Below are 144,179 nucleotides of genomic sequence, written 5' to 3' on the forward strand. Positions count from 1 at the left end.
TCCTGTAGCAATGGTGGAGTCTGACTGAAAGCAGCTGCTTCAGTTCTGCTGGAGCAAGCACCTTAGGCCCACTTTCAGGGGTCCAGGACTGGAACTCTCTGAGTTTCACACCACGGAATTCCCTGGAGTTACATAAAAGCTCTGCAAGAATCAGCAGTATTCTGCGAGCTGGTGAAAGCGGATATGTCCTACTACTCGTGCTGGTTTTTAGTGTGGGGAGCTTGTGCTTCACTGTAAAATCGGTGGGAAATCCACCATGCGGTGACAAAGAGGTTTTGCATCTTTCTGTTGCTAAGTAGATTTTGTACCAGAGCGGCAGCTTTCTCAACCCAAACTGTTGTGTTAAAAAATCTCCCCGGGAGGTGCTCTAGCACTCAAAAATTGCACTAGAGGATGTAAAGTTTTAATGTTGGTGAGCCACACACAAGAAATAACTCTGCCATGTGGTTGGTGGGAATTTGCCAAAACTCGTGGGTAAAACTGCAAACTCTACTGGTGGAGCAAAGTTTTTTTTGCCCATCCCTAGAGCAGACTCACACCTGCAGAGTTTGGGCCTAGCAAAAGGTTTATTTTGCCAAGTTAACGTGGCAGTGTAACCTGCACACAGATGCTCTGTAGTGGCAGGCCTGAGACAAGTTTCAAAAGGCTACTTAAAGGGGTGGTACAATCAGGCTGCAGGTCCACTATTGGCATTTAATTTACAGGCCCTGGGCACGTGTAGTGCACTTTACTAGGGACTTAAAGGTAAATTAGATATGGCAATTGTGGATAAGCCAATATTACCATGTTTTAAGGAGTGAGCATATGCACTTTAGCACTGATTAGCAGTTATAATGTGCTCAGAGTCCTCAGGCCAACAAAAATAGGTCCAGCAAAAAATGGAGGAGGAGAGGCAAAAAGTCTTATGGAAGACCACCCTAAGGCTGACAGATTTAACCTCGGTGTAGCTATACCCTGTACATTCCATGTCAGAATGTTGTAGGACTGTGTAGCCTGGTGTCTACCATTGTTCATCCCTATGTAACATCACTACCTTTGGTCGTCTCCTCTGTTGTGCAATTATAGTGTTGGAAGTGAGTGGGTGGAGAACAACCAAACAACATATCAAAAGCTGAACAAGTCCAACTGCCTCTCCCCTGGCAGGCTGGCAACATGTCTTTGCCACTTGATTTGCAGCCTCAAGGCACCAACGTCCATGTGCCTCTTTTCAACTGAGTCCACTGGTGTATGTGGACCGTGTTTCTTTGTGATTCTGTAACTGAAAACTCCTTCAATCTCTCTGCACCCTATAGTTGCTACCACCAGTAGTGGGCTGAACCTGTCTCACTCTCCTCCCACCTATATGATTGGCCTCCCTCCCATCCTGCTCAATGCTCGCAGCTTCCAGTGTTGTGTCTGCAGCCCGGAGTGTCAACACAGTTGACCTGGACATATGTTTGTGTCGCCATTGTCTGTGCCATGAGCTTCGTATCCCTCTCTTTGTGGGAGCAGAATGCATCTAACAGTATATGGCTTTGTGTCGTCACTTTTCCAGCACCCAAGCCCCGCCCATGGCCGCTTGTTCTCTTGCGCGTTTACTTCTCTGCTTCCAAGGTCTATGCTGTCTAAGGTCAACCGTGTTTGTGCCAGTCTTTCGCTCCTATTCTGTCTTGGCTATTTTCACACCCCTTTAGTCTCTGCATTGCCTCCTGAGCTGTGCGAAAGAATAGATTTCTTCCTCTGCTATAACCCTGAGTTTCGCACGGTATATGAGGGCACACTTGTAGCTCAGATTTCCCAGCTGTTTCTTCATGCTGCTGTAGGAGCTACGCAGGCACTGGACTTTTGTACGTGAAGACCGTAAAGATGTTGATCATTCTGTCTTTTTATGCACCAGGGCCTCGATTACTGGTAAGTTGTAAAATGGGTGCCACCACAGGGCAGAGTGCGGCTACCGGCATTGAGGGCTGGCTTGGCACCTGATGTGCCCTCTCTACAGAGAATAAGGTTGTGCTTTAAACTGATTAAAAAGGCCACTGTTCAATCATCAGTTCCATAGTTGGGATCTCTGTGGATTCTGGGATCCCATCATTGCATATATTGTTCCACCCAGATCGGCCTCACACATCTACCATCTGGTTTATCAGAACTTGACCCTCTCCTCAAAGTTCAGCCACTTGGGTCTGAAGCTCTGACAGTGGGGCGCATGGATACCAAGAAAGACTCCATGTTGTCAGTGTGACTGACAAGTTTCCTGTGGTCAGCATGTAGGATTCCCACATTTAGTGTTACTGTCTCCGATTTGTCCTTTAGAGCGGTCTGAGAGTCTTTATGGCCGCCTGAAGCACTTGGTTTAATTTACTGGAGAATTCCTCTGTGCAAAGACATGTTCTTTTTAAAATAATCCTTCATGGCTGATTAATAGATGTGCTCATCTTCTGTGGTTGTTGAACATTTGAATTGCTTTTTTTTTATTTTTTATGTTTTACATTTTTTGAAACCACAAAGGGGATACAAAACAGCAGGCATGACCAAAGGAAACACCCCAAAACAAAAAAGCCCATGAATAAACAAGAAGTAAATATCAAACATTTGCATAGAGTTGTACACCCCCTACCAATAATCTATATATGCCTAGTTATGGGCATACAATTACCCAGCCGTACGAGCGTGACCTTTTGAGCCAAGGGGAGCTCCTTTACCACCCACCCCTTTGAAGTCTCACGTCCCAGAGTTTTCGAAAAGATTGCATTCCTTCCCGGCCATTAGGGGGAATCTAGCCAGTCAGCATAGCCTATGGAACCAGTCAGCCATTGTGTCAGCGTAAACTAAATCTTCTTACCCCTCTCTTTGGCCCCCTTGAACTTAGAATTAAAAAGTGCTCTTTCAACATCATTCTAGATTACCATTAGTTGCCCTATCCAAGCTCCGTAGGTTGGCGATTTTAGGGTTTTTCCATGCTGTGGTGGTTAATAGACAAGCAACAGTCATGGAAATGTAAATAAAATAGGTGTGGGTCAAGCTATAGGAATTATGGTCATCATAGCCAAAAAACATCAGCGGGATAATTCTAAAACCAGCCCCAAATAACTTATTCCAGAAAGTCTTGATACCCGCCTTCAAAGGGAATAGCTTCTCAACCCATAAAGCACATGCAACACAACCGCTGGACCCTGAACTGTCACGACATACACACTGCTTTAACCAGGAAGGCGCAGAACGAGTGGCGGGGATCTTGTTCCTGAATGTTCAGCCTTGGCCCAGGTAGGGGCGACTCTTTCTGGTAGCCACGGTGCTGCAGGCAATGGAAACACCAAGAGCAGGCCGTGTCCTTCAGAAGTAGTGCCAGAGGGAAAAAAAACACTGAAAGGGGAGAAAAACCTCCAAAACTGAAAGGTTCCTGAAACAGGAGCAAAATGAATAGGTAAATACAAGAGCAAAGTACAGGAAAAAACACTGGAACAGACGTGAGCCAGTATCGAATACGAGAAAGCAGGAGCGAAGACACCATCCAAACAAAGTGTTGCAGCGCAAGGAGAGAGAGAATCGCAGCACTTAAATATAAAAAAACAGGAAGTGACCAACAGGAAGTACAAGGACACCATCTTAGATAGGGGAAAACACATAGAACATAATGGACTCGGAGCCATAGAGAGTAGGGGACAAAGGCATGCTGGGAAGAGAGGGGTAATATGGGAAAAGGAAAAAACATAAAGGAAGGCACAATGAAGAGACAGAAAAAGAAGAGAAGAAGAACAGGTTAGTGGGGGAGGTCAGACCTGCATGAAAGCGCATAGAATTTGGGGCCTCGTACTGTGCACAGCAGGCTGGGGACGGGGTGCGTCTTCGTGCCGCGAGTGGTGGTGCGACAGTAGATCCTCTCCCCCCCCCCCCCGAAGGCCCAGGTTTGTGCAGAAATAAGCGGTGAAAATGACGAATCAGAAGAGGGGCGTGAACAGAAGATGCATCTTCCCAAGAGCATTCACTGAGAGGGTAACCCTTCCAATGAATCAGATGCGAAAGACGTTTGTGAAAGATACAAGAGTCACAAATTTCCTGTACCTCATATTCTGGTACACCATTCACTAACAAAGGAGGAGGACAAGGAAACTGTCGAGAGTAAGGGTCAGGTACATAGGGTTTGAGCTGGGAAACATGAACGACCGGATGAATCCTCCAGGTACGAGGCAAGTGAAGACGGACAGTGACAGGATTAATCACCTGAAGAATACGGAAAGGACTGTAGTAACGAGGTGTGAACTTATTCTGAGAAAGTCGCAAAGGCAAAAACTTTGAAGAAAGCCAGACTTTATCCTGCAGATGATATACTGGAACATCCCTATGCTTCTTATCTGCTATTCCCTTCATGTAGCTCTTAGTGTTCAGCAAGTTAGATCGACTCAATCTATGGATCTGTAAAAGTCGTCTGGAAGATGAAGTGACAGCAGGAAGAGAAAAGTAGACTGAGGAGTAGTAGGAAAAGAGGTAGGATGATAGCCATAAGAACAGAAAAAGGGGGTGACTTTGGAGGCACTATGGACAGTGTTATTGTAAGAGAATTCAGCGATGGGAAGGGAAGTGTTCCAGTTGCTCTGGGTAGAATTACAAAAGCAGCGAAGGTACTGCTCTAATCCTTGGTTCAGACGTTTGGTCTGTCCATTGGTTTGGGGATGAAAACCAGATGATAGTGCTATATTGATATTTAGTATCCTACAGAAATGTTTCCAAAACCGGGAGATGTACTGAGATCCCCTGTCTGATACAATGCTGTGTGGGTTCCATGGAGACGGAAAATATGATGGATAAATATCTGACTTAGTTCTTGAGAGGTAGGTCATTTTTTCTGTGCAGTGAAGTGAGCCATCTTTCTAAACAAATCTATTGTGATCATGATATCCAGGTTTCCTGCTGATGGAGGGAGTGAACACATGAAATGAGTAGAACTGGTGTGCCAGGGAGCTGGTGGAATAGGTCATTGTTGTAGTAATCCCGCAGGTCTGGTACAGGGTATTTTTACTTGGGCACATATGGGATAAGCCTGAACGTATCTTTCGACATCAAATTTCCAGGTAGGCCACCAGAAGGACCTCGAGAGTAATTTCTGTGTGGCCTTGATGCCTCTATGACCAGCAACCGGAGAATCATGGCACATTTGTAGCGCCTTTGCTCTTACTCTGTTAGTAGGGAGGAACAACAGGTTCCTATAATAATAATACCCCTTCTGTTTACGTATTAGGGGGTTTAGGTTTTTCAACTCTTGATCAGACAGGTTGGAATATTGCAGTTGTACCTCATCCAGGAAAGATTGACCTACACCGATGATTTTACTGGGCTCAAGTAGATATTGTGATTGGGTAGAGTACAATCTGGATAACGGCGAGACAGAGCATCGGCCAGAATGTTTTGGGATCCAGGAATGTAGGTGACATAAAAGTCATACTGACTGAAGAAAAAGGCCCAACGAGCCTGACGACTGTTCTGGCATAGAAATTTACGTAAACATTGTAGGTTACAATGGTCTGTTCTCACCTCGAAGGGTTCTTTGGAACCCATAAGGAACTGTCTCCACTCAAGGCAGGCTGTTTTCCGGGCTAATAACTCCCTTTCTAATACTGAGTAATGTTGTTCTGACGCAGAGAGTACATGGGACAAATAGAAAACAGGATGTTCAAGACCGTCATCTTCTTGTTGTTGGAATAAGGCAGCTCGGATGGCTCTCTCAGAAGCATCAGTAACAACAATAAATTATTTGTTGGTATCTGGGAGTCTCAATATCGGTGCTTGAGTGAAGGCCTTTTTTAGACTCTGAAAAGCGGTTTCAGCCGCCCTTGTCCAGACAAAGCCATTATTTACATTCTCCTTCTTTGAAGTTTGAGTTATGTGGCTGGTTTGTTCTGCAAAGTCAATAATAAACTGTTGATAAAAGTTAGCCAGTCCTAGAAAACATTGCTTTTCCTTAATTGAGGAAGGGGAAGGCCAGTCTAGGATGGCTTGTACCTTTTCCGGGTCCATAGCTATGCCAGTGGGACTAAGGTGATATCCCAAATATTTGACTTCGGTCTTGTCAAACTCAAATTTTTCTGGTTTACAGGACAGTTGATGTACCCTGAGTCTTTGGAGGACCTGTTTAACGTTAGTAGAATGAAGTTCAGAACTTCTAGAGTAAATAAGGATATCGTCTAAGTAGATGACGACTGTATGGTTCAAGATATCAGACAACACAGAGTCCATAAATCTTTGGAAAATTGAGGGGGCATTAGTGAGACCAAAAGGCATAACTCTGTACTTATAATGACCAAATGGGGCTCGGAAGGCAGTCTTCTACTCGTCTCCTTCTTTGATACGCAAAAGGTGGTAGGCTCCACGAATATCTAGTTTGATAAATCGTTGAGCCCCTCTGACTGCCTCTAGAATATCCTTAATGAGGGGCAAAGGAGAACGGTCTTTTATAGTTACCTTATTTAGACCTCGAAAATCCAGACCGGGAGGAAGATCCTTCGTCTTCTTGAGTACAAAAAAGAGAGGAGCCCCTGCCGGAGAGGGTGATGGTACAATAAGATTGCTTTGCAAGTTTTCTTGCAGATACTCTTTGAGAACTTCCCTTTTGGGTTCTGTGAGTGAATACATTCTCCCAAAGGGAACGATCGCCCCAGGTTCCAAGGGAATAGCACAGTCGTAATCTCAATGTGGGGGTAACACAGGTCTGGATGGTTTTTGGAATACATCTTGAAATTCTAGATAGTGATTGGGGACTCCTTGGACTGTATTGATGGAAAATCCGGTAGTAATTTCAGTAGGCATCAACCTCTTGGGTGACCAGTATGTGTCTGAAGCAAAGCAGTTTTCATGACAAAACTGTGAGGACAAGGAAATAGTCCGGGTTTCCCAATTTACATAAGGGTTATGTCTTATGAACCACGGAATTCCTAAAATGAAAGTATGATAAGGAGATGATATTAGGTCAAATGAGATGTGATCTTGTGGTTCCCAAATTCTAAACTTAGTGTCAGGGTGGTAGTATTGACTGGAGAAGAGGATATTAAGGATCCATCCACTGTGTGAACTTGTTCCGGGACTTCTTTGGGTCGTGTTGGTATTTGTTGTGTTGTGGCCCAAGTCTTATCCATATATATGCCACTAGCCCCACAATCCAGTATAGCCATTGTTCTTTCTTCAGGACTGTCAGGTAACTGTAACGTTACATGTAGCATAAACAAAGTTGTGGCATTGTCCTTGAATGAACTGATGGAAGGTATAGCAGATGTTCCTGTCCCTTCCCTTTTTACAAAGGACGGGAAGTGGTGTTTCCGATGGCCTTGGAGGGCGAACGGGGCAGGTACAAAGCATGTGACCGGCAGCACCACAATACAGGCACAATCCTTTCTTGCGTCTTTCTTCCCGCTCGCTGACGGAATGTGGGCCTCGAGTAGTATCCACCTGCATAGGTTCACCTTCTGTGTCTCTGAGGGGAGGATGAGGTTCCTAAGGATGATGCAAAAAGACACGTGAAGTACTTGGCTGGGAAGATACTCTACTTTTTCTCTTCTCCATACGTCGTTCTTGGAGACGGTATTCGATGGAAGGAGCTAGATCCATCAGACCACGAAGATCTTCAACTCGGGTGGAGTGCACTAACTCATCTTTGATCTCCTCTTTAAGTCCTCCACGTAATAAAGTCACCAGAGTTCGTTCCACCCAGGATGTCTCAGCCGCCAGCTGTCGAAAGCGGGTAAAATATTGGAGGACATCTTGAGAGCCTTGTTGGATGTCACATAATGCTTCTTCAGCAGAGGCCTCCAATCCTGGACGACTAAACATCTGTTTGAACCGATTCACGAAGGCTGGATAGTCATATAATACTGGGTCATTGGATGATACCATTGAGGTTGCCCAGGGCAAGGCAGGACCGGATAGCGCACTGATAAGATAACCCACCTTTGTCTTGTTGTGGGAGAACTGGGTGGGTCAGAAGGTGAAATGCACAGTTCATGCATCGAGGAACTCTCGCAGTTTAGTTGGTTCACAGGAGAAACCAGGAGTGGAGGTGGAGACGTTCTGAACATCTGCACTGCGGAACATCTGCACTGCGGAAAGCCAAATCCTGTCGTAAAGCAGCATTCTCATTGCGTAATTGTTGCAGTTCCTGAGCCTGTTGTTAAATGGTTGCCAGAAGAGATTGATCAGGATCTGCAGCAGCCGCCACTGTATCATCCATGGTGTTAGATGACGTCGGGAGTATTTGACGCTGCAATCGGTCACGACTTACACGCTGCTTTAACCTGGAGTTCGCAGAACGTGTGGCGAGGATCTTGTCCCTGAATGTTTGGCCTTGGTCCAGGTAGGGGCGACTCTTTCTGGTAGCCACGGTGCTGCAGGCAATGGAAACGCCAAGAGCAGGCCGTGTCCTTCAGAAGTAGTGCCAGAGGGAAAAAAAACACTGAAAGGGGAAAAAACCTCCAAAACGAAAAGGTTCCTGAAACAGGAGCAAAATGAATAGGTAAATACAAGAGCAAAGTACAGGAAAAAACACTGGAACAGACGTGAGCCAGTATCGAATACGAGAAAGCAGGAGCGAAGACACCATCCAAACAGAAAGTGTTGCAGCGCAAGGAGAGAAAGGATCACAGCCCTTAAATATAAAAAAAAAACAGGAAGTGACCAACAGGAAGTACAATGACACCATCTTAGATAGGGAAAAACTCATAGAACATAATGGACTAGGAGCCATAGATAGTAGGGAACGAAGGCATGCTGGGAAGAGAAGGGTAATATGGGAAAAGGAAAAAACCTAAAGGAAGGCACAATGAAGAGACAGAAAAAGAAGAGAAGCAGAACAGGTGAGTGGGGGAGGTCAGACCTGCATAATAGCACGTCGCGCTAAGAAAGAACGAGGCCCCATGCCCAATTTGGGGCCTCGTACTGTGCACAGCAGGCTGGGGATGCGGCGCATCATCGTGCTGCGGCCCAAGCCAAATGTTTGGCTCGTGCCGAGCACGGCAGCGCGACATCACCACACCTACAGCATCTATCCTATTTCTCCATCTAAATAATTTGGCTGGAATATAATATAGATTAAAGATAATTTTATAGTGAAGCGCCTTAAACTGGATAAAAGGAAGGCCTTCAGTCCTAATTCAATAGACTTCTATACATCCCTTGTCTAATCGTCTAGCCCACTCAACCTCAGTTTTTTCCAAATCATCAGGCATTGTATCTCTAAGAAGCCTAAAGATATGCCCAATCCTACAATCTGCGGACACATTGATTACAACAGCTCCACCCTATCGATAGTCATTTTACTCAGGGGGATCTGCCACAAAAAGGCCCGAGCCTTATGATACTTAAAAAAGGACTGGGTCGCCATTTCAAACATTGACTGTATCTCACCAGAAGAGTTATTTGGCCTGTTTCATACAGGACCTCAAGCTTACAGCGGCCAACCCTTTCCCAGCCTCGAGTCATTACATCATAGAAATTGACTGGGTGAAGTGCCACATAGGGGTATACCTAATATATAACTTAAACTTCAGCAGTTATTTGACCCAGTTCCATACCTTCCAAACTGATCCAGGGGCCTTAAACCAGACCTTTCTGTAGTAACTCCGCGCTCTCTGTCAGAAAAGACAGCCTTGATCCTCCTTCGCAAGTGTGAGTTAATAGATAGTGGGGATTTCAGCTCCAAACATATGGTGAACCTCTCCGGCTGATACCAAAAGTCCCATTTGTTGCTGAAGGGCTGCCCACTGATAAAATATAATGCTAGGTACAGCTCATCCCCTCTCTCTCGTGAAAGCATTGGATATTTTAGAGATCGTCTAACCCTATGATACTGCAAGATGAACTTGATACAAATGGCATCAAGTGTCTGGATTAGTGACCCTTCAAACCGTAAGGTGACAGTTCAGAAAAAATACAACACTCTGGGTAAGGTAAGTATTTTGAGAACATTGCATTGGCTTATAATACACAGCCATAATCCATCAATCCACCTTAAATCTGTATTGATTTTACTAATCAATGGATCCAGATTCCTTTGGCATAGAGTTGAGACCATAGGATTGATCTTAAACTCCAAATAAGTAGCAGTTTCCACCCCCTCACCTCAGAAAATGCTATATTCTCCATGCAGACAATCTGTTTTTTCCTGATTTAATAAGTATTCCACTTCTATGCACTTGATCTCAGCAATGGATTTCCCGGAGTCTGTGGTAACCACAGTTATGTTGTCCACATTAGTTAATGTCTTTGTATCAAACCCATTTACACAAATGGGCCTAATACCCTCATTCTGCATCAGCATTGCTATAAATGGGTCAAGATACATGACAAATAGAATGGGGGAGCAAGGACAGCCCTGCCTTGTGCCTCTGGTTATGGTTATCTTTGCAGATTTTCCCCCCATAGGTTGTAGTGTGGCAAATGGGGCATTATACATCGCCTTGACAGCTGCAATAAAGTTGCCCAAGACACTTCTGCCTCATTACGAACCATAGATATTGCCATGTCACTCTATTGAAGGCTTTTTCTGCAACAAGTCATAGCCATTTGTCCATCTGTGTTTTCCATTCTATCAAAGAGTTCAATGGCACTTTTAATATGATCAGTGGTACCTCAGCCATGTATAAACCCATGTTGCCATGGCGACACCAACAGGTCAGTGATTCTCCCCAAATGTACTGCCAGTATTTTAGAATACAATTTAGGATCAGCATTAATAAGGGTATGGGCCAATACGAAGCGGGGTTATCTGGGGGCTTGCTCTTGGGCTTTGCTCCAGCCTGTGCCCTACAAGGATGGAGGGGGTTCCACACACTGCTGCACTCCCCAAAATAGTCTAGTAGCAGAGGAGCGAGCTTGATATGAAAGGCTTTATAGAAGTGTAGGGGAATTCTGTTTGGCTCCGCTGCTTTATCAGGAGCCAGGGAAGCAAGAGCATCTAGAACGTCCTCCAGGGTAATGTCCACCTCTAAAGCCCTATTTAACTCCAGTGGTATTCTGCCCCCATACAGATTCCACCACCTTCAACAATGCTACCTAGGTCAACATGCGCAGCTTCTTCATGGTAAAGAGCTTGATAGCAATCCTCAAAGATCTTGACAACCTCCTAAGTATCTGTAGCAAATTACCCATCTGGCCTTTTAATTTACTCAATACCCCTCCTTACTTCTTTTTGTCTGTTCATTGAAGCAAGCTGTCTCCCTACAGCGTCCCCATACTCCTAATTCTTACTACGATAAGCCTGAAACCTTTATGCTTACCTCTTTGTATGATAGCTGTTAATCTCTGCCTTAACTGTCATAATTTGTGCTGGAATCTGTCCTTCCCCCAGCCCACTCACTATCTGCTCAATATGGGCCTTCCCCAACCTAGCAAGTTTGTCAAACAATCCCTTAATCTCAACAGACGACTGTTTTCTAGATAAGGCTGAATAGCTGATTACTTTGCCAAGTAACCCGGCTTTAATGAGTCCCACACTATCCCCCGAGTAACACTATACCGGTTATTCTCAAAGAATTAAACCACCCATTTACTCATATGCTCCAATAATCGTTTAATAAGTGCTTTCTATCAAACGACCATTTCTGCTGTGCTTTGAAATTGACCTGGCCTGTGAAGTCACAGTCTAAAGTCAGAGGGTTGTGGTTTGAGAAAAGTTTTGGCAGTTTCCTGATATCCGTCTTATTGATCAGACTTGCAGGTACCAAAAAATAATCTAATCTAAAAAAAAATCCTATGCAGGGCCGAGTAGTACGTATACCCCGGGTCAGGGATTTTCTTGGCCTCCCAAACATCTAAGATCCCATGAATCTCCTTTTTTTTAATCCAAAGCATGATAAACTTGGGGCTCTCTCCCACAATACTTTACTCTGCTGATTCCCCACCCCAAGTGAGTATTTAAATCCCCACATATTACCAACAGGGTTGACTACACTGCTACCTCTAGCTCAAGATCTTGAAGTACTTTGGGGCCATTCTGATTAGAACCAGAAAAAGAGCAGAGCGCCACCCCCTGTCCACAATTCCACAATTGCCCAAATGCCTCATTTGTCCACCATTGACCGCTTGAGCGGACCCATGCTGTTAAGAAAAATTGCAACGCCCTGAATTGTTGTGCTTTGAGTAGTACAAGCTGATAAAATATACCTCCGATTGGACAACAAGTCCCTCTTTTCCCATGGAATATGCGTTTCCTGCCGGCACATTACATCAGAACCATTGAATCCCAAAATTGCTACCACTCTCTGACAGATTACTTTATCATTTAAGCCCCCAATGTTAACACATGAGTAATCTACCCATTCAGCATCAAGTGCACCAGCCTGAGACTAATACAAACTTCTTGTCATCTGATTACTTTACAAGTCGTACAGGCCATGCACCTACATCCTACCCCCATTGTTCCACTACACCTCCTTTGGTTTTTTTTTCTGTTTTGTTCCCCCGCCAACACCAAGGCCTCCCCCAGCCCCGATTCCCTTCCCCTCACCAACCCCCTCCCCTCTCAGGCCCTTGCTCCCACACCCACCCGAACCTCCCTCCAACCCTGAGAACTAATCAGACATTGGTCTGTGGTGATAGAAGCGTGACCTCTGACCCATACCCTTAAAGCAAAGAAAAGAACCCTGGATAAGGAAACCTAGAGGAGCCCAAAGAGCCAGAGGCTAGATCCTCCCAAAGTAGACACTAGAGAAACTGCAGTATTGAGGGAAGAGTCTCCCTAATTTAGTCACCCCGCCACCCAAAATGTTCCAAAAACTGTATTCCAAGGACCTGCCAAGGCTGAATCACACGTTGCTACACATTTCCAGGAGATATTATTTCGCCTTGATCTCGAAAGTGAAGATATGAGTATGCTCCCCGTATATTACTTCCAGCTGGGCTGGATTGAGTAAAAAGGCTGGGACACCTTTCTGCTGAAAGGGCTTGATAAGCTGTTGCAAAAGCCAGTGCCTTTCAACTGTTACATGACAAAAGTCCAGCCTAACAAAAAAGGTGCAGTCCCTCACCATATGTTTCACCTCTGTCCTGGCCTTTTCAAGCATTGCCTGCTTCAGGAGAAAATTTCACATATAAACCAAGAAGGCCCTGGGTTTCCCATCAACCCTGACCTGTGGCTTGAGCCCAGTTCCAGCCTGCCAGTTTCAAGAATCCTTGACAAAACAGTACCACCATATAAGACCGTAAAACAGCACCTTCTCTGCTTTTGGGGATCCCGGACACTCATAAGTTGTTACGCTTCTGTCAGTTTTCTTGACCGTCCAACTTCCACTGTATATCAACTAATTGAGACTCCTGAACTTTAAGCTGATTTAGAGCCCCTGCTGTATCTGCTTCAAGAGCCAGTAACGCATTCAACAATAGTATTGCAGGCACGGGTGACCTTATGGACCACTCCCCGCAATTTGCGGATGGCTACCAGCAGCCATCTGCTGGGGTCTCCTCCCCTTGTGCCATAATACTTCGGAAACTGGGCTCTAGCGTGGGAGGGCATGGAGTAACAAGATCAGGAAGTCCGTCCAGCCTGCCAGTTGTCCTACTGCCCACCAGCTGTTCAGAGGGAGAATAGTCCCAATTTAGATCCTTAGCACACGTAGACTGTGCCCCTGCTTGTTTAGCCACCTTCCTAGCAGTAGGAAATGGTGGTGCAACAGCCTGGTCTTCTGACATACAATTGCTGTCACTGGCACCAGACTCATTGCGGGATTCTGACCATTCGCCGTCCTCAGAAAGGGAGAAAAAATAATCTTTGGTTTTAGGGTCGGAGCCTGAGAGTAGGGCCAGATTTCGGGCACTCCTGTCATCCTGAAACCCCCTGCAAGATCTGTTGGTTGTACCCAAAAGAGATCCCTCTGATGGAGGTACTGGTGTTGCTGTGGAGTTCCCAAGAACACACTCCTTCTTCCTGCTATATTAGTTGCAATCCCCCTCCGCAGCCCCCTCTGTCAGCCCTTCTCCGTGAACAGGCTGCTCTGTGCTTTGGACCACTGCTACTGCAGGGGGGCCATTCGTCTTTGGGCCTGAAATACACATAATCCGGAGGCCACATATTTCACACAATCCCCCTTGACTCTCATGGGTCGGAGGGTGACAACAACAACCAAACCCTTACCCTTTGTCTGGCCATCTTCTGGTGGACTATCAATATTAAAAGTAACATTTTCGTGGGCCAGCACTTCACTAGTCTGATTGCTAAGCATTACCTTAGAAGTTGCGCCATCTTCACCCAATCAGAAATCTCAACTGGAGGAGCCCCCCCTCAGGTTCAAATACCACTTGTGATCCTCTTTCCGGAACACTGGAGGCCTGAAGAAGCTTGAGGACAGTCCCATCTGGCTTCAGTATATGAGCCATACCACCCTTGCTTTTCATCTCCCCCGTTGCAGACAGGCACCTCCCGCCCTGCTGTGAAGTAGTGCTGGAAGTCAAAGCGGCCTCAGGACTTGCTAAGCTCATCTGTGCTGGGGCCTTCTGCTTCAAGGAGCCTGAGGATCCTGACTTGCTACTGGCTACTTTTGGCTGCATTCTCCCTCGGGAATTGCGACTGCTATGGGCACACAAGAAGCTCTGAAATACCGAAGGCAGCCAGCTGCCAAAAGGTAACAACTTCCAACAAAGTATCCATTTAAGGCCACCCGCGCAGCATCAACAAATGTAGCCACTTGTAGAACCACCCCTGTGATCGCCAGCATACTCCTCTGGGTCCTTCTCTGTACTGCTGCTTAGTGCCTGGGCTGGTCAGAGGAACCCTGACCAGCCACGTCAAGCGACTGCCATCTTGTTTCTCTCAGCAATGGGATGAACATTTCAATTTGTGTAGATCTTTTCTTTTTTCTCAACCTCTTTTCACCTCCTCTTTTAATTCTATATTGGCTAATCATACACTCTAACATTATCAAAATGAAAAGAATAGTTGCACAAATCATTATGATTATTACACAAGTTAGAATTGGCTGAAAAACATCACCACCTAATTACCTAAGAACTCAACAATCTTGCGAAAACACCTCATTGCCTCCCTTGACAAGGGATACTCAAAGTACAGCCAGTGTGACACTCTTGCCCTTTGCATGTGGCCCTCTGGTCAACAGCAGCACTGGGCTGCTGGTTACTTGAGAAAGCCCTAAAATTCCAAGAGATGTTAAATAAATGAGCAAACATGTATTTTCCCGCTAACTGAAGTAAAAGAAAAAAAGGAAATAAACACTACTTATCTTTTGGTACACTTTCGTTTTTAAAGACATCTTAAAACAAATTGTAGAAATGTGATAAAGTTTCTACAAATGTTTTTAAAAAAAGTGTATTTCATAACCTTGCAGAAGTGTTTCAGTGTAGTACGTCAGATTATATCAGAGTATAGAGAAATATTTTTTTAAGTGATGGTTTTAAAAAAATGTACAAAGAAACCTTGAGTTCTTCTCCCACCCTCACAAAAACAATAGTAAAGAGGCAAATCAGTTGTCATGCGAACCCTTCCAGGTTGTGTAGGTTGCCATTATTCTTTGACAACATTATAATTTAGTAAATCAAGCACAAGAAAATATTTTCTACAGCCCATATGCTGACACTTCCTTTTTACACTGGACTCTCCCGATGCAGCGACATCAAGCAGAGAAAGCTTGCGACATGTTGTGGTAGAGGGTTGGCAAATCAAATACAGCATAACAGTACTATCACCTCTTCTAGAAACTAGGGCTGTCATTAAGAGGGCAGTATGGAATGAAACCCTTAAAATAACTCCGTGACTCACCATCCACACCATGTACATGTTTTACTTCCTCCCTCTTTTCATCTTGAAAGACTCTCCCCCTGAACCCCACTACTGGCATCAGTGCGGCCCTGGGACACACCACAGACCAAACTTTTTGGCCCCTGAGAAAATAGTTGTTAGTACCTATGATCTAAACCATGATTCCACAGCTTTCCATAATCTTGATTCCTCCAGAGACCTAATGTCATGAGTTAAATTAGTCATTATTAATAAAAGAATTAACAGACTTATAATTATCATGTATATACATACAGCATCTTTTCACCTTAATCACTTAGCACTTAGCAAACTTGCTCTTTCACCAGAAGAATAGCCAAAGAAAGACAACTTTTCCTTGTCATAGCCCTAATTGCTTCAATTTCTCCACTCAGTAACTTAAGACATTGCTGTATCTATAGCAAGTCTATCTACTACTGTAGACAAATGCCTAATTTTCACACCATTCATTGGCACTCCTATAGAAGGAATCATAACACCTATTATATATTAAACTACTTGTCCAAAACTACATTTCATCACTCAAACCAAGAACATTATTCAATTCATCCATATGCTACTAGGAAACACTTATGCTAAATAACACAAGCCAGCCCAACTTCTTGGAAAATTAAAATAAGCAGTCTTCCCATACACGTAATAAATTCCCCTCAGAATGGGTTCTTCACCAAGCAAATAATCTCAACTAACTTCATAGGTACCATCACACACACACACACTCTCCTACAAATTACACCTTGCCGCTTTCTGATAAACCTCTCCTTACTCTACATAATTCACCTGTCCCCTCTTGCTCCCTGCAAACCTAACATTCACATTTTTTCTTCCTTTATTTCATCCAATGCAATCCTCTTTTCTTCCATGATTTCACCACTTTTACTCCTCTTTTAGTATAGTCTCTAATAAAATCAAGATCCTCTTTACTCAACAGAAACACACAACTTTTAATCTGGTTAGTACATCTGTTTTGTGCAATTACTCTAAAAAAACTTACCATATTTAATTCTCATGTTATTTTCCCTAAAATATCAATTCTATAAAGTCACATAAAAATCAGTTAAATATAGAGAAATAAATTCATGCAGATTAAAAAATTGCAACAAAGGCATTGCACAATAATAAATACAAAATCGGCAACTGCATATAGATCTGGGAAGGTAGACACACATGTAACACCCACTATCCTTCAATGTATCCACATGCTACCTAATTAGTTTAGTATAGACATTATCTGTAAAACCACTAAGTAAGTAATCTCTGTGCGCTGATACATCATGTTTAAATTAATTTTTAGTAGTCAATTCAAAATAAGCACTAGGATGATCCAAAACATATCCCACAGGAGTCAATAGCCAGAACAGTAGTCCCACTATTACTAGCAATAATATTAGTATTGTCAACCCTAAAATTTCCCAGCTTTTGCTTAAGTCCATCTTCCATTTAGACCAAAAGCCTGAACGTGGCAAGAAAATTCGAAATCAATAAGATTTTTTTTAAAGGAATAATGTTTTCTATTTAGCTTATTAAAACAATAATTTAAAAAAAATCCTCATTATTTTTCTTCATGAGATTCATTTAAATGTCATCAAATCCAATTAGCAAAGTAACATTTCAACTTGCTCAAAATAGGAACAATATCTACATTTACAGAAACAATCTATTCATGATTGTCAAAAACTATTATCAAAATCTGTTAATCATCAATGTAGCTATTTTACTTTTATCCAACAGTCTCTACTTCACATTTAAGGTTTTTCTTATTCTTTTCTCCAACATAGTTTCTGATTCACTCCATAACTTACACTGGCAGTAATGAATAATCATCTGTGTTTTCATCTTCCTCCTCATCGGACACATAAGCCAAATACTTCTATTCAGGACAAGCTGTATTTTTGTTTCGGAATTCTTTCTTGTCGATCTTTTAGCAACAGGAGATTGACTCCCGCAAATTTCTAATTATCTCTAAGGGTTTCTTTCTGGCTCACAATGCTTCCTTTTACATGTTCTTTCCCTTGGAAAATCTCACTCAGACTTTCCTCTCCCAACAACAATCTTGATCTCTTCATTTTCCAGTAGAAATTGCACATATGCGCAAACTTGAACTTTGATCAGCTTTGCCTTTGCCTGTGACTCTGTTTATGTCTCTATCTAGTCTGTTTACAGTGAACTTTTCGTTTCGAGGTCTTTGCACCTCTGTTTTTCAACTGCAACTTCTCACTTCTCCGATCAGAGACTACTTCTATTTGCTGCGCTCATGCTTTGGTCTTTAGAAATGGAACAGCTCTCACACTGATCACTGGTTTGAAACTGGTTTTCAGGAGCTTTTGTTTCTTTATCAGAACTTTCACTAACCTGAAACTTCACTTGATGACCTTTCTTTTGCTCTTTATCCTCAACAGGTTCAAACCCCCCCTCCCTCAGATTCATGCTGCAAACTTGAGCTTGGCTTTGGACTTGACTTTGTACAGTTAGTCTTCTCTTTGGCAGATTACTTTTCTCATCCACTGCTTCAGCTACTCACACTTTGTGTGAGCAACCTGGATCCACAGCAGCACATTCACACTATAATGTATTTATTGCCAGAATCACCTCCTAAGGCATTTCTAGTACCTAACGATGCACCCCTTGCAGACATGCTTGCTGATTAGTAGCCTATCCCCTTTATTTAATCTGTGGCATGGAGTATCTTTGTAGTCTTGTGTTGATACATTCAGCTGGTAAGAGCCAGTTTTCTCTATATCTACCAGACGCTTGCAATAATCTAATACAAGGTCATCAGTTATTGAAATTAGTGTAGCAGAAGGTACACATTTACTCTCATTGCTCTACCCATGATGAATTCATGAGGCCGATAAACCTATCTTTTTGCAGGGAGTACTTCTCATACTCATCACAACAAGAAGAAATGCATCGAGCCATTTCTAATCAGTTGAATCACACATCTTTGCTAGTTTATTCTCAAGAGTGCCATTTGGTTGTTTCACTAGCCATGAAGACTGCCGATTATGCCTAAAATGAAATCGTTGACTTATGTTGAAGGTTGTACGAATTATCTGTAAAATCTTATTTTGAAATGAGCACCGTGATCAGTCTCAGTAAAAGTTGGAAGGCTACACCATGGTATCAAGTCACTCAACAATATTGTGGCAACTGTAAGACTATCTGCCCTCTTTATGGGAGAAAATAAGCAGATATTCAGTAAGTCATAACTTAAACCATTACATTACAAATGGCATCTCAATGAAATACGGTTGAAGCTTTGTAAATTATATTTCTGATTTGCTAGTATGTTTTATAAACATCAGCTGCAAAAATCTTCAGCAACATTTTGAAATTCTGTTTTCTCCCAATACCTTTTCAATATCCTCACGAAACTACTTCTTCCTGCATGTGTTTGATTATGCAAAAATATGCACATTGGATATAGCATTGAGGGGGTCATTCTAACCCTGGCGGTCGGCGACCGCCAGGGCTAAAATGACGGAAGCACCGCCAACAGGCTGGCGGTGCTTCCTTGGCCATTCTGACTGCGGCGGTAAAGCCGCGGTCAGAAAAGGGCAACCAGCGGTTTCCTGCCGGTTTACCCCTGGCCCAGGGAATCCTCCAAGCAGCGCCGCCATGGGGATTCTGACCCCCTTACCGCCATCCTGTTCCTGGCGTTTTTCACCGCCAGGAACAGGATGGCGGTAACTGGTGTCGTGGGGCCCCTGGGGGCCCCTGCAGTGCCCATGCCAGTGGCATGGGCACTGCAGGGGCCCCCTAACAGGGCCCCACTAAGATTTTCAGTGTCTGCTTTGCATCGTCTGCTTTGCCACTGCACCCGTCGCACCCCTTCGACTCCGCCGGCTCCATTCGGAGCCGGCATCCTCGTAGAAGGGGGTTTCCCGCTGGGCCGGCGGGTGGCCTTCTGGCGGTCGCCCGCCGGCCCAGCGGGAAAGCCAGAATGGCCGACGCGGTCTTTTGACCGCAGTGCGGTCATTTGGCGGTTCCTGCTTGGCGGGCGGCGCCCGCCAATGTAGGAATGACCCCCTGAATCATGAAGTTTGTACTTCTGTTCTGCATTGACATGCATACAAATCCTGATAGTTTCTTTTTTGTAGCTTAGTTTCTCCCATTTTCTTTTCTCATTTTCTAGAGCATCTTCCTGCAAATCATTCAACTCACTCAAATGAATTTTGCACTGAATCCATAAAGAAACAATTTGCATTGTTTCCATTGTGTACTTTAATCAATTCTTTATTTTCATTCTCCTGCACAATCAAGTCTTCTTGTAATGCCAAGTATCTTGCTTTCTTATCAGCATAACTACTTCACATAGTTATGATATATTTTGAAGATTTATGAGCTGTGCAGTTCACACTGGGTAGTTCCTTTTGCCTCAGAATGACATTTAGTAAGTCTAGTATATAATCACTACTTTAATAGGATCTCCAGAGGATGTCATAAATCCTTTTTATGACCATAGCTGCCTATAAGCATGAACAACACCAAAACTATACTGGCTGTCTGTGTAAATTGTCACATAAACTATTTTTGATTGGCAGCAAGCGCTCATTAAAGCAATAAATTCTGCAACCTGTGCAGAACTTACATTAACTAAGGGGGATGCTTCTAACATTTTGGAAGTAGTACATACTGCATATGTAGGCTTCTGTGCTTCATATTGGTCTATTTAACAGCCATCAACAAATAATGCAAAAACAATTATAACAAGGTAATGCAAGGAAATCTTCAATTAACCTCACCCACAGGCGATCAATAAGGCCACGCTCCAATCCATCATTTCCCCCCCCATGCCACCTCAGTTTGGACTGTAATATTAATATCAGCCTCGACCCTTGTCCTCATGGGAACAGTCCAGCCCGAACTGCCAGGCCAGGTCCTCCCTGAACTGGAACACAAGCAACGTAGGACTGGTTTTGCCCTAGTTAGTACTCTTCAGCTCGGTATAGTTTGGTTCCAGTGGCACAGTGAGCCGAAGACCCACGTCTGGAAATACCCCATGCACTTAGGGCGGCAGATGCAAAAACAAGGTGAAAGATGGAGTGCTTGAATTGATCTCAGCCACTGGCAATCACTCTGGCCACATTCCAATCCATCATTTTGTTTTTGCCAAACATGCCACCTCAGTTTGGACCTAGCCATATGCAAATCAGCCTCAACCCTGCTCCTTATGGGAACAGTCCAGCCCAAACTGCCAGACCAGGTCCTCCCTGAACTGGAACACAAGCAAACTAGGACTGGTGTCTCCCTAGTTAGGGCTCTTGAGCCAGGTATAGCTTGGTTCGAGTGGTACAGTGAGCCTGGGACCACTTCTGGGCATACTTGGCCCACTCAGAATGGCAAATGCAAAAACAACAAGGTTCAGGGAGGGCCTGGCAGTTCGTGCTGGACTGCTCCCGGGAGGTGGGTAAGATTGATTCAATCATTCCATCCATCACTATATTGGGTTTGCATTTGCCTACTCTGTATTGTTTAGTTCTAGAGAATACTGCATCAGGTTTAACCTTGATTTTAACTGGTTTTACCATTTTGATCAGCCCAATCTCTTTACTAGAAACATCCCATACTCCACTTTGTCAGTATGCTTTAATTCCAGTGGTAGGTGTATGGTTAAAACTAAAAAAAAACTAAAAAAAAACTTTAATAAAAAGTGAATTCTCAAAGTCCTCATCTTGTTTTTCTATTGTGAAACCATCTGGTGTACAATATATTATGCAATTCATTTCACACAGTAAACCCCTTCCTAGTAAATTCATAGGACTTGAGTCATATAGAATAAACAGGGGGGCACGGGTGCAGCAGTGACTCAGATGGCTGGTCTATCTGTGAAGATCCAGCCATTGAGGCTTACTAGCTGCATTGATCACCAACACCTATATCTAGTCTCATCCAGTATCTGTGGATGGGGGGGCACCTCATGCAGGCATCACTGCTGCCAAACTTGCCAGTTGCCCATTAACCCACTGAGTATCATGCGGGATAGCCTGCCTCAGAGGACCAGCAGCAACAGGGGCCACGGGTGAGTCTGAGGCCGAGACTAAAGTCTTGCTGATGCCATAGGCCCCACCTCCCTCACCTGTGTTATTCAGAGAATGGGATGCGACAGACAATGCGATGGCGCTCCGCAACCTGACAGCTCCTTCCTCTGCGTCCAGCTATGGTGAGCCAGCTTTCTGACCCCACTGAACGAGAGGGTGGCCAGAGCCAACGGTTGGCCATGGCAGCCCGCAAGGACCTTCCTCTGAATGCTCCCTTCACTGCATGATTGGTCCCCCCATACGAGCACACTGCGGGGGAGAATTAACTTTGGTCTCTCTGCATGACCGCCTTGCCTGCCTCATCTGGACCGAGTTGCAACTGGTGTTACCCAGCCAACATCTGGAACTGAGCTACCACCTCTTTCTTTCCCAATCAATTACTCTGGCTGTGGGGCGCCAGGTCTCCACATCCATGTCCTGTTGTCAATGTGGCTGCCTGTCCAGCCAGCAGCTCCTGCCATCATACTCCCTGACCTCACAGCTTAAGCCCGCATCCATCAACATTGCTCACGCCTTGCAGGCCACCGATGAATTGCACTGTGCTCCATCCACCCTACAGAGTACTCTCACTGAAGCCCTCCCTCCCTCCCTGCCTGATTGCAACCTTGTACACATCCAGTCCACTGTTGAACTGAGACACTAGCTCTGGATGCACTGTGTTCTGTGTCCTGCGCTCCAGCCCCCACTTTGGAATTTACTTCAACTGCTAGTTGGAGCTAATCAGACCCCTCCTGTGATCCACACACACGTCTGAGACCCACTTGCAGGGTTGGAAATTGCTGCTCCATTCTCCTGGCCAGCCCATGGTGAGGGGTCACCTTCTTGGTCACCCATTCTAAGCCTCACTTATTACCTTCATATACCACCCTTCATGATGGGTTGCTTTTCGAACAAGCTAAGACCCAGCAATGTCTGGGCTGTCACTCCAAAACAGATGAGCCTCCAGACAGAGAGAAAGGCTCAGATCGCCTCAGTAGCACAATGGCTATCTTTGCAGAACTAAGAGCTGGACTCTGCTCTATAGACACTTGCTTTGACACCCTTACAGGACACACCGACTGCATGGGTGACCATCTAGATCACGAAAACACCAAAATAGATGGCACTGAGGCACAAATCTCTGGCTTGGACGATGGCGGGACATCCATGGTGAAACAGTTAGACAAAATGGAGCTCATCCTGAAAACCGTTGTGATAAAAAAAAATGAGGACCTGGAGGCACGATCTCGCAGAAAAACATACACATCCTGGGCATTGAGGAGACCAGAAACATGGAGCGCACAGAAACGTTTGAATAGCTTCTTTCAGACATTTTTGACCACAGGAACTTCTCATTTGTTTGCAGTGGAGTGAGCACACCTCTCACTCGGGCCACGACCTCCAGAGGGCACTCCTCCATGATCGTTCATAGCACACCTCCTCAATTATTGAGACAGAGACACCGCACTCTGCCTGGCTTGGGAAAAAACCCTCTGCAGTACCAAGGATCCTCTGTGCCATTCTTTCCTGACTTCACTATTACTGTCCAGGAGGTGCAGCGCAAACATGTTGGTGTCAAAACCTCACTGCACACATGAAGCCTCAAATATGCCATGCCATGCCCTGTACAATTGCGCGTCAACATCAATGGGAAATATCACTTTTTCGACACCCCAGCGGAGTTAACAGACTTCTGCAAACATTATAGGGTGAACACCTCATTCAGACGGAACACTGTGGAAGGTGCATACCCTCCTCCCTCTTGGTGGTCTCCTCCTGACTAGGACGATTTTACCTCTGTATCTCCTAGTCTACTGGAGACACCCTGCCTTTCAAACAGTGACCTTACCACTACAAGTTGGCGGACCGTCTCTTGTGATCCTGGTTATACTTTCCAATTCCTCCATCAGACAAACTACACTCACCAAGGCATTGCCTCCCCCCCCATGGTGTATATCAACAAGTTGTATAAAGAGTTGTTTATATTTATATTTCTTGTTCTGAGGATTCACTGGATGTTTTACTGTCTAGTGTGGGAGGGTAAGGGTTGTTTTTATTCACGTTGTCTTGGTCTTGTTTGCCTATGTATGCTTCTCGGGTACTGGTTGTATTAGATTGTGACATGATGTGCTTCACCTTACATCTCCATTCCTACTGGCACAGGATGATAGCTGAGCAAAGGTGACGGATATCACCCTCATCAGCTGGAATATCAGCAGTGTTAATAACCCGCACAAAGGCAAGATGGTCCTTTCATACATGTCCCGCCATGGGGTTAAAATAGCATTTCTACAGGATGCCCACCTCCCTCCTAGGGACTCCCAGACATTTGCTTCCACATGGGGCACACATCACTACTTTTCCTGTTGTAGCTCCTACTCTAAGGGAGTCTGTAGCCTCCTAAATAAAAGCATTCCCTTCCCCATCTTAACTCATGGAGATCTGGATGGCCGCTACATTATATTGTCTGCCATTCGGCGCACGCTACTGGTCAGTGAGTATGCCCCTAATACCAGTTAGGCCAGGGCAGAGCTGACTGAGTTCCACTCCACAGAATTCTGTAGAGTTGCTAAAAAAAAACTCTATGAAATTCCGCGTTGGCGGAGTTTCATGTGTCACAGAGTGGCATGCTTTCCCGAATGCGCCAGATCTCAGAAGGTCTAAGCAGGGTCGGGCCTGGTTAACCAGGCCTGACCCACGTAGTTCTTCTGAGATCGGGTGCATTCGGGTGAGGGCCATAGGCAGTGAAAGCTGCTTTTTCAGGCCTCTTGTGCACTGGTCTGCCCAGGCCTCTTGTGCACTGGTCTGCCCAGGCCTCTTGTGCACCGGCCTGTCCCATGTGCAGAGCACATGGGACAGGCCGGTGCACATGAGGCCTCAAGTGGCAGCTTTCTTTCGCTGCCTATGGCCCTGGCCTGAATTCAGGCTAGGGCTGTAGGCAGTAAAAGCTACTGTTTCAGGGTTCTTGTGCACAAGTGTGCATATATTAAAAAAAAAAAAGTAAAAATGAAATCACCGGAGTCCTTTTTGCCAGTGGTCTGATGCTCTGCGGCCTGATGCTCTGCCTCACTCTGCCCACTGCTCCCAGCCTAGGCTGTTGGCAGAGGAAGGCCTGGAGGATCTGGTCTAGAGCTGGAGTGGACAGCAGCTCCATGCTGCGGTGCCGACATCCGGCTGAGAGTGCGCACTGATGTTTTGGATGGATCCAAAGCCCCCCGGCCTTTACAGCCTCACTGGTGCATTTGAGAAAGCCTACAGGCGCCTAGTGGCTCCACACCTGCTAGTCATGTATGCAGTGGCTTTGGAGAGAGGTAACCTCCCACCCACACTGCACAAGGTGGTGATTACGCCTCCTGTAGCCTGGCAAGGACCCCCACATGTGCACCTCTTACCGCCACCTTTCCCTCCTTAATCTAGATAATAAGGTCCTGGCCAAGGTGCTCACCACTTAAGCTTTCCCTACTCATGGAGCAAATCATCTCCCTCATGCAGTCTTGTTTCATGCCCCATAGGTCCACTTCCCTCAACTTACGGACAATATTTACAGTATTGAACAAGATCTCTCCAATGACCCCCGCAGTCGTAGCCCTGCTGAATGCAGAAAAGGTGTTTGACTCCTTGGAGTGGCCCTTTGCTGCTGTTTCATTTCACTAACAATGCTCCTTTATTCGCACCCAACGGCGAGACTCAGGACACACGGCACAATTACTGATGCCTTACACTTCACCAGGGTCACTAGGCTAGGATCCCCCGCTCTCCCTCCTCTTCTTTTCATTATTGGTAGGGCCTGTCACCTCCAAGAAAAATATCTGTATTAAGGCCTCCAACTAATTCAGACCCTTTTTTGGTGTCCCTATATGTGTATGGCCACTGCTCTTTGTCCACGAACCCACAGACAACCTCATGCCCTTAATCTGTGAAATTTCAAGATTTGGTGGACTCTCTGGACTCCACACTAACTGTCCCAAGTCAGAACTTTCCCCCCTGACGGTCAGTGCCCAGTATGTCAATGTTAAATACCCCTTAACCTGGCACTCTGATTCAACAAAGTATCTGGGCATATACCCACACAGGGACAACAAACAGATATTTTGGCTTAATTGTGGGCCTGCCATCAATAAACTTTCAACACAAGTAGAGAGATGGATTAGCCTCCCACTCTCTATGACAGGACAAGTAGTAGTGATTAAAATGGTAGTCCTCCCCACTTCCGATACCTTTTCCTCAAAATTCCCATCCCACTGACAAAACATTTTTTTTTTTATCGCGCTCCAAAGCTGCTTGTTACAACATATGGGCTGAACATAAACTACTTATTCACTGACATGTTGACCCTCCTGTGCGATCGTGGGGGAGTTTGGTGTTTCCAACAGTATTATCTAGCTGCACAATGCACATACACCCACCACTGGTATCATCCAGATCTCAGGTTCCTTTACCTTAAACCAGAGAGGGACCAACTCGCTGACCTCCCTTTCAAATTAATATTACCTAAGGGCATCCCTTTGGGCCCAATCAACACACAGACTGTATCCACTACCTGCTGGGCCTGGGGGAAACTCCGCTCCATTCTGGGTTGGAGTATCCTATATTCACCTGCCCTCCCCCCTACTGACAATCTGTAGTTCCCCTCACATGCCAGACATTTGTCAAACACACTCTCCAACGGTATAACTTACATACAATAGTCGATCTATTCCCTGATGGACATGGTATGACACATGCGGACAGTGCTCGCTTTTGTAATGCTCCCTTCATGAACCACTTTATTTTGCAGTGACTACACAACTCCCTATGCTCTCGCATCCCCACAAACCCACTTTTCCCCCTGATGACTTCCCTCCACTAACCCTTATTATATCGGACACAGATAGCAACCTCCTAGTTTCTTGGCTATACCTCGTCTGCATGGCCCTGGAACCCGACTCCACCGACATGTTCAGGAGGCCTTGGGAACAGACCTAGGCTACCCATTAACCAATACGTTATGGACCTACTGTTGCTCTCAAACTAAGCTTGTTTCAGTCAATCATAAACACAAACTCCTGCACCTTAAATTTCTACATTGCACGCACCTAACTCAGAAAGAGCTTTCACACTTTGACCCCACTCGCTTGTCCTGATGCCCTGGGTGCAGACTTTGCGCACCTAACATGGTTATAACCATAGGACGTTATTGGATCACTATTTTGTTCTACACTTTCCTCCATGATAGATACCATGGTCACACTGGACCCCTTGGTGGCACTATTAGGATACATGCACAACATCCTCAGGTCTGTCTGAAGATATGTCTCTATAGTGCTTCTGCTGGCCAAGTGGGAACTAGCATTACACTGGGGCATAAGGCACAGTCCCACAGACTCTGCCTGGTTAAATCACATGTCTAATTGTGATATTGTGATATGATTAGTTTGGACTGTGTGCAGTTACAGCCACTTACCTGTAGGTCCAAGGATATCTGGCAACCTCTTAAAGATCACCTACTTGGCTTGGAATCAGATGACTCAGATTAACCAATACACCCTACCCATGTCATATATACTTATGAGCATAGCTCTGGGTCACTTTAAAATATTCCATGAATACCTTATTTCATACTTTTCGTAGATCTATGACCAACCATTTTTTTTTCTGTGTATCATGTGGATAATTAATGTAGCTTTGTTTCTTGATCTTCTCTTCTTTCTCTCTGTATGTTCATTTTTCTGCACAAATTAAATGAATTCTATAAAAAAAAATAGAATCGACTGATGCGTATTTTCCATTTGGCCTTTTATAACTGAAACATCTGTTGTAACCTGAATAACAATTTATTACTTATCCCTAAAACTTGGACTTCTCTTCCCAAGAGGGATAGGTCTGGGACTCCTACAGATCAAACTGTAGAATGAGTAGCTTCCATATTGATCAAAAATGAAACTTGATGGCCATTGACTTCTCAGTCAACAAATGGTCAACCACTTTGACTGCTCCAAATATACAGTCCTCCTCCCCTCTCAGGCACCATCATTATGAACTGGTCCCTGCCATTTCATCACTTAGAATCAATTAACTTTGTTGATATCCTGCTATGTGCACCATACTGCTCCTTACTTACCTCTGCATCACAGACTTTAAAAAAAAATCACATTTCACGCACAGTATATTCTACATGGTTGGAACCATCATTATTTTTCTGCAGTTGAGAAACTTGTTCCACATTCCCCAGAATCTTGTTACAATTATTGCAACACTCCCTCTTCCAGTACCCAATATTCCCACAGAAGTGACAAGCTATATTCTTTTTCATTATCTCATTACTCTCATTCACTTAATCCCTTCTGTAACCAGTTACCTCTGCACTTTATTTAATCTATTCACTCTAGTTTGCTCAAATTTGATATTGACACCCATTTGATTCCAGGGCCCTTTTTCAGATTTCTTTATATTTATCTTTATCTGAGCAATCAACAACCTGTCTTTGACCTCTGCTTAATCTCAAAGTAATCACTATTAATTATTCTGGCATCCAGATCTCATCTATATCCTTTGCTTGTGAACCCAACTCAGTTCTGTGGAATGTCATTACTAATTTCTGGCCTTAGTCCATCATGAATGCAGATACCAAACTACTAACACTATCCTTTTCAGGATTTTTTACTTCACTGGGTTTCTTGTAAATGTGCATTACCTTCTTGTAAAATGATTTTACTAACTCTTTTGGCTCTTGACAGGTTCTCGAAATTTAATGCCAGAATGTTTTTTTCAAACAACAGTCTTGTATCTTTCTTCTATCTCTGCAGCAGGTGCATTATTAGGGCCACCCTAGCTGTTCTTGTGCCTGTCAGAAACCAAAACTTTACATTCTAAACAGAAATTTCCAGGGAACACAATCTCATGCAAAAACTTTAAATCCACCCACAACATCTGAGAAATGTCAGCTTAGGTATTTCGCCATACCATTTTGCTGAATCCTCTATTAACTTCGTAAAATTATGCGTGCATGCATACAAATAAGCTTGATTCCACAGTAAATGTACAATATTTCTTTCCTGAAGTCTTTCAAAGGAAATTCAAAAACGTTTCCTGATCCAACCTCCGAATAACTTGTGACACTTCTCACTCTGCCTTCAGCCCCTTTCATCTGTTTTTTTTTTTTTTTTTTTTTTTTTTGCTGTCCCCTTTTCTATATTTCTCAGTATGTTTTAAAATCTTTCCGATCTTGGGTTTTCTCAATTAAATATCTTTAAGGCGCACCTAAAGTATTTAAGCTAATTTCCCTAATTTTATCATGTGTCAAATCTATTTTATAAATGCAGTTCACATTTTTCATTTTGCTGATGTCAACTTTTAATTCATCATCCAATACCTCAGTTTTATCATTTGCCTCATTTGCACATCTAGCTGCTTTAATTGGATACCTCATTTAATAAGCTTTGTTTAACAGGCTATTCTAATCTGTTATTCAAAAGCATCTCCCCAAACTCATTTTTCAAAATGCCTGGGCTCATTTCTTTACTGCTCTCACTGTTTTCAACAACTTTTCTCTCAGTTTCAGATGGTGTATCTCCACTCTTACAAGGAACGTCTGTCATTGCGATCTGTGTTGGTGCATTTAATGCCATTCTAGTAGGAGTTTTTACCCAACATTATCTCCCCTAGCGCCTGTATCCTTTCCCAGTGTATCAGGAGCAGCATCTGTCCCCACATCCGCCTATTGAAGAGGTCTAGAATTCAAAAGGTTACTTATGGATTTATCAACCTAATCAGATTCATCTGCTGGTTAATTTTTTCCTTTTTGACTCATCTTTATCTTCGTTCTCTGTGACTATAGCACACAATATTTTTATACATTCAGTCATTTCCTTTCTCCAACATTTCGCTTGATGATCCATTTCACTTTCAAGTCAATGTCTGAATGAGCTTTTCAACTTTTTTTGATTCCATGGGATCTCATTTATTAAGCCCCTCAAACCGTGCAGGTCTGTCTGTCAGTTTCATGACATACATAGTTTTTCTCACACATTTTAAATTATTAACATTAAAGGTACCGTCAAATGGAAATTGTAAAACTTCATCATGTGCAATGTATTTATTCCAATCTGAAATCCAGATACGCATATAGTACCCAATCTCTTCCATCATCTCAAGGGTTGGTGTTCAATCTGCAGGTAATTTCTTACTCTCCTTAAGTACAACAGTAATCTTACAAGAATGGGAAGATTGTAATAAAGTCTTTCTACTAACTACTAACAATCCAGAAATCAACTAAAAATCACGAAAAAACTGTCTAGCAACTAAGAAGTAATTGCAGTCTTGTTCTGTCAAAGGTCAACCTATCACAACATGGCTTCATCTGCAACCCACCAAATAAGAGCATTGCTTTGAGGTGACATCTCACCAGTCCCAGGGGGGCTCCCTAGTTGAGCAACAAATCACTGCATGATTTATCTGTGAACAGGAAAACAACTACAAAAACACTTTAAACTCAAATAGCTGAATAAGCCCTTCTGTATTTACCCTGCAAAGGAAGGAAAAGTCAATATTTCAAGTAAGACATCTCAATTACAAATCATAGAACTTTATAAACAAAAATAAATGGCAAAATCAAAACATGAAACTGAAAAACCTAGTTTAAATCACAATTCACACTAGGCACACTCCTGTCCAGCAATAATCGATCCCAGTCCATGCGTTTGCACTGTGCAGAACAATTACACTAACTGAATTAGACCTACAACTAGAAAAAAGGAACATTTGTTAATTCGGAATCCCTATCAAAGTGTAAATGGTGCCTCCCTCTACGCACCACAAAACAGACAAATACTACCAACATGTATCGAGATCTTACATTTCAACTAATCCAATAGCCAGTCCTAGCAATAAACTGATAAAACCTCAGATGTTTTTTCAATTATGAAAGTGTGAATAATACATCAACTAAACTGTGGTCAATCCACTAATTGAACCAACAATCATCACTGCATGACCAAACAACTCACAATAGAAATCCATCGCTCAAACTCATAATTTGATACACACTCACAGTTGCACTCCAATTTGTTCTGAAACACTCTGCTTGTCACTTCTTAGGTTTCGGCAGCACCAGACTTTTGGCAAAGTTCAAAAAGCTCATTTGTTCCTCAGACCAGGCATTAAAGGCTCAAAAACCACTGGAAAATCTTTAGAACTATTTTAGGAATCCCTAAAAATAAGGCAATGCTCTTATGCAACCATCCTGTATTACAAAATCTATGTGAGCCTGAACCAAAATAATTTTCTGAACCCCAATATCTCAACCACCCCAATAATTTACCTCTGATCATTGGGCTCCAACAAAATAGAGTAAATCAAAATAGTGAGTGGAACCACTAAAGAACTGAGTTCCAGATTAATAATGTTAAAGTGTTATTACAAAAATTCTAGAATAGGTGATACAGAATAAATCAGTACATGCTATGAAGCCTCAGATCCAGAGTACAACATCAGAAGTTAGTTGAAAAATCTATTTGTCAGGTTCATAAAGAACAGCAACATAATTTCTAATAGGGAAGTTTCAACTTAATTAGAGTTTTGGGAGGAAAAATAATATGCCCCATTAACCAAAAAATAGATTTTTTTATACATGTTTTATGCATAAACAATGAACATATACTGCAGATGAAGCATAGCATGACTATCAACAGCACATTTTAGAGAAATCAGAAAATGGGTTGTGTTGGAAAATGGATTATTGGTAAGGGCAGGTAATTACCTACACTTAGCAATAGGCAACTAACCCCCACTAGGTCCAGTCAGGTCTCATAAAATTAATCCCAGTTCAACCCTTAGTAGTTGGGCAAAGAACAGTCGGGCCAAATTTAGGAGACGGGTGTGTAAAGCATTTAAAAATCACAAAACAGTAAATAAGTAAAACACAATAAAAATCCAACACTGATTTATATAAATAGATTACTGGGTTTTTGTCATTTTAGTGTCCTTTTAAAGATAAAAATATAAAGGGAACCAGAGATATCAATTTATAAAGAGTAAGTCTTTTTTAGTGCATAAAAAACTAAAAGTGCCAATCTGGACATCTGGTCGCACTCAACCTGGGAAAAGTCAAAATTTGAGGCTAACTGCGATAAAGCCCTGCTCAGATCCAATGAGCGGGAGGCCTGGGTCAAAGTTTTATCTTCAAACTTAGTCCCTCATCAACACCCTGTTGGTCTTACTGCCAGGGCGGCTATGGTGGTGTCACTGCCAATGGGCTGTCAGTGAATACCACCAAATTAGGAGTTTGGTGGTTTGGCTGAAGCCAAACCACAGAGTCTCCACCCATCCCGCCGCATTATTGCGTTCCGCAGGACTGGAGGTGAGCACCGCTAGCACGTTGGATGGTGTGATACCGCTAGTGGTATCACGATTTAGGAGACTGCCAGCATTTTTCTGGTGGTCTTGCAACCTGGCGACAAGACGAAGCATTCCTGTCACCAGGATACACTCGCACACATGTCCACATACCCGCACACATGCACTCACACACTTCTACACACAGACACCCCACTTACCCAAGCAAACGCAACATACACATCCTTTCACACTGACAACCACACTGCACCGCCTACATGCATGCATTCAAACCTCCTTCCCCCCTCCACCACGTACGTACTTTCACACTCCTTCCCCCTGCACCGCATACATACATTCACACACCCTGCACCGCCTACATACATTCACACCCCCTTCCACTGCATACATACATTCACACTCCTCTCCCCCCGCATTCATGACATACATGTACGCACTCACACACATACACACACCCCCTCCCCTGTTGGATGATCCATTTATCTCGTCCATCGAGGAGGTTGTCTGGGAGGGGACAGGTCCTGTTGCTTTTACCACAGCATCGCCTCACCATCTGGACACCGCCACACCGTATTACAGGTTGTAATACAGTGCGGTCTCTTTTTGGCATGGATGTACCGGTGGCGGTACTGCTTCTGCACTGCCGACCACCAGCATGACTGGTCTCATAATTCGACCCGATTTCAGGCGGAATTCAGAGATCAGTCGTATTAGGGTGGTCTTAAGACCGCCAGCTGGTGGTATTTTGGTGCTGGCAGCTTCAGCGATCTTTGGAAAAGACCACCAAAGTTGTGATGAGGGCCTTAGACTTTTGCTTCAAGAGTTTTTCATCGGGACGAAGTTGCAAGTTGGATCCGAACTCCATGGAGCTCTCTTCGGATACGCATTGCAGGAGACCTATGTGAAGGATTCTATGTTCGTACTTAGGCGATTTTTCGTGACGGAAGTCTTCATCCGGGACAAACTTGGAATTGAAGCCAACCTTCCTGGACCCCTCTTTGGATACCCTGCGCTGGAAGCCTCTGTCAACTTTTTACGTACGAACTTCAAGAATGTTTTGGAGCTTTTTCTCTCAGTCGTCAGACAACCCTCCACAGAAAGCTGGTTTCAAGTCGACGTTATCGGATTGCCTTTCCACGAGCCCTGAGGAAATCCTTGGAAGTTTGGGGCTCCACAGCCTTTCAGCGGGATGAACCTGGAAGTCAAGCCGGGTGGCGGTTGACACAAGCCGGCTTGACTCACAACATCGGGTCAGTCCATTTATGGAGTTTTTTTCCAAAGTTGCTCTAAACTTCTGCAGACTTCTAAATCTTCTTCCAGAAGGTCTTTGAAGGTCCTTTAGGAGTTTACACCTCACCCCAAAGTTCCAGAACCACTGAGGTTGCTCTCGGAGGGTTAGGACTGCAACTCCCAGAATGCACCTGGCTGAAATCCAAAATTGACCACTGCTCAGCTTGATGCAAGGGACTCTTAACAGCTATTTTCTACCTGTATCGAACAGGGAGTCCCTTCTTGAAGCAGTTTAAGACAAAGTCCTTTTAGTGATGAAGACCAAGTGTGCAGCTGGTGTAGTCCTTCAGATTGTAGTGTCCAGGTGCAGATCAGGAGTCTAGCAGGGCAGTCCTTCGTCTCGCCTTGTTCCTTTTAGAAATCTGAGCTGGGGTGCAGCTCTGCCAGTTTTATCCTTGCTCCTGTTGTGGAAAGCAGGTGGTGGGCTCTTGACCAATCACATGCAGGCCACCACCCTCTTGAGTGACCAGTTCCTGGGAACTGTGGCAAGAAATCAATCCCAGGGAGCAACATTCGCCCAAAATCCAAGATGGCAAAATTTCAATCTCCGAGGTTAGGTCTGGCTGAGCCCACCCACTGATGTTGCGAAGATTCCCAGAACACACCCCTTTTCAGCCCTCTCTTAATCTAATCAGGGGGCACCTGGCTGTCTTTTTTGCAGGAAAATAGGGAGGTCCACTAGCAGGACCAAATGTCCTTCCCTCCTTTGAAGTACAGTTTGGCTGCTCTCCCCCATCCTGTTTCACCATCTGCTGAGGCAGTTCTCCTCCACCAGGCACTTGCTTTGTGTTCATCCCAGGCAGTGTCATAGGAGACGAGAAATTTCCCAAGGGGACAGGGACAGCCCTGGGGACTTTTCTATTGACCCTATACAAATCTCCCATTGTTTACAAACTGCAGGCTCCTATAAATGTACACAATCCTATAGTTTGGACTGGAAATAGGAAGAAAGGAAAGCATCTCGTCACAGTTTGAAAATATGTGTTATTGGTATTTACATTCACAAACTAGACAAAATGTGAAAAAAATACATTGATTAACCTTGCATCTTCTTACACCAATCAAATAAAAGTAGATGGGGGGGGGGGGGGGAGGGAAGAAACCCACCCCCGCACCAGTCATGCCCCTCTCCTCATGCAAACTGAAACCGAATTGCAGATATAAAAATCGATCAGGTACAACAATTGTAAACTGTGCTCTGAAACTAGTTCTAATAGCACTTCTACTCCTCTGTGTGATCTTGGGCAGCTCAGCTCCACATCAGTCAAAACTGGGTGCATTTACACTAAAGAAACTCTTGGTGTTACAAGCTATGTAATACATGGGATTCTCTAATTCCTGTATAAACAGCAGTCAGTAATTTCTTTATAATCGGCTACTTGTGATGCACCAAGTCACCGATTATAATGAAAAGACGTCAGAACTCAACTATTATAATGTTATTGTAGTTGAGTTCTGATATCACAATGCCTTCTGCTAGAGCCAGCAGCCAAGGCGAAAGGCAAGGCAGGTCACGGAGCATAATTAATGCAGCTGTTTAAAGCAACACATGGAATGTTGCTTTTTTTTGTCTGCTATATTTTAGTAGCTTACAATGACGAAGCTATGCACTAAGGTTTTAAGTGATTTGTGAGAAACTTGGTGTGACCATATATTGTAATGGAATAACATACCTCCATGGCATTCATAATAAGGATATTGCAAGTCACCTTGGTGTTCCATGCCTTATAAACAGGTATTGGCAAAGCCAATAGGTCTCACCTATCTAAGAGCTATTGGCTTTGCCAATGTGTTTTAGCCATGTGCACACCAGTGTGGCTACTGTTCAGCATGGCTAAAAGATAATGGCATAAAGGAGAATTGTGTGCCATAGAGTGTGAACGAATTGAGTAGAGTGTTGTAGAGTGGAGTATTGTCAGAGTGGAGTAGAGTGGCAGAGTGTTGTAGAGTGGAGAGGCATAAGGAAGAGTTGAGTGGAGTAAAGTAACATGGAGTGGCATAGAGAGAGTTGAGTTGTTGAGAGAAGGACTTTGTCATATTATGGAGTGGCATAAAGTGTTGTAGAGTGGAGTAGACTATTGTAGATTGAAGTGGCATATAGTGGAGTGGCACAGAGTGGAGAAGTGGGTCATGGAATAGAGGGAGTAAAGTGGCATCAAGTGGCTTAGAGAGAGTTGTGTAGAGAGTCACAGAGTGGAGTTAAGTGTCATACAGTGGTACAGAGTGGAGTAGATAATTGAGTAGAGTGTCAGAGTGTAGTATCTAGGATTTTAATGTTGTAGAGTGATGTAGAGTGGTCTAGAGTAAAGTGGGGTAGAGTACAGTGGTACAGAGTAGTGGCCATAGAGTGCACTGGCAGAGTGCACTGGTTTTGAGTAAAGTGGTGTAGAGTGCACTTGTTTAGAGTAGAGTGCAGTAGGTTGGAGTGGTCAAGAGTAGAGGGGCACAGAGTGGAGTGGCACTGCATAGATTTCAGTGGCGTAGAATGCATTGGTTTTGAGTAAAGTGGTTAAGAGTACATTGGCCTTGAGTGCAGTGGTGTAGTGTGCATTGGTTAGCGTAGGATAACGTAGATTGCAGTGGGATAGTGTAGAGTGGTGCATAGGAAAGTGGTGTAGAGTGGTGTGGTACAGCATAGATTGTACTGGTGTACAGCACAGCACCGAGTAGAGAAGAGTGACGTGCAGTGGCCTAGAGTAGATTGTTTCAGAGTACAGTGAAGTGGCGCAGAGTCGAGTGGTGCAAGGTAGAGTGCAGTGGCATGGAGTGGTGTAGAGTGGATTGGAGTGGCATAGAGTGGAGTATGCATGGTGTGGTGGTGCACTGCCATTACAGACAACACGTCTTCAATTGGAATGAACATTACATTTGCACAGACATACAGTTTTACTGCTACAAGTACACAGCGCATAAATGTTAATGTGTGGAAATGTCATTACCTAGTGTATTGATTTGTTTTGATCATATTATAGTTGTTTCCACTACACGTATTCTTAAATATCTGCACATTTCTTTTACAGACATTTATATTTTGTTATGTGGTAGAAAACATAGCATTCTCCAACCTCCAGCTCACCCTCTATAGCCAGAATGATTACCATATAAATCCTTTCACTTTGAAGCAAGAGAAAGACCGATAAAACCAAGCTCCATGGGAAGACAGAGCCTGTCATTTGATCTTGGTCTTTGAATGCACAGCAAATAGGACAAGATTTAAAGGCCTGTTTACAGAAATCATACACTGGTGGAAAGATACAGTTAACTAGGAATGCTCTAAGGGAGGGACCAACTCGAAGTGGACAGTCTAAAACAAATACAGCTAGCAAATAGAAACTAAGCAAATGTGAGTTACAAACCACAAAGCCAATGGCAAGCAATTGGCAGAATGCATTACCAGGAAAGCTTTCTAAATGTCCCCTAAATGTCTTTAGCAAACTAGACAGCTGTGCAGTATGGTATGCTTCAACCTAATGAACTCACCCTTTGGCCTTGTTCCTCTATATTGTTATGAAGCTCCTTATAATGCATGGCAGGGGGTAGTTTATCCATTATTTAAAAAAAAGTATACTGAATATTACAACCTCATGCAAGGCTGGGTGAACCTGCACACTGAACCTCCATACCCCCAAAACCCGGACCTGTGCACAGTCCACCACCCCTATATCACTTGGAGGGGCACTGTGTGAAATGGAACATTCACTATTAATCATTTATGATACACATCAGAAGACTGGCTGAGACACCTTGCCCTCTTTAACACAGATTAAAATATACGCACGACTACCACTCCCTTCCTTGAGACCCACGGATATTTGAGGTCCCCAATGTACCTTTTTCTTCCACGCTGCTGAAGACGATGTAGAACCATCATCCTCCTCTAGCCTAACCCGAATATCGGAGTAAGGATTCTATGCCCATGAAATGCTGCCAATACTCCGATGTCTGACATACTAGAATAGAATATGCCATCTAACTACTGCAATAGTCAAACTGCACCTTACTATTTAGGGCCTTTTACATGTGCTTTTATGGGCATGGTCTGCACTCACTGTATTTTCCTGTAACATTGTGAAATGTATGCAGAATTATGCTAATTAATTAATGCAATGATATGAACACCGTAATTCTGATGGCTTGCTTGGCTATCAACAGGGCCACTGGGATTATGCCTTGATGTGCTGCGGTGTTTTTCACATAAGTATGGATTTGCCGCATTTGCCACAAAATCCATCATCTGCTGAATAATCTGCAGATTTAAGCAAAAATAAATTCTAATTCAAAAACAGTTCAAAAGTTACTAGAAACACGTGAGCTGCTGCACAGTGGAAGGTCCCTTTGCAAATGTTGACTGGTAACCTTTCCTTTGCTTGTTGCTATATTTTGGTGTTATACTGGTACTAATGAGGCATAGCCTAAGCCCAGAGAGTGTTAACAAGTGCAAACATGACAAAATAATAAAATTGTATCACATGCTGCATAATTAGCCTCCGCTTGCCGAATAACTTAGTCAACCCTTCCACATAATTCAGCCTTCCCCTGATGCATAATTCCAGTGGACCTATTTCCAATGTATTCACATGTAACTGTTATTCTTTATTTGCCAATTTCTTCTGTCTGTACTCATGAAAAAAAAAAAATGTAATACGATTGAAACAAGAATGTTAAAAAACAAAAAATAATAATATACTTTAATATGCTAATGATGACAACATAGATAATAACGGTAGGCAAAACTGCCTAAAATGAAACGTGACTTCTCCCTGATACCCACGCTTTAATCGTTTTAATGAAGAGTCATTAAGCTGATAAAAAACGTCAAGCTAAGTGTTAACTTAATTGTGTAGAGTAAAAAGATAAAATCTGGCCTCCATCTCTCCTTCCTTGTTCCGCAATGGTGTAATCATTGGCAAAGGCAAATACTGCATTTCACAGTCTCCTTTCTAGCCTGCAGGCTGACAGGGTGAGTGGGACTCTGCTCCCGCTTTACGTCTTCCTCATTGTCTTGCAGGGCTGGTCTTCAAGGCGACAGGAGAAGATGGCAGCAATCACTGTTTTCTCCTCCTATTTCCCTTTGTCCTTACAGATGCATAGTGTGGGCAGCTGTAAACCAGACAATCAAAAGGGCAGGGGGCGTAGGTGTCCTCCCTTGACATCTCCAATCTGTGACCATCAGATCAGTCACTGATAACTGGGGGCAGGTAAGGAGTTTAAGTGCAGGGCCATTATAAGTAGGTTTGCACGAATTATCCTACAAATCATTGAAGTAAGAGGGGAAATTATTTTGCCCACCTGTACCCCCCCTCCACTTCGTCCCCCATGTCCTCCCACACTCCAAAATTTGGGGAGGGGGATACATACCAACCCGTCCCCCAACCTTCATACGCCCAGGCTGTCCGAGGCTGACAATTAGAGAAGGGCACTACAGAGCTGAAACTGGTAACTTTTTGGAAGAGTTCTAAAACTCTCTCTAGGTGCAGGTTATATTAAATTCAACATTGGAAAGTTGTTGGATTTATTATAACTTTTAATTTGATACTAGACGTGCCATATTTAGTTCCTTTCTATGGAAAATAAGACTTTATTATTTTAAAATAAAGTATCCCCCTGTTAGCCTATGGAGCCCATTCACTACAGTGGGGGACAACAAATGTAGCTATTTTTCCCCCACCAGGGCTTATAAAACACCATTCATAAGGTCCCTACTTATAGTTACACTGCACCAAACCCTTGTACTTTGGAAGTACGTTTTATTCCAAAAACGATTTTGGGGTTAAATTTAACTTAAAAGAAGCCAGCAAGGCAGACCTGCCTTTAGAATGACATTGGGCACCCCAGCAGTGCACCTATGGGTGCCCTACCTATGCTGGGGTCCCTAAACCTACATGCCCTACCATATACTAGGGATTCATAGGTAGGTTGACACAGCCAATTATAATTAGCCTAATTTGCATAATAATTTTAATCAGAGCACAGGCCCTGGGACTGGTTAGCAGTGCCAGGACACCATCAGAGTCAGGAAAACACCAGCATAATTGAAAATGGGGGCAAAAGGTTAGGGGGCTTCTGCAATCAGCCCAGTTTTCCCACAGGTTGTCATAATAAAATACATAACACTAGCCCATTTCTAACGATATTCAAGAATATTTAATTATCGTCCATAGCAACAGTAATCCAGAGATGCAAAACAAAATATGAAACATTGTCAAACAAAGACCAATACATTACCTTTCAAACAAGCTGGCAATGGAATTTCCAGCTAAAGTGTCCATAAAAATGTTACATCAGGAGCACAATGGAAAGTTTAATTCACATATTATGCTCTATAAAGACATATTCAGTTACGTCAAGATGTACTGTGCTCCTGGAGGCTGTGATGAGCGGAGACTTGTACGGGAACATGGAGAGGGAACAAACAGGAGCAGAATGTACAAACACTAGAAACGATGGCCTTACGAAAATGTGGCATTACTGAACTATATCATTAATCAAACTTCTAAGAATGTCTAATAATCTGTTTCAAGTGGCACATCATGAATTCACTAGTTCAAACTATATTCATCATAAACATTACTAAGGCACACCCATTATTTACAGCTCAATAATTCCACATGTCAAAACTTTAACAGTCCTATCAATAAAATCTAACAATGAGGAATAACATGGATTTTGATGCTTACCACACCAAAATCCACATTACTTGGTAGATGTTGGGCATTTTCCCTCTGCAAATATCATCAAAATTGACCTGGTGAAATTTACCTAGGGAACATTGCAGGGGTACAGTTTTTGACACGTATCTCATAATTCTTACAAGTGCCGTAACTGGTTTTACCACACACATCAGAATTTACGGGCCACTCATAATCACTGCCCAAGTTTCATCACAGGGACATTTACAGCATGGTAACTTTTCCACAATAGCTTTACTAGTGTGACATTTGGCCCATTGAATCTTTTCAGTTTCCCTTCCCTATGCTGTTCCTTTAGAGGGCCCATCATCTGCTCTCCTTTTTAGGTGAAGGGGTACTTGGTGAGGAGGTCAGATGAGGGGCAGGAGGAAAGCTTGAACTCTGGCTGAACCATTGGTTCTTCTATGCAGATTGAAGGTAGGTGATGTGCGATTGAGTGAATCCCTGCCCTACCTCCCTACTCTGGTTACACCACTCCATCTCCTCTTTTCTTCCATGGCTCATTCCTCTCTCTTCATCACTTTCTTTCTTTTTTGCCTCTATCACTTTCATTATGCCCTTCCCCCGTGTTCCTTTCTTTCTTTCCATTTCTACTCACTTCTCTATCCCTTTCTTTGTTGTTGCTAGCCCAAAAGTGTGTTTCCCTTTTCTCAGATTGGTTTTCTTCCCATCGCTCCTGTCTCTACATTAACTTTACTCTTATCTATCACTTTCTTTCACCCATATCTTTACCTTCCTCAACAATAACAACATATGAAAAAGCAAAATACTCTTAAGGAATACAATTTGAAGCAAGATGTGTAATGTAAATAGGGACTGTGTGGCTGCAATGTCATTACCATAAGGGTTTTTACAGTCATAGTTTAAAATCTGTGCTGTTGCAAGAGGACTGCTCTGCTGGCTGACACTGAGTGACTCCTAGGGCCAGTTGGATGGCCTCATGATCACAGCCTCGGGGACATAAAAGGCTCCAAATAGCTGGAACCCTCATTTGGACCCAGCCTGAGTGAGTCTTAACCCCCCAAGTGGTGCCTCCTCTGTCCTTGACCTTTGGAAGTGGTGTTAGTTTCCCAGATTGCCAAAATCCAAACCTTGGGACTTAAATCATTTTTGGCTAAAAGCTTCTCTGAGAGCCAAGAGGAAACTGGACCAGTCTGCTCGTCTATCTGCCCAAGGTGAATCACCGGTCAGCCTAACATCGCGGCACCTCCCACTATGTTGTTCTCCAGAGGAGCAAATCCAGTTCAGCTGTCCTTCTTAGAAGAAATATTCAGCCTCATTTAACACTCGTCAGCAATAGCCTCCAGCCTCTTCCCACTGGACATGTTTGGCTTCCAAAAAGGAGACTGCGTACAAACATGGAAATCTTCACAGTGACTTTATCCATCGGCTCCCCGACAATGACGCCTCCTCCTCGGACACAAACTGCAGCCTTGCCCTGCTGAAATTCTATCTTCTCAGAGACTTTTTGCTGGAAGTTCTTTTAAGTCCAAAGATAAGCACTAACCATGCTCAATCTACTCTTTGTATTCAGCCCGCTCTATGCCATATTTTTTAAACTTTGAAATGGTTTTGCATGCCTAGATGTCTGCCATTGATGCTTTGATCTGTAAGTGCTAGTTTTTACCTTAAAATTTTTAAATTCATAACTGCAGTTCTATTGATTGAATTGCTGTTGTTTAAGTGTCAATTTATTAAAATGTACTCTTTTTATGAATTGGTATGGGGTTTTTCTTGTGTTGTGTTTTCACTGTGACTGTGTGCTACATAAATACTCTAGACATTGCTTCTAAGTTATGCCTGACTGCTTTGTACTAAGTTAGCATAGGGTCAATCAAAGGTTAATTTATTGACTTTAGTAGTTCACCCTGACAGGGACGGTGGCTTTTGCTTGAGCAGGACTAACACCCCCCCCCCCCCCCCCAACCAGAAAACCAGTTTCTCACAATTCCTAAACCAAAGGACATCGTATTCAGGGGTCTGGTCTGCAAACATATCTTGAGATTTTCCCACCCACCTACTTCTTACATTGCCCTGGTGGCCTTGAAGGGAGGGTAGCGGTCAATCAACCATGTCTGCTCAAGAGAAAAAGCTGGAAACTGAGCTGTCATCTGTGTAAGAGATTGAACCTGAATGATTTGCTGTCTTTCAGATATGCAAGTATTAAGCTGACAGTGGCACCACAGTTTTATCATCAATGCAAATCCCTGACCTTTAAATTCATCACTACAAATCATTGTTCCCAAAGTTGTTAATTTAATCTAAATTATTGTTCCTTAAACTTGTTTCCCAGTTGATTTTTAGTTCTGTTAAAGTGAGGTCAACTTTAAAATTTGCCATTGGTTGGGTTGGCTATCCTTAAAGCTGTGGCATATAAGGGTTTCCCAATTATATTTTGCTCTGACTTTGTGACATGGCAGAGCAATAAGTGGTCCCCCGGGGTAACCTCAACCTGATCATGCTACCCTTCCTGTGCGGTCTCCTTGACTCCCTGTGAAGGATGTAGCCCCACTGCCATCCGCATGTGTTTTTGGCTTTGTTGATTTACATAACATGTATCGGCAAAGACAATAGTGTAAACCCATCAGCTATCTAGATTGAAAGAAAATAATTCCAAGATAGCCCTATCATCCATGCTCATATATGTGGCCTTCCAGCAGTGTTTTTCCTATGTTTAATGAAAAATGGTATGGCACGCCTAATAAGTGCAAGCATTTTTGTTCAGTGGCCAGCATGTAAAAGTTTCTCATAAACCTTATGAAAAAGCATTACAAGATAGCTGTTGTGCAAAAAACACTGAAAAAGCCAAAAGTTCATGCACAATCTTAAAGATAAGACCTATTTACTTTGACAATGCTTGCTCTATACATTTTTTCATTCCACACTACTGCTGATCAGTCTTATACAATGGACACGCTGTTCAGACCCACACAGTACACATGCACGCATAAACATACAATACACATCATATATAATTCAGCTCACAAACCCAATTTTTCCCAAGAGTAAGGAAAAAATGCACTTTTACTCATTGGCAAAGCTGTGCGCTAATGCACCTTTCAGACTATGTGAAGCAGTTGTGTCTGAAGGATCAGTGCCAGATTTCTGGGGTATTAGAGTAACATACACTTGCAAGCAATGTATAGAAACGTAAACCACTTTCATAGACAATAGTTCTTAAAATGTAGCATGGATCCAGGCCTCATGAAGCTATGTTGACTACACCTAACCTAGAGTCATGCAACAATGCATAGTCCAGAAAGTGCTCGGTGTTAACAGACACTATGTGCACTGAACAAATTAAAATTTGTTAACAGAATAACCTTGATGTTATTTTTAATAAGTACACATGTTGTATTGTGTTGTGTTGTAGGATTGTTTTCCCTATGCCCCACACCTTCCACATCCCACTCATTCCAGAGTCTGCAGAGCTTTTGGGGCGAAATTCACAAAGATAAATGTACAAGTGGAGAATTATTCATGCATACGTGTTCTACTGAATCTAATAGTAACTTTACACTTCTTTGATATTCACCATTTCCAAGTGTAAATTTAGTATTCGGTACAAAGTCATATGTCTCCAACTCCTTAAACCAGGATTTACGAGTATTTATTCATTATTAATAGTAAATATTTGCACGTAGTTTGATGTCTCGTCAGTGGGGCAAACATTGTCTTGTGGTAAAGTATAAGGAAAAATAATTTAATAATTCTTAAAATGATATCAATATATCTTAAAGATATAAATATTACAATGTTACAGCACATTCACTTATAAATTACATCTAATAAATAAAATACTTTAATTTATAAATATTTAAAATAATTGAACTCTCATTTTCATATTTATGTAGTAATTTGTATTGAAACCATATTGGCTTAATTAACTTCAATGTAGTTTTTAATAAATGTTTAAATGTTTTATTATTGAACAAATATACATTTAGACAATTTAAAATTATTTTTAATTAAATAACTTTCCACACATAGAAATATGTAAATAATTTGAATAGTCAAAATAGTTGTATTTATTTAACAGTCTTTCCAGTGGGGCATTATTTTAAGTCCATTCTCCATTATTTTCCATGGGAGTGTGCTCCAGTACTTGTGAATGCACATGTGTGGTCTTAGACATACTCCAAGGCCACGCAGGAGCGCGTTCACAACTGTTTATATCTTTTTTTGTCTAACTTTAGAGGTGCAGTTTGTAAATAACAGTGGGCTTCTCCTTTCCTAGGTGGGTATTTGTATAGGAAAGTCACTCCTTACCCCTACCTATTAATTCCCATTTAGTAGTAAGCATTCACCATTTTCCAGCCATTTACCCAGTTCTTCCCACATTTACTAGTGAATATGCACCTATGTGTGAGGAAACCTCCACAACTGGGGCAGAGATTTCTGCATAGAAAAGGAAGGAGAGCCGGCAGAAGAGGTCTCCTCAGGCAGGTCTGTGAATACCATTTTGTACTACTATGTACTATTAAATGTACTGCATTGTACAATTTGTGAATAGGCTCCCCTGTCTTGATCTCTCAGCACTCATATAAAAAGCCACTGAAGATGTGGTCTTTTAAGCCATACTGTGTTGTTAACATTCCTCCAACAAGCACACAGATACAAGCACTCCCACATACAGCAGATACCAAACAAAACTGCATTCACCTGCAACAGAGTACTGAAATCCAAAGGTGCTGGATGTAGGTGAGCAGGGAGTGCAGCAGCACCCCCAAAATAATAATGCTGGGCTTAAGAAGCTGAATGAGCACTTAAGATGCTGCAACTTTGTTTTTATCTTGTGTCATAAGATGTGTATTTAAAGTCAGACGTCATGTGTTAGCCTGTCTTTGAATACATTTTTTTTTTTACCATGAAAATTGGTGTCTGCGTAATAAAATCATTTCACTTTGCAGTCCAAGAAAAGTAATCTTACTGCCGGTACAGGGAGTATGAAAGGAAAGGATGTAGAGTGTCATTTGTTTTCTAACACACAACATTTTTTTCTAACACACAATAAATTTGAAGTACCTGTAAAATAACTCTGCATGTTTCAAAATATATCGGCAGTGAGGAAAGCAGAAACAAAGTGCATTTTTTAATTTTGAAGTGTGATGCGATCAAAGCAAGGTGATGTGAAAATGATAAATATGTGCTGAAACCCCGTTTCTATACATTATCGTGTGTGCTCTGTGTAAATTGAATAATAAAATTTGGTCTTTGCAAATTTAGTGGCCTTTCTCTATTAAAGATTGGCTGTTTGTAAATGAGAATGTAGTAATACATCGTTGTTTAGTAATATATTTGCTGGAGTGTACTGCAAAATGCAACACCAGCATCTTACTTAGACTTTTCACAATCCCTATAACTTTGATGGGGTAACATTGGTAGCACACTCCCCCTCTGAACATTGTTCCAGTGCCAGTGATGAAATCGAGCAAAGTAGGGTACTGCAGTATTAATACATTGAATCATCTTGCAAAGAAGAAGGCCATAACTTTATTTACTGTGCTGTTGATTGTTGGGCGTAGCCCTTAGTGCAGGGCTATCCCTAAATATTTTGCCTTCTTCCTCCTATTTTTCTGACCTTTATCTGCTAATTTTAGGGCTCTGGGCACTCTACCACTGATGACCAGTGTTAAAGTGCAAGTGCTCCATGTCTAAATTGTATTGGTGATTGGAGTGTCCATAATTGGCATATCTGATTTATTAGTAAGTCTCTACTTTAGTGCACCAAGTGTGCCCATGCCCGGTAAAACAAATGCTACTAGTGGGTGTGCACCACTGATTGTGCCACCCACATGAGTAGCCCTGCAAACATGTCCTAGGTCTGCCACTGCAGTGTTTAAACTGCCATGTCGTTCTGGTGAGAGCCCCATGTGCCAGGCTCAAACCTTCCTTTTTATTACCTGTAAGTCACCCCTAAGGTAGGCCCAAGGAAGCCCCGTGAACAGGATGCAGGGTATTTAAATGTTAGGGCATGTACTGGTGTGTTTTACATGTCTTGATGTGAAATAATGCTAATTTCTTTTTTCACTGTTCCATGACCTGTCTCTTCCATAGGGTAACATGGGGATTGCCTGAAACATGAACTATCTTTTAAGTGTAATTTCCCATTGGGAGCAGATAGAAATGTGGAGTTTGGGGTCTCTGAACTCACAATTAAAAAATACATCTTTGGGTGAAGTTGGTGTTGGAATTGTAAGTTTGAAAATGCCACTTCTAGAAAGTGGCCATTTTCTTGCTTAGCCATTCTTTGCCTCTGCATATCTGCTGAATACACATCAGGGTCAGGGCGACAGTTGAGCTGTTTGTGCATTCACTCTAGACAGTCAGAGAAAGGAAGCTGAGGTGTGCCCTGCATATCCTGGTCGCCCATCACCAGGCTAATGGGTCTTCCTGAAATAGAGTGGCTGAAGGAGCTGATACTTGCACTTGAATAGGGCTGTGTCTGTCCTTAGACAAAACAGTCTCCAACCCCCTAGAGTGTGTCTGGCACCAGGGCAGGGAAGGGCAGAGTCTTGTGCACTACAAAGACATCTCTTTGAAGTTTGCCTACTTCAAAGACAGAAATGGGTAGAAGCACTGGACCTCTGACACCACATAGTTTGAAAACGTTTAAACTGAGGGCATTCTGCCAGGAAGGAGGGCTGGATGCTGTAGGAGGGGCTACCGCTCTGCCTGTTGCTTTGTTGTGCTGCCCTGCTGCTTTCTGTCCTGGGATTTAAATGACTGGTCCTTGCTTTCTACATCCTGCATTCCCAGGTTCTTCAAGGGCTTTAACTGAGCTTGCCTCCTGTTAAAAAGCCTCAGGACCATCAAAATCTTCATCTGCCAGCACCTAGGCTCTCTTGCTAGGAGTTCTGACTGGCCACATGATACCAAATATACTCCCAGGGTCCTTGGAAGTGAGTTCTGGTGATCTTAAGGAGAAAATCAACGCATTGACTCCCAGTGCTGCTGTAAATTGACATATTACTGAAATGATGCAACACAGCGCCTGCTCTGCCGCTGTAGACCAACACAGGGTGTCTGAATTTTTGATGCATCATCCCTGGGCACCTATTTCTTCGACACCACCACAGAAAGGAACTGAGGCTGTGTGGCTGGAAACTGATGCATCACCTCTCCCGACAGTAAGGAACTGACGCATCACCTCCTTGCGACAATAAGTAACTGACACATAGCTTGATTTTCTGGCATCTCGCCTACCATGTGCCTGTTCTCCCCTTTGATTTTTGACGCATCTGAGTACTTTGCCCTAAAACAAAAGCATCCATTGATTTCTATAGACTAAACTTGCTTAAACATTTAAAACTGATATCTTGACTTGTGTATGTTGGATTTTTGTCATTTTGGTGATGGTTTACTCCGATAAATATTGCCTCTTTTTCTAAGCTAGAATGGGGGACCTTTTGTAGCATTTCCAGTGTGTTACTATGTGTGTACAAGTACTTTACCCAGTGGCTCTGAAATAAGTTGGACTGCTCACACCAAGCTACCAAGGGGATGAGGACAGATTATTTTAGCTGTGTGTCTCCCTTCCCCTGATTAGGGTGAGGGTCCCTACTTGGACAGGGTGCAAACCACTGTCAACTAAATACCCAGTTTCTAAACCACAATACACAGAAAGATGCTTATGTTGAAAAACCTAACTAACCCAAACAGTGTTTTCCGAGTACACACTGAAACAGAGTTACAACTTAAGCATGAACAAAGTGGTACGATTTTTGTGTATGTACATGTCTAGTGGATGGGGACAGTGCCTCAGCCATTCCAATTATTAAGAGATGCTTACAGAATGGGAGTCATGGTGAAGAAATTAAGCACATTAATGGCGTAGTGTTAACTAAAAAAAATAACATGTTTTTCAATAAAGCTAGGCATACATAGTGCACGTAAAGTTTACATTATGAAAACATTGTTTAAGGAAAATTGGCTAAAGTTGCTAACGCATGTGAAGACAAAACATATATACACGAACATTACGACATGCATTTTACACATGGGTCACAAGGAAATGCACGTGAATAGCCATTAAATGGAATGCACGTCAATAACCATTACATTATGAACATATGAAAGCGCAAAATGCACACTGAGCAAATCAGTTTTCTAAATATATAAATATTTCTAATTCAACTCCGTTATCTTTACCTGTCTCTGTTTATAATACTTTCCTGTTGAGCACTGATGTAAAATACTAAGCAAGTAAAAGTGCCCGTTTAACAGCGTCGTTTATGTGAAAGATCATGCAGAATGCATATTATATTATTTGTTAGGTGGCAGCGACCCTTTCTTAGATTAGTAGAGAGCTGTTTCACAGTGTATGAAGAACGTAACAGTTCACACAGTCTTATAATAGCTCTGCCAGTAATGTATACTTTTTCACGTTTCGTTCGAGGCCATGCTTTAAAGAGGAGACTGACCTTTTCTGAATATTATATGTTTAATAGACAATCGATTACTTTAGAGCTGCAAAGCCGCGCTCATGTAGCGAGAATAAAGCAAGCTTTATGCTTTATGAAAGGAGGTCTGTGACGCTGGAGATGCAGAGAGTGGCACCACACCTTGTTCCAGATATTTGCTTGGAAACAGTTGCTAGAGATATCATTGCTAAGAGGCACATCCTAAATCGCGTCTACAGTCTGCGAGTTGTTATTAACCTCGATGCCTCTTTGTTCATCATTCAACCATAGCCTAAAAATGGCATGTAGTAGGACTGGCTGAGAGGGAGATGTGAAAATTGCTGCAGCAAATTCCTCAAATATCGATGTTTGCTGTCACTTAATACACATTAAATTACAGCAGAATCCACCCCTCCCCATCCCAATATTTAATTCCGAACGGTCAGATTTTAGCGGACCTCGTTATTTTCCGGAGCAGTAAACTCTGATGAATTTACAATTGCGACTCCTTCACAAAGAGGTGTTTGTGCGCGAGGATCACTGTTTTCGGATGACTTGGACGACTTGTCATTGGGGTCTAAGCGTGAAGTAGGCGTTTTGCAAATAGCCTATTTTGTGATTGTTAGGTTGGTTTGGGTAATTAGAGGTCTAAATCCGATGAGTGCATCTGAAAATGCATTGTTCTGTTGGGCTCTTTATGATGTAAACAGACCGCTCATTTCAATGGCCCACTGGGGAGTGCAAGTCAGAGTAGAATAAGACTTAAAAGTTGTCCTGGGATCACTTTAATTTGAGAATCTCCTATAATCGCCTCGGGATCAGTTTAGTCAACTTGGATAAATTAGGAAACTACATGAGTATATGAGAACAAGCTAAAGGTCAGAATCTCTGACCTGTAATTTGGTGTAGGTTTTGGGGTGAATATAGGCCCTTGTTACGACCCTGGCGCTCAGTGATAAAGTGGCAGTAATACCGCCAACAGGCTGGCGGTAACTACTGCCAAATTATGACTATGGCAGAAAGATGTCCGAAAGGCAGCCAATGTACCACCCCGACTGCCAGGGGGGAAATAACAGGCACCACTGCAGTAGCCGCCTACAGCCAGGCGAAAGTCAAAGTTCTGCCCTCCATATTATGACCAGACATTCCGCCACCTTTTCCGGGGCGGTACCAATGACATCATAAACCTGGCGGAAACAGACCTCAGAAGTGAAAGGACTCACCTTTGGAGACACAGGGAAGAACCATGCCGCCATTGAGCCTGAACTGCAAGTATTTCTGATGCACCACGATCACCAACGCCGGCGAAGAAGTCGACGGTGAGTACAGCCACCTAGCACACAAGGGAGGGGGGAGGAAACCAACAGTGACACACATACGCATCATACATAGCCCCCACACACACACACCATACACACAACCAGCTGCACAAGAAAAGAAGTTTAACACCCTACATCGGCTGAATAATGCAAGGGCAAAAATAATTTACCAGAGTGAATGTAATAAGGTCAACACAGTATAAATAATAATTTAGGCAATGTGACAGATAAATACAAGGGACACAGCCCAGTCCTCATTTTGCGTAGGCCACATGACCACAGGCTCAAGTCCAAGGCCCCACTTGTCACCTGCATCAACACAGAGAGAACACTGCAGGGGCATCAGTTGGTAAATATGCAGGCACCTCAGGGGGACGGGAGGTGGGGCACCTCAGCTAGGAGCTGAAACAGGACCACTGGTTCTGGAGGGGGCAACATGCCCGTGCTTGGTCCTGGGGAGTGCAAGGCCACAGTCTCTCAGGTGAGTTGAGTGTGTAGCCTACAGGTTCTGGAGGGGGCAACATGCCCATTGCTCATTGTCCTGGGGAATGCAATGCCAGAGTCTCTCGAGTGGGTGACTTGCCTACTGGTTCTGGAGGGGGCATTATGCCCATTGCTCTTTGTCATGGGGAGTGCAAGGCCACAGTCTCTCAAGTGGGTGTCTTGCCCACTGGTTCTGGTGGGGACAGGCCACACAGCAGCCCATGGACACAGGATTACATTTCATCTGCCAGCGGTAACGGCTGCACTGTGTTGGTGGTGGGAGGCTCCAGCACATTCCCTGCACCCTCAGATGGATGCACTGTGGTGGTGCTGCTGGTGGGGGGAGGGAGGCTCCTGCAACCCCAGATGTATGCACTGTGGTGGTGCTGCTGGTGGGGGGAGGCTCCTGCACAGAGGCTCCTGCACATACCCTGCACCCTTGGATGGATGCACAACCATGCTTGTTGGTGGGGGCTCCGTCACAGCTGCTGGCCCGGGCTCCTTGGTCTTCCTGCCTGCTGGTGCAGGCTCCTTGGTCTTCCTGCCTACTGGTGCAGGCTCCTTGGTCTTCCTGCCTACTGGTGCAGGCTCCTTGGTCTTCCTGCCTACTGGTGCAGGCTCCTTGGTCTTCCTGCCTACTGGTGACGGCTCCTTGGTCTTCCTGCCTACTGGTGACGGCTCCTTGGTCTTCCTGCCTACTGGTGACGGCTCCTTGGTCTTCCTGCCTACTGGTGACGGCTCCTTGGTCTTCCTTCCTACTGGTGACGGCTCCTTGGTCTTCCTTCCTACTGGTGACGGCTCCTTGCCCTTCTTGCCTGCTGGTGACGGCTCCTTGCCCTTCTTGCCTGCTGGTGACGGCTCCTTGCCCTTCTTGCCTGATGGTGCAGGCTCCTTGCCCTTCTTGCCTGCTGGTGCAGACTCCTTCCCCTTAAGTAAATGTGGCCTGGATTCCTTTCCACCACAAGTGATTGCGGACGGAACTGGGCCCGTGGACTGTGTGGCTGAGGTGCTTGGCTGGGTTCGTGATACTCTGGCCATACATGTAGGACGGGTAGGGAAGAGGTCAATAGTGGATAGGGACAGTTTTTTAGGGACATTGGGGTGGGAAGAGGGAGAGGAAATGGGAGTGGAGGATGAGGGAGTGGTTGTTGGAGGTGTCTGTCTGCTGGATTTGGATGCAGGTGCATGCGCTGCATGCTGTTGTGAGGTGGATGGCTGTTGGGTGTCGGAGGGCTTGCGTTTGTGTACTTTAGGAGGGGGGGACAGACACAGTGGGAGAAGACACAGGGGACGTGTGCATGGATGTTGTGGAAGTGTCTGCCAGTGAGGTGTGTGTTCTGCTTGGTGTGCAGATGATGCTGGTAGTGGATGATGATGTAGTGCATGCAGGTGTTTGTGTGTGGACGTGGCTGGGGGGGAGGTGGTGGAGCGGGAGGAGGGGGAGACAGTGGAAATAGTGGATGTTGTAGTGTCTGCAAATGAATGGTGTTTGTGTGAGTGCCTGTGGGATGAAGTGTAGTGCTTGTGTTTGCCTGTGTCACTCTTGGGTGTTGTCTTGTGTGCATGGTAGTCTGTATGTGTGCTTGGGATGGGTTGGGGTTGGGGTTGAGGAGAATGGGACCAGGAAGTGGAAGTTGGAGAGGGGACGGTAGAAACCGGGACAATGGCTGCCATTAGAGAGGAGGCCAGAGCCTGAATTGATCTGTTGGGCCCCAGTCCAGTGTGAATGCCCTCCAGGAATGCATTAGATTGTTGCATCAGGGCTGCCAGCCCCTGGAAGGCATTCACAATGGTTGACTGCCCTACAGAGATGGAACTCAGGAGGGCAATAGCCTTCTCACTCAGGGCAGCAGGGCTTACTGGGGCAGGGCCCGAGGTGCCTGGGGTGAAGGAGATGCCCACCCTCCTGGGTGAGCGGGCATGGGCAACTCGAGGGGGTGCCGGTACGGGGGTGGCGGCTGTACCTGTAGCTGGGATACTCACAGAAGTGTCCGCCATTACCAGGGAGCTTCCATCGGAGGAGGTATCTGAGTTTGAAGTGTCCCCTCCAGTCTCTGCAGTGGTGCTCCCCTCGCCCTCCGTCCCACTGGTGCCCTCAGTGTTGGTGGACTCTGCCTCCTGGGACCTGTGGGATGCAGCTCCCTCCGTCGCCGATGCCTCTGTTCCTCCGCCAGATGATGCTAATGCACATAAGGACAGGATGACAAAACAAGAAAGGGGGAGAGAGACAAAGGATACACTGGGTCAATGGCTGCACCAACACCACCGTTGGCATACACAGCACCCGCACACACAGGGAACAGGCATACGCACTATGCATTGCACTATCAGTGATACTGCTAGCCACCAAGGAATGAGGAGGGGCACATACTGCCAACTGCAGCATACCTGGGACCCACGCAGCCCTGACCAATAGTGGATGCCCCCAAGGTAGCAGGATTATCCCTTCATAACCCTACCCACCCAGGGACCTATACTGCAATGTCAGGCGTGGCCTAGAGGCAACCCACTGACACACATCCACCACCCGGGAACCACCCTACCATGCGTAAATTGTAATGATGGGCACTGTACTCACCCCCTTGTGGCTGCTGTGATGCCCTCAAGCACCCATCCAGCTCTGGATAGGCCACCGCCAGTATGCGGGCCATTGGGGGGGTCAGGGTTCAACGGGCACCCCTTTCTTGTTGGGAGGCCACCCCCTGCTGGGCCTCCACCATCTTCCGTGCCCAGCGTCTCAGGTCCTCCCACCGATTGAGACCGTGGGTGCTCCGCCTGCCATAGACCCCCAAGGTCCGCACCTCCTTGGCGATGGCACGCCATATACCCTTCTTTTGATAGGCGCTGACCTGCAGAGGCAATATACACAGGGAAATACCATTAGACAATTAGTCCAGCCTGTTACACATATGGCCCACCATACTAGTTTCCATCACCATTGGCACACACATAGCCCAGCACACAACCTTTACGTCGCCAAGAGGACATCCACCCACCCCCTTACACAAGGCCTTCACACACACTACTCCATGCATCCTTCCCACATGCATCGTGCCCACAGTGTACTCACCTGTTGGTCTGGAGGCCCATACAGCAGTCCGTACTTGGGTAGGACCCCATCCATCGTTCTCTACAACTCCTCCGAAGTGAAAGCCCGGGCCTTTTCCCTGGTCACACGGGCCATGGTAGATTCCAGACACAGGTCACAGCAGCACATGCAGTGTAGGTCCTCTCCTATGGAAGGTCAGGTGGCAAGTGAGGAATAAGATAGAAAATGTCGGTCACGTCTGCGGCGGTGCATACCGTCACTGTCGGCGTAGATCACCATTGGCCACTGTACCCCATAGGGCCCAATGATAACCAATGAGGAATTGCACGGTGGTTCCCAACTGCCTCCTGCAACGGCGCACAACGTCAGCGGAATTACCTCACTTCCACCTGTCCCTCCACACATGACAAGCGGACGCCATTTCAGGGGGGGGACAGGCCTCTGGAAAAATGCTGCGTCACGAGAGGTATTGGCACATACTGGACTAATCACACTGACCCATTACATGTTTTCAGAATGCAAACTACTGTTGTAGCTCCATTGTTCAGGTTGTGACCGGCTCCTCATTCTTGTGTTCCTTAGATTCCTACCACTGAGAATGAATGTAAGATGGAGGCATACCCCTGTGTACAGACCCCTGGTGGATTTGGCAACACTGGAGGACAGGCAAATCATACTCACCTATAGACTGGACAGGGCCACAATCACAGAGCTGTGTGCCCAATTGGAGCCTGACCTGATATCTGCTATTCGTCACCCCACTGGGATCCCCCCTTGTGCAAGCGCTATCGGTACTCCTTTTCCTGGCAACTGGTTCTTTCCAAGTGACAGTGGGCTTGGCAGCAGGAATGTCACAGCCAATGTTCTCAAACGTGCTGACAAGAGTGTTGTCTGCCCTGAGTAAACACATGTGCAGTTACATTGTTTTCCCCCAGGTTGAGGATTTGGCCACAGTGAAGGTGGAGTGTTATGCAATGGGACATATCCCCAAAATAATTAGGGCGAATGATGGAACACATATTGCATTTGTCCCCCCCCCCCAGCAGAATGAACATGTGTTCAGGAATCATAAGCGTTTCCACTCAATGAATGTTCAGATGGTGTGCTTGGCGGCTTAGTGGACCAGTACATCTCCTACATCAATGCTAAGTATCCTGGGTCAGTGCATGATGCCTTTGTCCTGAGGAATAGCAGCATCCCAAATGTGATGGGACAACTACAGAGGTACAGGGTGTGGCTAATAGGTGAGCCCTGGTCCTCACCCAGTATATGTTGGTGTATGGGTATGGTGTGGGCCATATAGGATAGTGTGTGGCTAAATGTTGTCCCTCAATATTTGCAGGTGACTCTGGTTACCCAAACCTATCATGGCTGCAGACCCCTGTGAGGAATGCCAGAACAAGGGTGGAAGAAATTGATAATGAGGCACATGTGCGAACCAGAAGGATCATTGAAAGGACCTTTGGCCTCCTAAAGGCCAGCTTCCGGTGCCTCCATATAACAGGTGGATCCCTGTGCTTCTCACTCAAGAAGGTCTGCCAGATAGTAGTGGCATGCTGCATGTTGCATAATTTGGCCCTCGGACGCCATGCCCTTTTCTGCAGGACGAGGAAACTGGAGATGCCCCTATGGCAGCAGTAGACCAGTGGACAATGAGGATGAGGACAACAGAACATTGGTGATCCGTCAATACTTCCAATGACACACAGGTAGGACAGTGAAACTTTACATTTCAATGACTGGCTGTAATCTGTGTGGCAATGGCATGCTGATATTTCCAACTTTGATGCCCACTTACTGTTCCCTCTGGCAATTCATTTAGCAGATGGTGGTGACCTGACATATACTCCTGGTGTGATCACTACAGCCAGCTACAAGTCATTAATCTATGCTCATTCTATGTACAATTAATTTGCAATGGTTGTCCCTGTTTCAATCATACATATTTGAAGTACATGACATACTCGAAATCGTTTGTGATCCAAGGGTGTCTATTGAAGTGCTATCATATAGGGGCAAAGTGCAATGGGATAGGGTGATGATGGAGGAAAGTCGAGGAGATTGTTCTAGACTGTTTGTAGCACAGGTGCAGTGTCCATGGGGAAATAGGAAGGGTAGAAATGGCAGTTCAAGGTGGACAGGGTGACAGAGTGGGACACAAGGGTGACAATCAGGAGAGTCTCATTTCTTGGCAGGGGTCTTGGCAAGTGTCTCTGGCTTCTCTCTGGATGGCAGGGAACGTTTGTGGGGTGGTTCACCTTCTACAGGGGGAGGGTACTGGTGGCCTGTTGGTCCTGTGGCAGGTTTCCTGGCCACTAGCGGCAGCAGAGGTGGAAGGCTGTTCAGATGTCTGGCAAGTGGCAGGGGCTTGCTGGTGTGAGACTGCCTCCCTCATAATGTTGGCCATGTCTGCCGGCACCACTGCTATGGAGATCAGGGTGCTGAGGATGGCCTGCAAGTCCTCCCTGATCCCCTAATACTGTCCCTCCTGCAGCCGCCTGTTCTCCTGCACATTGTCCAGGATCTGGCCCATTGTGTCCTGGGAATGTTGGTAGGCTCCTAGGATCTAGGAGCATGCCTCCTGGAGAGTCGGTGCCCTGGGCCTATCCTCCCCCTGGTGCACAGCACTCCTCCCAGTTTCCCTGTGGGCCTGTGGCTCTGTCCCCTGAACTGTGTGTCCACTCCCACTGACCCCAGGTCCCTGATTGTCTTGTGTGTGAGGTGTGGCCTGGGCTCCCTGTAGAGATGGACACGCTGCTGATTGACGTGTCATGGGGACAGAGGTGTGGGTACGCTGGGTGGGTTCTGTGGTGGTGTTTCCTGTTGGGGGAGGCTCTGTGGTGGTGTGTGACTGGGCCTGGGTAACTGGCTGTCTAGTGGTCCCTGATGAGCCAGGTAGGTCATCCAGATCCTTAAGACCAGAGTTGCTGTCATCACTGTGGGCCTCTTCAGTTGGGAGACTGGATAGTGCTGGCACCTCCTCTCCGCTGGCATTGGCTGGGGTACCTGTGGGGATTTAAATAATGTGTTATGGTTTATGTGTCTGATATATTGTACTACTGTGGCTTCCCTTCTATGGTTGGATTTTCCCTGCCAGCTTTCACTTGTGTATGTTAGTGTATTGTGGGATTGTTAGTTCTCGATGGTGTGCATGCTTTAGTGATGAGTGTCCATGCGGTGCTTTGAGGGGTGTCTATGCATTGGTACAGCATGCAGGGCTTGGCATTGGGATGAGTGAGATGTGATGGTGGGGTGTGTGGAATGTAGTGTAGTGGTGAGGGTATGTGATGGCATGCAGGTAGGGGGGATGATAATAGTTGAGAGTTGACTTACCAGAGTCCAGCCCTCCTCCAATTCCGGCCAGGCCCTCAGGATGCAGTATTGCCAAGACTTTCTCCTCCCATGTTGTGGGTTGTGGGGAAGGAGGTTTGGGGTCCACCACCAGTCCTCTGGATAGCGAGCTGGTGTCTTGCTGCTATGGAATGTAGCTTCACCCGTAGGTCGTTCCACCTCTTGCTGATGTCATCCCTAATTATGGGAGGCTGTCCCACGACATTGACCCTGTCCACAATTCTCCACCATAGCTCCATCTTGGCTATTGATATCTGCTGCACCTGTGCTCCAAATAGCTGTGGCTCTACCCTGATGATTTCCTCCACCATGATCCTTCGCTCCTCCTCTGTGAAACGGGGGTGTCTTTGTGGTGCCATGGGTGTTCTGTGAGGTGTGTTGCTGAGGGTGTGTTGGGGTGTGTGATGTGGAGTGAGTGGTGTATAGTGTGAGTAGTCTGTGGCTCTAGTTGTGTCAGTGGTCTTGGTGTCTCTCTGTTGGCAATGCTTTGTATTCGTAAAGGGCTGTGGATACTATGGGTGTGTGTTTTATAGTTGTGTGGGTGTGGTGTGTGTATGGGTGTCAGGTGTGTGTTATTTGAATTGTCCAATGTAGTGTTTTGTATGTGGGTGTCCATTGTGAGCGCAGCGGTATGTACCAGCAATGGTTTACCGTCGTTGAATGTCCACCGTTGTGATTCGTGGATCATAATGTGGTGGGCGTTGTTCTGTTGGCGTAATGGTGTGGGTTTTGATACCGCCACTTTATCACTGACCTTTGGTCTGGCAGATTTGTGTATGTGGCTGAATTCTGTCGTATTGGTGTGTGTGTGTCATAATATGGTGCAGTGAGTTGGCGGCCGTCAATGTGGCGGTAAGTGAGATTTACCAAAGATTTACCACCAATGTCATAGGGAGGGCCATAGTTTCTTGCAAAAAAAACTCTGCATTCTTTGAACTAAAAAACAGCACTTTAGGAAGGAAAGGGGGTTAACCATGGAGGCCTAACATGGATTTTGAAAGAGAAACACTTTTTTTTTTAAATTAGTTTCTTTATTTTGTATTCCTAGTTTGTTTCATATTGTGTTTGGTGTGTTGATTTTTTTTTTTACTGTTCTGTTTGCTGGCAGAAGCAACAAGAACAGATGATGGACGGAATGCTGAATAAATCAAACTTTCACCCCCAGTCACAGATCTCACCATGCCACCCCAGTTTGGACACAGCCATATGAAAATCAGTCTTAACCCTGCTCCTCTTAGGAACAGCCAAGCCCACACTGTCAGGTCAGGTCCTGCCTGGATGAAAAATGAGCATCCTGGGACCGGTTTCAGGGTATCACCCTTCATCATCTAGGCTAGCTTGAATCCAGTGACAGTGAGCACAGGAACCATGTCTGGACATAAAAGCAAAAAGAATAGATGGACAGAATGCTGAAAAAATTAAACATTCATCCCCAGTCACAAATTTGGGTTTAATCCATCATTTGGGATGGACTGCCCCCGTGGGAAGCTGAGTCAAGACTGATTTGCAAATGGCTGGATCCAAACTGGAATGCCATGGTGTGCAAAAAAATTATAGATTTAGGGTCAGCTCTGTGTACTGGGGGTGATTTTTGACATTGTTCAGCATTCCGTCCATCAATTGTTCTTTTTGCAGTTGTTGCCCTTAGTGGGACAGGTATGCTCAGATGTGGGTCCTGTGCTTGCCATGCCACTGGAGTCAAGCTAGCCTGGCAGATGATGAAGAGTGAAGCCTGAAATCAGTCCTTGGATGCATGTTTCCGGTCCAGGGAGGACCTGGCAAGGCAATTCGAGCTGGACAGGGAACAGGGTCAAGACTGATGTGCATATGGTTGAGTCCAATCTGGAATAGCATGGTGCACAAAAAACAATTGTTTTTTGCATGTTTGCTTGCAGTGCCTTTAGAGTTTGAATCTTTTCTTTTATGCTTCATTTTTTTAACTGCTTTCACTTTTACTTTTTTTGGTTATTTGTTTTTTTAATGTTTTTTTCTTTATTTAAAATGGACTCAAACATTGCCCTTGGAGGTCACCATTATCTCCAGTTGTGTGAATTATAAAAGGCTCACATCCTCTACTTCGCATTATCTGAAGGGGAAGTGATCGAGTATTTCTGGAAGTCTGCAGTTAGAGAAAGATATGAAACTGGTGGGGCTGATGTTCAGGGAAGAGTTTCTCAAAAGGTGACAATAAGCAAGAAGGAAGCAGCAATGCTTGAGAAAAATGAGATTTGAGATGTTGTCGAGGATTTATCAGAGAAGACAAAGTAAGGTACAGAATTCCCATTATAGTGTGAACCAAAGGTGGGAATATGCAAGTCTGTGACAAATTCAACATCTCAGGGATGAAGTAGGAGGTTGTATTTCTGTTCGTACCAGAGATGTGATAAGTCTCTTCTTGTGGTGGCACAGGCAGCTCTATATCAGGTATTCTTCCCTTCTCTAAAATAAAAAAGCTCAAGTAGCAGGAAGGAGTATGGCAGCAACTGATATGTGACTATTACAACACTTTGGAACCTGCTTGTATCAATCAAATCAATCAATCATATATTTGCAGAGAGCGGCTAATAACCCATACGGTCTCAAGGCCCAGTTTGTGGGTGTGCTGCTCTATCAAAGAGCCAGGTCTTGAGGTCCTTCCTGAACTGCTTCAGTGACGTGGTCTGCCTGAGCTTGAGGAGTAGCGTGTTCCATGTTCCGGCTGCTAGGTATGAGAAGGATCTTCCTCCTGCTGTGCAGATCTTGGGGATGGCTGCAAGGGCGGTCTGGAAGTAACGGAGATGGCTATTGGGTACACGTAGAAGGCAAGGCATGGTTGAGGTATGCAGGTCCTATGTTGTGGAGTGCTTTGTAGGTGTGGATCAGGAGTTTGTATGTGATGCACTTGTTGACTAGGAGCCAGTGTAGGTCTCTGAGGTGGGAGGAGATGCGGCTGTGTCGGGGGATGTCCAGGATGAGTCTTGCTGCTGTATTCCAGACTCTTTGTAGTCTTGATTGAAGATTCTTGGTGATGCCAGCAGAGAGTGTGTTGCCATAGTCCAGTCTGCTAGTGATGAGTGCGTGGGTGACTGTCTTCCTTGTGTCTGAGGGAATCCACTTAAAAATCTTCTGCAGGAATTGGAGGGTGTGCAAGCATGATGAAGAGACGGCGTTGACTTGGCGAGTCATGGATAGAGAGGAGTCCAGGATGATGCCCAGGTTGCACGTGTGACATGAGGGGACGGGGCATTTCCCTGAGTGGTGGCCCACTAGGAATCATTCCAGGCAGAAGTGGTGGAGCCGATTACGATGATCTCTGTCTTGTCCGAGTTGAGCTTGAGACAGCTGGCTTCCATCCAGGTGGCGACTGCTTTCATCCAATTGTGGAAATTTCTCTTGGCCTGAGCAGAGTCCTCAGACAGGGAGAGGATCAGTTGGGTGTCGTTGGCGTAGGAGGCTATGTTTAGCCCATGTAGTTTGGTGATCTTGGCAAGTGGGACCATGTAGATGTTCAAAAGCATCAAGCTGAGTGAAGATCCTTGGGGCACTCTGAAGCATGTCTTTGGGATCTGACGTGAAGAGTGGTAGTCTGACACTGTGTTCCTCTGGTGAGTAAGGACCTGATCCAAACCAGAGCTTTATCTCGGATGCCGGTGTTGTACAGTTTGTCGCAGAGGGTGGAGTATGGAACGGTGTCAAATGCAGTGAAGAGGTCAAGAAGGATGAGTGCATCCGTTCCTCCGTGGTCCAGTATGATGCATATGTCATTGGTGGCTGCTAAGAGTGCGTTTTCAGTGCTGTGGTTGCTTCTGAATCCGGATTGGGATGGGTCTAGGATACAGTGCGTCTCGAGGAATTCACTGAGTTGCTGGATGATGGCCTTCTCCGTTACCTTGGCTGGGAAGGGGAGCAGAGAAATGGGTCTAGTTCTTCAGCTCCTTATTGTCATCGGTGGGTTTCTTGAGTAGCGGGTTGATTTTGACATGATTCCAGTTTGAGGTGAATGTGGCAGTCTCAAAGGATCGGTCGATGGTTCAGCAGAGCTCCAGTGCTATGGTGGCACTGGCCAGGGTGAAGATATAATGAGGGCACGGATCCAAGGGTGCTCCCGAGTGGATGGAGTTCATCAGTCTTTGGGAGTCCTCTTTGGTGATGGGGGTCCTGGAGTTCAGTATCTGGTGAGGTGCTAGGTCCATGATGGTGAGCAGTTCTGGTAGATTTTGGTTCCTGAAGCCTTTGTGGATGTCCTGTATTTTTTGGTGAAAGAAGGTAGCAAGGTCATTGCAGAGGTCTTGGGAGGGATGGATGAGGTGTGTCTCTCGGGGTTTGTGAACTCTGACGATGGTGAACAGCTCTTTGCTGTTGTGAGGGCTGGTGTTGAGGTGTGCTTGAAAGGAGGATTTTTTGGTGGCTCTGATGTTCTGGTGGTGCCTGGTGACTGCATTTTTGTAGGCTGTGCGGTCTTCAGTTGATTTGCTGATCCTCCATTTCTGTTCCAGTCACCTGCAGGAGCACTTGGATTTCTGTAGGTCTGCTGTAAACCATTAAGTGGTTTGCTCTGTCGATTTCCAGCTGTTTTCCTTAGGGGGGCTTTGTTGTCGGCGCAGTTTGATAGCCAGTGGTCTAAGTTGCATGTGGCTTCATTTGGGTCCACTGCATCTGGTGGGAGGGAGTGGTTGAGAGCGTTGGTGAATTGTGCTTCCTTGACTTTGCCCCAGCAACTGCAGGGGGCGTAGTGGCGTGCAGTGTTCTTTGTGTAGGTAAAGTGGATGCACTTTTGGTTGGTCCAATGATGTTCAGAGGTGTGGGAGATGGTGGTGATGTTCCCTGATAGGAAAACGGGGTTGAGAATGTGTCTGGCTCTGTGGGTGGGGGCGTTGATGAGTTGTTTGAGGCCAAAAGTTGTGAGGTTGCCCAGGAGGTTGTGGTGTTGGGATCATCGTGGGTATCAAGGTGGAAGTTGAGGTTGCAGAGTAGGATGTAGTCGGAGGGAGTGAGTTTTTAGGGGCAACAAGGTCACTGATGTATTCTCAGAACTGGAGTTAGGGGACTTTAGATGTGGGTGCCATGAAGAGAGGTGTTTGGGTTGGTCTGGATCTGCAAATGTAGAGGCTCGTGAGTTGACTGGGGCTGCAACTCATTGGTGGTTGTCAGGTGGAAGTTGTTTATGTAGATGATGGCAATGCCTCCTCCAGGCCGGTTGGCTCTGTCCTTGTGGATGATTTTGTTATTGTCTGGGTTGTCTGTGGCGGTGTCTGGGGTCAGCAGTGGGGATGATCCATGTCTTTGTGAACAAGGCGACATCAGGGGCTGTTGAGTCGAGGAGGTCCCAGACTTCTATTGCATGCTTGACAAAGGAGCATGTGTTGACGAGTATGCACTTAAGGTGGCCATCCGTGCTTGGTGCGGAACCATGAGATTGTCCTTGGAGGGTGCTGAAGCATGTGTGGCAAGAAAAAGGTCCAGGGATGTTCCTTGGGTCGGCTCGGTGGCAGGCTGAGGGTCTTCCTGGGTTGAGGGGCCTAGCGTGCTGGTGTTGAACCAGTGGATGGGGAGAGAACCGTGGTCCGTGGCACTGGGCCTGGTCCAGGCACGGACAGGCTCATACAGTCTTGTCTTTGGTGCGCCGGCATGCAGCCGCACAGCAGCCGCCATTAAGAAAAGGAGGGAGGCAGGGGGTCCATTCAGCTGGGAGGTGCAAGAGTGGGGGTGGGGCAGTAGGGGCAGTAGGGGCAGGAATGGCATGGGGAAAACGTGGTACAGGGGAGATAAAATGGAATAAAGCCAGAAAAATAAAATAGAACAAAAAACAGAAGTAAAGGCAGAAGTAGAAGGCAGGGGTAAGGAGAGACAGAAGATACTTAATTGCAGATGGCCACTAGGCCACCAGGGATGAGGCTCGGGCAAGAGCCTTCGAGTGGAGGTGGGCCTCGGACTGAGAGTCAAGCAGGCTCTTAGTTCACTCACGGCAGAGGCAGCAACAGGTGGATCTGCACAGGGGAGGGCAACGGACGCTGACCAGCTTGTAGCTTTCCCTGGGCTCTACAAACCACCAGGTGCCAAGACCAATGACCCTGTAAAAAAATAGACAACCATTAATTGCTGGTTCTCATACCAGAGTCTGCTGATTCCAGGGCTGCTGTCCACAAAATAAATGGGAGAACAATGGGGCTAACCCATTAACCATAAAAACATAGGAAAATTACAAATACAGTGATAAAGGGCTAAAATGCAGTTATTGTAGTTTGGTTATAGCTTATATTGTAATTCAGAGCTGAAAACACATTTTCATGCGGTGTTGAGGAAATCAGGTAGTGAAAACGATTTAATGCTGGGTAAATTATTTGAATGGTGACTTAAGCAGTACTGGAACATCGTAGATACAAAGAAATATCAATTTACTTGTAATTGGTAGAAGATAAATTAATCATATAAAATATAGGAGTAATGGTCGATGTGCCAAATCTTGAAAGATACACAAGTTGTGAACAACACATGGAGCTTCAAGCTAAGCTTTACAGGGCTACATGAGGAAGGACCAACATAACCTTGTGTGTTGCGAAATAAAAGAGAAGTTAAATTGCCAATAGGTAGGGTAAAACCTACTTCTCATATGTAAAAATCAAAAGAAAGCATGCTGGAGAGTCTCAAATGGGGATGACAGCCTGTATGCTGGACCGTAAGGTTGGAAAAGGGGTACTATGAGCCCCCTCAAGGTGGTGAATGGCGATACTTCACCAAAAGCGAGACTGGTCTGCCTATGAGCAAACATCTCTGCTGGGTAATGGCAGAAGTCCCTTGGGACAAGGTTAAGGTAAGCACGTGGGCAGTTGCTACTAGGCAGTGAGACAGAACCTCACCAAAACTGAAGCATCTAGGAAGAGGACAAAAAGCAAATATGGATACGTCTGGTAAAAACATATAATTACTTAGTGTGGTGCACAAATGACATGACATTACATGACCAAAAAAGATGGTGGCTTATAATACACACATAGAACAAATCATCTGGAGAAAAGGATCGAACAAATATTATGTTTGCTGCCTCAACAATATATAACAAAAGAAGGCCTGTAGTGAGTAGATCACTTGATCGATTTAAAAAAATGAATAAAAGACTATCAATGGAAATTGGTAATTTGGAGGGATGAGTGTTTCAAAAGCGTAAAAGGAATATGCTTTTCATGCCATATTTGAAACCATCCAATGCAACACATTGTACAGCAGGGCTTTCAAGAAATATGAAGGTTAAATCATATCAATCACTGAAATTCATTCATATATTTTGTCAACACCAGAGCAGTACGCGCTCTATTGGCGACAAAAATGCAAAAACCCAGCAATCTCAAAACAAAGTAATTTATGCATTGTGCTGATATGTTGTGGTTTAACCTTTTGCATTGCAGAGTTCAATCCTGAAAACTTATTTTTAATATGATTATAAATACTGTTCCTTTGCAATGTATTGCTGCAGGTTTTCAGAGTGTGTTAGGGTGTAGCCCCTTTCCAGGGACTTCCAGAGACTTTCCTTGCAACATGCCTGTGCGTGGTTCTGGGCTGGGCCAAGACTCTATAAAAGAGAGCCAGCCCAACTCCCAGTGCTCACTATTCAGAGGTCCCGGTGCAGAGCAGCAGCTTCTTCCTGAGCTCCTGTCGCGGTGGCCTATTTGGATCTTCCAGTTTTCTGCCCTTCATTGATGATCATTGCTCCAGGCGGTAAGACGGTGGTTCGACTGTTCCGACACCGTTATTGAGAATTTTCATATTCTTGGTTTCATTCTTAAATGAGTAACAGATTACTTGCGCACTACCATTTCTTGACATTTATATGGTAGTTTACAAATAGGCAAGACGCGCGATTTGTTTCATAAAGGTTTGACTTTGTTATTCATTGCGTGCTACCATTTCTTGACATTGGCATGGTGGCTTAGGAATCGGCAAGATGCGCAATTTGTTTTATGGTGTTTAAACATGGTTGTCCATTGCGCTCTACTATTTCTTGACATTTACATGATGTTTTACAAATTGGCAAGACGCGCAACTCGTTTCATGAGGATTTAACTTTGTTGTTCATTGCGCGCTACCGTTTCTTGACATTTACATGGTGGCTTAAGAATCGGCAAAAGAAGCGCAATTCGTTTCATTGTACTTTGATCTTGTTATTTATTGTGAGCTGTTATTTCTTGAGATTTACATTGATGATGATTTGACTCTGATAGTCATTGCTTGCTACTATTTCTTGGTATTTTACATGGTGACACTCGAATCGGAAAGACGTACAATTCTCTCCAATTGCACAATTTGTGTTGAAACATTTTAAGAGTACACAGAAGGCCAGAATTTCTAGATGCAATATTGTATGGTCCTAGTATACATTCTCAAAACAGGATTTATATGACTGGTTTAAAATTTAGTCTGAATGTTTTTTCTGATTCTCATGTAAAGGAAAGTACTTGAATAAGAAAGTTTTCATTTAATTCATCTTGATTCCCTTACAGGTATTCGGCCATCTTGAAACTTAGTCATTTTAAACTTAACTCTTAGATTGTTAATGTTTTTAGAGTGACTAGGCTTAGAATCATAGTCTAGTATTGATTTAAGGAGATATAATTTTCATATTGTGTGTTCTAACCTTTTTCTTACCACAGGTCTCCTTCCCAGCTGTTCCCTTCCTAATCCCCTCAACCCTCTTGAACTCTCTCAGTCTCTGTGATTTATCTATCAGAGTCTTGGAGCTGATCAGTGGTGGACGTGTTGGGAACATGCACAGACCCAGAGGATCTGATGACTCTGACATATTTGTTCAGTCCAAAATGAATTGTCTGTGGGTGATCTACCCATCTGTATTTTCTCATATGCAGAAGTGTGTCTCCATGAGGATTCCTATGTACCAGTTTAATCACCTGTAACTGAGGAGTTCTAGCTGGGTTGCAAAGTTTAAGTATTCTCCACAGGGAGCGTTGTGAGATCTACAGTGGATCCTGCTCCTGTGATGAATGAGTTTTCACCTTTTGCATAGTCTGTCCAATGTCTAATTTATGAAAAAAAAGCCACCAAATAGTGTAGATGGCATTGCAAGAGTTTTATGTAGTGTTTTCTTTCAATGTAAAAACGTGATCACAGTGTGAGAAGACTTTGATATTCATAGTATTGACACATGCTTCACGATAGCCACATTTAAAGTGTCCTATAACTAGATTCAGGCTCAGCTGGGAGGTAATAGCTGGTACACTGGAAGTTTGGGCAGAGCTCCGACTACATGAACTTTGACATTCTGTCCCTTTTTGAAGTCAAATAGACAGCATTGTAAGGAGGATTCTAAAGACGTTCGTACAGACCAATGTTAGTAAACAATCCTTTAACTATTATGCTGCATTAATTGTAGAGATTGAAGAGAGAGACAAAAATCAAATTGTCTTGTTTCAGGTTCCTCCTTTGCAGTGACAGCATAGTTTCCAAGGGCAGTACCAAGAGTGTTTGCATGCTTGTTTCAACAGTATCTGTCCAGATTATGGTCAAACAAAATGTCAGATATAGTAAAAGACAAGAATCCACATTCAATTAACAATTTCTGTGGAATCACAGGAATTGTCAATAGGGTATGTAATTTTTTTAAATCTGAGGTTCTTTTCTACAGTAGATGAGGGTGGTGTCATGTTTAGTAGGTTTACAGAAGAGAGTAGTACTAATAGTATCCAGTCTGTGCTATTGTGTCAAGTCTAGTAACATTGATTTACACTGTGCACATATGGCAATTGCATACCAGTATTATAAAGATTAAGAAATCTTAAAAACACTTGTATATGTCTCACCTCAGCAGTATGGGGGAGTCCCACATTATTGTAAGGATTTCTTGCTATGAGTACATTTCTGAAATTGTGAACTGATTTTTCAAATACATTCTTGTACAGGACAACCATTTTGGAGGAGTAAAGTCTTTTCAGAAATGGAAATAGTGTGTTCACAAATCTACTTTCAAATGCTCAAAATAAACATGGATGCAACTAGAATAAAAGTGAGAGTTTAGAACCTGGAAAATCAACAAAAATGCATCTGTCTGGGGAGATTTAGCATAACGTAATTCTAATGATGATGATGGAATAAAATTGTAGTGCACATAATTACTTTTATCAGGTATCTTGGCACTAGTGGAAAGGTGCTGAGTATTAAGAGTTTAGCAATTGAGTACTTAAATGTTTGTGCAAATTTGAGGAAGTTAACTTTAACGTGAATGGCAAGGGGAAGGCTGTTCCGTGATAGGACAGTCAACATTGATATTCTTCGGCCTCCAAAGTGAGATGTTTTTTAAAATCTTGGAATAGCCATCAGCTAAGATTTGCTAGCGGGATATGGCAGGATAGGAAGCAGTAAAATAATTTTTTTTATGCAACAAACCCCAAATGGCAATTCGTTAACATGTTACTGAATCAGATTTTGTTTGTGACTTGCTTGTAATGCTTCAGTAACGAATTTAGCTTGTTATCTGAAGAGTGTTCCTGTCCCCTTGATTCGTCCTGTGTTCCAGGTGCTCTGGAATTGGAGTTATGTGATACTGAACAATGAAAGCTGTAGTGGCATGCGAGCTGTAATCGCCTACATGGTTTCAGTCTCCCACATTGTGACTTGTTGCAGAAATGGGCTTTTTCCCCATGCGAGAGATAATAGTAGCAGAAAATAGCCTCATATTAATACTTCAAATGTAATTTTTGACAAGCTGAGCAGACTTAAGGCTCTTTAGTTTCAAAAACATGTGGCTCTTACATCTGCCCGCAAGGCCTACGATCTCCAAGTAGCAAGGTCATCCACAGAGATACAGTCCCTTTTAAATACCAACTTTCCAAAACATTTCACTGAATTGATTTGTCAAATTTTTAATGCATCTAGCTCTGCTGGGATTCTACACTTCTGTAAGGCTGGTGGTTCTGGTATTGTCTGCACCTTTTAATTTGTCTTTGACATAATAAGTTTATCCATACACTCAATATTTTTGGGTGTTTTGGGGGGATTCCCGATAAATTTCCCATTAATTAGATGTATTCTACTATTGCTGTTTTTCATCCGCAATGGCTGCCCATTGCAATACAGTTGACCTTCCACCAGCCTAACAGTGTCTTGAACACATGATGCAGTACTTTGGAGTACAACTCCTGGAAGAACTGGAGTCTAACTGGCCTCTGTCATTCAGACCAGTTATGAATTGTGTGCAGCCCATCTTTTGATTTTGCGGTGCCCATTAAAACATGCACCAGAAGTGTGTCTTGCTGTCCAGTGCGTACCTTCTTAGGATGCAGGTCTGATGGTGTTCTCACTGAGGGTTCATTGCCACATGTGGATATTGAAATTGCTGTTCATACGAGAGGCTTCCTATGATCTGCCCCTTGTGGATCAAGTGGCTCCTGGTGCTATAACTCCGGGCACAAAGTTGACATTTGGCCCTAATTTGCTTCTGAGTTTTTATGAAATTTCTACATTGGCTGTATTTTGAATTGGTTCAAATCTGCTTTTCAACATGGCCATTTTTATGTACATTTTAGTTTGCCTTAAAATAAGCAGTGTAGGAATAGTGACTTTAGTATGGGGTTTTTAGAATAGGCCTCTGCACTCTTGCACCGACAATGGGGAGGGTGTTGTGGGGTTATTTTAGTGTTTTGAATGGGCATATTATTTTAGCTCTGGGCCTGAGGTCTGTGCCTTTTCACCGAGTTGCATTTTATATTATTACTTTTATTATTTTAGCAATTGCTTCATTTTAGTACAGATATTTTATTATTTTTATCAGTTTCCCTTCCTTGCGGAATTTATTTTATTAGTCTTCTTGCACGACATTTAATTTTGTGCTCAGCCCAAGGCTATAGTGATTATTTGTCGGTCCAAAGAGTACAATGTCTACACGGAAAATACATATTTTCACATAAGGACAGCTCTTAGAAAAAAACAACATGATTTATTATAAAACAAAACGCTGTCCAAACCAAGGCAGAGGAAACATTCCAGTCAGACAACCATCCTAGGCAGCACCATATCTTCACAGTTCACTGCACCCGTCTTCTCTCTTTCCAGTTGGGAGGACTGCCAGCAGACCAACAGACCTCGTCTCTACCTAATGCACAGGTGTTGGGATTGGGTTTCATTGCAGAGACTAAATAGGCAGATTAGAGCTAACACTGCTATTGCACTCATGTGGTAGAAAACATAGCATTCTCCAACCTCCAGCTCACCCTCTATAGCCAGAATGATTACCATATAAATCCTTTCACTTTGAAGCAAGAGAAAGACCGATAAAACCAAGCTCCATGGGAAGACAGAGCCTGTCATTTGATCTTGGTCTTTGAATGCACAGCAAATAGGACAAGATTTAAAGGCCTGTTTACAGAAATCATACACTGGTGGAAAGATACAGTTAACTAGGAATGCTCTAAGGGAGGGACCAACTCGAAGTGGACAGTCTAAAACAAATACAGCTAGCAAATAGAAACTAAGCAAATGTGAGTTACAAACCACAAAGCCAATGGCAAGCAATTGGCAGAATGCATTACCAGGAAAGCTTTCTAAATGTCCCCTAAATGTCTTTAGCAAACTAGACAGCTGTGCAGTATGGTATGCTTCAACCTAATGAACTCACCCTTTGGCCTTGTTCCTCTATATTGTTATGAAGCTCCTTATAATGCATGGCAGGGGGTAGTTTATCCATTATTTAAAAAAAAGTATACTGAATATTACAACCTCATGCAAGGCTGGGTGAACCTGCACACTGAACCTCCATACCCCCAAAACCCGGACCTGTGCACAGTCCACCACCCCTATATCACTTGGAGGGGCACTGTGTGAAATGGAACATTCACTATTAATCATTTATGATACACATCAGAAGACTGGCTGAGACACCTTGCCCTCTTTAACACAGATTAAAATATACGCACGACTACCACTCCCTTCCTTGAGACCCACGGATATTTGAGGTCCCCAATGTACCTTTTTCTTCCACGCTGCTGAAGACGATGTAGAACCATCATCCTCCTCTAGCCTAACCCGAATATCGGAGTAAGGATTCTATGCCCATGAAATGCTGCCAATACTCCGATGTCTGACATACTAGAATAGAATATGCCATCTAACTACTGCAATAGTCAAACTGCACCTTACTATTTAGGGCCTTTTACATGTGCTTTTATGGGCATGGTCTGCACTCACTGTATTTTCCTGTAACATTGTGAAATGTATGCAGAATTATGCTAATTAATTAATGCAATGATATGAACACCGTAATTCTGATGGCTTGCTTGGCTATCAACAGGGCCACTGGGATTATGCCTTGATGTGCTGCGGTGTTTTTCACATAAGTATGGATTTGCCGCATTTGCCACAAAATCCATCATCTGCTGAATAATCTGCAGATTTAAGCAAAAATAAATTCTAATTCAAAAACAGTTCAAAAGTTACTAGAAACACGTGAGCTGCTGCACAGTGGAAGGTCCCTTTGCAAATGTTGACTGGTAACCTTTCCTTTGCTTGTTGCTATATTTTGGTGTTATACTGGTACTAATGAGGCATAGCCTAAGCCCAGAGAGTGTTAACAAGTGCAAACATGACAAAATAATAAAATTGTATCACATGCTGCATAATTAGCCTCCGCTTGCCGAATAACTTAGTCAACCCTTCCACATAATTCAGCCTTCCCCTGATGCATAATTCCAGTGGACCTATTTCCAATGTATTCACATGTAACTGTTATTCTTTATTTGCCAATTTCTTCTGTCTGTACTCATGAAAAAAAAAAAATGTAATACGATTGAAACAAGAATGTTAAAAAACAAAAAATAATAATATACTTTAATATGCTAATGATGACAACATAGATAATAACGGTAGGCAAAACTGCCTAAAATGAAACGTGACTTCTCCCTGATACCCACGCTTTAATCGTTTTAATGAAGAGTCATTAAGCTGATAAAAAACGTCAAGCTAAGTGTTAACTTAATTGTGTAGAGTAAAAAGATAAAATCTGGCCTCCATCTCTCCTTCCTTGTTCCGCAATGGTGTAATCATTGGCAAAGGCAAATACTGCATTTCACAGTCTCCTTTCTAGCCTGCAGGCTGACAGGGTGAGTGGGACTCTGCTCCCGCTTTACGTCTTCCTCATTGTCTTGCAGGGCTGGTCTTCAAGGCGACAGGAGAAGATGGCAGCAATCACTGTTTTCTCCTCCTATTTCCCTTTGTCCTTACAGATGCATAGTGTGGGCAGCTGTAAACCAGACAATCAAAAGGGCAGGGGGCGTAGGTGTCCTCCCTTGACATCTCCAATCTGTGACCATCAGATCAGTCACTGATAACTGGGGGCAGGTAAGGAGTTTAAGTGCAGGGCCATTATAAGTAGGTTTGCACGAATTATCCTACAAATCATTGAAGTAAGAGGGGAAATTATTTTGCCCACCTGTACCCCCCCTCCACTTCGTCCCCCATGTCCTCCCACACTCCAAAATTTGGGGAGGGGGATACATACCAACCCGTCCCCCAACCTTCATACGCCCAGGCTGTCCGAGGCTGACAATTAGAGAAGGGCACTACAGAGCTGAAACTGGTAACTTTTTGGAAGAGTTCTAAAACTCTCTCTAGGTGCAGGTTATATTAAATTCAACATTGGAAAGTTGTTGGATTTATTATAACTTTTAATTTGATACTAGACGTGCCATATTTAGTTCCTTTCTATGGAAAATAAGACTTTATTATTTTAAAATAAAGTATCCCCCTGTTAGCCTATGGAGCCCATTCACTACAGTGGGGGACAACAAATGTAGCTATTTTTCCCCCACCAGGGCTTATAAAACACCATTCATAAGGTCCCTACTTATAGTTACACTGCACCAAACCCTTGTACTTTGGAAGTACGTTTTATTCCAAAAACGATTTTGGGGTTAAATTTAACTTAAAAGAAGCCAGCAAGGCAGACCTGCCTTTAGAATGACATTGGGCACCCCAGCAGTGCACCTATGGGTGCCCTACCTATGCTGGGGTCCCTAAACCTACATGCCCTACCATATACTAGGGATTCATAGGTAGGTTGACACAGCCAATTATAATTAGCCTAATTTGCATAATAATTTTAATCAGAGCACAGGCCCTGGGACTGGTTAGCAGTGCCAGGACACCATCAGAGTCAGGAAAACACCAGCATAATTGAAAATGGGGGCAAAAGGTTAGGGGGCTTCTGCAATCAGCCCAGTTTTCCCACAGGTTGTCATAATAAAATACATAACACTAGCCCATTTCTAACGATATTCAAGAATATTTAATTATCGTCCATAGCAACAGTAATCCAGAGATGCAAAACAAAATATGAAACATTGTCAAACAAAGACCAATACATTACCTTTCAAACAAGCTGGCAATGGAATTTCCAGCTAAAGTGTCCATAAAAATGTTACATCAGGAGCACAATGGAAAGTTTAATTCACATATTATGCTCTATAAAGACATATTCAGTTACGTCAAGATGTACTGTGCTCCTGGAGGCTGTGATGAGCGGAGACTTGTACGGGAACATGGAGAGGGAACAAACAGGAGCAGAATGTACAAACACTAGAAACGATGGCCTTACGAAAATGTGGCATTACTGAACTATATCATTAATCAAACTTCTAAGAATGTCTAATAATCTGTTTCAAGTGGCACATCATGAATTCACTAGTTCAAACTATATTCATCATAAACATTACTAAGGCACACCCATTATTTACAGCTCAATAATTCCACATGTCAAAACTTTAACAGTCCTATCAATAAAATCTAACAATGAGGAATAACATGGATTTTGATGCTTACCACACCAAAATCCACATTACTTGGTAGATGTTGGGCATTTTCCCTCTGCAAATATCATCAAAATTGACCTGGTGAAATTTACCTAGGGAACATTGCAGGGGTACAGTTTTTGACACGTATCTCATAATTCTTACAAGTGCCGTAACTGGTTTTACCACACACATCAGAATTTACGGGCCACTCATAATCACTGCCCAAGTTTCATCACAGGGACATTTACAGCATGGTAACTTTTCCACAATAGCTTTACTAGTGTGACATTTGGCCCATTGAATCTTTTCAGTTTCCCTTCCCTATGCTGTTCCTTTAGAGGGCCCATCATCTGCTCTCCTTTTTAGGTGAAGGGGTACTTGGTGAGGAGGTCAGATGAGGGGCAGGAGGAAAGCTTGAACTCTGGCTGAACCATTGGTTCTTCTATGCAGATTGAAGGTAGGTGATGTGCGATTGAGTGAATCCCTGCCCTACCTCCCTACTCTGGTTACACCACTCCATCTCCTCTTTTCTTCCATGGCTCATTCCTCTCTCTTCATCACTTTCTTTCTTTTTTGCCTCTATCACTTTCATTATGCCCTTCCCCCGTGTTCCTTTCTTTCTTTCCATTTCTACTCACTTCTCTATCCCTTTCTTTGTTGTTGCTAGCCCAAAAGTGTGTTTCCCTTTTCTCAGATTGGTTTTCTTCCCATCGCTCCTGTCTCTACATTAACTTTACTCTTATCTATCACTTTCTTTCACCCATATCTTTACCTTCCTCAACAATAACAACATATGAAAAAGCAAAATACTCTTAAGGAATACAATTTGAAGCAAGATGTGTAATGTAAATAGGGACTGTGTGGCTGCAATGTCATTACCATAAGGGTTTTTACAGTCATAGTTTAAAATCTGTGCTGTTGCAAGAGGACTGCTCTGCTGGCTGACACTGAGTGACTCCTAGGGCCAGTTGGATGGCCTCATGATCACAGCCTCGGGGACATAAAAGGCTCCAAATAGCTGGAACCCTCATTTGGACCCAGCCTGAGTGAGTCTTAACCCCCCAAGTGGTGCCTCCTCTGTCCTTGACCTTTGGAAGTGGTGTTAGTTTCCCAGATTGCCAAAATCCAAACCTTGGGACTTAAATCATTTTTGGCTAAAAGCTTCTCTGAGAGCCAAGAGGAAACTGGACCAGTCTGCTCGTCTATCTGCCCAAGGTGAATCACCGGTCAGCCTAACATCGCGGCACCTCCCACTATGTTGTTCTCCAGAGGAGCAAATCCAGTTCAGCTGTCCTTCTTAGAAGAAATATTCAGCCTCATTTAACACTCGTCAGCAATAGCCTCCAGCCTCTTCCCACTGGACATGTTTGGCTTCCAAAAAGGAGACTGCGTACAAACATGGAAATCTTCACAGTGACTTTATCCATCGGCTCCCCGACAATGACGCCTCCTCCTCGGACACAAACTGCAGCCTTGCCCTGCTGAAATTCTATCTTCTCAGAGACTTTTTGCTGGAAGTTCTTTTAAGTCCAAAGATAAGCACTAACCATGCTCAATCTACTCTTTGTATTCAGCCCGCTCTATGCCATATTTTTTAAACTTTGAAATGGTTTTGCATGCCTAGATGTCTGCCATTGATGCTTTGATCTGTAAGTGCTAGTTTTTACCTTAAAATTTTTAAATTCATAACTGCAGTTCTATTGATTGAATTGCTGTTGTTTAAGTGTCAATTTATTAAAATGTACTCTTTTTATGAATTGGTATGGGGTTTTTCTTGTGTTGTGTTTTCACTGTGACTGTGTGCTACATAAATACTCTAGACATTGCTTCTAAGTTATGCCTGACTGCTTTGTACTAAGTTAGCATAGGGTCAATCAAAGGTTAATTTATTGACTTTAGTAGTTCACCCTGACAGGGACGGTGGCTTTTGCTTGAGCAGGACTAACACCCCCCCCCCCCCCCCAACCAGAAAACCAGTTTCTCACAATTCCTAAACCAAAGGACATCGTATTCAGGGGTCTGGTCTGCAAACATATCTTGAGATTTTCCCACCCACCTACTTCTTACATTGCCCTGGTGGCCTTGAAGGGAGGGTAGCGGTCAATCAACCATGTCTGCTCAAGAGAAAAAGCTGGAAACTGAGCTGTCATCTGTGTAAGAGATTGAACCTGAATGATTTGCTGTCTTTCAGATATGCAAGTATTAAGCTGACAGTGGCACCACAGTTTTATCATCAATGCAAATCCCTGACCTTTAAATTCATCACTACAAATCATTGTTCCCAAAGTTGTTAATTTAATCTAAATTATTGTTCCTTAAACTTGTTTCCCAGTTGATTTTTAGTTCTGTTAAAGTGAGGTCAACTTTAAAATTTGCCATTGGTTGGGTTGGCTATCCTTAAAGCTGTGGCATATAAGGGTTTCCCAATTATATTTTGCTCTGACTTTGTGACATGGCAGAGCAATAAGTGGTCCCCCGGGGTAACCTCAACCTGATCATGCTACCCTTCCTGTGCGGTCTCCTTGACTCCCTGTGAAGGATGTAGCCCCACTGCCATCCGCATGTGTTTTTGGCTTTGTTGATTTACATAACATGTATCGGCAAAGACAATAGTGTAAACCCATCAGCTATCTAGATTGAAAGAAAATAATTCCAAGATAGCCCTATCATCCATGCTCATATATGTGGCCTTCCAGCAGTGTTTTTCCTATGTTTAATGAAAAATGGTATGGCACGCCTAATAAGTGCAAGCATTTTTGTTCAGTGGCCAGCATGTAAAAGTTTCTCATAAACCTTATGAAAAAGCATTACAAGATAGCTGTTGTGCAAAAAACACTGAAAAAGCCAAAAGTTCATGCACAATCTTAAAGATAAGACCTATTTACTTTGACAATGCTTGCTCTATACATTTTTTCATTCCACACTACTGCTGATCAGTCTTATACAATGGACACGCTGTTCAGACCCACACAGTACACATGCACGCATAAACATACAATACACATCATATATAATTCAGCTCACAAACCCAATTTTTCCCAAGAGTAAGGAAAAAATGCACTTTTACTCATTGGCAAAGCTGTGCGCTAATGCACCTTTCAGACTATGTGAAGCAGTTGTGTCTGAAGGATCAGTGCCAGATTTCTGGGGTATTAGAGTAACATACACTTGCAAGCAATGTATAGAAACGTAAACCACTTTCATAGACAATAGTTCTTAAAATGTAGCATGGATCCAGGCCTCATGAAGCTATGTTGACTACACCTAACCTAGAGTCATGCAACAATGCATAGTCCAGAAAGTGCTCGGTGTTAACAGACACTATGTGCACTGAACAAATTAAAATTTGTTAACAGAATAACCTTGATGTTATTTTTAATAAGTACACATGTTGTATTGTGTTGTGTTGTAGGATTGTTTTCCCTATGCCCCACACCTTCCACATCCCACTCATTCCAGAGTCTGCAGAGCTTTTGGGGCGAAATTCACAAAGATAAATGTACAAGTGGAGAATTATTCATGCATACGTGTTCTACTGAATCTAATAGTAACTTTACACTTCTTTGATATTCACCATTTCCAAGTGTAAATTTAGTATTCGGTACAAAGTCATATGTCTCCAACTCCTTAAACCAGGATTTACGAGTATTTATTCATTATTAATAGTAAATATTTGCACGTAGTTTGATGTCTCGTCAGTGGGGCAAACATTGTCTTGTGGTAAAGTATAAGGAAAAATAATTTAATAATTCTTAAAATGATATCAATATATCTTAAAGATATAAATATTACAATGTTACAGCACATTCACTTATAAATTACATCTAATAAATAAAATACTTTAATTTATAAATATTTAAAATAATTGAACTCTCATTTTCATATTTATGTAGTAATTTGTATTGAAACCATATTGGCTTAATTAACTTCAATGTAGTTTTTAATAAATGTTTAAATGTTTTATTATTGAACAAATATACATTTAGACAATTTAAAATTATTTTTAATTAAATAACTTTCCACACATAGAAATATGTAAATAATTTGAATAGTCAAAATAGTTGTATTTATTTAACAGTCTTTCCAGTGGGGCATTATTTTAAGTCCATTCTCCATTATTTTCCATGGGAGTGTGCTCCAGTACTTGTGAATGCACATGTGTGGTCTTAGACATACTCCAAGGCCACGCAGGAGCGCGTTCACAACTGTTTATATCTTTTTTTGTCTAACTTTAGAGGTGCAGTTTGTAAATAACAGTGGGCTTCTCCTTTCCTAGGTGGGTATTTGTATAGGAAAGTCACTCCTTACCCCTACCTATTAATTCCCATTTAGTAGTAAGCATTCACCATTTTCCAGCCATTTACCCAGTTCTTCCCACATTTACTAGTGAATATGCACCTATGTGTGAGGAAACCTCCACAACTGGGGCAGAGATTTCTGCATAGAAAAGGAAGGAGAGCCGGCAGAAGAGGTCTCCTCAGGCAGGTCTGTGAATACCATTTTGTACTACTATGTACTATTAAATGTACTGCATTGTACAATTTGTGAATAGGCTCCCCTGTCTTGATCTCTCAGCACTCATATAAAAAGCCACTGAAGATGTGGTCTTTTAAGCCATACTGTGTTGTTAACATTCCTCCAACAAGCACACAGATACAAGCACTCCCACATACAGCAGATACCAAACAAAACTGCATTCACCTGCAACAGAGTACTGAAATCCAAAGGTGCTGGATGTAGGTGAGCAGGGAGTGCAGCAGCACCCCCAAAATAATAATGCTGGGCTTAAGAAGCTGAATGAGCACTTAAGATGCTGCAACTTTGTTTTTATCTTGTGTCATAAGATGTGTATTTAAAGTCAGACGTCATGTGTTAGCCTGTCTTTGAATACATTTTTTTTTTTACCATGAAAATTGGTGTCTGCGTAATAAAATCATTTCACTTTGCAGTCCAAGAAAAGTAATCTTACTGCCGGTACAGGGAGTATGAAAGGAAAGGATGTAGAGTGTCATTTGTTTTCTAACACACAACATTTTTTTCTAACACACAATAAATTTGAAGTACCTGTAAAATAACTCTGCATGTTTCAAAATATATCGGCAGTGAGGAAAGCAGAAACAAAGTGCATTTTTTAATTTTGAAGTGTGATGCGATCAAAGCAAGGTGATGTGAAAATGATAAATATGTGCTGAAACCCCGTTTCTATACATTATCGTGTGTGCTCTGTGTAAATTGAATAATAAAATTTGGTCTTTGCAAATTTAGTGGCCTTTCTCTATTAAAGATTGGCTGTTTGTAAATGAGAATGTAGTAATACATCGTTGTTTAGTAATATATTTGCTGGAGTGTACTGCAAAATGCAACACCAGCATCTTACTTAGACTTTTCACAATCCCTATAACTTTGATGGGGTAACATTGGTAGCACACTCCCCCTCTGAACATTGTTCCAGTGCCAGTGATGAAATCGAGCAAAGTAGGGTACTGCAGTATTAATACATTGAATCATCTTGCAAAGAAGAAGGCCATAACTTTATTTACTGTGCTGTTGATTGTTGGGCGTAGCCCTTAGTGCAGGGCTATCCCTAAATATTTTGCCTTCTTCCTCCTATTTTTCTGACCTTTATCTGCTAATTTTAGGGCTCTGGGCACTCTACCACTGATGACCAGTGTTAAAGTGCAAGTGCTCCATGTCTAAATTGTATTGGTGATTGGAGTGTCCATAATTGGCATATCTGATTTATTAGTAAGTCTCTACTTTAGTGCACCAAGTGTGCCCATGCCCGGTAAAACAAATGCTACTAGTGGGTGTGCACCACTGATTGTGCCACCCACATGAGTAGCCCTGCAAACATGTCCTAGGTCTGCCACTGCAGTGTTTAAACTGCCATGTCGTTCTGGTGAGAGCCCCATGTGCCAGGCTCAAACCTTCCTTTTTATTACCTGTAAGTCACCCCTAAGGTAGGCCCAAGGAAGCCCCGTGAACAGGATGCAGGGTATTTAAATGTTAGGGCATGTACTGGTGTGTTTTACATGTCTTGATGTGAAATAATGCTAATTTCTTTTTTCACTGTTCCATGACCTGTCTCTTCCATAGGGTAACATGGGGATTGCCTGAAACATGAACTATCTTTTAAGTGTAATTTCCCATTGGGAGCAGATAGAAATGTGGAGTTTGGGGTCTCTGAACTCACAATTAAAAAATACATCTTTGGGTGAAGTTGGTGTTGGAATTGTAAGTTTGAAAATGCCACTTCTAGAAAGTGGCCATTTTCTTGCTTAGCCATTCTTTGCCTCTGCATATCTGCTGAATACACATCAGGGTCAGGGCGACAGTTGAGCTGTTTGTGCATTCACTCTAGACAGTCAGAGAAAGGAAGCTGAGGTGTGCCCTGCATATCCTGGTCGCCCATCACCAGGCTAATGGGTCTTCCTGAAATAGAGTGGCTGAAGGAGCTGATACTTGCACTTGAATAGGGCTGTGTCTGTCCTTAGACAAAACAGTCTCCAACCCCCTAGAGTGTGTCTGGCACCAGGGCAGGGAAGGGCAGAGTCTTGTGCACTACAAAGACATCTCTTTGAAGTTTGCCTACTTCAAAGACAGAAATGGGTAGAAGCACTGGACCTCTGACACCACATAGTTTGAAAACGTTTAAACTGAGGGCATTCTGCCAGGAAGGAGGGCTGGATGCTGTAGGAGGGGCTACCGCTCTGCCTGTTGCTTTGTTGTGCTGCCCTGCTGCTTTCTGTCCTGGGATTTAAATGACTGGTCCTTGCTTTCTACATCCTGCATTCCCAGGTTCTTCAAGGGCTTTAACTGAGCTTGCCTCCTGTTAAAAAGCCTCAGGACCATCAAAATCTTCATCTGCCAGCACCTAGGCTCTCTTGCTAGGAGTTCTGACTGGCCACATGATACCAAATATACTCCCAGGGTCCTTGGAAGTGAGTTCTGGTGATCTTAAGGAGAAAATCAACGCATTGACTCCCAGTGCTGCTGTAAATTGACATATTACTGAAATGATGCAACACAGCGCCTGCTCTGCCGCTGTAGACCAACACAGGGTGTCTGAATTTTTGATGCATCATCCCTGGGCACCTATTTCTTCGACACCACCACAGAAAGGAACTGAGGCTGTGTGGCTGGAAACTGATGCATCACCTCTCCCGACAGTAAGGAACTGACGCATCACCTCCTTGCGACAATAAGTAACTGACACATAGCTTGATTTTCTGGCATCTCGCCTACCATGTGCCTGTTCTCCCCTTTGATTTTTGACGCATCTGAGTACTTTGCCCTAAAACAAAAGCATCCATTGATTTCTATAGACTAAACTTGCTTAAACATTTAAAACTGATATCTTGACTTGTGTATGTTGGATTTTTGTCATTTTGGTGATGGTTTACTCCGATAAATATTGCCTCTTTTTCTAAGCTAGAATGGGGGACCTTTTGTAGCATTTCCAGTGTGTTACTATGTGTGTACAAGTACTTTACCCAGTGGCTCTGAAATAAGTTGGACTGCTCACACCAAGCTACCAAGGGGATGAGGACAGATTATTTTAGCTGTGTGTCTCCCTTCCCCTGATTAGGGTGAGGGTCCCTACTTGGACAGGGTGCAAACCACTGTCAACTAAATACCCAGTTTCTAAACCACAATACACAGAAAGATGCTTATGTTGAAAAACCTAACTAACCCAAACAGTGTTTTCCGAGTACACACTGAAACAGAGTTACAACTTAAGCATGAACAAAGTGGTACGATTTTTGTGTATGTACATGTCTAGTGGATGGGGACAGTGCCTCAGCCATTCCAATTATTAAGAGATGCTTACAGAATGGGAGTCATGGTGAAGAAATTAAGCACATTAATGGCGTAGTGTTAACTAAAAAAAATAACATGTTTTTCAATAAAGCTAGGCATACATAGTGCACGTAAAGTTTACATTATGAAAACATTGTTTAAGGAAAATTGGCTAAAGTTGCTAACGCATGTGAAGACAAAACATATATACACGAACATTACGACATGCATTTTACACATGGGTCACAAGGAAATGCACGTGAATAGCCATTAAATGGAATGCACGTCAATAACCATTACATTATGAACATATGAAAGCGCAAAATGCACACTGAGCAAATCAGTTTTCTAAATATATAAATATTTCTAATTCAACTCCGTTATCTTTACCTGTCTCTGTTTATAATACTTTCCTGTTGAGCACTGATGTAAAATACTAAGCAAGTAAAAGTGCCCGTTTAACAGCGTCGTTTATGTGAAAGATCATGCAGAATGCATATTATATTATTTGTTAGGTGGCAGCGACCCTTTCTTAGATTAGTAGAGAGCTGTTTCACAGTGTATGAAGAACGTAACAGTTCACACAGTCTTATAATAGCTCTGCCAGTAATGTATACTTTTTCACGTTTCGTTCGAGGCCATGCTTTAAAGAGGAGACTGACCTTTTCTGAATATTATATGTTTAATAGACAATCGATTACTTTAGAGCTGCAAAGCCGCGCTCATGTAGCGAGAATAAAGCAAGCTTTATGCTTTATGAAAGGAGGTCTGTGACGCTGGAGATGCAGAGAGTGGCACCACACCTTGTTCCAGATATTTGCTTGGAAACAGTTGCTAGAGATATCATTGCTAAGAGGCACATCCTAAATCGCGTCTACAGTCTGCGAGTTGTTATTAACCTCGATGCCTCTTTGTTCATCATTCAACCATAGCCTAAAAATGGCATGTAGTAGGACTGGCTGAGAGGGAGATGTGAAAATTGCTGCAGCAAATTCCTCAAATATCGATGTTTGCTGTCACTTAATACACATTAAATTACAGCAGAATCCACCCCTCCCCATCCCAATATTTAATTCCGAACGGTCAGATTTTAGCGGACCTCGTTATTTTCCGGAGCAGTAAACTCTGATGAATTTACAATTGCGACTCCTTCACAAAGAGGTGTTTGTGCGCGAGGATCACTGTTTTCGGATGACTTGGACGACTTGTCATTGGGGTCTAAGCGTGAAGTAGGCGTTTTGCAAATAGCCTATTTTGTGATTGTTAGGTTGGTTTGGGTAATTAGAGGTCTAAATCCGATGAGTGCATCTGAAAATGCATTGTTCTGTTGGGCTCTTTATGATGTAAACAGACCGCTCATTTCAATGGCCCACTGGGGAGTGCAAGTCAGAGTAGAATAAGACTTAAAAGTTGTCCTGGGATCACTTTAATTTGAGAATCTCCTATAATCGCCTCGGGATCAGTTTAGTCAACTTGGATAAATTAGGAAACTACATGAGTATATGAGAACAAGCTAAAGGTCAGAATCTCTGACCTGTAATTTGGTGTAGGTTTTGGGGTGAATATAGGCCCTTGTTACGACCCTGGCGCTCAGTGATAAAGTGGCAGTAATACCGCCAACAGGCTGGCGGTAACTACTGCCAAATTATGACTATGGCAGAAAGATGTCCGAAAGGCAGCCAATGTACCACCCCGACTGCCAGGGGGGAAATAACAGGCACCACTGCAGTAGCCGCCTACAGCCAGGCGAAAGTCAAAGTTCTGCCCTCCATATTATGACCAGACATTCCGCCACCTTTTCCGGGGCGGTACCAATGACATCATAAACCTGGCGGAAACAGACCTCAGAAGTGAAAGGACTCACCTTTGGAGACACAGGGAAGAACCATGCCGCCATTGAGCCTGAACTGCAAGTATTTCTGATGCACCACGATCACCAACGCCGGCGAAGAAGTCGACGGTGAGTACAGCCACCTAGCACACAAGGGAGGGGGGAGGAAACCAACAGTGACACACATACGCATCATACATAGCCCCCACACACACACACCATACACACAACCAGCTGCACAAGAAAAGAAGTTTAACACCCTACATCGGCTGAATAATGCAAGGGCAAAAATAATTTACCAGAGTGAATGTAATAAGGTCAACACAGTATAAATAATAATTTAGGCAATGTGACAGATAAATACAAGGGACACAGCCCAGTCCTCATTTTGCGTAGGCCACATGACCACAGGCTCAAGTCCAAGGCCCCACTTGTCACCTGCATCAACACAGAGAGAACACTGCAGGGGCATCAGTTGGTAAATATGCAGGCACCTCAGGGGGACGGGAGGTGGGGCACCTCAGCTAGGAGCTGAAACAGGACCACTGGTTCTGGAGGGGGCAACATGCCCGTGCTTGGTCCTGGGGAGTGCAAGGCCACAGTCTCTCAGGTGAGTTGAGTGTGTAGCCTACAGGTTCTGGAGGGGGCAACATGCCCATTGCTCATTGTCCTGGGGAATGCAATGCCAGAGTCTCTCGAGTGGGTGACTTGCCTACTGGTTCTGGAGGGGGCATTATGCCCATTGCTCTTTGTCATGGGGAGTGCAAGGCCACAGTCTCTCAAGTGGGTGTCTTGCCCACTGGTTCTGGTGGGGACAGGCCACACAGCAGCCCATGGACACAGGATTACATTTCATCTGCCAGCGGTAACGGCTGCACTGTGTTGGTGGTGGGAGGCTCCAGCACATTCCCTGCACCCTCAGATGGATGCACTGTGGTGGTGCTGCTGGTGGGGGGAGGGAGGCTCCTGCAACCCCAGATGTATGCACTGTGGTGGTGCTGCTGGTGGGGGGAGGCTCCTGCACAGAGGCTCCTGCACATACCCTGCACCCTTGGATGGATGCACAACCATGCTTGTTGGTGGGGGCTCCGTCACAGCTGCTGGCCCGGGCTCCTTGGTCTTCCTGCCTGCTGGTGCAGGCTCCTTGGTCTTCCTGCCTACTGGTGCAGGCTCCTTGGTCTTCCTGCCTACTGGTGCAGGCTCCTTGGTCTTCCTGCCTACTGGTGCAGGCTCCTTGGTCTTCCTGCCTACTGGTGACGGCTCCTTGGTCTTCCTGCCTACTGGTGACGGCTCCTTGGTCTTCCTGCCTACTGGTGACGGCTCCTTGGTCTTCCTGCCTACTGGTGACGGCTCCTTGGTCTTCCTTCCTACTGGTGACGGCTCCTTGGTCTTCCTTCCTACTGGTGACGGCTCCTTGCCCTTCTTGCCTGCTGGTGACGGCTCCTTGCCCTTCTTGCCTGCTGGTGACGGCTCCTTGCCCTTCTTGCCTGATGGTGCAGGCTCCTTGCCCTTCTTGCCTGCTGGTGCAGACTCCTTCCCCTTAAGTAAATGTGGCCTGGATTCCTTTCCACCACAAGTGATTGCGGACGGAACTGGGCCCGTGGACTGTGTGGCTGAGGTGCTTGGCTGGGTTCGTGATACTCTGGCCATACATGTAGGACGGGTAGGGAAGAGGTCAATAGTGGATAGGGACAGTTTTTTAGGGACATTGGGGTGGGAAGAGGGAGAGGAAATGGGAGTGGAGGATGAGGGAGTGGTTGTTGGAGGTGTCTGTCTGCTGGATTTGGATGCAGGTGCATGCGCTGCATGCTGTTGTGAGGTGGATGGCTGTTGGGTGTCGGAGGGCTTGCGTTTGTGTACTTTAGGAGGGGGGGACAGACACAGTGGGAGAAGACACAGGGGACGTGTGCATGGATGTTGTGGAAGTGTCTGCCAGTGAGGTGTGTGTTCTGCTTGGTGTGCAGATGATGCTGGTAGTGGATGATGATGTAGTGCATGCAGGTGTTTGTGTGTGGACGTGGCTGGGGGGGAGGTGGTGGAGCGGGAGGAGGGGGAGACAGTGGAAATAGTGGATGTTGTAGTGTCTGCAAATGAATGGTGTTTGTGTGAGTGCCTGTGGGATGAAGTGTAGTGCTTGTGTTTGCCTGTGTCACTCTTGGGTGTTGTCTTGTGTGCATGGTAGTCTGTATGTGTGCTTGGGATGGGTTGGGGTTGGGGTTGAGGAGAATGGGACCAGGAAGTGGAAGTTGGAGAGGGGACGGTAGAAACCGGGACAATGGCTGCCATTAGAGAGGAGGCCAGAGCCTGAATTGATCTGTTGGGCCCCAGTCCAGTGTGAATGCCCTCCAGGAATGCATTAGATTGTTGCATCAGGGCTGCCAGCCCCTGGAAGGCATTCACAATGGTTGACTGCCCTACGGAGATGGAACTCAGGAGGGCAATAGCCTTCTCACTCAGGGCAGCAGGGCTTACTGGGGCAGGGCCCGAGGTGCCTGGGGTGAAGGAGATGCCCACCCTCCTGGGTGAGCGGGCATGGGCAACTCGAGGGGGTGCCGGTACGGGGGTGGCGGCTGTACCTGTAGCTGGGATACTCACAGAAGTGTCCGCCATTACCAGGGAGCTTCCATCGGAGGAGGTATCTGAGTTTGAAGTGTCCCCTCCAGTCTCTGCAGTGGTGCTCCCCTCGCCCTCCGTCCCACTGGTGCCCTCAGTGTTGGTGGACTCTGCCTCCTGGGACCTGTGGGATGCAGCTCCCTCCGTCGCCGATGCCTCTGTTCCTCCGCCAGATGATGCTAATGCACATAAGGACAGGATGACAAAACAAGAAAGGGGGAGAGAGACAAAGGATACACTGGGTCAATGGCTGCACCAACACCACCGTTGGCATACACAGCACCCGCACACACAGGGAACAGGCATACGCACTATGCATTGCACTATCAGTGATACTGCTAGCCACCAAGGAATGAGGAGGGGCACATACTGCCAACTGCAGCATACCTGGGACCCACGCAGCCCTGACCAATAGTGGATGCCCCCAAGGTAGCAGGATTATCCCTTCATAACCCTACCCACCCAGGGACCTATACTGCAATGTCAGGCGTGGCCTAGAGGCAACCCACTGACACACATCCACCACCCGGGAACCACCCTACCATGCGTAAATTGTAATGATGGGCACTGTACTCACCCCCTTGTGGCTGCTGTGATGCCCTCAAGCACCCATCCAGCTCTGGATAGGCCACCGCCAGTATGCGGGCCATTGGGGGGGTCAGGGTTCAACGGGCACCCCTTTCTTGTTGGGAGGCCACCCCCTGCTGGGCCTCCACCATCTTCCGTGCCCAGCGTCTCAGGTCCTCCCACCGATTGAGACCGTGGGTGCTCCGCCTGCCATAGACCCCCAAGGTCCGCACCTCCTTGGCGATGGCACGCCATATACCCTTCTTTTGATAGGCGCTGACCTGCAGAGGCAATATACACAGGGAAATACCATTAGACAATTAGTCCAGCCTGTTACACATATGGCCCACCATACTAGTTTCCATCACCATTGGCACACACATAGCCCAGCACACAACCTTTACGTCGCCAAGAGGACATCCACCCACCCCCTTACACAAGGCCTTCACACACACTACTCCATGCATCCTTCCCACATGCATCGTGCCCACAGTGTACTCACCTGTTGGTCTGGAGGCCCATACAGCAGTCCGTACTTGGGTAGGACCCCATCCATCGTTCTCTACAACTCCTCCGAAGTGAAAGCCCGGGCCTTTTCCCTGGTCACACGGGCCATGGTAGATTCCAGACACAGGTCACAGCAGCACATGCAGTGTAGGTCCTCTCCTATGGAAGGTCAGGTGGCAAGTGAGGAATAAGATAGAAAATGTCGGTCACGTCTGCGGCGGTGCATACCGTCACTGTCGGCGTAGATCACCATTGGCCACTGTACCCCATAGGGCCCAATGATAACCAATGAGGAATTGCACGGTGGTTCCCAACTGCCTCCTGCAACGGCGCACAACGTCAGCGGAATTACCTCACTTCCACCTGTCCCTCCACACATGACAAGCGGACGCCATTTCAGGGGGGGGGACAGGCCTCTGGAAAAATGCTGCGTCACGAGAGGTATTGGCACATACTGGACTAATCACACTGACCCATTACATGTTTTCAGAATGCAAACTACTGTTGTAGCTCCATTGTTCAGGTTGTGACCGGCTCCTCATTCTTGTGTTCCTTAGATTCCTACCACTGAGAATGAATGTAAGATGGAGGCATACCCCTGTGTACAGACCCCTGGTGGATTTGGCAACACTGGAGGACAGGCAAATCATACTCACCTATAGACTGGACAGGGCCACAATCACAGAGCTGTGTGCCCAATTGGAGCCTGACCTGATATCTGCTATTCGTCACCCCACTGGGATCCCCCCTTGTGCAAGCGCTATCGGTACTCCTTTTCCTGGCAACTGGTTCTTTCCAAGTGACAGTGGGCTTGGCAGCAGGAATGTCACAGCCAATGTTCTCAAACGTGCTGACAAGAGTGTTGTCTGCCCTGAGTAAACACATGTGCAGTTACATTGTTTTCCCCCAGGTTGAGGATTTGGCCACAGTGAAGGTGGAGTGTTATGCAATGGGACATATCCCCAAAATAATTAGGGCGAATGATGGAACACATATTGCATTTGTCCCCCCCCCCCAGCAGAATGAACATGTGTTCAGGAATCATAAGCGTTTCCACTCAATGAATGTTCAGATGGTGTGCTTGGCGGCTTAGTGGACCAGTACATCTCCTACATCAATGCTAAGTATCCTGGGTCAGTGCATGATGCCTTTGTCCTGAGGAATAGCAGCATCCCAAATGTGATGGGACAACTACAGAGGTACAGGGTGTGGCTAATAGGTGAGCCCTGGTCCTCACCCAGTATATGTTGGTGTATGGGTATGGTGTGGGCCATATAGGATAGTGTGTGGCTAAATGTTGTCCCTCAATATTTGCAGGTGACTCTGGTTACCCAAACCTATCATGGCTGCAGACCCCTGTGAGGAATGCCAGAACAAGGGTGGAAGAAATTGATAATGAGGCACATGTGCGAACCAGAAGGATCATTGAAAGGACCTTTGGCCTCCTAAAGGCCAGCTTCCGGTGCCTCCATATAACAGGTGGATCCCTGTGCTTCTCACTCAAGAAGGTCTGCCAGATAGTAGTGGCATGCTGCATGTTGCATAATTTGGCCCTCGGACGCCATGCCCTTTTCTGCAGGACGAGGAAACTGGAGATGCCCCTATGGCAGCAGTAGACCAGTGGACAATGAGGATGAGGACAACAGAACATTGGTGATCCGTCAATACTTCCAATGACACACAGGTAGGACAGTGAAACTTTACATTTCAATGACTGGCTGTAATCTGTGTGGCAATGGCATGCTGATATTTCCAACTTTGATGCCCACTTACTGTTCCCTCTGGCAATTCATTTAGCAGATGGTGGTGACCTGACATATACTCCTGGTGTGATCACTACAGCCAGCTACAAGTCATTAATCTATGCTCATTCTATGTACAATTAATTTGCAATGGTTGTCCCTGTTTCAATCATACATATTTGAAGTACATGACATACTCGAAATCGTTTGTGATCCAAGGGTGTCTATTGAAGTGCTATCATATAGGGGCAAAGTGCAATGGGATAGGGTGATGATGGAGGAAAGTCGAGGAGATTGTTCTAGACTGTTTGTAGCACAGGTGCAGTGTCCATGGGGAAATAGGAAGGGTAGAAATGGCAGTTCAAGGTGGACAGGGTGACAGAGTGGGACACAAGGGTGACAATCAGGAGAGTCTCATTTCTTGGCAGGGGTCTTGGCAAGTGTCTCTGGCTTCTCTCTGGATGGCAGGGAACGTTTGTGGGGTGGTTCACCTTCTACAGGGGGAGGGTACTGGTGGCCTGTTGGTCCTGTGGCAGGTTTCCTGGCCACTAGCGGCAGCAGAGGTGGAAGGCTGTTCAGATGTCTGGCAAGTGGCAGGGGCTTGCTGGTGTGAGACTGCCTCCCTCATAATGTTGGCCATGTCTGCCGGCACCACTGCTATGGAGATCAGGGTGCTGAGGATGGCCTGCAAGTCCTCCCTGATCCCCTAATACTGTCCCTCCTGCAGCCGCCTGTTCTCCTGCACATTGTCCAGGATCTGGCCCATTGTGTCCTGGGAATGTTGGTAGGCTCCTAGGATCTAGGAGCATGCCTCCTGGAGAGTCGGTGCCCTGGGCCTATCCTCCCCCTGGTGCACAGCACTCCTCCCAGTTTCCCTGTGGGCCTGTGGCTCTGTCCCCTGAACTGTGTGTCCACTCCCACTGACCCCAGGTCCCTGATTGTCTTGTGTGTGAGGTGTGGCCTGGGCTCCCTGTAGAGATGGACACGCTGCTGATTGACGTGTCATGGGGACAGAGGTGTGGGTACGCTGGGTGGGTTCTGTGGTGGTGTTTCCTGTTGGGGGAGGCTCTGTGGTGGTGTGTGACTGGGCCTGGGTAACTGGCTGTCTAGTGGTCCCTGATGAGCCAGGTAGGTCATCCAGATCCTTAAGACCAGAGTTGCTGTCATCACTGTGGGCCTCTTCAGTTGGGAGACTGGATAGTGCTGGCACCTCCTCTCCGCTGGCATTGGCTGGGGTACCTGTGGGGATTTAAATAATGTGTTATGGTTTATGTGTCTGATATATTGTACTACTGTGGCTTCCCTTCTATGGTTGGATTTTCCCTGCCAGCTTTCACTTGTGTATGTTAGTGTATTGTGGGATTGTTAGTTCTCGATGGTGTGCATGCTTTAGTGATGAGTGTCCATGCGGTGCTTTGAGGGGTGTCTATGCATTGGTACAGCATGCAGGGCTTGGCATTGGGATGAGTGAGATGTGATGGTGGGGTGTGTGGAATGTAGTGTAGTGGTGAGGGTATGTGATGGCATGCAGGTAGGGGGGATGATAATAGTTGAGAGTTGACTTACCAGAGTCCAGCCCTCCTCCAATTCCGGCCAGGCCCTCAGGATGCAGTATTGCCAAGACTTTCTCCTCCCATGTTGTGGGTTGTGGGGAAGGAGGTTTGGGGTCCACCACCAGTCCTCTGGATAGCGAGCTGGTGTCTTGCTGCTATGGAATGTAGCTTCACCCGTAGGTCGTTCCACCTCTTGCTGATGTCATCCCTAATTATGGGAGGCTGTCCCACGACATTGACCCTGTCCACAATTCTCCACCATAGCTCCATCTTGGCTATTGATATCTGCTGCACCTGTGCTCCAAATAGCTGTGGCTCTACCCTGATGATTTCCTCCACCATGATCCTTCGCTCCTCCTCTGTGAAACGGGGGTGTCTTTGTGGTGCCATGGGTGTTCTGTGAGGTGTGTTGCTGAGGGTGTGTTGGGGTGTGTGATGTGGAGTGAGTGGTGTATAGTGTGAGTAGTCTGTGGCTCTAGTTGTGTCAGTGGTCTTGGTGTCTCTCTGTTGGCAATGCTTTGTATTCGTAAAGGGCTGTGGATACTATGGGTGTGTGTTTTATAGTTGTGTGGGTGTGGTGTGTGTATGGGTGTCAGGTGTGTGTTATTTGAATTGTCCAATGTAGTGTTTTGTATGTGGGTGTCCATTGTGAGCGCAGCGGTATGTACCAGCAATGGTTTACCGTCGTTGAATGTCCACCGTTGTGATTCGTGGATCATAATGTGGTGGGCGTTGTTCTGTTGGCGTAATGGTGTGGGTTTTGATACCGCCACTTTATCACTGACCTTTGGTCTGGCAGATTTGTGTATGTGGCTGAATTCTGTCGTATTGGTGTGTGTGTGTCATAATATGGTGCAGTGAGTTGGCGGCCGTCAATGTGGCGGTAAGTGAGATTTACCAAAGATTTACCACCAATGTCATAGGGAGGGCCATAGTTTCTTGCAAAAAAAACTCTGCATTCTTTGAACTAAAAAACAGCACTTTAGGAAGGAAAGGGGGTTAACCATGGAGGCCTAACATGGATTTTGAAAGAGAAACACTTTTTTTTTTAAATTAGTTTCTTTATTTTGTATTCCTAGTTTGTTTCATATTGTGTTTGGTGTGTTGATTTTTTTTTTTACTGTTCTGTTTGCTGGCAGAAGCAACAAGAACAGATGATGGACGGAATGCTGAATAAATCAAACTTTCACCCCCAGTCACAGATCTCACCATGCCACCCCAGTTTGGACACAGCCATATGAAAATCAGTCTTAACCCTGCTCCTCTTAGGAACAGCCAAGCCCACACTGTCAGGTCAGGTCCTGCCTGGATGAAAAATGAGCATCCTGGGACCGGTTTCAGGGTATCACCCTTCATCATCTAGGCTAGCTTGAATCCAGTGACAGTGAGCACAGGAACCATGTCTGGACATAAAAGCAAAAAGAATAGATGGACAGAATGCTGAAAAAATTAAACATTCATCCCCAGTCACAAATTTGGGTTTAATCCATCATTTGGGATGGACTGCCCCCGTGGGAAGCTGAGTCAAGACTGATTTGCAAATGGCTGGATCCAAACTGGAATGCCATGGTGTGCAAAAAAATTATAGATTTAGGGTCAGCTCTGTGTACTGGGGGTGATTTTTGACATTGTTCAGCATTCCGTCCATCAATTGTTCTTTTTGCAGTTGTTGCCCTTAGTGGGACAGGTATGCTCAGATGTGGGTCCTGTGCTTGCCATGCCACTGGAGTCAAGCTAGCCTGGCAGATGATGAAGAGTGAAGCCTGAAATCAGTCCTTGGATGCATGTTTCCGGTCCAGGGAGGACCTGGCAAGGCAATTCGAGCTGGACAGGGAACAGGGTCAAGACTGATGTGCATATGGTTGAGTCCAATCTGGAATAGCATGGTGCACAAAAAACAATTGTTTTTTGCATGTTTGCTTGCAGTGCCTTTAGAGTTTGAATCTTTTCTTTTATGCTTCATTTTTTTAACTGCTTTCACTTTTACTTTTTTTGGTTATTTGTTTTTTTAATGTTTTTTTCTTTATTTAAAATGGACTCAAACATTGCCCTTGGAGGTCACCATTATCTCCAGTTGTGTGAATTATAAAAGGCTCACATCCTCTACTTCGCATTATCTGAAGGGGAAGTGATCGAGTATTTCTGGAAGTCTGCAGTTAGAGAAAGATATGAAACTGGTGGGGCTGATGTTCAGGGAAGAGTTTCTCAAAAGGTGACAATAAGCAAGAAGGAAGCAGCAATGCTTGAGAAAAATGAGATTTGAGATGTTGTCGAGGATTTATCAGAGAAGACAAAGTAAGGTACAGAATTCCCATTATAGTGTGAACCAAAGGTGGGAATATGCAAGTCTGTGACAAATTCAACATCTCAGGGATGAAGTAGGAGGTTGTATTTCTGTTCGTACCAGAGATGTGATAAGTCTCTTCTTGTGGTGGCACAGGCAGCTCTATATCAGGTATTCTTCCCTTCTCTAAAATAAAAAAGCTCAAGTAGCAGGAAGGAGTATGGCAGCAACTGATATGTGACTATTACAACACTTTGGAACCTGCTTGTATCAATCAAATCAATCAATCATATATTTGCAGAGAGCGGCTAATAACCCATACGGTCTCAAGGCCCAGTTTGTGGGTGTGCTGCTCTATCAAAGAGCCAGGTCTTGAGGTCCTTCCTGAACTGCTTCAGTGACGTGGTCTGCCTGAGCTTGAGGAGTAGCGTGTTCCATGTTCCGGCTGCTAGGTATGAGAAGGATCTTCCTCCTGCTGTGCAGATCTTGGGGATGGCTGCAAGGGCGGTCTGGAAGTAACGGAGATGGCTATTGGGTACACGTAGAAGGCAAGGCATGGTTGAGGTATGCAGGTCCTATGTTGTGGAGTGCTTTGTAGGTGTGGATCAGGAGTTTGTATGTGATGCACTTGTTGACTAGGAGCCAGTGTAGGTCTCTGAGGTGGGAGGAGATGCGGCTGTGTCGGGGGATGTCCAGGATGAGTCTTGCTGCTGTATTCCAGACTCTTTGTAGTCTTGATTGAAGATTCTTGGTGATGCCAGCAGAGAGTGTGTTGCCATAGTCCAGTCTGCTAGTGATGAGTGCGTGGGTGACTGTCTTCCTTGTGTCTGAGGGAATCCACTTAAAAATCTTCTGCAGGAATTGGAGGGTGTGCAAGCATGATGAAGAGACGGCGTTGACTTGGCGAGTCATGGATAGAGAGGAGTCCAGGATGATGCCCAGGTTGCACGTGTGACATGAGGGGACGGGGCATTTCCCTGAGTGGTGGCCCACTAGGAATCATTCCAGGCAGAAGTGGTGGAGCCGATTACGATGATCTCTGTCTTGTCCGAGTTGAGCTTGAGACAGCTGGCTTCCATCCAGGTGGCGACTGCTTTCATCCAATTGTGGAAATTTCTCTTGGCCTGAGCAGAGTCCTCAGACAGGGAGAGGATCAGTTGGGTGTCGTTGGCGTAGGAGGCTATGTTTAGCCCATGTAGTTTGGTGATCTTGGCAAGTGGGACCATGTAGATGTTCAAAAGCATCAAGCTGAGTGAAGATCCTTGGGGCACTCTGAAGCATGTCTTTGGGATCTGACGTGAAGAGTGGTAGTCTGACACTGTGTTCCTCTGGTGAGTAAGGACCTGATCCAAACCAGAGCTTTATCTCGGATGCCGGTGTTGTACAGTTTGTCGCAGAGGGTGGAGTATGGAACGGTGTCAAATGCAGTGAAGAGGTCAAGAAGGATGAGTGCATCCGTTCCTCCGTGGTCCAGTATGATGCATATGTCATTGGTGGCTGCTAAGAGTGCGTTTTCAGTGCTGTGGTTGCTTCTGAATCCGGATTGGGATGGGTCTAGGATACAGTGCGTCTCGAGGAATTCACTGAGTTGCTGGATGATGGCCTTCTCCGTTACCTTGGCTGGGAAGGGGAGCAGAGAAATGGGTCTAGTTCTTCAGCTCCTTATTGTCATCGGTGGGTTTCTTGAGTAGCGGGTTGATTTTGACATGATTCCAGTTTGAGGTGAATGTGGCAGTCTCAAAGGATCGGTCGATGGTTCAGCAGAGCTCCAGTGCTATGGTGGCACTGGCCAGGGTGAAGATATAATGAGGGCACGGATCCAAGGGTGCTCCCGAGTGGATGGAGTTCATCAGTCTTTGGGAGTCCTCTTTGGTGATGGGGGTCCTGGAGTTCAGTATCTGGTGAGGTGCTAGGTCCATGATGGTGAGCAGTTCTGGTAGATTTTGGTTCCTGAAGCCTTTGTGGATGTCCTGTATTTTTTGGTGAAAGAAGGTAGCAAGGTCATTGCAGAGGTCTTGGGAGGGATGGATGAGGTGTGTCTCTCGGGGTTTGTGAACTCTGACGATGGTGAACAGCTCTTTGCTGTTGTGAGGGCTGGTGTTGAGGTGTGCTTGAAAGGAGGATTTTTTGGTGGCTCTGATGTTCTGGTGGTGCCTGGTGACTGCATTTTTGTAGGCTGTGCGGTCTTCAGTTGATTTGCTGATCCTCCATTTCTGTTCCAGTCACCTGCAGGAGCACTTGGATTTCTGTAGGTCTGCTGTAAACCATTAAGTGGTTTGCTCTGTCGATTTCCAGCTGTTTTCCTTAGGGGGGCTTTGTTGTCGGCGCAGTTTGATAGCCAGTGGTCTAAGTTGCATGTGGCTTCATTTGGGTCCACTGCATCTGGTGGGAGGGAGTGGTTGAGAGCGTTGGTGAATTGTGCTTCCTTGACTTTGCCCCAGCAACTGCAGGGGGCGTAGTGGCGTGCAGTGTTCTTTGTGTAGGTAAAGTGGATGCACTTTTGGTTGGTCCAATGATGTTCAGAGGTGTGGGAGATGGTGGTGATGTTCCCTGATAGGAAAACGGGGTTGAGAATGTGTCTGGCTCTGTGGGTGGGGGCGTTGATGAGTTGTTTGAGGCCAAAAGTTGTGAGGTTGCCCAGGAGGTTGTGGTGTTGGGATCATCGTGGGTATCAAGGTGGAAGTTGAGGTTGCAGAGTAGGATGTAGTCGGAGGGAGTGAGTTTTTAGGGGCAACAAGGTCACTGATGTATTCTCAGAACTGGAGTTAGGGGACTTTAGATGTGGGTGCCATGAAGAGAGGTGTTTGGGTTGGTCTGGATCTGCAAATGTAGAGGCTCGTGAGTTGACTGGGGCTGCAACTCATTGGTGGTTGTCAGGTGGAAGTTGTTTATGTAGATGATGGCAATGCCTCCTCCAGGCCGGTTGGCTCTGTCCTTGTGGATGATTTTGTTATTGTCTGGGTTGTCTGTGGCGGTGTCTGGGGTCAGCAGTGGGGATGATCCATGTCTTTGTGAACAAGGCGACATCAGGGGCTGTTGAGTCGAGGAGGTCCCAGACTTCTATTGCATGCTTGACAAAGGAGCATGTGTTGACGAGTATGCACTTAAGGTGGCCATCCGTGCTTGGTGCGGAACCATGAGATTGTCCTTGGAGGGTGCTGAAGCATGTGTGGCAAGAAAAAGGTCCAGGGATGTTCCTTGGGTCGGCTCGGTGGCAGGCTGAGGGTCTTCCTGGGTTGAGGGGCCTAGCGTGCTGGTGTTGAACCAGTGGATGGGGAGAGAACCGTGGTCCGTGGCACTGGGCCTGGTCCAGGCACGGACAGGCTCATACAGTCTTGTCTTTGGTGCGCCGGCATGCAGCCGCACAGCAGCCGCCATTAAGAAAAGGAGGGAGGCAGGGGGTCCATTCAGCTGGGAGGTGCAAGAGTGGGGGTGGGGCAGTAGGGGCAGTAGGGGCAGGAATGGCATGGGGAAAACGTGGTACAGGGGAGATAAAATGGAATAAAGCCAGAAAAATAAAATAGAACAAAAAACAGAAGTAAAGGCAGAAGTAGAAGGCAGGGGTAAGGAGAGACAGAAGATACTTAATTGCAGATGGCCACTAGGCCACCAGGGATGAGGCTCGGGCAAGAGCCTTCGAGTGGAGGTGGGCCTCGGACTGAGAGTCAAGCAGGCTCTTAGTTCACTCACGGCAGAGGCAGCAACAGGTGGATCTGCACAGGGGAGGGCAACGGACGCTGACCAGCTTGTAGCTTTCCCTGGGCTCTACAAACCACCAGGTGCCAAGACCAATGACCCTGTAAAAAAATAGACAACCATTAATTGCTGGTTCTCATACCAGAGTCTGCTGATTCCAGGGCTGCTGTCCACAAAATAAATGGGAGAACAATGGGGCTAACCCATTAACCATAAAAACATAGGAAAATTACAAATACAGTGATAAAGGGCTAAAATGCAGTTATTGTAGTTTGGTTATAGCTTATATTGTAATTCAGAGCTGAAAACACATTTTCATGCGGTGTTGAGGAAATCAGGTAGTGAAAACGATTTAATGCTGGGTAAATTATTTGAATGGTGACTTAAGCAGTACTGGAACATCGTAGATACAAAGAAATATCAATTTACTTGTAATTGGTAGAAGATAAATTAATCATATAAAATATAGGAGTAATGGTCGATGTGCCAAATCTTGAAAGATACACAAGTTGTGAACAACACATGGAGCTTCAAGCTAAGCTTTACAGGGCTACATGAGGAAGGACCAACATAACCTTGTGTGTTGCGAAATAAAAGAGAAGTTAAATTGCCAATAGGTAGGGTAAAACCTACTTCTCATATGTAAAAATCAAAAGAAAGCATGCTGGAGAGTCTCAAATGGGGATGACAGCCTGTATGCTGGACCGTAAGGTTGGAAAAGGGGTACTATGAGCCCCCTCAAGGTGGTGAATGGCGATACTTCACCAAAAGCGAGACTGGTCTGCCTATGAGCAAACATCTCTGCTGGGTAATGGCAGAAGTCCCTTGGGACAAGGTTAAGGTAAGCACGTGGGCAGTTGCTACTAGGCAGTGAGACAGAACCTCACCAAAACTGAAGCATCTAGGAAGAGGACAAAAAGCAAATATGGATACGTCTGGTAAAAACATATAATTACTTAGTGTGGTGCACAAATGACATGACATTACATGACCAAAAAAGATGGTGGCTTATAATACACACATAGAACAAATCATCTGGAGAAAAGGATCGAACAAATATTATGTTTGCTGCCTCAACAATATATAACAAAAGAAGGCCTGTAGTGAGTAGATCACTTGATCGATTTAAAAAAATGAATAAAAGACTATCAATGGAAATTGGTAATTTGGAGGGATGAGTGTTTCAAAAGCGTAAAAGGAATATGCTTTTCATGCCATATTTGAAACCATCCAATGCAACACATTGTACAGCAGGGCTTTCAAGAAATATGAAGGTTAAATCATATCAATCACTGAAATTCATTCATATATTTTGTCAACACCAGAGCAGTACGCGCTCTATTGGCGACAAAAATGCAAAAACCCAGCAATCTCAAAACAAAGTAATTTATGCATTGTGCTGATATGTTGTGGTTTAACCTTTTGCATTGCAGAGTTCAATCCTGAAAACTTATTTTTAATATGATTATAAATACTGTTCCTTTGCAATGTATTGCTGCAGGTTTTCAGAGTGTGTTAGGGTGTAGCCCCTTTCCAGGGACTTCCAGAGACTTTCCTTGCAACATGCCTGTGCGTGGTTCTGGGCTGGGCCAAGACTCTATAAAAGAGAGCCAGCCCAACTCCCAGTGCTCACTATTCAGAGGTCCCGGTGCAGAGCAGCAGCTTCTTCCTGAGCTCCTGTCGCGGTGGCCTATTTGGATCTTCCAGTTTTCTGCCCTTCATTGATGATCATTGCTCCAGGCGGTAAGACGGTGGTTCGACTGTTCCGACACCGTTATTGAGAATTTTCATATTCTTGGTTTCATTCTTAAATGAGTAACAGATTACTTGCGCACTACCATTTCTTGACATTTATATGGTAGTTTACAAATAGGCAAGACGCGCGATTTGTTTCATAAAGGTTTGACTTTGTTATTCATTGCGTGCTACCATTTCTTGACATTGGCATGGTGGCTTAGGAATCGGCAAGATGCGCAATTTGTTTTATGGTGTTTAAACATGGTTGTCCATTGCGCTCTACTATTTCTTGACATTTACATGATGTTTTACAAATTGGCAAGACGCGCAACTCGTTTCATGAGGATTTAACTTTGTTGTTCATTGCGCGCTACCGTTTCTTGACATTTACATGGTGGCTTAAGAATCGGCAAAAGAAGCGCAATTCGTTTCATTGTACTTTGATCTTGTTATTTATTGTGAGCTGTTATTTCTTGAGATTTACATTGATGATGATTTGACTCTGATAGTCATTGCTTGCTACTATTTCTTGGTATTTTACATGGTGACACTCGAATCGGAAAGACGTACAATTCTCTCCAATTGCACAATTTGTGTTGAAACATTTTAAGAGTACACAGAAGGCCAGAATTTCTAGATGCAATATTGTATGGTCCTAGTATACATTCTCAAAACAGGATTTATATGACTGGTTTAAAATTTAGTCTGAATGTTTTTTCTGATTCTCATGTAAAGGAAAGTACTTGAATAAGAAAGTTTTCATTTAATTCATCTTGATTCCCTTACAGGTATTCGGCCATCTTGAAACTTAGTCATTTTAAACTTAACTCTTAGATTGTTAATGTTTTTAGAGTGACTAGGCTTAGAATCATAGTCTAGTATTGATTTAAGGAGATATAATTTTCATATTGTGTGTTCTAACCTTTTTCTTACTACAGGTCTCCTTCCCAGCTGTTCCCTTCCTAATCCCCTCAACCCTCTTGAACTCTCTCAGTCTCTGTGATTTATCTATCAGAGTCTTGGAGCTGATCAGTGGTGGACGTGTTGGGAACATGCACAGACCCAGAGGATCTGATGACTCTGACATATTTGTTCAGTCCAAAATGAATTGTCTGTGGGTGATCTACCCATCTGTATTTTCTCATATGCAGAAGTGTGTCTCCATGAGGATTCCTATGTACCAGTTTAATCACCTGTAACTGAGGAGTTCTAGCTGGGTTGCAAAGTTTAAGTATTCTCCACAGGGAGCGTTGTGAGATCTACAGTGGATCCTGCTCCTGTGATGAATGAGTTTTCACCTTTTGCATAGTCTGTCCAATGTCTAATTTATGAAAAAAAAGCCACCAAATAGTGTAGATGGCATTGCAAGAGTTTTATGTAGTGTTTTCTTTCAATGTAAAAACGTGATCACAGTGTGAGAAGACTTTGATATTCATAGTATTGACACATGCTTCACGATAGCCACATTTAAAGTGTCCTATAACTAGATTCAGGCTCAGCTGGGAGGTAATAGCTGGTACACTGGAAGTTTGGGCAGAGCTCCGACTACATGAACTTTGACATTCTGTCCCTTTTTGAAGTCAAATAGACAGCATTGTAAGGAGGATTCTAAAGACGTTCGTACAGACCAATGTTAGTAAACAATCCTTTAACTATTATGCTGCATTAATTGTAGAGATTGAAGAGAGAGACAAAAATCAAATTGTCTTGTTTCAGGTTCCTCCTTTGCAGTGACAGCATAGTTTCCAAGGGCAGTACCAAGAGTGTTTGCATGCTTGTTTCAACAGTATCTGTCCAGATTATGGTCAAACAAAATGTCAGATATAGTAAAAGACAAGAATCCACATTCAATTAACAATTTCTGTGGAATCACAGGAATTGTCAATAGGGTATGTAATTTTTTTAAATCTGAGGTTCTTTTCTACAGTAGATGAGGGTGGTGTCATGTTTAGTAGGTTTACAGAAGAGAGTAGTACTAATAGTATCCAGTCTGTGCTATTGTGTCAAGTCTAGTAACATTGATTTACACTGTGCACATATGGCAATTGCATACCAGTATTATAAAGATTAAGAAATCTTAAAAACACTTGTATATGTCTCACCTCAGCAGTATGGGGGAGTCCCACATTATTGTAAGGATTTCTTGCTATGAGTACATTTCTGAAATTGTGAACTGATTTTTCAAATACATTCTTGTACAGGACAACCATTTTGGAGGAGTAAAGTCTTTTCAGAAATGGAAATAGTGTGTTCACAAATCTACTTTCAAATGCTCAAAATAAACATGGATGCAACTAGAATAAAAGTGAGAGTTTAGAACCTGGAAAATCAACAAAAATGCATCTGTCTGGGGAGATTTAGCATAACGTAATTCTAATGATGATGATGGAATAAAATTGTAGTGCACATAATTACTTTTATCAGGTATCTTGGCACTAGTGGAAAGGTGCTGAGTATTAAGAGTTTAGCAATTGAGTACTTAAATGTTTGTGCAAATTTGAGGAAGTTAACTTTAACGTGAATGGCAAGGGGAAGGCTGTTCCGTGATAGGACAGTCAACATTGATATTCTTCGGCCTCCAAAGTGAGATGTTTTTTAAAATCTTGGAATAGCCATCAGCTAAGATTTGCTAGCGGGATATGGCAGGATAGGAAGCAGTAAAATAATTTTTTTTATGCAACAAACCCCAAATGGCAATTCGTTAACATGTTACTGAATCAGATTTTGTTTGTGACTTGCTTGTAATGCTTCAGTAACGAATTTAGCTTGTTATCTGAAGAGTGTTCCTGTCCCCTTGATTCGTCCTGTGTTCCAGGTGCTCTGGAATTGGAGTTATGTGATACTGAACAATGAAAGCTGTAGTGGCATGCGAGCTGTAATCGCCTACATGGTTTCAGTCTCCCACATTGTGACTTGTTGCAGAAATGGGCTTTTTCCCCATGCGAGAGATAATAGTAGCAGAAAATAGCCTCATATTAATACTTCAAATGTAATTTTTGACAAGCTGAGCAGACTTAAGGCTCTTTAGTTTCAAAAACATGTGGCTCTTACATCTGCCCGCAAGGCCTACGATCTCCAAGTAGCAAGGTCATCCACAGAGATACAGTCCCTTTTAAATACCAACTTTCCAAAACATTTCACTGAATTGATTTGTCAAATTTTTAATGCATCTAGCTCTGCTGGGATTCTACACTTCTGTAAGGCTGGTGGTTCTGGTATTGTCTGCACCTTTTAATTTGTCTTTGACATAATAAGTTTATCCATACACTCAATATTTTTGGGTGTTTTGGGGGGATTCCCGATAAATTTCCCATTAATTAGATGTATTCTACTATTGCTGTTTTTCATCCGCAATGGCTGCCCATTGCAATACAGTTGACCTTCCACCAGCCTAACAGTGTCTTGAACACATGATGCAGTACTTTGGAGTACAACTCCTGGAAGAACTGGAGTCTAACTGGCCTCTGTCATTCAGACCAGTTATGAATTGTGTGCAGCCCATCTTTTGATTTTGCGGTGCCCATTAAAACATGCACCAGAAGTGTGTCTTGCTGTCCAGTGCGTACCTTCTTAGGATGCAGGTCTGATGGTGTTCTCACTGAGGGTTCATTGCCACATGTGGATATTGAAATTGCTGTTCATACGAGAGGCTTCCTATGATCTGCCCCTTGTGGATCAAGTGGCTCCTGGTGCTATAACTCCGGGCACAAAGTTGACATTTGGCCCTAATTTGCTTCTGAGTTTTTATGAAATTTCTACATTGGCTGTATTTTGAATTGGTTCAAATCTGCTTTTCAACATGGCCATTTTTATGTACATTTTAGTTTGCCTTAAAATAAGCAGTGTAGGAATAGTGACTTTAGTATGGGGTTTTTAGAATAGGCCTCTGCACTCTTGCACCGACAATGGGGAGGGTGTTGTGGGGTTATTTTAGTGTTTTGAATGGGCATATTATTTTAGCTCTGGGCCTGAGGTCTGTGCCTTTTCACCGAGTTGCATTTTATATTATTACTTTTATTATTTTAGCAATTGCTTCATTTTAGTACAGATATTTTATTATTTTTATCAGTTTCCCTTCCTTGCGGAATTTATTTTATTAGTCTTCTTGCACGACATTTAATTTTGTGCTCAGCCCAAGGCTATAGTGATTATTTGTCGGTCCAAAGAGTACAATGTCTACACGGAAAATACATATTTTCACATAAGGACAGCTCTTAGAAAAAAACAACATGATTTATTATAAAACAAAACGCTGTCCAAACCAAGGCAGAGGAAACATTCCAGTCAGACAACCATCCTAGGCAGCACCATATCTTCACAGTTCACTGCACCCGTCTTCTCTCTTTCCAGTTGGGAGGACTGCCAGCAGACCAACAGACCTCGTCTCTACCTAATGCACAGGTGTTGGGATTGGGTTTCATTGCAGAGACTAAATAGGCAGATTAGAGCTAACACTGCTATTGCACTCATGTAGATTTTTAGTAGTGCAGATAGGGATATTAGATTCACTATTGTGACAGGGTGGTAGGACTTCTGTTTCACTTTTCTGGTCACCACAATAACAGTGTTGTGTTTCTTTGTCCCAATAATCGCAATTGATGCCTTTTTACATAGAACGCAGTTGCTTCAATAAAATATATTGAACCAAATCCTGCTTCTGTTCGTCTTTTGTATGTCTAAGACTTGTGGAACTGAGAGGTCACTGAGATGTTTTAGTGTCACATGTGAGGCTGCTGCAATTCACCTTTACTCTTGGGTTTTGCTGAGGTGCAGCTAACTAGCCGAAAGTGTTAGACCGACAGCTATCAGACAGTGTGGGATAAGACACAGTCCCCCACAAGCGGTGATGCTGCCACTCAAATCCAGTGGTCTTGTCCAATGACTAGAGTCCTACAACAATACCAAATAGATGTCCTTTTCAAATGGTGATTTTGAATGGAATGTAAATGTTTTGCAACCAAAGTCCTGACTCTCAGCGGACCTTCATCCATTTTCCTTCAGTGCGGCAGGTCGAGTTCCCAATGTGTAATGGCATTCTCGGCTCCATTTTGCCTCTTTCTGAGTGTGTTGGATCAAGCTGACCCTGTGCAAGGAATCCTGGAGCAAGTCATTGTCTGCATACTGGCGTGTCAGAAAAGACACATGCATAGGAACGGACTGATTCAAGGACGTTCTGGAAACACTGTAAGAAGTAACATATATGATTATTTGTGCTCTTATATTATCAAAAAACCTGAACAGAATGTACATTATTAAATCCTTGGTATGATTTAGAATAATTTTTTTACCAATCCAAGATAGTCGAAACATTTCCTATATTACATCACATCCTGTTCACTACTGTAGAAGGGCAGTCCAAATGATTCCATTTGTGTCACAATTTGTGCTTGATTGCTTGTTCACTGGATTAATGGAATCTCAGCTTTGTCCAGTTCTTGCTTGTTTTTTCTTGCTCCTTGCCTTTCATTTTGGCCTGAACAGTTGGGAGTTTTTTTCTGGTCTGCAGTTTCTTATTTCCTGCTGGAAAATATTTTCTGGAGCAATTGTACACGTTCACTTTCATTCTGGTATTCAGACTTGTTTTTGGAGATAGTAGGCTCTTCCTATGTACCAACATCCTACAGCCAGCTCCAAGGATATCTGTTGTTTACCATTTGAGATGCCAGTGGAATCTTAAGATGGATCAAGTTCAAGAATTGCTAACAGCAGTTAATAACCTGACTCTCCAAGACCAAAGTCTGACCACCGAAAATGCTTCTTTACGTCAATCTATGGCTGTCCTGCAAAATGTTTTTCTAAAGCCCTCTATGGCTAGTGTGGTGGGATTCAAATTTGACTGCAACCCTACGAAGTTAAAAACCTTTCTCGAGACTTGTCAGGTCCATTTGACCTTTAAACCTCATATTTATGCTAATGATGAATCCGAGGTGGGATTATGGTGAGTAATGTGATTGGAAATGCCTTGGCATGGCCTTACATTTATTTTCCGAGGCTAGTCCACTCCTGCACAATTTCCTGGCATTCCTCACAGAATTTAAGAACTTGTTTGGCCATCAAGACCTGAAATATTATGCCCAAAAGGGGATTCTAGAAATAAATCAAAGTTGGATGAACTTGCATGCATCCATCTCTGATTTCAAAGGTGTAGCTACAGAGCTAGACTGGCCTGACTCAGCTCTGTTCACTTTATTCCAAAAGGGGATGAAGGAAGACTTGAAAGACAAACTTGTTGGAATTGCTAGACCAATGTCACCTGACCATTCAAATTGGCAGTTGTCTCCTAGAAAGATGAATGAAATAGCAAATGCAATCTCAGACCAAACTTCCTCAAAGACTTGCATTTTATGTTCCATCTGTTTCTGTTCCGGAGATTGAGCCTATGCTAGTGGATTTGTAGAATCTCTGCTTCGTCCGGTTCCTACTTGTTCTTTCCTTGCTCTTCTCCTTGCTAATTGGCCTGGACAATTTTCTAATCTACAGTTTTTCCTTCCTGCTTGAAAATATTTTCTGGAGTGATTCTAGACTTAAGTTTCATTCTGGTGCCTGGATATAGTATATCCTGGATATTTGTCCTGGAGATAATAGGCCATTCCCACTTTAGAAGACCCTGTCCCTGGTGCCAATAGGACCTGTGCTTGACATCGTGATTCCATGGACCACTGTCTACTCTTAAAAAAAAAAAAAAAAAAAAAAAAAAAATGTTTGTTAAACTTTTCTTTTTTATTAAGGAAAATGGATGCATTTAAAAAAAAAAAGAAACAATTGTATTTTACAGCAATAACAAACATTGTTGCATGCTGACCCCAGCAGTCCACATGCCTCTCATGTCAGTGAATCAAAGTGGATCACAATTTGCAGCATAACTCATTATTATTCATGAGGTAGGTCAGATTATGACACACTAAGTTTCAATATTTTGCAAAACGACTTATTAGAACATAGGTTAGATCACAAAATACAACGCTAGCCGGCAATAATGGTTGATAATTGTGGCCAGTATTTTTCGACCAGTGTTTAGTATGTCTGGCCAAAACCTTTGATAGTTGGGGCTTGAAGTGCTTCATGACAGAAGTAACTCACATGCAAATAGGAAGCCAATGTAAAATGCTAGAAATTCTGGAATCTTTGCTGTTGGTGGAGGTGAGACAGACCATAGTATTCTGAATGAGGTAAAGTTTGTAAATTAGAAACGTGGGGCAATGGACAAAAAGAGATTTACAGTAATCAAGTCTCCTGGTTATAAATAATTAAACAAGGTTTTGCTTAGAAGACTTAGGCAAAAGAGGGGTAATTTACCTAATTATAGTGTTAATTAACCGGTTCCATGTGGCAGACAGCCGAGAGGCGTCTGACGCCAACATGCTCGTATGCATTAGATATCTCCCGTCTGTCCGCTCACACGGCACTTGAAATCCCTTTGGTGAGGGCACCAGAGGGATTTCCTTTACAAAGCAACAGCCTCGGGAGCTGGGGAGAGCTTCCGATAGGCTCATTTAATTTTCTTTGCCTTGGTGCTCGGGGTCATCGTTGGAAAGGGGAGAATCTCCCCTTTCTAATGGTACCCCTACCTAGTGGATTCAGCAGGAGGGCAGGAATCCACCACTAGATGAAAGGGGGGGAGTGGTCCCTTGGGCAAGGGCTTTTGTTCCCCCAACTTATTTAAGGGAGTTCAGGCTCTCTGCCCCACAGGGGGTCAAACTGGGAAAGAAACCAGGATCTTTCCCCCCTGGGGTGCAGAAAGCACACTAGGCACCACAAATTATTTTGTTTAGCTAGTGTGAAGGGATGGAGGCTGCCCAAAAGGGGCATGCCAATGCCAATGCCTCCACCCCATTTTAACCAATAAAAACAGTCTTTCTGCACCCCCTACCCCGGGGCAGATGGAAATTATTACCCCTGAATCTGCTCCCCAGGTGGGGCACTGCACCCACTAGACAACACAAATTGTTTTTGTTTTATAACAGCGGGTTGGGGCTGCACACAGTTGGCATGGCCATGCTCCCACCCACAATAAATGGGGCTATAGTATTTCTGCCACCCGAGGGCAAATATTGTGCACTAGGCACCAAGGATTTATTTTGTTTAAGTCTAGGGGTGATGCTGCCCAGAATGAGCATGGCAATCCCCTCCCCACAAGCAACACTTTTACATGACTTCAAAATTCAAGTTCAATAGGCCTTACTTATGCTAACAAAATTAAACTTATGAAATGCATTTATTTAATATGTTTTAGTAAAAAACATTGTGACATCATCCCCTCCTAACTTACCTGAAGGTCCAGTGCAAGATCCTCCAGCGGGGTCTCCGTTGGGCCATCTATAAGAAAACAAACAAAGGACCGTTACAAAGAGGTCCGCTTTGACCCCAAATATTTTTTTATTTTTTTTTACAAAACCTATGGAGGTAAGGACCGGCAGGCAACAACCCGAAAGAGGAGATCAACAGACATGGTAAGGAGGAAAGAAATAGAGAATGGACTAGAAAAGGAGGGTGAGAAGGAAAGACGCGACGAGAGACAAAGGAGGATGAAACTACTGAGTGGAAAGGGAACAAGGATGAGAAGTAGACAAAAGACAAGTAAAGGAAGAAGACGAGGAGCGGGACAAAGAGGACAAATGGTTTGAGGCCGAGTGCTGGGACTCTGCCTGAGATGCCAAAGCTCCGGTCACCACTCTGGAGAGTCGTGGTTCCTGCGGTGAGTGGCAGGGCCATAGACAGTAGAAGGGGGAGGCTCAAGAAAATGCACTGAGGGGAAGGACGAAACACAATTGTTAACCATCACTACTTTGGGGGGGTTTCACCTGTTTCTAACACCAATGGGGCTGTAGGAAGCTGGCTCTGTATAGACTATATCAAAATTAGATATGGGGGTAATTACAAACCCCGGCAGTTCAGACCGCCATGCCTGCGGGGGGGTAAAGACCGCCATATTATGGACACAGTGGGGGCTGCTTATGGCGGCCCACCTCCACCGCCAGGCTGCCACCGACAGGCAGCCTGACAGTGGAGGGAATCATTTTCCGATGTAGCGCTGCAAGAATCACTGGCCTTTTGGATAATGATCCCTTCTGCCACCAGAGTTTCCGCCAGGGAAAGGCTGCCAGAAGGGGTGCTCTGGGGCACCCCTGGGGGCCCCTGCACTGCCCATGCACTTGGCATGGGCCCGTGCAGTGCCCTATCGCGCAGGTCACCTCCCGATTTACGGGCAGTGATCTGCGCGACGGGTGCCACTGCACCCGCCGCACACTAAGATTGGCGGCGGCTCTATTTGGAGACACTGTCAATGTTACAGCCCTTTTCCCTGCTGGGCCGGCGGGCGGAAACACTCTTTTGTGGTAGTGTGGTGGAGCAGTTAGGCTTATCAGAGGGTAGTGTAAAGCATTTGTTGTACACACAAAGGCAATAAGTGAAGCACACACTCAGTGACTAACTCCAGGCCAATTGTTTTTATATAGCAAAAATACATTTTTGTATTTTATTTCTAGAACCGCCAGATTCTGATTACAAGTTAGTACATTAACTAGTAGGCATATGCATCAACACCACTTTGTTTCAATTTGGTAAGTTAAACAGTTTTCAAGTAAATATCAATTATCCGATTTAAAAGTTGAGAGTGCAATTTTCAAACACAGTTCTGGGGGGAAAAAAGTTAGTACAGTTTCAAGGAAATACAAGTCTTACAGGTCTTGTCTCTTGGGGTTAGGAAGTCTGCAGATTGGGGTTCAAGTTAACCCTGAACACCTACCACCAGCAACACGGGGCCAGCTGGGTGCAGAGGTCAAAGTTGCTGCAAGATTTAAAATGGGCTCCCATGGAGAGTGGGGGCACTTGGAAGTGGATCTGCCAGCAGGTGTGTACCTGCATCTGCGGAGGGCAGACCTTGGTGGTTTAGGAGCACTGGGGGGGGGCACAGGTCTGCACCAAACACACACCTTCAACGGCACAGGGGCGGCTGGGTGAAGGGTGCAAACTCAGTGTCGGGCTCCCAATGCTTTTGAATAGAGGGATCCTGGGGGTCACAAGTACACTGCAGGCTGGGTCCACGAGGTCGGTTCAGGGAAACCACAGGCTGGACAGAGAGGAGGGCCACCTGCTGCATGTTGCTGCACTGGAGTTTGGGTTCCCCAAGGCCAAGGGGCTGCGGGTGCAGGGTACCTTTTGGCATGGGGTATCTGTGTCCGGATCCCTCATCAGCAGCGGGGTCCTCTGGATTTAGTCTGCAGGCGTCGTTGTGTTGGTCAGGATGGGTCAACTAGGGTGGACACTAGGTTGGAATTGCCTGGGGACCTGCTCTAGACCAGTGGGCCACCTGGACATCAGGTGCCGAGTGGGCAGGGCTCACAGATCCGGGGTGGTTCTGGAGTCCTTTGCTGGAGTTTCTTAGTGGACAGGGCTGCTGTCATCAGAAGGTCTTGGTCCACTGGTGGGCAGGCAGTCCTCTTGAGGTTTTGAAGGTCGCTGGTCCTGCAGGATGCGTCGCCTTTTTGTAGCTGGGGCTTCAGAAGCTGTGGACAGGCCAGTAGGGCTGGGGCTAAATCAGTTGGTGTCTGCAGCCTTTTCTGCTGGGTGTCAGCTTAGTAGTCCTTCTTTCTTCTTGTTGTCTTCTTGAGGTCACCAAGAATCTGGTGAGCTAGGTTCAGGGGAGCCCTTAAATCCTGGTTTTAGGGGCCTTACGGGGGCCAGTAGCCAATAGCTACTGTCCCTGAGGGTGATTACACCCTTCCTGTGCCCACTCCCTTTGGGGAGAGGGACACCAACCTAACCCTATTGGTCTCTGTCCTCCAAACCAAGATGGAGGATTCTTCAGGGAGGAGATAACTTCAGCTCTTGACACCTTAGGGGCGGTCCTAACTGAAGTGGTCACTCCTCTTTGTTTTTCCTAATTTTCCCACCGAACTTACCACCAAAAGTGAGGCTTTGTCCGGTGGGTGGACAGCTCCACTAGCTGGAGTGCCATGGGCAGTGTAACAGGAGGCCCAAGCCTTTGACGCTCACTGCCAGGTGTTATAGTTTCTACAAGGGGGGGTGTATAAACCATCTCTACCCAGAGGGGTGACTTACCTAAGCCACAGTCAGTGGGTTGTAGGCATGGCACCCTGAGAGGGATGCCATATTGACTTTATATTTTTCTTCCCACCAACACACACAATCTGCAATGGCAGTGTGCATGTGTTTGGTGAGGAGTCCATCAGGGTGGCACAACACATGCTACAGCCCTTAGGGACCCTGCCTTGCCACAGAGCCCTTTGTACCACTGGTACCCTTTACAAGGGACTTAGCTGTGTGCCAGGGGTATGCCAATTGTGGAAACAATGGGACAGTTCAGGAAATGAACACTGGTGCTGGGACCTGGTTAGCAGAATCCCAGCACACACTCTGTCAAGATAGTATCAATAACAGGCAAAAAGTGTGTGTGGGGGGGGGGGGGACCATACCAAAAGGGACATTTTCCTACAAGGGCCACTGCGCAAATAGTGCTAACTTTGAGATAGACCGTCAAAACACTGCTAAGGTACTCCTCATAATAAGGGTGGAAACCAAGAATAAAAAGCAGGTCTGCTTTCCGATAATGTTCACCTTTTCGGTCACCTTTGTTCCCCCCCCCCCCTTTTCTCTGTCAAACATGAAAACACATCTTATAATTGTTGTCCTGTTTTGTCTTGAAAGCTGGAAAGTAGTGCAAGTTGAGACACTTTGCAAAGGCTTATACACATTTGGTGCTTTGGTAGAGGGAAAAACTCCTGTTGTAGACCATCTTAACTTACAGTGGGATTTTTCTCTTCTTGCATGATCAAGCACAGAGAGCCCTTCAGCAGTTAGCACTCCTCAAAAGGCAGACCTGAAAGAAGAAGAATAATTACCATCATCATACTTCTGAATCCCAAAGACTTCGGACCTGAACCAAACACCATTCGTATGAAGAGAACCACTGAATGCATCCTTTTTTGTTTTGTTGAATACACCTTCAATAGAATCTGTCAAAATTACTCACCATATAAAGCCTCCAAAGCCTTATGTCTGACCAGGTCTCCCACATGTGGTGTCAGAAGTGAGATCAGAGGAAATGGAGGCACTAATGTAAAAAATGGCAGAAGGCCAACAGAAGTTGGAAAAAGCCATCAAGTGATTTTTGAGGGCTGCACAGGAAGATCGGAAGTCCATCCAAATGGCCATAACAAGCAGAGAGATTGGATAAACTAGCAAAAATGCAAGAAACAGTAGGAAGACGGGCCCTAACGTTAGGGCAACAGAGAGGACAGGCTGGTTTAACCTCCATAGTCCTACAGATGTTGTATGTGGAGGAAGAAAAACAAGACTATTTTTAAAAATAATTTTGAATGCTTGGAACAAGCAGCTGCCTGGCCGCCAGAGAAATGGGGTCAGTATTTGTGTGCCCTGCTGTCTGGGGACTTGCAAGCCACTTAGCAAGCAGTGAATTCTTGTAGTACAACTCCTTATGAGGACATCAAGGAAAGTGTGTTGGAAGGCATGGGGGTTGACAGCGAGACACATAGAATAAGGCTGAGGCAGATAAGGGAGGGGGTCAAATGAAACACTGAGATACCTATACTTCAGAGTCAAAGACTTGGGGGATTGCTGGTTGCAACCTGAGACTGTGACAAAGGAAGAGCATGTTGAAAAGATATGCCTAGAACAGTTTCTTAATTCCCTCCACCTACCCATACAAAGATGTGTAATACAACACTGGGATCTTACTCTGGAGTCAGCAGGTAAAATATCCAGCTCATATAGTCAGGCTCAGGAGTTGAAAAAAGGGAGAGAAGAAACTCCTGTGAGAAGTAAAAGCATACCTCCCAGTTGATCTGCAAAAAATCAACCCCCCTAGAAAGTCATACACCTTACCCGTGGAAATTACTCCTAGCTCTTGACCCATCCACCCAGGACCTCAGTGCTATCACTTGGGAGGTGGGGTCACATAGCCAGGGTGTGCCCACAAAAGGAGGAACCTATGGACATTAGTATGACCCAAGATTCATATTATACAACTGGGGATAGGAAACCTAGGTATCACTGTACCATGAAAGTCAACAGCACTCCTCTATTGACCCTCCTTGATTTCGGGTGTTGACAAAGTGTCATTCAACCACAAATGATACCGGGATCTGGGATACAAATGCAAGGGGAGGTCACCATTCAATGTGTCCATGGGGATAAAAAGAAATATCCAACCACAACTATTAATCTACAACATGAACACCCTGTGGGCCCTTTACAGGTGGGGTTAATACACCACCTCCCCGAACCTCTCATAGTAAAATCAGATCACCCTGATTTAGAAGGGCTAGGACGGCAAGCCAAAGAGGGAGAAGAAGAATGGTGGAGTTCAGCACCTTTTTCACAAGTAGATAATTTAGAACGACTGTGTCCAAAGACAAGAAAGAGTAACTGAATCAAAAAAGATGAGAAACACCGGTTTTCCAATGGATTTCCAGTATATTGAGAAGAGTTTGTTTGGGATACTGACAAACTTCAGAGAAGTCCAAAGAGATGAATCACAGTTCTAGGGAGCATGGGTCTAAGCTAAACCCAGAAAGATCCAAAGGGGTATGTCCCTATTTTTATTTTTTTATACAAAATATGCTGCTATACCGAAAGGGAAGGACACAACAGGAAAAGCAATGACTTGTTCCCACTTCTTTCCAAGAGAAAGTACTATACTTGGCTCACAACCATTTATTAGGGGGACATTTTGGGACAGGAAAGACTGGGAAGATTAGATTATAATGGATAGATTTTATTGTCCCGGTATATACCGTCGGATACAGAAATACTGTAGAAAGTGCCAAGTCTGCCAACTCCACAGTCGTAACCCCACAAAAAGCGATGTCCTCTACTGGTAATTGAAGTACCCTTCTCAAGACTAGGGATGGTTATCATAGGTCCGCTGGTCCCCTCATGCAGTGGGTATAGGCATGTCTTAGTGATATTTGATTATGCCACTCGTTTTCAAGAAGTGTTTCTACTACGACACCCAAATACGCAAGGTGTAACTAAAGCCATGATAGAGCTCTTTGCAAAAGTAGGCTTTCCTCGAGAAATGATCACTGATCAGGGCACGCCTTTTGCCTCCCAACTAATGAGGCAGATCTGTCATCAACTAGGAGTAAAACAGATCCATAATGCTGCATATTGCCTCCAAATAGACAGTTTGGTGGAGAGATATAATGCTACCCTTAAAATCACCTTAAAGAAACTCCTGGATTTAGAAGCCAAAAATTGGGAACAAATGCTACCCCTTGCTTTTTTTTCTATAAGATGCCATAAACAGAGTAGTACAGGCTTCTCCCCTTTCTGGACGTAAGCCTTGAACCTTATTGGGCATGGCCAAGAAGGCTTGGGTAAATGAAAAGGACAATACCACACCCCTAGTGGAATATGTGGCAGGACTAAAAATACGCTTGAGCCAGTTACGATAAATAGCAGTCGATAATCTGAGGGAGGCTCAAGCGACACAAAAGACCCACTATGATAGGGGTACAAAACCTGAGGGGATTTGCAATAGGAGACCAGGTTTTGTTAATGCTTTCTATATCTGAGAATAAGATGCTGGTAAGATGGCAAGGTCCCTCTACTATCTTGGAGAAAGTAACACCTGTTACATTTAGAGTAGAAATGAATAAAGACAGCAGGAGTCCCACGTTTATCATGTTAATCTACTGAAGAAATAGGAAGGCCCTCTTCCTGTGTTAAACTAGACTGTCCGCAGGACACAATCTTATTTTAGATTGTGTTGATCCAGACTTAGGCCCAATAAGATGGAAGGATTAGAGAAAACCTTGTATCCCTTTGGGGAAACGTTCTCCACCACCCCAGAAAGAATCCAAATTAGAAGAACATGCTGTTCATACTAAACCAAGGGGAACAGTACAATTGAAGCCATACTGAATTCCTTAGGCACGTATAGCAGATGTAGAACAAGAGATACAGAACATGTTACAAATGTGTGGCATAGAGCCATCCTTTAGTGAATGGAACTCTCCTATTGTTTTGGTTCCAAAGCCAGATGGTACCATACCGTTCTGCACTGATTTTAGAGAAATGAATAAGATCGAAATTCAATACCTATCCTATCCCTAGGATTGATGAAATGATAGAGAAAATGGGGGAAGCTCAATACATCAGCACATTAGATGCATGCAAGGGATATTGGCAAGCCTCTCTAGGACCCCAAGTTAAGTAAAAGACTGCGTTCTACACCCCAGGGGGCATGTATCAATTTACTGTCCTTCCCTTTGGCCTCAAAGGGGCACCTGCCACCTTTCAACGCCTAATGAATATCATCTTAAAACCACACATTGCCTACTCTTCTGCTTACATTGATGATATTGTTATATACAGTCCCTCCTGGGAGGAAAATCTGCAGCAGTTAGGAGCAGTCCTAAAATCTTTAGAAGCAGCAGGACTTAAAGTAAATTCTAAGAAAAAACACCTAGCACCCAGGATGGTAAAGTACCTGAGTTATGTATTTGGCATGGGGATGATCCAAACCACAGTAAAGACTATATTGAAGATACCCTTCCTTAAGACATGAAGGGCACTCAGAGTATTCTTGGGGCTGGTAGGGTACTATAGGAGTTTTATTACAAACTTCTCCCATCTGGCTGTTCCCCGGACTGATTTATTGAAGGAAGGCAGAGACACCGATTTAAAAGGCCAGATTCCACAGTATTAACAGCTTTCAAAACACTACAAACCACCCTCACCTCAGAACCCATCCTTCGTAGCCCAGATTTTACACAATCCTTCATCCTCTGAACAGATACCTCTGGAGTGGGCCTAGGAGCAGTCATATATCAAGAAAACCAACAGGGGGAAGAAAAGCCCATCTTATACCAGAGTCTGAAATTATTTCCCAGAGAAGTGGTTTATGCAGCCATAGAAAATGAAGCCTTAGCCATTAAGTGGGCTATAGAAGGTATACGATATTACTTAGAAGGGAGGGATTTCAAGCTATACACTGATCAGGCCCCTCTGGAGTGGATAGCCAGGAATAAAGGCAAGAATCCCAGGATAAAAAGATGGTTCCTTGCTCTACAGCCCTTCCGTTTTACAAGGCAATGCTGATTATCTGTTGCGGTTCAAGGAAGAAAGTAGGGAAAGAGATGTGTGACCTAACCCCCTCCCACCGCATGAACTTACCTGAAGCTCCGGTGCAAGATCTTCTAACTGGGTCTCTGTTGTACTATCCACAAAAAATAAAATAAAGGACAGTTACAAAGAGGTCCACTTTGACCGCAAATTTATTTTTACAAAACCTATGGAGGCAAGGAAAGGGAGGAGACAACACAAAAGAGGAGATCAACAGAGAATGGAAGGAGGATAGAAATAGAGAACAGACAAGCGTGAGGAGTAGAGAGAAAGAGAGATGTGACACGAGACAGAGCAGGACAAAACTACTGAGTGGAAAAGGGAACCAGGATGAGAAGTAGTTGAAAGATGAGGAGATGAAGAAGACGAGGAACGGGACAGCCAGGACAAGTTGCTCGAGGCCGAGTGCTGGGACTCTGCCGGAGATTTGCAAAGCTCTTGCCATGGCTCTGGAGAGTCATGGCTCCTGCGGAGAGTGACAGGGCCATAGACAGTAGAAGGGGGAGGCTAAAGAAAACACACTGAGGGGGAAGTATGAAACAGCACCTATCACTGCTTTGGGGATGTTACCTGTTTCTAACACCAATGGGGGGGGCCACTGCTCTGGTAGTGCCAGCTCACGTTGACATAGACTGACACAGCACTGCTAAAGTACTCCTCATATTAAGTTAAGGGAGGAGATCAAGGATAAAATGTGGGTCTGCTTTCTGATAATTTTTACCTTTTCAGTCATCCTAATTTATTTTTTTAATCTTTTTTTCCTCCTTTTCTCTGAACTTAACCAAATGCCATTCATATGAAGATAACCACTCGATGCATCGCTTTTTGTTTCATTAAATATACCTTCAATCAAATCTGCCAAAATTACTCACCATATAAAGCCTTCAAAGCCTTATTTCCGACCCGGTCTCTCACACACATATCATATGCAAACTTATAACTTCAACGTTCATAATATTTCAAACAATAAAACCTTGCTATTGCATTTCATTAGGTATAACAGAGAAATTCATTTCTCTCATTGTGCACGCATTTTCAGACTTGTTAATCTTTCATTAATCACATTAAATTGAATATCATTTCTATATGCACTGCTAGAAGGATAACATTTATGTTAAAATGTAATTTAGACTGTAGACTAATATGTGATTTAATTCAAAAGCCACTAATTCAGATTTTGAAATACAAGCAATTGCACATTTAAAATGTGTGTCAGTGTGACTTTCTACATTAGTTTTTCTGTTTTTTACTTTCACAAACTTAAACTTGTCACATCTTGATGACTTTTGTGGCACAAGGGATAACACTAAACTTTAAGACCTATCACCAGCAACAGAAACGGATCCAACCGTGGGCAATAGGAGTTTCCACGCAAGGGCTCCCATTGCGCTTGGTTTGACCCATTCCTGTCATAACACTAGGCCCAGCCACACAAGTGGGTCATTGTTTTTATTGAAACAGGTGGGTAAATGCTAGGTGGTAGGACTGTTGTGGATTCCTGCTATTTCGGAAGTTTCCATCACATAAATGTAAAAAACAAAAAGTGTGTTTTCAAGCAAAGTTGGAGGTTAACAGGCCATTGTGTGTAAAGAAAACCTAATGCCACACACGCAAGATACCCCTTCCTGGATTTCCCTAGGTGTGTAGTTCTTTAAAAAACTGCAGGATGGCTAGTTTTCACTGAGCTAGAATCCAAAATCTATAGCTACATACATCGGAAAAAGAGTCAGTTTTCATTGGAAAAATTAGCTGCGTCCAAGAGCATTTGGGGCCGTTTCTTGTGGTGGGCACTAGGCCTATACAGGTGAGGTACCATTTTTTATTGGGAGACTTGTAGTCGTATAGAATAGTAGAATAATTGTTATTGTGGATTGGATTTCGCTGCATTTCTGCCTTTCAAATGTAAGCCAGTGTATAAGAAAGATGACATTTTGAAAAATACCCTCCAAATAATATGCTTGTATGGGTACCTAAAAATTCTTAGATGTAGAAATACCCACTGTTCCTAAAGTATATGTCTTGTGCTCTAAGTTTCTTTTATGCTGATTTTTCACTCTGCTGATTGCACAAAAAAAATTGCCCTTTACTCAGTACTCAATGAAAATCCTTTGTGAGGTGCAGCTCACTTGTATGCTCTGGGTTGCCTGGGTTCTTTGAGAACCTACAAACTCTTTATATACCACAACCAGAAGGGTATAGTGGACGTAATGGTATATTGCTTTTGTCAATCTGCCATTGTGACAAAAAGTTAGACATGAAAATGTTGTCACAAATGCCTGTTTTTCCCTAGTCATTTTCCATATTTCTGGTTTTTCAATAGTTTTTTTTTTTTTTTTTTTTTCCTGGGGAAAATCTTGAGGGATCTACACATACGACCCCTGGCTGGATTCAGAATTGTCTACGTTTAGAAATCGTTAGCTTTTCTGGATCACCCATGTTTTTTATAGTGGTTCTCGTCACAAACTGGAAATGGGTTCAGAGCGCAAAAATAGGGAAAATAGGCTATCTCTACGAAAAATGCCAAAACTGTGGTACAAAATTAGTTTTTTTGATTCAGCTCTGCATTTTCCTTAAAGTTGGTAAGATGGTGACTTTAGGACAGCAAAACCACTTCTGGATGCCATTTTTAGGGGAAAAACTGACACTTTTATTTTGAGCACTTTTCCCCTATTTTTTTCCAAAAACACAAAATTTTGCTGTATTTGCTTATTTTCGCAATCCCCTCTAGGGGAATCTACAAAAAGTTAGAATCCCTAGGATTTTGGAAAAAATGTGGTGTGTATACCTTAACCCCTTCAGTGCCTGGGACATAACGGTTACATCCTGAGCAGCACGCTTGGGTGCCCAGGATGTAACTATTACGTCCTGCAACAGGCCCATGGGGGGGGAGTTTTGTATTTGATCATTTTGATGTTTCCATGTAGTGTTTTGGGGCATTTTCTTTCACAGGCACTAGGCCTACCCACACAAGTGAGGTACCATCTTTATTGGGAGACATAGGGGAATGCTTGGTGGAAGGAAATGTGTAGCTCTACTTAGATTCGAGAATTTTCTATCACCGAAATGTGAAAGGATTCTGGGTAACAGAACCTGGTGAGAGTGCCACAAGTTACCCCATCCTGGGTTCCCCTAGGTGTTTAGTTTTTGGAAATGTCCAGGTTTGGTAGGTTTTCCTAGGTGCCGGATGAGCTAGAGGCCAAAATCCACAGCTAGGCACTTTGCAAAAAATAGGTCAGTTTCCTTTGGGTGTCCATGTTGTGTTTCCTGTTGCGGATATTAGGCCTACCCACTCAAGTAAGTACAATTTTTATCGGGAGACTTGGGGGAACACAGAATAGAAGAACAAGTGTTATTGTCCCTTCTCTTTCTCTACATTTTTTTCCTTTCAAATGTAAGACAGTGTGTAAAAAAGACGACTATTCAAGAAAAGCTGTGTAATTCACATGCTAGTATGGGGACCCTGGAATTCAGAGATGTGCAAATAATCACTGCTTCTCAACACCTTATCTTGTGCCCATTTTAGAAATACAAAGGTTTCCCTGATACCTATTTTTTACTCTTTATATTTCCCCAAATGAATTGCTGAATACCTGGTATACAATGAAAACCCATTGCCAGGTGCTGCTCCTTTATTGGCCCGGGTACCTAGGTTTCACGATGAACCTACAAGCCCTATATATCTCCGCAACCAGAAGAGTCCAGCAAACGTAATAGTATATTGCTTTCAAATGTCTGCCCTAGCTGGAAAACAATATAGAAGAAAATGTGGACAGAAATGGCTCTTTCTTTTGCCTCAATTTCAATATTTTTTTATTTTAGCTGTTACTTTCTGTAGGAAAACTTTGAAGGATCTATGCAAATGACCCTTTGCTGAATTCAGGAGTTCATCTACTTTTTAGAATTGTTTAGCTGTCCGGGCTCCAGCATTGGTTTCCCACTCATTTCTATCACTAACTGGAAGGAGGCTGAAAGCACACAAAATAGTAAAAATGAGGTATGTCCCAGTAAAATGCCAAAATTGTTTTGAAAAATGTGTTTTTCTGATTCAAGTCTACCTGTTCCTGAAAGCTGGGAAGATGGTGATTTTAGCACCACAATTCCTTTGTTGATGCAATTTTCAGGAAAAAAAACCATGTGCTTTCTTCTGCAACCCCTTTTTTAATTTTTGTTTAAAAGAAACAACATTTTAGCTGTAATTTGGCTAATTTCTTGGTCTCCTCCAGGGAAACCCACAAACTCTGGGTACCTCTAGAATCCCTTGGATGTTGGAAAAAAAGGACAGAAATTTGGTGAGGGTAGCTTATGTGGACAAAAGGTTATGAGGGCCTAAGTGTAAACTGTCCTAAATAGCCCAAAAAAAGCCTGGTACCTGAGGGGGGGAGGGGGGAGGAAAGGCCTGGCAGCAAAGGGCTTAAGTGTACAAAACATTATTTGAGGTCAAAGCACGAGCTACCCCAAATAGTCAAAAAAGGCTTAGCACTGGTGGGGAAAGGACTAGTAGCGATAACAAACAATAAGCACAGTAATAATATCAAACACATCACTTGTAGATTGAGGGCCATCAAATGAGTAGGACAGGTGCTAGGAGAACAGGGCCACCAATAGGAAGGATTGGGAAAACTGAACTTGTGTGTTAACTTTATTCCGGGGAAATTAGTTGGTCCTCATCTAGGCTGACAGGGTGCATAGAAAGTTTTTGAAATGTACAAGGAGGGCATCCAAAATAAGAAATAAGATCAATTAGAGGAGCCACATAAAGATTAAACGCGTGAGGTCTGGCAGGATCCTTGTAAGACACTCCAGGTTATTGACTTGAAAGAAGAATGAAAATGTGCCAGAGAAATGCCTGAGAGCAGCCATGGGGGAAAGCGGTAAACCTAGTGGCGGCCGGCAGCTTTAGGAGGGAGGGAGGGGGGGGGCGGGTGGGACACACACACACACACACACACACACACACACACACGCACACGCACGCACACCCATTAACACTCACTCTCTTTCACATACAGACAAGCACGCACACCCATTAACACTCACTCTCTTTCACATACAGACAAGCACGCACACCCATTAACTCTCACTCTCTTTCACATACAGACAAGCACGCACACCCATTAACACTCACTCTCTTTCACATACAGACAAGCACGCACACCCATTAACACTCACTCTTTCACATACAGACAAGCACGCACACCCATTAACACTCACTCTCTTTCACATACAGACAAGCACGCACACCCATTAACACTCACTCTCTTTCACATACAGACAAGCACGCACATCCATTAACACTCACTCTCTTTCACATACAGACAAGCACGCACATCCATTAACACTCACTCTCTTTCACATACAGACAAGCACGCACATCCATTAACACTCACTCTTTCACATACAGACAAGCACGCACATCCATTAACACTCACTCTCTTTCACATACAGACAAGCACGCACATCCATTAACACTCGTACCGTTCAAACATGCACGCACCAAACATTCATTTTAAAAGATTGCACACACTCATTCTTTCACGCACACATGCAAGCACACACATCCATTAACACTCGTACCGTTCAAACATGCACGCACCAAACATTAATTTTAAAAGATCGCACACTCATTCTTTCACGCACACATGCACGCACGCACATCCATTAACACTCGTACCATTCAAACATGCACGCACCAAACATTCATTTTAAATGATCGCACACACTCATTCTTTCACGCACACATACACGCACGCACATCCATTAACAACACTCAAACATGCATGCGTGCACCAAACATTCAATTTAAAACATCACACACACACACTCTTACCTTCAGCCTCAAGGTCCCAGGAGGGTTACGACTGCTGCCTTCCCTCATTGGCTGTCCTTAGGTCAGCCAATGAGGGAAGGGAGCAGTCCCAGCCTCGTCGCAGAGTGGGATGGGGTCAGTGAGACTTCTGACCCCACCCCACTCTGCGACGAAGTGTCACTGATTAACACTCACCCTGGGCACTTCAGGGCTTAAACCTGAAGCGCCCAGGGAGAGTGTCAATTGGTGACGCTTTCCTCGTTACCCAGGGGAGGGCCTCGAGGCACCTTTGCTGAGCCAAGGAGGTCACGCCCATAGGAGCTGTGAACGCCTCAGCCCAGCAAAGTTCGACTCCGGCAGCCAAGAGTGTGCGCAAATCACGCATGTCTGCTTCTGGCTGCCTGAGCTGAACATGGAGAGTATCTGTCAGGCTGACCTTTGTTCAGCCTGACAGACTCTTTATGAGGGGCAAAAGGTGGGGGGGGGGCTGCCACAGGGTAAACCTATGCGTAGCTCTGCTATTGTCTTTTCTGTGAGAGAGCATTGAATGTCGACAGGTCAATAACTGAGGATCGCTGAAGCATGTACATCTAGTGTCATCCTAATGTTGTTAAAGGCAGCGATAGGGCTGGTCTTGGTGCTGAGATTAGGAAGGAACCCAGACTGATAGGAGTTGAAAAGGGAATTTTCTTCAATATATCTGCCCCGTTGTTTAACACGTCTATGGGTGAGTCTGGCCAATAGTGGAAGGAAAAAGAGAGAGCGATACCTTGCAAATACTGAGGGCTCAAACAAGAATTTCATACGTAGAGGGATGATTTTTGCAGGTATCTGGTACTACTAGGATGGTGAATAAAAAGGTAGTACAGATAGCAGATATTCAGAAAATATAATCTGAACAATTTCTTTCAGTGTCAATAGGAACTGGGTCAAGAGGGAAACCGAAGGTAATTGAGCGAAGATGAGTAAAACAAAAATCTTCCTGAGGCACATGAGCAAAAGAAGGCAAAGGTTTGGCTGAGGAAAGGAAACATCCATCAGGGGGAGAGGGGAGCAAGGATAAGGACTAATATCATGGAAGATGTTTGTGAGCTCGATTATCTTATCATGAAAGAATTCCGAAAATGCCGAAGAAACTGATTGTGAGAAGCAGTGGTCAGAATGAGCAAGGGAGTGATGGATGGGAAAGATTTCTTTCACTGAGTTGTTAGTGAAGAGAATAGGAGTGTGGTAATAAGACACACACGTACTTTGAGCAAGTGTTTTATCTATGAGTTGATTTTGTTAGTTAACACGTTTGCCTGCATGGCTGTAGAAACGCCACCATGGACATTCTACTTTCTTGCAATGCTTTTTAGTGTCAGCAAGTTCTTCAGTGTAACGAGGCTCACAGGGAGAGAGCATATGAGGAGAGAAGAGTTGTATATCTAGGGTTTTTAAATGAAATAAATCTGTACTATCCAGTTTAAAGGTGTAGCAGAATGCAGAAATTGTTTCAGGAAGAAGTTAATGTATTGGCGAATTGGTTTCAAAACAGAGACATGACCTAGCAAAGGGTTGATAGACAGTCGAGTCAGATTTTTGTGCTCTTTATGAAGAGCATGAAGTAGTGGTGTCAGTGAGCTCTTGTTGTGGGACAGGTATGCACTTTGGCTCTGAAACCCTTTTCCAAGTCACTCGGAGGTAAAACTATCAATAATCTTTGCAAGGTCATGTGTGGGGTCTGAGGCCACCATAGAATTTGCAGCAGTGCACAGGGACTGATAATTGTCTAAATATTTCAGCATTACAATCGGAATTATTGATGATCAAACTACCTCAGTTCTTATCTTGTTTGATGGTTATATAAGTATTGAAGCAAAGATTTTTCAATACTTTGGTTTCAGCGTTGCTGATATTGAACTGAACATGCCTGTGTTCATCACTGAGGCAGTTGACTTTTCATAGAATTATCTCCTCAAACGTTTTTACTTAAAAGGAAGTAAAAAGGAGGGAAGGATGTGTCATCAATATGTCCATGATGTAAATGATCCTTGAAAAATATGCAATCTAAGTTTTCTGAGATTTTTTGAAATTCATTCCTCGTGGTAAAAATGTGATTCTGGTAGTGGGGAGAAGGGGTCACCTCTTACTCAGAACTGAGTTCTGTGAGCGAGTCAGGTTGTGATTGAAAAGGTTGAGGCATAGATATTCATCTACTTGTACAAGAGTGGTGCATGCACCAACAATTTGGATGTTTGATTGCTTGTTTCTGTCCAGCCTTTGGACTGAGGTTTGTGTCACCCTTTTCATATTCTTTGCTTCACTTCTTTCGTGCCGCAGCCCATAAATAAGCATTAGCAATGCCAATAGGTCTCACATTTGCAGGAGTTAGAGCTTTTGGCGTAATAAATGACAATGTTCTTTATCCATGTGTTATGGATGTATGTGGTGTGGAGTGGAATTATGTGGGTTAGATTGGAATAGTTAGTTGTGGAATTATGTGGTGTGGACTGGGTGTTTGTAGTGGAATTATGTGGCATAGTAATGTGGTTTTGATTATAATGGAATTATGTGGAGTGGGGCTGTGTATCATGCAGTGTGGAATGGTGTTTTGTGTAGTGTTTTATTTGTGGAGTTTATTTTATGAGGTATGCCGTTGAGTTTTGTGGCATGATGTGGTATTCTGTGGTGTGGATTAGATGTCAGTGGTGTGTTGTGTAAATGTTGAATTATGTGGTTAGTTGCCAAATTATGTGGTGTGGAATGGAAATGTGTGGAGTGGATTTGTGTTGCGTGGAACTGCATGGCGTTGAGTGATATTATGCTGATTGGACATATGTGGTATGATGTTGAGTGTATTTTATGTGGATTGTTGCTATGTGGTAGTTGCCAGTGTCTTAGAGTGGAGTGGGGGAAGTAGAGTGGAGTAGGGGGAGTAGAGTGTCATACAGCTGAATAGAGAGGAGCAGAGTTCAGGGGCAGAGAGTGTTGTAAAGTGCAGTGTGACAGAGTGCAGTGTTGTAGAAGGGCGTGGGGTGAAAAAGGGTAAAGTGGGTTGGAGTGGATCGAGGTAGTGGGGTAGATTGGATTGTGGTAGAGTGGGTTGGATTGGATTGGGGTTGATTGAAATCGGGTGAGGTGGATTGGAGTGGATTCGAGTAGGGTGGTTTGGAGTGGGATGAATTAGAGTGGAGGGGTGGATTGGACTGGATTTGATGGGGTGAACTGAATTGAAGTGGGTTGATTGGACTGGAGTGGGGTGGATTTGAGTGGGTGGACTGCATGGGGTGGATTGGAGTGGGGTGGAGTTGACTGGATTGCAGTGGGGTGCTTTGGATTGGGGTGAATTGGATTGGGGTAGGGTGAACTGGATTGGAGTGGTGTGACCAGGATTGGGGTGGATTGGACTGAGGTGGATTGGGGTGGGCCAGGGTGGATTGTGGTAGATTGGATTTGGTTGGATTGGGGTGCATTGGATTGGAGTGGGGTTGGGTTGGATTGGATGGGGTGAGGTGCATTGCATTGTATTGGATTGGAGTGAGGCGGACTGTTTTGGATTGGAGTGGGGCAGATTGTTTTGGATCTGAGTGGAGCAGCTTGAAGTGGTTGGGCAGAGTGAAGCAGGACAGATTGGAGTGGGGCAGATTGTTTTAGATTGGAGTGGGGCTGATTGGAGTGAGTCAGATTGTTTTGGATTGGAATGGGGCAAATTGTTTTGGATTAGAGCTGGGGAGATTGGAGTGTGGCAGATTGTTTTGGATTGGAGTGAGGCAGATTAGAGAGAGTCTGATTTTTTTTATTGGAGTTGGACAGATTGGAGTGAGGCAGATTGTTTTGAATTGGAGCTGGCCAGATTTCTTTGGATTAGAGGGTGCCTGCCAAGCTTTCAGTTTGTATATGTGTGAAATTAAGGTGTGCTCATGTGTGACATTTTCTTGTCTTGTGTGTGACATGCTGAGTGATAATTTATAACTGCAAGTTGTATGGCCATAATTAGTGGTGGATACATTTCACATGTATTTTAGCAAACCCTGTGGTTAACAATCCACTTTATCTCACTAAGGCAAACTCTTCAGGTGTAGTACAGACAGACTTTCCAGCTCCAGCATATTGTCCCAAAGTGAATCCTGTGCCATTTGTATCACTTGTAGGCAACACTTGATTGTAGCTAACAACGTTTTTCTGGGACCTGCAGTCCACATCTACATACCTTTATTGGGAAACCAGAATTTCTAGGTCTTGTCTGCATTGTACAATTGGCTTAAAAGTATGGAGTGTCTCAATGTGTCTCTAGTAACAAAGGACTGTTTGTCAGCTATGTCAGCTTGTCTGTGAACCACTCTTCAAACCTACCAAAACCCTTCTTCAGCATCCAAGATAAGTATAGGCAGGTTCCTATGGCAAACCTACACTTTGCCTGGGCCAATCTATAAGTAGATGTAATAAACACCAAAGAACCACAGTAAAAGGAGAGCAGGGAATCCATGTAACACAAGAAAGCATTTCCGGCTCACCATAACAAATGTTATTTTCTTACAGGACAATTCCATATTTATCTTTAGGCTTCTAAGCTTAAGGCCAATATTTAATTGTTGTTGGGATCAATTTCATACAAAGGTTTTTAATAATAAAGTGAGACCAGTTCTGTCATGGATGGCAAGCAGCACCATATCTCATAACACCCTTGGCTAGTCATGCCTTCTTAGACAACAACACTTAACATGCTTGTGCTTTAGAGCTGATGCTTAAAATGGATCTTTAGAGTCCTTTTACAGTTGCTGTGAAACTACAGATCCGAGAATGCAAACTAATGTGAACTAAAAAAGTTAGGACTTGCTGTACTAGTCCCAAATGCCACGTGACAACTTGGCTGGTCTGTCACAGAAGCCATTGTGTGTTTTTATTTTCCTAAGACTAAATGAAAGCTAAACAGTTTCTTTTCCTAGTCTGTACCATTTCATAACGGGAGCAAGTCATAGACCAGGTTCTTATGCAGTAGTTCTGTTTTACCAAAGCCAGACGTGCGGAAGGCTTCTCCCACCTTTACTTGTATGTGATCTCTGACTAGTCTGAAATTTTGTTTCTGCATTGAGCTCCAGGGAGTGAGCTTGAAGCAGCTCTTGTAACTAACACGACTACACCAATGATCTAGTAGTGCACTCAGGGAAAATGATTAATCGCCATACCACATCCTGATCAAACATGCAAAACGTAGACATGTTTAGCATTCTAGTAGCAGTGATGTCAGAAAACAGCGTCAGATCAAAAGGTACCTCAGACTGTAATGTGGCAAGACACTTATTTCATGCGATATGGACAAAGGGACAGCCAGTGTACAACCATCTATGGCTGGTGTGCTCGCTCCCAGTTCCACCTGTAACCACAAACTGGGCAAAATCAGATCCTCGTCGCAATGCTGAAAGCTAAAGCATGGGGCCACGCTGAGCAAGGGAAACAACAAAACCCGAATTCTTATGGGAAGTACTTGTTGACATTTAAAAAAAAAAAAGTTCCTCAGCCTATAAAAAATAAAGACAAGTATAAGGGTACAAGTAGCATGGTGCTGCTCAGTAGGAGTAAACATTTGCCAAAAAGGTGGGACAAAAGTGAAACATTAAATATTTACAAGCAGGGAATTTTAAAGGACAGTAACATCAACAAATGAAAAGCAGTTAGCAGGCTGAAAGCCCACAAAGAGAGATACGTGTCTCAAAGACAACACAAGCACTGTGTAGGTCTGACCTAAAATGGATGAAACGTTCCTTACACGTTGCAAGTCGAAACTGAGGCTAAAGGAGCTTAAGTGAGTGCTTGTGCCAGGGCTTTGTTGAGATTTGGTATCTGTTAAAAGACCGAGTGGTATCAAGGAAGTTGACATTTTCTTCGCTGCATGCTCAACTTGTCTGTTACTTTACTGTTTGGCATATTCCTTCATTACTATTGCATTTTTAATATGCGTTACATAATTCCTACCAATACATTAGGAAAGTTTACCTTCTCTTTTTTTCATATCCAGGTTGTTCCTAAAATGTATTTCTACTCTAAATTGCCAGTTTTTTATTTTATTTTTTTTGTCCTACAGATGGACAAGCCACTGGAAACTGAAGCCTGAAACCTGTTTCTAGCGCAGCTCAAGATCATGTGTGAACCTTTAGCCAATAGGGAGCAGAGTTTTCATGTGCCTTGCCTCAGTCCCTCTATCCAGGATGTTGTGTTACAGTCAGAGCTGCTAACTGTAGAACTGGGGAACCAGGTTAGAGTATCTGCACCACCTCCACATACTCTGATTCTGGGCAAAACACTTAGGGCCTCATTACGACTTTGGTGGTCTTTTTGGAAGACCGCTGTGGTGGCGGCAGCCAAAAGACTGCCATGTTGGAGGTATTCCAACTGCCGTATTACGACTCACAAAGTGAAGGATAACAAAAAACAGCCACAAATCTGATACCGCCTGGAGAGAGGAGGGTGGGAAAGAGGCGGTACCAGCACCTCCAGCCCGACACAATTCCACCCACCAGATTACGAGCCACACATCACCACAGTGGTTCTTTCATGGTGGAAAACCATTGGCAGTGCGCCCCACCGCAGTCCAAACTGCTGTGCTACGAACCCAACACTGTCAGAACATAACACCACATTGGACAGTTTGAATAAGTCACAACTGACACACATGTACACCACAGACACACCTACTCACTGCACTATATAACACCCCCCCACACAAGCCACAATCCTTTGCTTCAAAATCGATTTTCTCAGTCACTAACAGCAGGCAAATACACTCATATAGCACCATTCCAGCGTAGGCACATATACACATCTCACTCAGCACACACTACACAACTGCACTACAAATACATAACACACATAACGACCACACACACCACAAGCGTCCATCACGCCCCACCCACATGCCATCATTCACCTTACACTGCACCCTTACATGCACAACACACCCCCAACACAACCACTACTATGTCCCCGCAAAAGCACCCACGGTTCACAGATGTGAGTTGAGGGTCTTGGTCGAGAAAATCATCAGAGTAGAGCCACAACTGTTTGGAGCACAGGTCCAACATACGTTGATTGTTAGGAAAATGTAGACTTGTGGTCGAGAATAGTTGGCAGCATCAGCTCAGTAGCAACTATCCACACACAAGGTAGGACATGAGGAAGAGGTGGATCAACCTTGGGGGGGAAAGGTGCGTTCCTTGGCATCATGACACCAGATCGCTCTGCACAAGACTAGTGATGGCCCCCTTTCTCCTCCCCCAAAATTCACATCGTGGGAGGAGAAGGTCTTGGACAGTCTGCATTCCTAGGGCCTGATTGGAATACCTGCGGGCTGGACTCTGGTAAGTACCTATAACTTCCATGTCACATAATTGTTGTGTCCTGCATGTTTCCTTAGCACCCAAATATTCCCCAATTCACTGTATGTCTCACTACACCTCCCGCCTAAACACCCAAAGCCCTGCATGCCACACCTCCACCCAGCCCAAATGCCCACACAACCCTTGGCAAAGGCGTGGATGGCATTGGCTAATACCATCACTATGACTTCCACAATGCACTAGCCCATCGACATGAATACCTAGAATGTGCATATCACATCCCTTACACGTATGACCAATGTACCAGCTATACCAACTAGATGCTACGACTGAGCACCACTACATGGCAATGACAGAAATGCAATGACACAACACCATGCCAAACAAGCCTAAACACAGCTACAGCACTGTGACTAATCCAATTGGCCACTAATCAGGATCCACAACCCAGAAATTGACCTGCCATGATGTGGAATGTAAGATGGCAGACTCCATGCGCATGCATAACATGCAGACAGGACAATTAACCTTGCAGACACACATACCCTTCCATGCTGCAGTGCACAACCATTACCTCTCACAACTAGCAAGCCTGATTAGTCACTAGCTAACAGTGCAGAACAGTCATGAGAATTGTCAGACTGTAACAGAACCCATCCACAGAGGCTAAGTTACTAAAGCTGAATGACCCCAATGAAAATGGACTGCAGTACACATGTCACAGACCACTAAGTACCACCAATGGTATGCTGTGCAGCATCTGTCATTGTCATTATTGGGAATCATGTCTAGCCACTGTATGCATGTGATTAAGAGAGAGCCAAACACATATTCAACATTTAAGTCCCTCTCTCACTCCATCTACAGGTACCCCTGCCAGTGCCACCATGGAGAGGATACCAGAGACTGCCAGCCCTCCTCAGGATGAAGGCCTCAGTGATGACAACATGCCTGGATGTCAGGACACTGACACCCTACCTGGCCCATCTGGGACACCTGTCAGTCTACAACTCTTTGCCTTACCCTCCCACTTCTATCCCCCAACCCTGTGGCGTATACATCACAGCCAACCCTCCATCCCTGAACCTGCGTCCCAACAACTGTTTAAACTATTTTGTCCCCCACATTACAGGGACCAGAGTCAACCCCTCGTACCCCAGACAATGAAGGTCCTGCAAACACTGGAAAGGCACACCTTGCCAGGGATACAGGCTTATGGGGGTAGGGGCTATGGGAGGGAAGTTGTGGTCCAGAGGATGGGGTCCCCAAGGAACCCCACTGACCAGGAAACCATCTCCCAGTCCTGGGAGCATATCAACAATCTCAGGACAGGATGGGCCAGATCATCACCATGTTGAGGGAAAACCAAAGGCTGCAGAGAATACCACCAGGTGGTCATGCAGCAATGACAGGCACACAATGCCACCATGGCATCCACTGCAGGGGTACTGAGGGTACTGAGGGATATCAACACCACACTGCAAGCTTCCACCACCCACCAGCAGGTCCCTTCCACTAGCAACATGGCATCAGAGCCATCCACATCAGGGGCAGTTAGTAGAATGGAGGCCCTGCCCAGGGAACCACAGCCCTCAGATAACCCTCCCTCTGTAGCAGGAGACACCCCCGCAAGCGTGGTCGTCCATCTAGACATCCGACAGGAGCAATGCCAAGACCCAACCCACCGCCATGAAGTGAACTTCACCTGATTTGTCTCCCTTGTGTGCCACTGAGACACCCGGTTGACTGTTCAGTGACATAACCCCATCTTCCCATTGGCACATGGACACAGGACCTATGCAACCAACGTCTGTACCACCTACTCTGATTATTCCACCTGCATGACCTCCTGATCACCTAATAGATAATGTATGCACCAAAAGATTTGTAGTCACTAATTCAACTTATGCACAATAAATACCACTGGAACACAGTAACTGTATATGTGTCTTCATTAAAACACCAACAAATGTAATGATTGCTAATTGTGATATGGTCATGCCCCCCCAACAACCAACAGGCAGTATAAAGGACCGCAGAAGAGGCACCATCAGTAGGAGACATTGTACAACAGAAATGAGACAGTACATATGTAAGAGAGTCAAAAATCCAGGCCCACACAAGAGTAAAGTCAGTATTCCAACCTGCAAAAAGACAATGACAGATAGATTCATCAAGATAGACGGCATGGAGCCACACAAAGCAAATATGCAGCTCAAAGATGTCATGCCCAGTGTAGAATAACACCTAAGCAGGGGCCCTTAGAGAATACCTATACAGTATTATAGGTACTCAGTCCTAAATTAATGTAGCAATGGCTAATGACTATGAATGCCTCAAGTCATAGGTAGCAGAGGCACATATTTCAATGCCACATTCAGTGGTTGGAATGAAATGAGAACAGGAGAGTGCAGCAAACAAAACTCAATAGTGGTCTGTATAGTGGAGATGTGAATTTAGGAAACTGCAGTAAAATAACTTGTAACAGTCTAAACACCTTTACTGTGCATTTTAAATACAATCAGTCAGCTCCTCCAACACACACATAGGGATAGGACTAGATTGCACCCCCTCTGATGAGCCAGCTAAGGAGAAGTATTCACAGCCGTTCATGTTGATATACATGACTTGAACACTCACCATACCTGTATGTCACTGGAAGTACTGATTGATTAGCACCTTCCTCATCTGCCTCCTCATCACTTGCCATTTCTGCATTACCCGCAACTGGTCCAGCTGCCTCACCCTCATCAGCTAGCAATGGTATCTGACATCTCAGGGCTAGATTGTGGAGCACGCAGCAGGCTATTATGATCTGGCATACCTTTTGGGGCGATTAGAGGACGGCGCCTCCAGACTGGTCCAGGTACCTGAATCTTGCCTTCAGGAGGCCAAATGTCCTTTCGATTACATGCCTCGTCCTCCCATGGACCTCATTGAAATGGAGTTCCCTCCATCCATGGCAGGGTACTTCATTGGTGTCTAAAGCCAGGGAAGGTTAAGATAGCCAGAGTCACTTGTTACAAAATGTAAGATGAGTAAAAATACAGGGAAGAATGTGTAGACAGGTGCCATAACAGTGAAACACCTTCATATGCATACATACCAAGGAGGCAGGCCCTCTCTGTGTGTAGTCGTTCTATCATGTGCGGGATATTGCTGTTCCTCAAAATGTGGGAGACATGCACAGATCCAGGAAACTTGGCTGTGACCTGTGCGATGTACAGTTCTGCCAGACACACAACTTGAACATTCATGGAGTGGTAGTTCTTCCTGTTCCTATACACCTGTTCATTAGCACTGGGAGGGCTCAGGGCTATATGAGTGCCACCAAAGACCCCTATCACATGAGGTATGTGTCCTAGATCATGAACGTCTGCCTTCACAAATGCCATATCCGCTCTTTGGGGGAACCTGATGTAGCTGTCCATGTGTTTCAACAATGTACACAGTACATCCTTCACCACAAGACTGAACATGGGCTGTGACATCCCTGCAGCCAAGCCCACTGTTTTCTGAAAGGAGCCTGTGGCAAGGAAATGTAACACTGACAGAACTTGTACTGAGGGTGGGATACTATAGGGATTGTGTATGGCTGGTAAGAGATCAGACTCCAAATGTGTACATAGATCCATGATGGTCTGACGATTCAGACAATAGGTATGGATGATATCCGTGTCCTTCAGGGTTGCAAGGTCAACTAGTGGATGGTACACTGGTGGTTGTCTCGCTCTCCTCATGGCAGAATATCTAGGTAGAGAGGAGAGAATGTACATTGACAAATGCACTTGACCGATGTAAGCTGTACATTTCAAAATCACACACACCTACCACTGTAGGACATTCTTTGCACTGCTGACACATACTATTATGGGCATGCTGATGCCCCTGGGACACCATCCTTGCAGCACATTGTTGAACCTGTAAGTCTCATGGGACATATATCACATGTGAAATTTACCATATTGGCGCACTGTGATGTCCTGCACTGATCAGTTGAATATACCAATATAGTTCCACCGCCTATGTAGCTCTGAGTATCTAAACATGCCCATCATCAGATATACTGCCACATAACTTCAGTGTCATGCATGTCACATGTAATTGCACTACCATGATGGCACAACATAGGCTTACCCCATCATTTGAGTGAATATGTGTAGGACGCACTTAGGCACATCAAAGCATGGTATGTGCACAAAATGGCAGCCGCCTGTCCTGCTGCACTGGACAGTTGGAAGTGACCTAAGTCCACCTGCATATGTCGTTATGGCAGTAGGCGGTCACAAGCGCCATGCTACTTGTCATTGAATAACATTGCTGCCTATAGTGAACTGGGGTCAATGGCTATGACCGATGTCGGTGACGGTCCTGTATGTGGCGACCGTGACCACCATTTTTTACAGCGTTGCTCATTTGACTCCTGACACTGTTGCTAGCAACACCTCCACAATCTGAGCTGCTGTGTACTGTCTCTGGGAGCCGTCAGGCCACATCCTGCAGAAAAAAGGACCTCAGCCTTCACCCCAGAAGAGCTGGAGAAGCTTGTGGGATGGATCCTACCCCTGTATGAACAGCTGTGTGGTGCACCAGAGGAGCAGGTGAACCCAATGCCATAGTCATGTGTGAAAGGGGTGCATATGACGGTGAACGTGGTATGTGTACAGCGGGGAGGGAGTACATGCATGCAGAGGGCATAAAGTGAAGGCGTGTGTGCCGAGAGGATGGGTATGTGGGGACACTTGGTGAGTCAGATGCATACAGGCCACTGCTGTTGGTATGGTGCTAGTGTATATAACTTTCTCCTTTTGTCTGTGTAATCCATGCAGGTAAACACCCATCAGGAGAAAGGGCTCTGGCGTGCCATTGCCAAGTAAGCCTGGGTGTCCACAGCCGACGGAGCACCCATTGTTGCAAGCAATGGGAGGACTTGAGACGCTGGGTCCAGAAGAACACGGAGGCCCAGCTGGGGATGTCCTCCCAACGAGGTAGTGGTGCCCGTCGGACTCTGACCCCCAATGGCCTGCATTTTGGCAGTGGCCTACCCTAAGGTGGGTGTGTGTTTGAGGGCAGCACAGCAGCCACAAGGGGGTGAGTACTGACTGTATCCGGGGCTTGGCTCTGGATTAATGGGATTTGATGCCTAACTGTATTTTATGTGATGATGTAGTCAATGCAACATGTATGTAGACCTGTGGGAATAGGTACACCTAGGCTGAGTATAAGTTGTAGATGTGTCCTGGTTGTTTTCTTCAGTGGATGTACATCTCCCATATCAAGAAATCTCCATGTCTTGATTGTGGAGATGGTCTGATGAAATTGGTGTAGGTGTGACTCCATCCTGCCTTTACAATGGATGTGAGCTTGTGTGTCACCATAACCATTGAGTATGACATGCTCCCTATATCTGCATTTGTGGCTCTAAGTTGTCCGTTCACTCACATCTGAACAGCATCCCTGTACATGCAACTGTGTGACTCTCGTTTTATCACAAGGACTATATATATCAAGTACTGGTGAAGGTATTGACTGAATATGAGGCATCCATAACATTTTCCGCACAGATATGGCCTGTAGAGGACTGGACTAATGGCTTGATAGCTGTATACCCATATATGATCATTGATCATCTGCTCAACTACAGTTGATTACCTCTGATTGCAATCATCATGCATTTCTAAGAGCTAGACTTGTGGGGATGAAACCTTGAAGCCAATGGGATAGTACTCGAGGTGGTAAGTGCATAGGCAGACCTGGTCATTGTCATAATGTTATGTATATGCCATGTATGCCAATGCCCTAGTAATTACAGTGCAACATAGCTTAATTTCTGCCTACATCATGTCACAATGGTTACTTGGGGGCACATCTGATGGAGTGGGACAATGGGGGTCATTCTGACCTTGGCGGTAAAAGGGCCATACCGCCGGTCAGAACTCCGCCATACTACCGCCGCGTCCGCGGTAAACCGCCACGGTCATTCTGACCACCAACTGTGAATCCGCCAAAAACCCGACATCCAAGGAAGGCCGCCGCATCAGCGGGCCGCGGAAAAATGGAGATGACCAAACCTCCACCGCCACGCCAACACAAACACGCCCATGCCATTCTGACCCACCAATCCACGCGGCGGTCTTTCAACCGCGGTATTCCATTGGCGGTACACACCGCCGCACTCAAAATACACACACAGCTCCAAAACACTGCCACATTGGGCAATTTGAAATACACACACCTGACACACATACCAACAACACTCCCACACATCCATACAAGTATAAAACACACACCCACATCACCCACAAACCCCTACGACCGAAGATCAGAGACGAAGGAGAGAGAGACACATCACAGAATAGAGAGCTACATCACACAGAGGCACACTACACCATCACACACACCACATAGAAGCACAAAGCACCACACACCAACACACTCATCACCATATATACCACCCCACACCTCATCCACACCACCCCATGGCACCCCAAAGGCACCCACGCCTTTCGGACCTAGAACTCCGGGTCATGGTGGAGGAAATCATAAGAGTTGATCCGCAGCTCTTCGGCTCACAGGTGCAGCACACCACCATAGCCAGGAAGGCGGAGCTATGGCAGCGGATCGTGGACAGGGTCAACGTGGTGGGATAGCATCTCAGAAATAGAGACGACATCCGCAAACGCTGGAACGACTTAAGGGGAAAGGTGCGCTCGATGGTCTCGCGACACAACATCGCAGTGCAGAAGACTGGCGGGGGACCTCCACCCACTCCTCCCGAATTCACAGCATGGGAGCAAGAGGTACTAAACATCCTGCATCCTGATGGCCTCGCTGGAGTACACGGAGGAATGGACTCTGGTAAGTACAATCTCAACTACTTCCCCCCCCCCAGCATGCTAACCCCCACCACCACCCTCACCCCCAACCCCCCATCACACATCCTCACTGAGAATGTCTCTCCAGCACAACCCACCCAACACCAACCCCTGCATGCCCCCACAAACTATGGACACCCATCACCCAAGCATGACCACTGCACATACCCCCCCCCAACACCCCCACAACACCTCCCCCAAGGGAATGGCAGCACTGGGGGACAAGGGCACCAATCAATGGCACGCAATAGCACACACAGAAACAATAACCATACTCTCTTACCCCATGCAGGACCCGAACGCCAACACACCGGCCAGGAGGGTCCAGAAATGTCCACCCCCCCCCCCCGGAAGAGGCACCCAGCGATGACAGCAGCTCTGTCGACCTGGAACCTGACGACCAGCCCGGACCATCGGGGACCTCTGGACAGTGGGTTCCCCACACACAGGCCACAGCAGACCCAACCCCCTCTGGGAACAACAGCACAGCTCCCACCCAGCGGGCCCATGCCTCTGTCTCTAGGACAGGTCAATCAGCGGTGTGTCTGCCACTACAGGGCACCCAGGCTAACCCACCACCCCAACAACAACAGGGACCTGGGGGCAGTGGTAGTGGGCACACCGTCCAGGGGACAGAGGCCCAGGGAAACAGGGCAACTCGGAGGGCTGCTGTGCGACAGGGGGGGAGGAGAGGCCCAGGGAACCCACTCTCCAAGAGGCCCTCACCACCATCATGGCAGCCTACCACCACTCCCAAGAGACGATGGCGACTGTACTGGCCAGGTTCCAGGAGATCCAGGCACAGCAGGAGGAACGCTACCTGGGGTTCACCAATCAACTCCCCAACATCTCTACCGCTATGGGGAGCATAGTCCAGGCCCTCAACCGTATAGAAGACACGTTGCGGGACCGTGTGGCACCACACAGGGCCCCTGTCCCTAGCCAGGAACAGCAGCCTACCACCTCCGCCGGCGCTAGTGGACAGGAGGCCCCACCACAACGACAGGCCACCAGAACCCCACCTCCTGCTGAAGAACCACCACCCCGCAAGAGGAGCCTGAGATCAAAGAAATCGACAGAGTAGGATGTCAAGACCCCCGCCAGCATGAGACCCCCCCTGAAGTCATCCCACTGTCCCACATTGCCACCCTGTCCAACCTTGAACTGCCCCTGCTCCATCCTTCCACAGGCATATGGACAATGCACCTGTGAGACTGAGAACTGGACTCTGCCATGGCCATTACTCCACCCCCACCCATCACCGTGTTTATATCATGTAACATTATCTAGCACAAAAAATAAATCACTCAATGCACTTAAATCAAACTGGAGTCAGGCTGTATTATTTACAAATGTATAACACATTACCGATCGATTATGTTCTGTTAACTTTGTGCTGAACACATACCGAGATCAATAAGCACTAGTCCATGGGCTAACCAAGCAGTAGTCACGGAGTGGGTCATACAGCACTGAAAAGGGAAGGGAAAATCAAACATCAGTTTTAAAGAACTGGGGGGGTCATAGACAAAGCTGAGAAGCAGGAGGCTTGCAGGAAAAGTAAAATGGTGTGCTTGATTCTTACCTGTGTGCTACTGAAAATACTGTTGGATAACTCTGTCCCTGTTGTCTGTGTCGTCCTCTGAGTCTTCCTCCTCTTCACTCTCCGCAGGCTCCACAGCTGCTTCAACACCACCATCTGGACCATCCTCCTGCAGGAAAGGCACCTGACGTCGCAATGCCAGATTGTGAAGCATACAGCAGGCCACGATGATCTGGCACACCTTCTTTGGTGAGTACATCAGGGATCCCCCTGTCATATGCAGACACCTAAACCTGGCCTTCAGAACCCCAAAGGTCCTTTCTATGATCCTCCTAGTTCGCCCATGGGCCTCATTGTACCGTTCCTCAGCCCTGGTCCGGGGATTTCTCACTGGGGTCAATAGCCAAGGCAGGTTGGGGTAACCAGAGTTAGCAGTAGCCCCTTCCTCCAGGTCAGGGGGGACACCTGAACCTGGCCTTCCAGTCCAGGGTCTGTACCCTTATATTGCACTGGGGCCAGGGGTGAGTCTCCCTATTCTCAGGGTTCTGCACCCCCCTCACGGAGAGTACCCCTTGAAATCACACTGGGGGGTGTTTGGGCAAACCGCCCACCCCTTCAGGTCAGGATTTACCCCCTGCACCTGATCCTCCAGTCCAGGGTCTATACCCAGAGACTGGACCACTGCCGGGCAACCCAAGACTTCCGAGGGGCATTCCTACCCCCACCAGGTAAGAGTTCACCCTCTGAACCTGGTCATCCAACCCAGAGTCACCACCCTGTGGTTAAACCACTGCCTGGCGCACCAGGATTTCCTTGGGAGCACACTTACCCCCATCAAGGGACACACCATCCCCAAGGGCCACACAAGAGTCTGGCTGGCGCAGGTCTCCTGACCTCTGCCCATCTGATAGTCTGGATTCCCCCCAACCGAGAAATAGTCTCACCAAGGTCATTCCTGGGGGGCTATGCTCTCAGAGCTGACCCCTGACCCTCCAGGTTCTCCACTGGGGTCCGCAACCCCCTCTCAACCCTCTGACTGGACTTCTGCACCCCCTCACTAGGAGTGGTACTGCCAAACACCAGAACTGGTGAGACGCTAGCTACAGCAGCCCCCCCCCCAAGTTCTCCTGACCCTGTGGGATCTCCCTCTACAGATGGCCCTATGGTACAGGCTAGGCTTCCCTCCTGGTGTTCCCTTGTGGAACCCTCCAGGACCTGGGACCATATCTTGATCACCTTGGGCCTCAGCCCATCCCCATTCCTTCTCCTTGGAGACTGGACATGGGGTCCCTCACCAATCCCACTGCACTGGGACCTACCTGGGACAATACAATCCTTCCCTACCTCACCTGGTTTGGAAATACCTAGATCACTCCTCTCAGGAGCACCCCCAAATGCCTCTTCAGACTCTCTGGTACTCACCCAGAGGTCTGCCTCCAGTGTAAGTTCCCTGGGGTCAGAGAACTCACACACCACCTGGTGTTGGCATAGCTCTGGAATATAAGGACTAGACATGTGCTCTCCAGCAATTACATCACTCAGCCCCTCACATGAATTAACCAAAGTACCCTTCACCCAACCATCCAGTGACTCTGCTTTGAGAAAGCATCCCACATCACCCTCCTGAGACTGGTGAGACAGTACCTGACTGTCTCTGACACTCAACCCACACTCTTCTGGGATGTCTTCACACTCCATAACCAGGACTTCTACCTGGGGGGGGAACCCCTCTCCCTGTCACTCTCACCTAGAGTTAGTAGGAATATGACTCTCCATGCCAGTTTCCCAATCCACCTCAGGGACCCTGATCATCACTGGAGCTACCTCATACCCCTGAACCTCTTGGCTTGTGTTAACTCCTTCCTTCAAGTAGGGCCCCACATCTCTGGGCATGAGCACTTCTTCAGCAGCACTGGATATCAAATTGTTGCTGCCACCATTCCAACTGGACTCAGCCCTCCTGACTTCCAGCTCTTCTAGTTTTAGCTCATAAGCCAAAATCATAGTTTCTAACTCTTAGTCCCTTTTCCACTCGTCGAACTCCCTTTGCATCCTCACATTTTCTGCCTCCAACCGGCGAGCCCCTTCTGCTTGTCTGTCCTGCACATCTTTAGGAGTCAGACCCTTAGAGGACCTACTGCTATCACTCCTGGAGACCCCCCCCCCCCAGGTGTGTAGACTCTGCACTTTCCCATCCATATCTTCTGTGTGCCCCCCCAGCTTCCTTGGCTGTCACCCAGGCCCTCAATGCCTCTTGCAGCTCCCCCTTCCTGGCAGAGCTCTTAACAAGACAGGCAAGATCTTCACAGAACTCTTTTAATTGAGCAACTGAGTACCTCTTCAGTTTCCTTAAATCAAACACAGCTCCAGCTGTTGCATCTCCAGATTGAGACATGATGGCAACAAGTGCAAAGTTCCAATGGCAGAAAACAAGTTCCCAATGAAGCAAAAAGAATCAGTCAAGAGATCAGCAAAATCGTGGAAGTAGAACAGAAAGCAGTCCCAAAGAGAAAAATGAAAGATCACCAAACAAGTAGTATGTTGTCACGTAGTGGTCTGAAATCAAAACAGTAGTGGACACTTAATCACTGTATGTCAAGTACAAATACAAGTCCAATTCCCAACTGCTGATCACCAATGTTAGAAATGGGGTCTTTGGATGACAGTCAGGTTACCCCCTGTTCAAACAAGGACCCTCACTCTAGTCCGGGTAAAAGAGAATCACCCTCAGCTAACCCCTGCTTACTCCTTGGTAGCTTGGCAGAGCAGTAGTGTTAGAAATGGGGTTTTTGGTTGGCAGTCGGGTTACCCTCTGTCAAAGCAAGAACCCTCACTCTAGTCATTGTAAGTCACACACAATCCAAAATCAGCCTGTGCCCACCCTCTGGTAGCTTGGCACGAGCAGTCAGGCTTAACTTAGAAGGCAATGTGTAAAGTATTTGTGCAATAAATCATACAATACAACAATATAGCACCACAAAAATGCACCACACAGTGTTTAGAAAAATATATAATATTTATCAGGATAATTATAGGTCAAAATGAATAAAGTTGCAATGTGAACTTGTAAAGATATCACTGAAAAGTGATATAAAGTGTCTTAAGTCTTTAAAAAGCAAACAAAGTCTCTTTCAAGCACAAAGTACCTGGTTTGGAGTGGAAAATCTCCGCAGAGGGCCGCAGAAGAAGAGAAACGTGGAAAAATGGTGTGTGCGTCGATTTCTGCCCAGCACACACTGACTTGCGTTGTTATTTTTCACGCTGGGAAGTCGTGCGTTGTTTTCCGGCGCGCAGACAGTCTCTTTCTGTGGGTTGCGGGGATTGCCAGATGTCCCGGGTCTGTGCGTGGATTCTCCGGCTTGTTTTCCGGCTGCGTGTCGTTCTGCAGGGCAGTGCGTTGAAGTTTCGCTCTCACTGCAGGCGTCGCGTCGATTTCTCCTCTGGAGGTCAGGCGGTGTTTTTTTCACTGCGGAACAAGCTGTGCGTCGAAAATTTCAGCGCACAAAGCATCCAAGTGAAAAAGAGAAGTCTTTTTGGTCCTGAGACTTCAGGGAACAGGAGGCAAGCTCTGTCCAAGCCCTTGGAGAGCACTTTCACAGCCAGACAAGAGTTCAGCAAGGCAGCAGGCCAACAGCAAGGCAGCAGTCCTTTGTAGAAAGCAGACAGGTGAGTCCTTTGAGCAGCCAGGCAGTTCTTCTTGGCAGGATGTAGTTTCTGGTTCAGGTTTCTTCTCCAGCAAGTGTCTGAGGTAGGGCAGAGGCCCTGTTTTATACTAAATTGTGCCTTTGAAGTGGGGGTGACTTCAAAGAGTGTCTAAGAAATGCACCAGGTCCCCTTTCAGTTCAATCCTGTCTGCCAGGGTCCCAGTAGGGAGTGTGGCAGTCCTTTGTGTGAGGGCAGGCCCTCCACCCTCCCAGCCCAGGAAGACCCATTAAAAATGCAGATGTATGCAAGTGAGGCTGAGTACCCTGTGTTTGGTGTGTGTCTGAGTGAATGCACAAGGAGCTGTCAACTAAACCTAGCCAGACGTGGATTGAAGGGCACAAAAAGATTTAAGTGCAAAGAAATGCTCACTTTCTAAAAGTGGCATTTCTAGAACAGTAATATTAAATCCGACTTCACCAGTCAGCAGGATTTTGTATTACCATTCTGTCCATACAAAATATGACCTTCCTGCTCCTTTCAGATCAGCAGCTGCCACTTCAACAATGTATGAGGGCAGCCCCAATGTTAGCCTCTGAAGGGAGCAGGCCTCACAGTAGTGTAAAAACGAATTTAGGAGTTTTACACTACCAGGAAATATAACTACACAGGTACATGTCCTGCCTTTTACCCACACAGCGCCCTACTCTAGGGGTTACCTAGAGCACACATTAGGGGTGACTTATATGTAGAAAAAGGGGAGTTCTAGGCTTTGCAAGTACTTTTAAATGCCAAGTCGAAGTGGCAGTGAAACTGCACACACAGGCCTTGCAATGGCAGGCCTGAGAAAAGGTTAAGGGGCTACTGAAGTGGGTGGCACAGCCAGTGCTGCAGGCCCACTAGTAGCATTTAATCTACAGGCCCTAGGCACATATAGTGCACTCTACTAAGGACTTATAAGTAAATTAAATAGCCAATCATGGATAAACCAATCAATAGTTCAATTTACACTGAGAGCATATGCACTTTAGCACTTGTTAGCAATGGTAAAGTGCCCAGAGGTCAAAAGCCAACAACAACAGGTCAAAAAAAATAGGAGGAAGGAGGCAAAACATTTGGGGATGACCCTGTCAAAAAGCCAGGTCCAACAATTAGGCTTAACTTCAGAGTGCTAGGTGTAAAGTATTTGTACCAACACACACAGTAACTCAATGAAAACACTACAAAATTACACAACACCAGTTTAGAAAAATAGGAAATATTTATCTAAACAAAACAAGACCAAAACAACAAAAATCCGACATACACAAGTCAAGTTATGAAATTTCAAAGATGAAACTCAAAAATAGCACTTGGAAACACAAAATTCTTCGATGAGGTGTTAACACAATGGTGTGACGGAGTCGTTCCCAACAATCCGACACCAGTGGCTCCGGACACGGAGTTGCGTAGACCCCCAGTTACAGTACATTGGTGAAGAAATGAAAACGAGCCGATGCGCAAAGTCGGGGATTGCGGCATCTGTGCGAAACGTTGAATACGTGCACTTCGAGTGGCGTCTGTCACGACGTGGTCCGATGACTTCCACGGAGTCACGGAGTCACGGACTTCGGCGGGGCTGCAGCGATGTCGGGACTGCGAAGGTCTCCACATTCCAGTGAAGATCACGGAGTCTGGTGCAGGTGACGTCACCGGATACAGCAGTGGCGTCGGTCTGGTCGTCTGAAGTCGATTTCCTTGAATTTCCACCAGCTTTTCCTTTCAAGGGCCCAGAGACTGGATAGGGCACCACTTGTCAGAGCAGGAGTCTCTCCAGAGACTCCAGGTGCTGGCATAGAGTAGTCTTTGCTGTCCCTGAGACTTCAAACAAAAGGAGGCAAGCGCTAAATCAAGCCCTTGGAGATTTCTTCTCAAGATGGAAGGTACACAAAGTCCGGTCTTCGCCCTCTTACTCTGACAGAAGCAGCAACTGAAGGATAGCTCCACAAAGCACAGTCACAGGCAGGGCAGCTCTTCTTCCTCAGCTCTTCAACTCTTCTCTAGGCAAAGGTTCCTCTTGTTTCCAGAAGTGTTCTAAAGTCTGTGGTTTTGGGTGCCCTTCTTATACCCAATTTCTCCTTTGAAGTAGGCCTACTTCAAAGTAAAGTCTCTTTTGAATGTGAAATCCTGCCCTGGCCAAGCCCCAGACACCCACCAGGGGGTCAGGCACTGACAATACTACTTGATTTCTGCATATCTGAAGAGTTCTCAGGACTGCATTGATTCCACATTCCAATTGGAATCTTCACTCATGATGCTTTTTGAAAATCCACCAGTGTCAGCTGTGCAGCCACTGAGCAAACCATCTTGTACTACCTGAGGAAGGCGGAAGCTGAAACGTTGTAGTAGAAATATATTTTTGTTCTTTAGTGAGATCATCTGTTTGAGTCACTTCTTTCTTAATATATATATATATATATATATATATATATATATATATATATATATATATATTATTTGAATATTTCTATGAGGAATCCACAACCAAAGCAACATAGCGCTTGAGTTTTCATAAGGGAAAGGTGTATCTCTTTCAAATGGCTAAATAAGTCCACACCCAAAAGCTTCATGAAAATTTGTTTAACATGTTCAAATGGTATGCAACATTTATTTCAACAGAAGTCGTTTTGAGAAATTATATGGTTTAATAGAGGGGAATATACCTTAATTCTGACACTTCATTTATGAAAGTCAATCTCTCTCTACTGGGATAAAGACAAGCATATCAACAAATTCAATAGAAAGAAAAAGTAAAATTGAAAAGGAGTGAGACACTCGATTTCTTGAAGGGCCTTATTTTCATTGTGAAAATATGACCTTATCACACGTTTTGTGAGGGAAAGCGAGGAAATGTTAGTAGTAACTCATTTAATAAATGACATCATTATTATATCATGATACTACAAGCATATAAATGGGCTTAACTAAAGGACAAGTGCTTAATGAATTGAGACTGACGCTCATTACAGGAAAAAACTATTGCTAGTGAAGTTTGATGCTCATTTTTTTTTAAATGTGTCTATTGGTTTCTGAAGACAAAATACATTTGTATTAATATATTTCCTAAAAGGAAATGTCGAAAACCAGGGTTTCACAGTTGTAAGTAAATTAACACTCACGACCAACACGAAAAACAAGTACATCAACGTTTTTCACACAAGAACATTGTAGAAATGTTTAGCGCTCACTTTACAAAAGCATTAGTTCTCTGTTGGGAGACACAACAGTCCGAGTATCCGAATACATAGAACACCCTTTAAACTAAATATCTGTGTATTGCGATTGCAAAAATAAATATATCAATAGATTTCACAGACCTGCGTACATGTCATCATTGTCCTAAAAACTTTAATATTTGGAATAACCAAATATACTCATATCAGTATTTGCTTGGGATTCTGTGGAAAGTTGGTCTGGCTGCATCAATTAAATGCCTATTTAGTTGTATGAAAAAGAAACATGGGAGGATATTTGAACAACCGGGCTCTCGTTTGTTGCAACAGTAATTTTGGAAAAAAAAAAAAGATTTCAGGAGAGCCATGAACAGACTGTGATTTATCTACTTTTCTTGAAAAGTCTAACAGAATCTCTGGGGAAATGCATAACATTCTGGTGTTTACCTCAAAAGACACGCATAAGTGGAGTGTGTGACAGGCCTATCAACAACAGCCAATTTGACAAGTTTGGTGTTGTGTACTTTTTTATACTAGGTATGCCAGTTCTCTGGTAAGTGTTTATATCAGACGTGTGTAAAGATTTGCTATACATGAGTATTTGATTGTAGCTAGTAAATCTGGTCCTTGGCAAAAGCTAGGTACTGTTTCCTGACTTGATCCCGGTTTGCTGAGAACAAGGATAACCCTCTGACCCTCCACTTGTGACGAGTTCCCATTTTAGGATGTCCCCTGGGTGCATATCATGGAGCAAGAATTTATATCAGGCTGCTGCTTCCTTTATGGTCGCCAGGTTAGAAGTGCTTATGACTTTTGCACAGAAGACTGTAAGAGGACTGAGGAGGAGTGACAGTGTGCAGAGGCTAGGGCACAGTCCATACCAGGCTGGGAAACTCTTTGGTTAGAAAGGGGGATCCAGCTATGAGCTTAGCAGTGCTGGTGTGGGGTGGGGTAGGGAACATTCTCTGCTCAGAAATGAATTGGAGTAATATGGAAGCCCACTTTCCCTTTAGACTCAGGTTTCATATGAAGAGACATTAACTGTATAGTTATGGAGTTCAAACGTGGTGAAGCCGATAAATATTAGCTCCATCACATATAAAAATAACATATAAATATGCCTTTTCCAATAATAATTGGAGATATGGTTCTCCTGTTTTTGGTTCATATTAGCCACTGAAAGTGGTGTTCTCCTATATTTAGGATTGTAAAAACTGGGGTACCACATGGCTCAAGTCAGTGAGGCAGCCATTACATATTGTTCATTCATCTGTGGGAGAACTAGCAAATATTTTTGAAAGAGGGCAGTACACAAAATAGACTTGGTTCTTCTCTGACTAGGCAGGAACAATTTGAAATGCATAATTCCTATTTAGGGAAGGCGATATAAATTTGGCATGTGGATCGAAAATGCATGACATAGAACACTGGAACAAAAAATACCTTTCAAACGGTGGTTCAACCCCCTGTTCCTCTTCCCCTGTAATGAGCTCAGCTGCATCTACCTCTCGACAAAGCTAATGTTGCTGTCTATCATAACTATTTTCATAGGTATTTTTTTGTTTGATATGACAACAGTCCAACGCTGTGCCTGCCTTCTAATGTAACACTCATAGAATCATTGACCCGTTCAACTTTTGGTGGTGTGCCCCAGAGGGATGTCCTGCTGCCAGCGACCTGCATGCAGTTATTACCAGAGTGTGTTTGTGAAAAAGTGGGTTATTAGTTGAGGTGTATAGTAGTCCACCACAAGTTATGTCACCTGTCTTGCTAGGTCTAGTAAAGGTTCCAGTCATTTAAACGGGAGCTCCACCCCTGGCATCTATGGCACAGAGCAGACAGGCTTAACGTTAGAAAAAGTCTGAAACATTTTTAAATATTAAAACAGTTAAAAGTCAAAAACACAATAACATTTCCACTCAATTTATAACGCTAGAGCATAGTTTCATGAACAAAATTACACCAAAATCCCAGAAATTCAATAAGGGGAGCAGGAGATAATTTTAAAAATGTTAACACAAATAGCACTGTGAGAAAGTAGGTTACTGGTTGAAGGGAGTGAAACTCTATTCAAGCAACAACCTTAATCCTTGTCAGGGTGCACCACAAAAACCCCTTAAATTAACCTGTGCTTAACATTCTGGTAGCTTGGCACAAAAGCAGTCAGGCTTAACCTAGGGGCAATGTGCAAAGTATTTATGCAGCACACAAACAGTAATATATGAAAACGCAAACCAAGAAATATCCCCCACCAATTTTGAAAAATGTAATAAATTATTTGATTCCAAAATGTCAAACATCCAATCAGTAGCACTCCAACTTCTTTGGGCTGGGCCACTGGCTTAGTAGGAGAGACACAGTGGGCTAGGTGGATTATATTTTTTTACGTTGCACAAACTCTTTAGGGCGACTCACCAGTCCTCCTTAACCTTAACCTCCTGATTTATAGACAAATAGAACATGGAGACTCTGTCCAGAGGAATTATTTGACTCCATATTTTGTGCTAGATACGACAGCCCATAAAACCATATTTTGTAGAAAATCTGGACTTGGGGGCAACCTATGCTGCCCTATGGGAGGCATTGAAGGATGTCATTATTGGGGAATGTATCTGAAAAGACCTGGGCATTCTTAACGTTGTAGAGGGGAGCTTCACATACTTGAATCTGAGATCGGACTGGAGCAGATATACTCAAGGAGTGCCAATGCAGCTACAAAGGGTATGCTCATCCTGAAAAGTCTTCAATTCTGAAAGGCAGTGGACACAGAAATTAAATTCATTGGTAAATATGCTTCAGCAAGGAGATCAGGACTGTGGCTGAGTTTGACCTTTTTAGAAATAATCTGCCCTTCAAAATGGTGAAATGATGCATAATCATAAAGGCATCCTAAACGTG

This window comes from Pleurodeles waltl, chromosome 4_1, assembly GCF_031143425.1.
Source record: "Pleurodeles waltl isolate 20211129_DDA chromosome 4_1, aPleWal1.hap1.20221129, whole genome shotgun sequence".
Taxonomy (NCBI): Eukaryota; Metazoa; Chordata; class Amphibia; order Caudata; family Salamandridae; genus Pleurodeles; species Pleurodeles waltl.